Source organism: Bos indicus, chromosome 1 (genome assembly GCF_029378745.1).
Source record: "Bos indicus isolate NIAB-ARS_2022 breed Sahiwal x Tharparkar chromosome 1, NIAB-ARS_B.indTharparkar_mat_pri_1.0, whole genome shotgun sequence".
In the NCBI taxonomy this organism is placed as follows: Eukaryota; Metazoa; Chordata; class Mammalia; order Artiodactyla; family Bovidae; genus Bos; species Bos indicus.
The window spans coordinates 95,181,585-95,325,763 of NC_091760.1; the positions used below are offsets into that span (position 1 = coordinate 95,181,585).

The 144,179-nt window shown below is 40.3% G+C and overlaps 1 protein-coding gene across 3 annotated transcripts; it reads left to right on the top strand.

Annotated features, from left to right (window-relative positions):
• Positions 1-268: 268 nt before the first annotated feature.
• Positions 269-92,685, top strand: NCEH1 (neutral cholesterol ester hydrolase 1). 3 transcript variants are annotated; one of them, XM_019959499.2, is made up of 6 exons: positions 28,831-28,966; positions 55,574-55,644; positions 66,576-66,804; positions 69,754-69,823; positions 86,622-86,793; positions 88,732-92,685. In XM_019959499.2, the coding sequence occupies exons 4-6, from the start codon at positions 69,786-69,788 to the stop codon at positions 89,347-89,349; spliced, it is 828 nt and encodes a 275-aa protein (XP_019815058.2). In that variant the 5' UTR covers positions 28,831-28,966; positions 55,574-55,644; positions 66,576-66,804; positions 69,754-69,785; the 3' UTR covers positions 89,350-92,685. The 3 variants fall into 3 exon arrangements, with proteins under 3 accessions (XP_070647961.1, XP_019815052.2, XP_019815058.2); XM_070791860.1 differs by lacking the exons at positions 28,831-28,966; positions 55,574-55,644 and adding an exon at positions 269-478; XM_019959493.2 differs by lacking the exon at positions 55,574-55,644 and having other exon boundaries at positions 28,626-28,966.
• Positions 92,686-144,179: the final 51,494 nt, after the last annotated feature.

A 144,179-nucleotide genomic window follows, 5' to 3' on the forward strand; every position in this document is an offset into this window, starting at 1 on the left:
AGGCCCAGGGAAAAGTCCCATAACGCCTGGGTATCTGTAGGTGGCAAGAGATGTCTGTAAGGCCACCCCTTTCCCGCCTCCTCCCCCTGCTTCTTTCAACCTGGCTTCCTTTCCTCCCTTTGAAATCTTTGATGTTAATACTTGGATCTGAAGTTTTGTGTCTCTATAGGAGGTTTTCTGAGAGACTGTATTCTTGTATTTAAGGGCTTCCCTGGTGGCGCAGAGGTTAAAGCATCTGCCTGCAATGTGGGAGACCTGGGTTCAATCCCTGGGTCCGGAAGATCCCCGGGAGAAGGAAATGGCAACCCACTCCAGTATTCTTGCCTGGAGAATCCCATGGACAGAGGAACCTGGTGGGCTACAGTCCATGGCTAGCAAAGAGTTGGACACGACTGAGCGACTTCACTTTCACTTTCAAGATGCCAAAGACCAGAGAGCCACTCACAGGAAAAGAAATTCCATATTTTGGACAACAAAGGTAAATCACAGGAAACCTAAAATTCAGGCATTTGGGTAATTCCAGAAGTTCTTAACCTTTGCCCTATAGTGAATAAAGTAATTCATGAAGTAGTCTGTGAGTTTTTTTTTCAAGATTTGTATAAAATGATGTCAGTGCTTAGAGTAATAACACATAGAAAGCAATCAATGTTAGACATTACTATTACTATGTATTTGACAATTTTTTAGGTACTTATTATACACTGGACACTGTGCTAGGCGCTGAGGGTAAAACTGTCAAACAACTTGGTGGTGTGGCCTTTGCTACCATTGAGCTCAGAGTTTAGTGAGCTCTGTTTTGACAACCTCCATTTCATCACAGTGCTTTCCTTTACTTACAGCTGGAGTTCACAAGGCAAAATTGCATGCTCACCATCCATAATAGGTAATTTTACATTAATATATATAAAATAAAAAATATGTTCCTAATGCATACTAGCATGAAAATGATGGTGCTTGATATAGTCACAGACATGAAAAAAAAATCAAACACTAATGCTTTGTCTCTCATTATTTTTACCTACTCTTTCACACACAGTTGAACTTATTTTATAGAGCCTATTAAAATATTAGGCTATTTTCTCCTTCATTAAGCATAATTTCCTTTAATTTTTTATTAACATTTTGCATGTTTCTCTTTTTGAAGATTAAATGGAGCTATTATGTATAATATCATAGACTTGAAATGTTTATCAGTATTTTCAAATTACATTGTTCATTTTCCTAATTAGAATCTTTTTTCTGTTTTCTTTTCTTTTTTTTCATGAATGTGACTGACCACAGAATTGGTATATATTAAATCACTGCTCTTGGGAACACCAATGTGAAATTAAAAGCCAATATCTTATATAGTAAATATTTTTAGACAGCATTCCTGTACTGTTTGATTTTTTAAAATTGTAAACCTGGATTACTTTTATAATTTAAAACTTGGGAAAACAAAACAGTCCTAATTGTGCCATTTTCCTTACCAAACCTTTGACTTCCTGCTACCAATAATATACATCCTGGCCCTTTCCCATGAACATCCAGGGTCTTTTACCAACTCTCTCCCAAGTAACAAGTACAAATATCTTCTCATGCTTTAAAAATAAGGAACATAAGTTAAAAGGCCCATTTCCTGGAGACTCTGGAAATACCTTAAGGTAGAAACCACAATTTATATATTTATGAACTAAAGTTTTAATAATATTTAATTAGATATTAACTCATTTATCCATAAACTTTACAAGTAATAGTATAAATCTCAAAACAAAAATAGATGAGTTTTCAGTCTGTTAGTCTACTACATTATCTTGTTAGAACTGTAATGAATATATTTACTATCTTAGTTTTCTAAAGAAAAACCAAATATATGTTTGATTATCAACATATAGGGAAAAGAATTTCTAGTAAAACAGACTTTGTTACTGTCTTAAGCAAGGTCTGACTTGATTTCCAGACTATACTTTAGACCTCAAAACACAAAAAAGTTTTCTTACTGTGGCACAGTTCCTTTTCTTGAACCAGAAGAAGTTGATTTAAGGATAGGCTTTGTTTCCTAGACCATAGGAATAAAGGACTAGGTTCTAGTTTATCATCTTTGGCTCACATCACATTATTGGTCTTTACCTCTACCTGTTTCACTTGGTGGTCTTTTTCTGTATCTCCTCTCAAAATGTGGACACACTCTGTCAGGAACCAGTAATGCCACAGTGGTCTTCCTTTTCAGTAGGTCTTAACAGTTCAGGCTGAGTCAGAGTACACTGGGCTCCACTATATTTGTAAAGGATGTGAATCTGCTTCACAATCCTGGGTTCAAAAAAAAAAAAACGTCATTTTCTTTATTGTTCTTAATTAGGGATCCCTGCCTAAGCTTTCTACTCAACAGAATTGGTGGGAAGTTTAGCTGATTATATAGGAGAATTCATGTAAGGCAGACAGGCTCCACCTCTCTCTAGGATCATAAACAATCTGGGTCATAATATACAACATCAGAAAATTTGGGGGAAAGGATTTGGGTCTTCAGTCCAAATCCTTTGATCACCTCTGGGATGTTAATTATTGATGCCTGCATAAATTATTTACAGGCAGTCACCTCTACTCTTTTCATGTTGTTGTTTAATTGCTAAAACATGTCCGACTCTTTGCAACGCAATGGATTTTAGCCTGCCAGGCTCCCCTGTCCATGGGATTTTCCAGGCAAGAATACTGGAGTGGGTTGCCATTTCCTTCTTGTAGGGTCTCTTCCCCACCCAGGGATATATCTTGCATCTCTTAAGTCTTCTGCATTGGCAGGCGGATTCTTTACCACTGAGCCACCAGGGAAGCACACCTACTCTTTTAATACCATACTTGAAAAAGAATATCATCTATTCTACAAATCAAGACACTTCGTTTCAATCCCCAGTCCTCTCCAAACTGCTCCTATTCAGCAGCTGCCTCATTTCTTCCATCTCCTGGGGAGCTGCATGGGTCTGAGATCTTCCTCACGCTCAGGACTGCCTCCATCATATTTCAGGAAAAATGCCACCAAAGCCAGACTTGAATACATCTTCACCTCAGGGAATTGATCTCTGTCTTCTCCTTCTTCCTTCCAATCTTCTGAAACACAAAATGGCCTACTTCCTTAAGGGCAACGGTGGGAGTGCTGATGGGATCTTCAACATCATGGAGCTTTTTATAGAAAGGAACTCTCACTCCTATAGGTACTTTGTTCAATGCTAACTTACTGCACTAATTATTTAAACATGAATTATTATGAGATACTAAATCAAAACAAATTAAATTTAAACATTAATTATTACTTAAACATTGAAGCATATAATTGAACTTTCATATATATTAGTCAAAAATCATGTCTGATATATCAGTTCAGTTCTGTTCAGTTATTCAGTTGTGTCTGACTCTTGGTGACCCCATGAACCGCAGCACGCCAGGCCTCCCTGTCCGTCACCAACCCCTGGAGTCTACTCAAACCCATATCCATTGAGTTGGTAATACCATCCAACCATCTCATCCTCTGTCATCCCCTTCTCCTCCTGCCCCCAATCCCTCCCAGCATCAGGGTCTTTTCCAATGAGTCAGCTCTCCGCATCAGGTGGCCAAAGTATTGGAGTTTCAGCTTCAACATCAGTCCTTCCAATGAACACCCAGGACTGATCTCCTTTAGCATGGACTGGTTGGATCTCCTGGCAGTCCAAGGGACTCTCAAGAGTCTTTTCCAACACCACAGTTCAAAAGCATCAATTCTTTGGCACTCAGCTTTCTTCACAGTCCAACTCTCACATCCATACATGACCACTGGAAAAACCATAGCCTTGACTAGATGGACCTTTGTTGACAAAGTGATGTCTCTGCTTTTTAATATGCTGTCTAGGTTGGTCATAACTTTCCTTAAGAGGAGTAAACGTCTTTTAATTTCATGGCTGTAATCACCATCTGCAGTGATTTTGGAGCCCCCCAAAATAAAGTTAGCCACTGTTTCCACTGTTTCCCCGTATATTTGCCATGAAGTGATGGGACTGGATGCCATGATCTTAGTTTTCTAAATGTTGAGCTTTAAGCCAACTTTTTCACTCTCCTCTTTCACTTTCGTCAAGAAGCTCTTTAGTTCTTCTTCACTTTCTGCTGTAAGGGTGGTGTCATCTGCATATCTGAGGTTATTGATATTTCTCCCGGCAATCTTGATTCCAGCTTGTGCTTCATCCAGCCAAGCATTTCTCATGATGTACTCTGCATATAAGTTAAATAAACAGGGTGACAATATACAGCCTTGACATACTCCTTTTCCTATTTGGAACCGGTCTGATGTTCCATGTCCAGTTCTAACTGTTGCTTCCTGACTGGCATACAGGTTTCTCAAGAGGCAGGTCAGGTGGTCTGGTATTCCCATCTCCTTCAGAATTTTCCACAGTTTATTGTGATCCATACAGTCAAAGGCTTTGGCATAGTTAATAAAGCAGAAGTAGGTGTTTTTCTGGAGCTCTCTACTTTTTTGATGATCCAGCGGATGTTGGCAATTTGATCTGTGGTTCCTCTGCCTTTTCTAAATCCAGCTTGAACATCTGGAAGTTCACAGTTCATGTATTGCTGAAGCCTGGCTTGGAGAATTTTGAGCATCACTTTACTAACATGTGAGATGAGTGCAATTGTGCGGTAGTTTGAGCATTCTTTGGCATTGCCTTTCTTTGGGATTGGAGTGAAAATGATCTTTTCCAGTCCTGTGGCCACTGCTGAGTTTTCCAAATTTGCTGACATATTGAGTGCAGCACTTTCACAGCATCATCTTTTAGGATTTGAAATAGATCAACTGGAATTCTATCACCTCCACTAGCTTTGCTTTTAGTGATGCTTCCTAAGACCCACTTGATCTCACATTCCAGATATCAGATCTTCTTAAATATTATATATACACTTATCAAACTAAAAAACAGATTATATTGATTATAAAACTTATTACTACTTTTATATTTCAAGCAATTAAAAAGTACTAATACTCTGGATTTAAGTTTATGTTTTTCATTATTTCTATATGGTTCTTATTATTTTTCATTACCCTTAGAGATTACCTTCCTAGAACTACAGAAATATTAATTACCTTGAGTACTGTAGTGCCAAATTAAAGAGCAGAAAACATCAATGCAGAGTAGCCAAGATACAGTTTCTCAATTGTCAGTATATTCAGCCTGGTTTCAAATCTCAGTTGCTGATCTCCAGGTTGTACTTCCTTTCAAAATTATGTTTGTAGCAAAGACTCTAATGGAAAATTTAGGATATGCTATTTTGGGCAGAAACAAAGCCAGTGTTGATAAGAACTGCAGGGGATAAATGATGGCCTATTAAAACTAGAGAACACCTTAAAATCAGTCTCTGCTCACTTCATTTTTCAAATGAAGAAAAAGAGAAAAGATGCTGCTGGCAAGGAGACAATTAAGACGGCCTTTAAAATAGTCCAGGAATCATGATTCTATGGTCTCCAACAGGATGATGGCAGTAAAAAAGAAGGCAAATGTCAGAGGTAGGGTAAACAAAACTGAAGACTTAACTGCTAACTGACTAAATTGAAATACAAGTTTTTGTAATTGGTATCATGCTATGGGGAGTTGATTTTATTACAAAGGTGTAGTATATTCACAACAAAGGCCTTGTTTCTCAAAGCAATAAAATTAGTAGAGCCACTCAATGGAGTGATTGCTGTGGAACAGTGCTTTCTTATATCCCCACCCAACAGGATTGGTTAGCAAGTTGGTTTTCCCTCATACTATGCAATAATTTTAGGGGCTTCAAAACAGTGCTACCTAAAGTGTGATCTGTATATTAGAACCAGTCAATAAACTGTTATCAATTCACAGTGAGATAAATACAGGAATTGTGAGTAAGCATTTATAAACTTTAATACCAGTTTAACATTGCTGTGATGTTCAAGAGCACGAGCAGAGTCACTTAACAACATATTGGTCTGAAAGGATTGGGAAAGACCCTGGTCCTTCACAGACAATTTGAAAAACTCTGTTTTCAAAGACAGGGGGAAGGTATTCAAGTATGTGAAATTATAAAAGCAGGTGACAAAAATTTAATATTGTATGAGACTATTTTTATAAATATATTCATTTATCCATAGTAAAAGTAGAACTATATTAACCAAAAAAGATTAAATAAAATAATGTACATAAAATAGTTAGACCATGGCCTGGTACATAAAAATACTCCACAGTTGTTTCTGATGCTGCTGCTGATGCTGCTGGGACCTCTCTGCAGTTGCCAGTCCTGTTCCTGCTGTTCTATAACCACAGGAATTTTAGTTCTATTCCATAGCTCTGCTCCCGCCACCATGTGCTTAGTGTTCCCTCACTGCTGCTGCAGACCCTACCCCAGGGTCTCTGCCTTAGCACTACACTGTTCTAAGCATGTTCACCACTAATCACAGATTCTTCCCTTGGCAGCTAAGTCTCTTGACTCTTTTTCTTAGTCAGTTTCAACAGGAGTTAACAGGATGTTAAGCCTAAGGTAAAGTAAGTCACTTCAGTCATGTCCAACTCTGTGTGACCCCATAGATGGCAGCCCACCAGGCTTCCCGTCCCTGGGATTCTCCAGGCAAGAACACTGGAGTGGGTTGCCATTAAGTGAAGTCGCTCAGCCTAACAAGAACCTAAAAATACCTTAGGCTGTTTAAAAATGTATAGTGTTGCTTGTGAAAGTCAACTTACATCTTCCTTTCAGTTCTTGATTTAAAAAAGAATACATATTTATTTAGAGGGGTATAGCTGAAAGAACATAAGAGATCACCTAATGAAGGTTAAGGAGTAAAACTTTGGTAACTATGTATCAAAGTCCATAATACATGGAACTCTGAGCAATTTACTTAACCTCTCTTATCTTCTCTCTTAGCCTGAGGTAGTAATTTTGCTTATCACCCCTTCAGCAGTGACTAGCAAAAGTATGTGGTCAAGAAATAGTAGCTATTGTTATTAACACAATCCTACATTTACAGAGGAGGGAACCTAGATCAAAGAAGCTCAAGATCACATGATTGGTTAATAATTACCTAGAACTAGATGTCAGTGCTCTTCCTCATACCCCTCACTGCCTTTTATAACTCTATTCTGAAATTCTATAAATTCTCAGAGATGCCTCAGCATTGTGTTTATTTGTGTCTTGGAAAAAATAGGCAAATGTATATGTATATCAGGTTCAGCATATGTTTTTATCATGTGCATTCATTAATTTAATTCCGGAAATGCGGTGGTATAGACCTGTAGATGGGCTTCCCTGGTGGCTCAGCAGTAAAGAATCTGCCTGCAATGCAGGAGTCACAGGAGACACAGATTCGATCCCTGGGTGGGGAAGATCCCCTAGAGGAGGACATGACAACCCACTCCAGTATTTTTTCTTGGAAAAACCCTTGGACAGAGGAGCCTGGTGGGCTACCGTCCATAGGGTTGCAAAGAGTGGGACAGGACTGAAGCGACTTAGTATGCACATAGCACAGACTTGTAGATGGATAGAAAGGAGGAAAGAGGATAAATGCAACTAAGTTGTATTTCCTCTATTTCCTATGTATGTGCCACCACTGGCTAGTGTCTGCCTTCAGGAATTCTCATATATTAATGAGCTGTGTTTAGAAAATAATAAAAATCATCATCATTGTGAATTTACTCTATAAATGGTTATATCTGGGCTTTCTTTCTCTTCTAAACAGCAGAACCAACTCAGTCTAGCTAGTTTTAACAGAGAAGAGCCAATCATTCTCAGAGGTTAGAGCTTCTTGGTGCATACATGCTAAGTCTCTTCAGTTGTGTCTTTACTTTGTGACCCCAGGGACTGTAGCCCACCAGGCTCCTCTAGCCATGGGATTTTCCAGGCAAGAATACTGGAGTGGATTGCCATTTCCTCCTCCAAGGGAGCTTCTCAACCAAGGGATCAAACCCACAGCTCCTACACCTCCTGCATTGCAGGTGGATTCTTTACTACTGAACCACCAGGGAAGTCCAAAGCTTCTTGGAGCTGTAACCAAAGCCATGAAACTGTCCACAGTGCCTCTGGGAACAATGAGCACAGATACTATCACCAGCCTTCACCTCTGACACCACTGAGAGCTCTGTGCCTCAGCCAGACTCTTCATAATGCTCTTATGAGTCAAAGGCATTCCATGAGTGCCGCTGACGGCAGAACCTAGAACATATGCTGGTGTCTGAGATGAGAGAGAGATTGGAGAGGTAACAAGCATAGTTTCTAGCTTGCAAACCTGGGATTCACAGCGTGGGAAATTGTGAACATTTAGAATGCTCAAAAGATTCCGAGACGCCACAGACTTACAAGGTGCCCACTATGGTTCTCATGCAAGTTTTCTTTGGAATAATGTCCCATTCACATGCCCCCAAACATATTCAATATAAGGTATATGAAGAGTCAGATGATTCACTTTTTAACATGGAATAAAATGAGTATTTTCAAGGAGATAAGTAAAACTTTTTGTTTTCTTTCCCTCTAACACTTCCTCTTTATCCCTTACTTTCCATCCTACTCTTCCTCCTTTTCCCTCATACTTTTTTTTTTTTTGTATCTATGATTTCTCTACAGGGGTTTCCTAGGTGACTCAGTGGTAAAGAATCTGCCTGACAATGTAGGAGATGCAGGAGATGTGGGTTCAATCTCTGGATCAGGAAGATCCCCTGGAGTAAGAAGTGGCAACCTGCTCCAGTATTCTTGCCTGGAAAATTCCATGGACAGAGGAGCCTGATAGGCTACAGTCTATGGGGTTGCAAAGAATCGGACACGACTGAGCAACTGAGCATGCATGCACACGTACATGATTTCTCTACATATTTTTCAATAATCTGTATAAGTGACAACTGCATTAAATTTTAAGAAAATATTGAGTGAATTACCAAGCTTTTTCATACTGTTAATGTTTTAAGTATCATATCTACATTTCACTAAAATCTCTCTTCTGAGATCCACAACTATATGTTGAACTGCCTACCAGAATCTCACTTTGGAAGTCTCACAATTACTCAATCTTTAGTAATCCCCAAACTGAACTCAATATTACACAAACCTCCTTCTGCTATGTGTTCTAAGTGAATGTGCAACCTACCCAATTGCCCATGACTTAAAAAGTCTGGAGTCATCTTTCACTCCTCCCTTTTGCGAAGTTGGAAAAGTCCAGCAGTCCTGTGTATTATGCCCCTCTAAAATCCATCCAGTTATTCCCACCCCTCCTGCTACTATCTTTTTCACGTCTCAGCTCTTTTCACACAGACCTTGGAAGTAATACTTCCAGGCTAACATCCTGATTTTCATCTTACCCTACCCACTACAGCCATATGTTATCAGCATGATCTTGTTTTTTTAATGTTGATCTGATAATGTTAATTACCTTCCATTCAGTTCAGTTCAGTTGCTCAGTCGTGTCCAACTTGGTGACCCCATGGACTGCACTACACCAGGCTTCCCTGTCCACCATCACCAACTCCCAAAGTTTACTCAAACTCATGTCCATCGAGTTGGTGATGCCATCCAGCCATCTCATCCTCTGTCGTCCCCTTCTCCTCCCGCCTTCAATCTTTCCCAGCACAGGGTCTTTTCCAAGAAGTCAGTTCTTCGTATCAGGTGGCCAAAGTATTGGAGTTTCAGCTTCAGCATCAGTCCTTCCAATGAATATTCAGGACTGATTTCCTTTAGGATGGACTAGTTGGATCTCCTTGCAGTCCAAGGGAATCTCAAGAGTCTTCTCCAACACCATAGTCCAAAAGCATCAATTCTTTGGCACTCAGCTATCTTCACAGTCCAACTCTCACATCCATACATGACCACAGGAAAAACCATAGCTTTGACTAGATGGACCTTTGTTGGCAAAGGAATGTCTCTGCTTTTTAATATGCTCCTAGGTTCTTCATATGGAGAAGGCAATGGCACCCCACTCCAGTACTCTTGCCTGGAAAATCCCATGGACGGAGGAGCCTGGCAGGCTGCAGTCCATGGGGTCGCTAAGACTTGGGCACGACTGAGCGACTTCATTTTCACTTTTTGTTTTCATGCATTGGAGAAGGAAATGGCAACCCACTCCAGTGTTCTTGCCTGGAGAATCCCAGGGACGGGGGAGCCTAGTGGGCTTCCATCTATGGGGTCGCACAGGGTCGGACACGACTGAAGCGACTTAGCAGCAGCAGGTTGGTCATAACTTTTCTTCCAAGGAGCAAGTGTCTTCTAATTTCATGGCTGCAGTCACCATCTGCAGTGATTTTGGAGCCCCCCAAAATAAAGTCTGTCACTGTTTCCATTGTTTCCCCATCTATTTCCCATGAAGTGATGGGACCAGATGCCATTATCTTAGTTTTCTGAATGCTGAGTTTTAAGACAACATTTTCACTCTCCACTTTCACTTTCATCAAGAGGCTCTTTAGTTCTTCTTCACTTTCTGCCATAAGGGTGGTGTCATCTGCATATCTGAGGTTACTGGTATTTCTCCCAGCAATCTTGATTCCGGCTTGTGCTTTATCCAGCCCAGCATTTCTCATGATATACTCTGCCTATAAGTTAAATAAGCAGGGTGACAATATACATCCTTGACATACTCCTTTCCTGATTTGGAACCAATCTGTTGTTCCATGTCCAGTTCTAACTGTTGCTTCCTGACCTGCATACAGATTTATCAGGAGGCAGGTCCGGTGGTCTGGTATTCCCATCTCTTTCAGAATTTTCCATAGTTTGTTGTGATCCAAACAGTCAAAGGCTTTGGCATAGTCAATAAAGGAAAAATAGATGTTTTTCTGGAACTTTCTTGATTTTTTGATGATCCAGTGGATGGTGGCAATTTGATCTGTGGTTCCTCTGCCTTTTCTAAATCCAGCTTGAATATCTGGAAGTTCATGGTTCATGTACTGTTGAAGCCTGGCTTGGAGAATTTTGAGCATTATTTTGCTAGCATGTGAGATGAGTGCAATTGTGCGGTAGTTTGAGCATTCTTTGGCATTGCCTTTCTTAGGGATTGGAAGGAAAACAGATCTTTTCCAGTCCTGTGGCCACTGCTGAGTTTTCCAAATTTGCTGGCATATTGAGTGCAGCCTTCCATTAACCTACCTTCCACTAGGCTATTTCAAACAACTTCCTTAGCCTTCAGGTTAGTATAAAGCCTAAGCTACACCTTGACAATCAAAGTCCTTTATGATGTATTTACTGCTCCTTTTTCTTGCCAAGGGGTAGGGCTTGCCCTGACTTGTATATTGGAGCCTAGGGGTCCGACTAGGGCAGGATAGTCTACCAGGGGCAGGGTAGGAAGGCATATATGCACATTTTGGACCAAGGACACCTTTGAAACATGTCAAGTTACGTTTCTCAGATTTATGAAGGCTTGCATTTAGAAAATGAGCAATAAATATTTGTTTCGTAGTTGAGACCATACAAGATTGAACATTTTTACTAATGAGATTAAGTTTAATCAGCAGAGATTAGTTAGTCTTAAGAGAGATAAGAGTTTTCTTATGAGATTGATTAATCCTGAAAGCAAGTTGTCAAATCTCTAGAAGTATTTAAAATCAAAATCTTATTTTGAGTAATTAGACATTAGTCTAATACCAGGAGGCACATGCAGTTGTAGGAAATAATTTTTTTGACAAAATGTTTTATTAACCAAGTAATGGATTTAATATATACAAAAATATTACATCATATCACAAGAAACCATGGTCCACTAAAGAGATAAGAATACAAGCTTAATGTTTTATGGAGAACACCCCCCTCTCCCCTGCCAAGTCCTGCTGTAGCAAGTCTGTATTCGTGTACTAACGTCATTTGGAAATAATATAAAGTTCATTTTTGAGGTTGTTTGTGGGTGTGAGTTCAAAGCCAAATGGCCCTCTGCAGCAACCCCTCCCTCCAATCTCTGATTATGATTTCTATTTTAAAACAATACTCTTTGTTCAAATAATCAGTACAAATTAACCATGCTAAAATAAATAAAGAGCAACACAGTTCCAGGCAATGCCTCTTTGGAGGGGCTTAACTTGCCGCAGAAGAGAGAGGCAAAGTGAAACATGATAGCTCCTTCCTCTGCCCCTGAGTGCTGGGCTGCAAAAAGGGCCCAGATCAGGCAAGAGAAGCACAGATTTCAGAGCCAAGCTCCAGCAGAAACTTACCTAAGAGTTTGTGTCAGTACTCAATATGGGTATCTACAGGGTATTCACTATTCCCTGGGGAAGGGTTATATTACCTTAGCACTGAGGTCACTGTCAAAAAACAGCTTTGCCCATAGTGCCAATCAAATGGTCATTCTTATTCACCTAAAACAAATAGACTCCCAGTTATTTCTCCAGCTGGGCTTCCCTTGTGGCTCAACTGGTAAAGAATCCACCTGCAATGTGGGAGACCTGTGTTTGATCCCTGGGTTGGGAAGATCCCCTGGAGAAGGGAAAGGCTACCCACTCCAGTATTCTGGCCTGGAGAATTCCATGGACTGTATAGTCAGTCCATTCTGTATAGTCTGTATAGTCAGTCCATGGGGTTGCAAAGATTCGGACACGACTGAGCGACTTTCATTTCACTTCACTTATTTCTCCAGCAGAAAAGAAGTAAGTCTATTTAGGATCAGCAGAGAATTGCAATTTGGTTTCTACAACCACAATGAGACACAGGCAAGTCCTTGCAGAGCAAGGGAAGAATTCTTTGACAAAGGGGTGAAGAAGGTTGGGAGGGCTATAGTAAACAAAGAGTTTATAGCTTTTCATTGGCTGGAAAGTACTTGACAGGAAAGTATTCTTCCTTCTGTCATTTCTTCTAACATTGCAAGGTGTGAGAGCAACTCACAGTTGGCTTCCCAACTCAATTTTTTAAGGTTTCTGTTTATTAATTTTTTTAGTCATAATAATTGTTATCATTTGGTTAGTATCTTCTAATGTATATTACTCTTTACAATTACAGCATACTTTTTTTTTTTTTAATTTTTGCCCACACCACATGGCGTGTGGGATCTTAGTTCCCCAACCAGATATTAAACTTGCACTCCCTCCATTGGCAGCACAGAGTCTTATAACCACTAGGGAAGTCCCTATAGGATACTTTCATTTGCATTCTCTCAGATTGTTCTCTCAACCATCCTGTGATGTGGGCATTATTATACTCCCCAGTGTTCAATGAGGAGACTGAGGCTTAGAGAGATTATCTCACAGCCAAGTTATTAACATAGCTGTGAATTAAATTAAGAGTCCATGTTCTTTTTTTTTTTTTTTGGCTGTGCCACACGACTTGTGAGATCTTAGTTCCCCAACAAGGGATTGAATTTCTACCTTCTGCAATGAAAGTGCCAAGTCTGAACCACTGGAAGAGTCCAGGTTCTTAACTGCTCCACTGCAACCACCTCAGTCAGAGCCTCCCCATTGCCAAAGCTGGTGCCAACTAGACTCTATTTGTTGAAATAATCTGGTTTAGTGATTCAGCAGTCAGTGCAATGGTGTAAAACAAGCATGATTGTGCAGTCGGACCAGGTTCAAATCCCAGCTCAGTCATGCATTAGCTGAGTGACCCTGGGCAAGTGACCGTTTCATTCTCAGCCCGATTCCTGTTGTGAAATTGAGGCTGCTAAAAGCATACCTCAGGGAATTGTCATGGGTGATGGATGGGAGGGTGGGCAGGGCAGGATGGGCAGAATCTGCTACTATTTCTGCCTTTATTGTGTCTGTGGTTATGTTGTATGTTGAGTGTCACAGATATGATCTGGTTCCTGACATTGAAGAGTGGAGGGCCATATGTAAAGGTGGAAATGAGTCAGAGAATTCAGAATAGGAATTAATTCTATCAAGGAAGGCTTTGTATGGAAGAGAGTATGTAAATAAGGCTTTGAGAGAGATGAGGTCACTGACTGGGTGCCCTCACATCTGCACAGAATATCTGGTTGACAAGGAATTTCATATGTGCTATCTTGTTTGATCTCCACAATAACGCTGGGCTAAGATGGAACTTTAGCAGTTTACACCTTTGCAACTGGGGAACCTGAAACAGACCATATTCAGTCAAGGTCACAAGTTAGCAGGGAGCTTTCTGTCTTCTGACTCTAGGCTAGTGCCCAGTACCTCCATTCCTTTCAGAATAAAATGATGCCAGAGTATCTGACTGTCTTTGAATAGCTTGACAGAGCTTGTATGCCTCCTCTGGTCTCTGGTTGAAGAGACAAGAGTCATTCACATCTTCCTGGACTCCCACAGGGGAACAGGCCCCACTTACTTCAGAAGGGGAAGGTGCCCATTTGTGCAGATTCTCCTTCCATTTCCCATAGTCCACCACTGCGGTGTCAGTGAAAGGGGTGGTAATAGAGGTAGGTGCTTGCAATGGCCACCTTCCTCCCCTCCCTGAGGCCCAGCCTAGACAATTCAGGGGCCCAGCATCTCTGCAGGAAGGAGAGGCACATTTGGTCTCTAACCCCAAAGAGGTGGAGTTTGGACTCCTTCCTATCCCTACTAATGATAAATGTGTCTAATTAAAAATCTGCTACCCTGACTTGTCAGCTGTGGAACAGGCCTGGGCTGGATGGACTTAGAAAGTCTACATGGACTTGGAAAGAGTGGAAAGAATAACATTTTAAAACAACAAAAGTAAAAGAGTTAGCATAAAAGATAATTTAAAAACTAGAGAGATGCAGTTACTAAGTAGGTGATCAAAGAATTTTTAAAATTAATGAGACCTTCATTTACTAGAAATAAGCCAATTATACAATAAAAAGCTCATTATATGTATGTTTTTCAGACTAGCTAGGGAAGTAAACCTCATCTTTACTAGGAGTAGAAAGAACACAACTTCCTTTGTTGGATGCTGAAATCTCTACTACTGACTATAGACTTGGTATAAAGTAACATGTAATGAGTTAGTTATGAGTATTGTAAAAGCTGAATGATTCATTTTTACCTAAGGAAAGGAAAAATAACTTTAGGCCAATAAGTCTAGAAGAGCTTTATTATGGTTCATGTTTTTTTCCAATGGTAGAATTTCTTGCCAAATAAACATTTCTGTAATTTATGATCACCTATTGAACTGACAATATATTTTAATGATTCCTTATTTTTTCCCACATAGATTACTTTTTCTGTGTGATAATTATTGTATTTTTCTTTAAAAAGTACATTTTAGAACTGTAAATTACCTTTTGACATATAATTAGCCTGTATTTGCTAATGTGACCTGTAGCTCTAGGAGCTAGAAGAAATCTTAGAGATACTAGATCCAAACTATTATTTTATGGATGAAGATGCTAAGACTCAAGAATGATAAGTCATTTTCTCTAGTTCATATAGATAGCCTGTGATAGAGCCAAGTCACTAACTCCCAGCCAGCGTTCTTTCTATTAGGATAGGCTATTTGAGCAAATAAATTATGAAGGATTGTTTTATAAGTATAATTTTAAAATTGGATAAGCAGATGTAAATAGATGCAACTTTGAATGAAAGTCCAGGCTTATGTGGTATAAGATGGCACTTTTTTTTTAGAATTTTTAGTGAATTTTTGTTTCTAAGTTACATTATAGAGTAATGAATGAAGAAAATCAAAGATTTCAAAGTTAGAAAGTAAAATTATTCAAAGTTCTGTTATACAAACACAAATGTATTTGAGGTATGGGTATATTTCTCTCCATTTATTGTATTTGTGTTGTTTTAAACATAATTGTTGCCATAATATTAATATGTATTCGTTCACTTACAACAGGAGTTTTTTTGTGGTGGTTGTACCCTGTTTTTATTTTTATGTATTTAATTTTGGTGGTATTGGGTCTTTGTTGCTGCTTGCAAGCTTTCTCTAGTTGTCAAGAGTGGGGGATACTATCTGGTTATCGAATGTAGGCTTCTCACTGCGGTAACTTCTCTTGTTATGGCTTGTGGGCTCTAGAGCACAGGCTTGGTAGTTGTGGCCCACAGGTTTAGTTACTCCATGGCATGTGGGATCTTCTTGGACCTGGGATTAAACCCATGTCCCCTGAATTTGCAGGTAGATTCTTAATCACGGGACTACCTGGGAAGTCCCAGTACCCTGTTTTTAAAATTATTTTAAGAACAAGGTATTCTATTTACATTTAAATATAATATTTACGTATTTTAATATGTAGAAGAAACTTATTTATATACAAATATTTTTCTATAAGAAACCATTTACATTGTTTCCAAGGTGTTTAAAAAAAAATTAAATAACTAATCTTTACCAAAGAATGTTTCCTACATAAAGATTTATATTGTAGCATCATTTATAAAATAAAATTGGATACTGTTTATTTATCTACCTTTCTTAACATTTGTATGATCTATTCTAACTTTATAATTTTTTGGAGGAAAAATAGGACCCTGATGATTATTTTACATTCCCTGACTCTTGGAAGGTTAACATTTTTTAATATGTCTTTTATGTTTCTTTACTAGCTGTGTTTTTCTACTGCTGCTGCTACTGCTAAGTCACTTCAGTCGTGTCTGACTCTGTGCGACTCCATAGACGGCAGCCCACCAGGCTCCCCTGTCCCTGGGATTTTCCAGGCAATAACACTGGAGTGGGTTTGCCATTTCCTTTTCCAATGCATGAAAGTGAAAAGTAAAAGTGAAGTCGCTCAGTCGTGTCCGACCCTCAGCGACCCCATGGACTGCAGCCTTCCAGGCTCCTCCATCCATGGAATTTTCCAGGCAAGAGTATAAACATTGTTCAAATGTATTTATCTTTATCAGTGGAGTTTTATATTGATAAAAATTTTTAAATAACAAATTTTAAGTGTTTAAACAAATGCATCAGAAGTCTACCATATTTTTCCTATGTGTAACAAATTATTACTGAGTTACAAACTCTAGAAGAAAAAAATCCTAAAACACAATGACATGATATAATGCTACAATAGTTGAATCACTTTTCAGGAGTCTTGAAGTTATAACTTGCTGAATTAATTGTAAAACTCCCCTTTTAAGGATACACGTGCACAAGCAAAAATTAAAATCTGAAACTTTTAAACAACCTTCCCCCTTACCTTTTAATTCTTGGTTTCAGGAGTTGTTTGTTTGTTTGTTTAAGGGCGGAGGCAGTGATGTTAATATGATAGTGCCATAGACATCCCTCATTTTTGTCTTCCCTCCCACCTCAACAACAAAAAAGTCAGCATACATCCATGGACAGAAGTGCCTTTGAGGGAGCTGTGGATTCTAGCATCATATGTCCAGGGACCCAGGAGGAGTCTTATCCTGTGTCAGGTGACAGGCAGACAAACCTTGATTCTAACTGTGGTCCTTGCAGTGACCCATAAACCATTTTCAGCTTTTCTCGATCAAGATCTGGTTGTCCTTAGAGAACAATGACTTAGACAATCACTCACAAAACAAAGAGCCTTTGTGGAAGTCCATGTTTGTGGAGGAGAAATGCCCATACTCCATTGGAGAAAAAAAAAAAAAAAAAAGATGCATCGAAGAGAACATTTAGTAAAGACTAGAGGAAATGATTGCTACTTCAAATGTGAAGACAGCAACACAAAAATTCAAAAGAACATGATGAATTAAGGACACATGATACCACGAATGATGATCTGGTACTGAACACAAAGACATGGAGATCTCTGGCTTATTGGATAAAGAATGCAAAATAACTGTTTTAAGGAAACTCAATGAGCTACAAGAAAACACAGAGACAATGCAGCAAAATCCAGAAACATGAACAAAATGAATTTGACAAAAAGACAGAAATTGTAAGAAAGAACCAACAGAAATTCTAGAGCTGAAGAATAAAATGGATGAAATTAAATGTTCAATAGAGAACATAAGAGCAGACTTGACCAAACAGAAAAATCAATGATATTGAAGACAAGAACTCTGAAATTATCCAGTCGGGAGAGATAAAAGAAAGAAGAAAGAAAGCCTGTGTGAGTTATAGGATACTATCAAAAGGATCGATTTGTGATCAGGAGAAGAAAAGAAGGACAAAGGGGTAGAAAACTTATTTAGAGAAGTAATGGCTGAGAACTTCCCAAATTTAAGGAGAGAACTGGACATCCAACCACTTCCCTGGTAGCTCAGTAGTGAGCCTGGTAGGCTACAGTCCATGGGATCGCCAGAAGTAGGGCACAACTGAGTATGCACACATGGAAACTCGACTAAGGATGCACGCATGGAAACAATGTTATGGGGCTTTCTTGATGTCTCAGATGGTAAAAAAAAAAAAAAACAAAAACTGCCTGCAATGCAGGAGACCTGGGTTTGATCTCTGGGTCGGGAGAATCCCCTGTAGAAGGGAATGGCTACTCACTCCAGTATTCTTGCTTGAAGAATTCTTTAGGCAGAGGAGCCTGGCAGGCTACAGTCCATCAGGTCACAAAGAGTCAGACATGACTGAGAGACTAACACTCCCTTTTGTTCTTGAATATCCAAGTTCATGAAGCTTATAGGTCGCTATACAAAGTCAAAGGAACCCTCTCCAAATATTGTATGATATCCGTTATATGTGGGATCTAAAGGGAAATGAAACAAATGAACTTATTTACAAAACAGAAAGAGACTCACAGACTTAAAAAAGGAACTTATGGTTGCCAGGGGGAAGGCTGGGGGAAGGGACAGTTAGGGACTTTTGAGGTGGACATGTACACACTGCTATATTTAAAATGGGTAACTAACAAGGACCTCTGGTATAGCATGTGGAACTCTGCTCAATGTTACGTGGCAGCCTGGATGGGAGGGGAGAATGGATACATGTATATGTATATATATACATATACATACATATATATGTATGGCTGAATTCCTTCACTGTTCACCTGAAAATATAACAACATTGTTAACTGGCTATCAGTTCAGTTCAGTTCAGTCGCTCAGTCGTGTCCGACTCTTTGCAACCCCATGAATCGCAGCACGCCAGGCCTCCCTGTCCATCACCAACTCCCGGAGTTCACTCAAACTCACGTCCATCGAATCAGTGATGCCATCCAGCCATCTCATCCTCTGTCGTCCCCTTTTCCTCCTGCCCACAATCCCTCCCAGCATCAGAGTCTTTTCCAATGAGTCAACTCTTTGCATGAGGTGGCCAAAGTACTGGAGTTTCAACTTTAGCATCATCCCTTCCAAAGAACACCCAGGGATGATCTCCTTTAGAATGGACTAGTTGGATCTCCTTGCAGTCCAATGGACTCTCAAGAGTCTTCTCCAACACCACAGTTCAAAAGCATCAATTCTTCGGCGCTCAGCTTTCTTCACAGTCCAACTCTCACATCCATACATGACCACAGGAAAAACCATAGCCTTGACTAGACGGACATTTGTTGGCCAAGTAATGTCTCTGTTTTTCAATATGCTATCTAGGTTGGTCATAACTTTTCTTCCAAGGAGTAAGCATCTTTTAATTTCATGGCTGCAATCACCATCTGCAGTAATTTTGGAGCCCCAAAAAATAAAGTCTGACACTGTTTCCACTGTTTCCCCATCTATTTCCCATGAAGTGATGGGACCAGATGCCATGATCTTCATTTTCTGAATGTTGAGCTTTAAGCCAACTTTTTCATTCTCCTCTTTCATGTTCATCTTTACTTTCTGCCATAAGGGTGGTGTCATCTGCATATCTGAGGTTATTGATATTTCTCCCATCAATCTTGATTCCAGCTTGTGCTTCTTCCAGTCCAGCGTTTCTCATGATGTACTCTGCATATAAGTTAAATAAGCAGGGTGACAATATACAGCCTTGACGAACTCCTTTTCCTGTTTGGTACCAGTCTGTTGTTCCATGTCCAGTTCTAACTGTTGCTTCCTGACCTGCATATAGGTTTCTCAAGAGGCAGGTCAGGTGGTCTGGTATTCCCCTCTCTTGAAGAATTTTTCCCAATACAAAATAAAAAGTTGAAAAAAAAAAAAAAACCCTCTCCAAGACACATTAGAATAAAAATGTCAAAAATCAAAGACAAAGAAAAATCTTAAAAGCAGAAAGGAAAAGGGGGAACTCTCAAAAGGCTATTAGAAGACTTTTCAGCAGAAAACTTACTAGCCAGAAGAGAGTAAAATGCTATATTCAAAGTGCAGAAAAAAAAAAAAGAAAAAAAAACTGCTGCCAAGAGTACTTTACCTGGCAAAGCTGTCCTTAAGAAAGTAAGGAGAGATGAATACTTTCCTAGACAAACAAAAGCTGAGGGAATTTATCACTACTAGATCTTCCTTCGGAGAAGGCAATGGCACCCCACTCCAGTACTCTTGCCTGGAAAATCCCATGGACGGAGGAGCCTGGTAGGCTGCAGTCCATGGGGTCACTAGGAGGCGACACGACTGAGTGACTTCACTTTCACTTTTCACTTTCATGCATTGGAGAAGGAAATGGCAACCCACTCCAGTGTTCTTGCCTGGAGAATCCCGGGGACGGGGGAGCCTTGTGGGTTGCCGTGTCTGGGGTCACACAGAGTCGGACATGACTGAAGCGACTTAGCAGCAGCAGCAGAAGCAGACCTTCCTTACAAGAAATGCTGATAGGAGGTCTTCACGCTGAAGGGATGATAATTAGTAACATGAAAACATATGACCATATATTTCAACAGATTGCTAAAGTAAATATGTAGTCAAATTCAGAATACTCTAATATTGTAACATGGTAGAGTGTTAAATACTTAAGTCTATATAAAGTGTAAAAGACAATTCTTAAATAAATACACAATATTAAAAAAGATAAACTGTAACATCAAAAACATAAAAGGGGAGTAAAGGATAGAGTTTTGTATGCAATCAAAGTTAAGCTGTTACCAGCATAAGATAGACTGTAACATTTATATTTTATGTAAGCTTCATGGTAACTATGCAGCAGAAACCTAAAGTGGATTCACAAAAGATAAGAAGACAATCAAAGCATACCAATACAGAAAACCATTCATTTACAAAGGAAGGCAGCAAGAGCATAAGAAAGGAACATAGCAACTACAAAACAACCAGGAAACAATTGATAAGATGGCATATATAAGTTCTTACCTATTAATGATCTCTTTTTCACACTGTCAGCCTTTCAGATCTAAATATTATTATTATTATTATTATTATACTTATTTTGGGCTATGCTGTGCTGTATGTGGGATCTCAGTTCCCTGACCAGAGATTGAACCCCTGCTGGACTGCCAGGGAAGTCCCTCAGATATAAATATTAGACTTTACCAGCTATAAACATCTATTGAACTTCAGCTATGTGCTTAGAACTGAGAAGAGACCTGTTCATAGGGCTTAGAGCAAGCACTGGAGTAGCTAATAACTTTAATTTGTGGTTGAAATTTTTAAAGAGAATACTTTCTCGGAATATGCTAGTGACCTAACAAAAGTAAATGCCAATAGAACTAACCAATGGTTTATTTTTCTAAGATGAGTATTTAAAAACTAAGAGGCAGTAGAGAAACCTAACTGAATACATAACTCACTTGATTTATTTTTAACATATTTAGTTGCTAAAATTAAAATGTCATCTTGACTATTTTACGCAAGAACTTAGCCCAGTAGACATTTTTGCAAGTGAGGAAAAGAGTGGAAGTGTTAGTCACTCAGTTGTCTCCAACTCTTTCGGACCCATAGACTGTAGCCTGCCAGACTCCTCCGTCCATGGGATTTTCTGGGCAAGAATACTGGAGTGGGTTGCCATTTCCATCTCTGTATTTTTTGTTTATTTAAATTTATTTATGGTTGAACTGGGTCTTCCTTGTGTCACATGGGTTTTCTCTAGTTGCAGTGAGCGGGCTTCTCCTTGCTGTGGCTTCTCTCGTTGTGGAGCACAGGCTCTAGGCCAGCAGGCTCAGTATTTGTGGCACATGGGCTTAGCTGCCCTACAGCATGTAGGATCTTAGTTCCTGGACCAGAGATTGAATGCATGTCCTCTGCATTGGCAGGCTTTTTCTTAACCACTTGACCACCAGGAAGTCCCTAAATCACTTATTCTTGAGAAGTATACACTGATTATCCTGTCATTGGTTTATATCAATGCAACTAAATCAGTGAAAATGAATTCTGATTGTAAATCGCTGACTCTGGTTCTACCAGTAGTTCAGTTAAGAACAGATTTGTTTACATCATTCACAAATCAACAGAAATTGGTCCTGGAAAGTGTCATGCTCTTCCACCAAACCTTTGACACAATATTCTTGCATCTGCCTTTCTGCCTTTGTCTGTGTACTTCTATGCAGACATTCTTTCTGCACCTCTACTATAAAACTTAGCAAGTTTTCTTCCATTCATTTTCCTGTTTATTATTATTTTAACTTTACTTATTTAATTTTTGTCTGTGATGGGTCTTCCTTGCTGCTCACAGGCTTTCTTTAGTTGCAGTGCTCAGGCTTCTCATTGTGGTGGCTCATCCTGTTGTCGATCATGGGCTCCAGGGCACGTGAGCTCAGTAGTTGCAGCAAGGGCTCAGCTGTCCTGCACCATGTGGAATCCTCCTGGACCAGGGGTCGAACCTGTGTCCCCAGCATTGGCAGGCAGATTCTTAACCATTGAACCACCAGGGAAGTCCCTTTTCCTGTGTATTATTTATTTCCTTTTCTAATAGACTGAGAACTCTTTCCTTGCAGGGATATTGTCCCATTCCCAAGCATAATACAGTGTGCAACACTTAACAGGTCAATGGTAAATGTTTGCAGATTTTAGAAAATAAATGACATCTATGTCCAAAGATAAGTTTCAGTTCAGTTCAGTTCAGTCGCTCAGTCGTGTCCAACTCTTTGCGACCCCATGGACTGCAGCATGGCAGGCCTCCCTGTCCATCACCAACCCCCGGAGTTTACCCAGACTCATGTCCATCGAGTCAATGATGCCGTCCAACCATCTCATCCTCTGTCATCCCCTTCTCACCTTCAATCTTTCCCAGCATGAGGGTCTTTTCAAATGAGTCAGCTCTTCGCATCAGGTGGCCAAAGTATTGGAGTTTCAGCATCAACATCAGTCCTTCCAATGAATATTCAGGACTGATTTCCTTTAGAATGGACTGGTTGGATCTACTTGCAGTCCAAGGGACTCTCAAGAGTCTTCTCCAACACCACAGTTCAAAAGCATCAATTCTTCGGTGCTCAGCTTTCTTTATAGTCCAACTCTCACATCCATACATGACCACTGGAAAAACCATAGCTTTGACTAGATTGACCTTTGTTGGCAAATGTAATGTCTCTGCTTTTTAATATGCTCTCTAGGTTGGTCATAACTTTCCTTCCAAGGAGTAAATGTCTTTTAATTTCATGGCTGCAGTCACCATCTGCAGTGATTTTGGAGCCCAAAAAAATAAAGTCAGCCACTGTTTCCATTGTTTCCCCACCTACTTCCCATGAAATGATAGGACCGGATGCTATGATCTTAGTTTTCTGAATGTTGAGTTTTAAGACAACTTCTTCACTCTCCTCTTTCACTTTCATCAAGAGGCTCCTTAGTTCTTCTTCACTTTCTGCCATAAGGGTGGTGTCATCTGCATGTCTGAGGTTATTGATATTTCTCCCGGCAATCTTGATTCAAGCTTGTGCTTCTTCCAGCCCAGCATTTCTCATGATGTACTTTGCATATAAGTTTAATAAGCAGGGTGACAATATACAGCCTTGACGTACTCCTTTCCCAATTTTGAACCAGTCTGTTGTTCCATGTCCAGTTCTAACTGTTGCTTCCTGACCTGCATATAGGTTTCTCAAGAGGCAGGTCAGGTGGTCTGGTATTCCCATCTCTTTCAGAATTTTCCACAGTTTCTTGTGATCCACACAGTCAAAGGCTTTGGCATAGTCAATAAAGCAGAAGTAGATGTTTTTCTGGAACTCTCTTGCTTTTTCAATGATCCAGCAAATGTTGCAATTTGATCTCTAGTTCCTCTGCCTTTTCTAAATCCAGCTTGAACATCTGGAAGTTCATGGTTCACGTATTGCTGAAGCCTGGCTTGGAGAATTTTGAGCATTACTTTACTAGCGTGTGAGATGAGTGCAATTTTGCAGTAGTTTGAGCATTCTTTGGCATTGCCCTTCTTTGGGATTGGAATGAAAACTGACCTTTTCCAGTCCTGTGGCCACTGCTGAGTTTTCCCAATTTGCTGGCATATTGAGTGCAACACTTTCACAGCATCATCTTTTAGGATTTGAAATAGCTCAACTGGAATTCCATCACCTCCACTAGCTTTGTTCATAGTGATGCTTTCTAAGGCCCACATGACTTCACATTCCAGGATATCTGGCTCTACGTGAGTGATCACGCCATCGTGATTGCCTGGGTCTTGAACAGCTTTTTTGCACAGTTCTTCTGTGTATTCTTGCCACCTCTTCTTAATATCTTCTGCTTCTGTTAGGTTCATACCATTTCTGTCCTTTATTGAGCCCATCTTTGCATGAAATGCAAAGGTACCTAACCTTTAAAGGAGTAATAACTTTGGGATTCCCAGGTGGTGCTAGTGGTAAAGAATCTGCCTGCCTATGCAGGAGACAAAAGAGATGCCGGATATATCTCTGGGTAGGGAATATACCCTGAAGGAGGTAATGGCAACTCATTCCAGTATTCTTGCCTGGAAAATTCCATAGACAGAGGAGCCTGGTGGGCTACAGTCCTTGGTGTCTCAAAGAGTCAGACACAACTGAGCATGCACACACACCTTTGGTCAAAGATATCAGCTTGTGTCTTACTGCAGAGTATCTTTCTCCTTTGGTAGTACCTGAGCTAATGCTAACCAGATGCTGGTTTAAAAAAATGGTCTCTCATGTTTTCTACTGACCTGATTTACCTTCAGATTTCAAAATTTCTGTATTATTTTAGAAGGTAGGTGTGTGTGTGTGTGTGTGTGTGCGTGCACACGCGCATGTGTGGATGCACGGGCATGTGCACACAATAGATTCTTTGAGCGGTGCCATGGTCATTTTTGTGTAAAGTAAACAGCCACTGATACTGGCCATGATCCTTCCCACATATACTCTTCTCCAATCAGCCTGAAATCTGAACGGCATAGTTTTGAGTTAGATTTTTTTATCACCCTTCACAATCTATGAGTATGTCATATCTCTCCCATCTCTAAAATGTGTTCTAAATCTGCCCCTTCCCTCTGTTCCACCACAGTGGCCCCTCCAAGTCACCATCCCTCTCTGATCTGGATAACTATTCTCTACAGCACAGCTGTAGTGGTTCTTCTCAAAACAGATCAGATTCTGTTGCTCCCCTGCTGCAAGGTCTCCAGTGGCTCTCCATGGCACCTCATTATCATGTCCTAGATAACCCACCCTTTTGCACCCATGCTACCTCTTGACTGGGCCTGCTCCACCACACCCCTTGCAGAGAAAGCTGTCTCACCAGCTGTCTGTTCCTTGACCCGGTGACATTTCAAGACCACTGCACTTGTTCCCTACGCTCTAGATTCCTGCATGGCTACCTCTTTAGACACTCAGGTCTCAGTTCAAATGACATCTCCTTAAAGAGGGCTTCCCTGATGGCTCAGCAGTAAAGAATCCTCCTGCAATGCAGGAGACCCAGGAGATGCGGGCCTGGAAGATCCCCTGGAGGAGGGCATGGCAGCTCACTCCAGTATTCTTGCCTGGAGAATCCCATGGACAGAGGAGCCTGGTGGGCTACAGTCCAAAGGGTCACAGAGTCAGACACGACTGAAGCAACTTAAAGTACTGAAGCGACTTAAAGAAGCATGCACACTCCTTAAAGAAGTCCCCTCCATCACCCAGTTTAAAGCAGCAACCAGCCACAAGGTGTCACACCACACCGTTCTGTTTTCTTCCCAGTCCTAACCTCTTGGCAGCAGAGTTGAGTGGTAAAGCGCATGAGCACAACGGCCAGACTCAATGGGCTCAACTCCCCAGTACACCTCTACTACTTGGGTGAGTTGGGGACAAGCACTTCATCTTTCAGTGCCTCTGTTTTTGGAATAATAAAAGTACATACTTCATGAGAACTGTTGTAAAGACTAAATGAGTTTATACATTCAGAATGTTAACCACAGAACCTGGTTTGTAGTTACATTGTTTATATGTTGTTTGCCTTTCCTTTCTGTACCTTCCTTATTCTCACTTCACAACTACCATCACCACCAAACACGTAAAAATCAGAAAGAGCCGAGATCTTCCTGCCTTGCCCCCAACTCCTTTATTTCCTAGAGTGGACCATTATTTGTTGTTCCTAGTGTGGATCATATTTGTTGAATGAATGAAGTATTAGAAAAAATGATAAAGGTGTTTAAATTTATCTCAGATTGCTTTCTTTTTTTAAAGGAATCTCAGATCTACAGAAGAAGCACTGAAGATTATTAAGATAGTGGTTTCTCTCTCTCTTTTTTTTTTCTTCTTAGTTTCTATCTCTTAGTGCACTGCTGAAGAGAAGTTGGACAGCATTGGGAGGCAGGAGAAATAAATATTTTTTTTAAATGTTTCTGTTTTTATATTATCAATTCCAACCAACAGTATTTAAAAAATTTATTACCTCATTTATTTCTGGCTGCATTAGGTCTTTGTTGCATGCATGGGCTTTCTTTAGTTGCAGTGCTCAGGCTTCTCATTGTGGTGGCTTCTCCTGTTCCAGATGGGCTTCCCTGGTAGCTCAGACAGTAAAGAACCTGCCTTCAATGCTCTTGTTGCAGACCACAGATTCTAGGGCTCTAGTTGCCCTTCAGTATGTGGACTCTTTCTGAGCCAGGGTCAAACCCATGTCCCCTGCACAAGAATCCTGGCAGGAGGATTCTTAACCACTGAACCACTAGGGAAGTCCAGAAAAAATAAATATTACAAACTAGAAGAGGCTTCTTGAGGCTGCTCTGGGTCTCAGAAGGCTCATCTATATATCAAGCTTATTACTACTGGCTGAAGATAGAAGGATGGGTCAGGTGTGGGTGGTTTGTTATTTGTTTAGTCATCAGCTCTAAGATCTATGATTTTATGAATACAATCAAAATTCAGAAGAAAAATATTAAAGTCTATAAGGTAAAACTCTGAATTATTTTACAGATTCAATTCAGTTCAGTCGCTCAATCGTGTCCGAATCTTTGCAACCCCATGAATCACAGCATGCCAGGCCTCCCTGTCCAACACCATCTCCCGGAGTTCACTCAGACTCACGTCCATCAAGTCAGTGATGCCATCCAGCCATCTCATCCTCTGTCGTCCCCTTCTCCTCCTGCCCACAATCCCTCCCAGCATCAGAGTCTTTTCCAATGAGTCAACTCTTCGCATGAGGTGGCCAAAGTACTGGAGTTTCAGCTTTACCATCATTCCTTCCAAAGAACACCTAGGGCTGATCTCCTTCAGAATGGACTGGTTGGATCTCCTTGCAGTCCAAGGGACTCTCAAGAGTCTTCTCCAACACCACAGTTCAAAAGCATCAATTCTTCGGCGCTCAGCTTTCTTCACAGTCCAACTCTCACATCCATACATGACCACAGGAAAAACCATAGCCTTGATTACCTGAAAGCACATTAATGTCATCATTAATGTTAACATTAATTAAAATGTTAATCAATGCAGTTGTCAACTCGATTGATAGCTCTGGGATTATCTGTAATCACCCACAGAGACTAGCTTCTAACTTTATGTACATACACACACCCACAAATTAATATATCTCTGTTCAGAGTTATATGTTTAATGAGTAACTACAAAAAGATATAAAATGATGATCTCAAACTTGAATGCTTGAAACATCATTGAAGTGTACCCTTCGCATAAGTACTTTGAAAGTACTTCCAAACTTTGAATAAGAAGCCAACTTTCTCCCAATAATCTCGTTTTCAGCCCCCAATTTATGATTATTTTATTACTTTGGGTTAGGTTAAATTTAAATTACTATATTAAGTTGCAAAATTATATGTACCAGATGTTTTAAGGCCTTGATCAATAGCTTTGGAGCTATTCTCTATCCACCTCCTTAAAACAGTTCTTCCAAATTTTTCCTTCCGGATCTTTGGTTGTATCTGCTGAAGTTCTCTCTCTGTCTCTGTCTTATTTTATATCCACTCCCCTCCCCCTATCTTTAATAGGAAATCTGGATTCAAATACTTTTTCTTTTACCACTGACCCACTGAAAGAATTTTTTTGACATAGTGTTTCCCATTTATTTCTATTAGTATAGACTCCTAGATATTCATTTTATTTAATGGTTTATAATCCATTAGTATTATTTTGATGCTAAAATTATCCCAGTTTTTGACATTGGAAGACCCTTAAAGCTGCCAACTGTGTCCTTTTGACCAAGTTCTCATTATTTTTTAGCACTTCCTCATCTTCTAGATCAGGTTCATCCTGTTCTTTACCTGCCTCAGCCCTACAATCCGTCTTTTCTCCAAGGAGCCATGGCAGAGTCATGGTTCTTTTTATTGGAGAATGAGATCTGGAAACCAAGATTTATGTGCTTGATGTATTATACTACTGGCTTATCATTCGCTTGAGCTATAAGAATTTCTTATCTTCTCTCACCACATATCAGATAGGCTTTACATTCCATTGCAAATCTGGCTGTAGAAGTCAGTGGATTTTAATTGTTATCATTTTATTATCTTTCTCACATCTGACTCCATTTTGAGTCAAATGTGCTTTAGACAGACAGAAACTTAATGCACTTAAACTATTCCGGACTGTTTCCGTTTGGAAACCTGCAGAAGGGAAGCCCGTGGTCACTGGTGTGCAATACACACCTGTGTCCTCCGGAGTCCGCTGTTCTTCGCCCAGCACAGCCCCACAGCTTTCTCAAACCTGGAGTGTCTGCAACACTTTGCAAGGACACAGTGGAGGGGGCAAGTCAGCCCTCCGACTTCCTCCTGACGCCGCCTCTGATTGGCTCTGGGCATACAAGAAACGGGTGAATGAGCGGCTGGCCCTCGCAGAAACTTGCTTGAGGTCTTTGGGTGGTATTGCCCTTTCCTCCTCGTCCGTCCGGCAGGCCCGCCGAGCCGGAGGAGGATGAGGTCGTCCTGTGTCCTGCTTACCGCCCTATTGGCGCTGGCTGCCTATTACATCTACATCCCTCTGCCCAGCTCCGTCTCCGATCCCTGGAAGCTGATGCTGCTGGACGCCACTTTCCGGAGCGCACAGCAAGTGGTGAGACGCAGCCCGGGGCTGATTCTCTGTCCCTTCTCTTAAGCAATATTTTAGGGGGAAAGAGAATTTCCGGCCTTTGTCCCATGAGATGGATATTTTTGTGGCGCAATAAGGCTATTGCTTTTTAGTGGTTCAGGCTGACATTTTCAGGATGTCGCATTCGCTTCTTGTCTAGCAGCGGGTTAGGTCTGTGTATAGGTCTTCGTCTGTGTTGATTCCGGAGAAGGAAGTTCTTGAGCAGAATTTGACGACTGTTTAAATCCTTCGTCTTTCCTAAATGCCACCTTCTATCTTGGTTTGCAACGTCAAAAATCAAGCTTCCAGCGTTTTTTATAACCCACCCCTCCCCCATTTTGTTCTCTTATAGAGGGCGGCAGAGAGCGAGTTAAGTGTTGTAGGAAGGCTCTGGTTCCTGGGAATGCAGCCACCTTAAGAGCAGACTTGGCACGGTGATCTCGCACTGTGTCCGACAGTGGAGCCCTCCATTGCCACGGGCAGCAGCCTGGGCTCCCACAGTACTTAGGGGACGGCACAGATCTGCACGTCATGGCCGGCACTCCTCAGCTCAGCCCAACAAAGGAGGCGGAGAGGCCTGGCTGGCTGCGGGAGAGGCTGTGGAGGTAGTGACAGCAGGTTTGCATGATGCTCTTGTTTTGCGCCTGCCCTGCAGCGTTTCATGTATGTCCTTAACTGTAGAAGAGCTAACCTTTGCCTGAGTCAGGATATCCAGGCTTAGCCTGGCAGGGTGACAGTTCTTTCCTGTACAGTGAGTGTATATTTTTTTTAACCCCGTAGACAGAAAAATGTAACTTTCTGGTTTATTCTATGTCAGAGGCATTATTTTTAGTGCCAGACAATCTAAAATGTAAACTACAATCAGCTATCAAGTCTGAGCCCTATGACTGAACAGGGTTTTCTGAGCATCCTGCTCTATCTAAACTCCTGACCCTCCCCCCAGACCGAGATTCCTCCCCTCCTCCAACCTTGGGCTTTAACCTCAGGTTATTTTTGTAAATTCCTTTAAAGAATGACAACTAGGGAGAGAGAGAGGAAGAAAAAGAAACAAACAGGATTTTCCTAGAGGATTGATATTCCTTTTCCCTGTGCATTCCAACTGTGTGTAGGATTACCTAGTCTCTGAGGCGTTGTCCTATCACAAATCCCTTAACTAGGGTATTATAGCACATTTCTAGGAAGATTTTGCTTTTCTTGAATCCAGCCACATTTCCACCGTCAAGTCTCGCATTTTCTCTTAGGAAGGGTCTATGAGGCAATAGAGCCTCTTCCTTCCCTCCTGCTTACTACAATGTTGACAAGACGAAAGAATGACAATCCCCTTCTCTAGCATTGGCTCCAAGAAAGGCAGTCTTGTGCAGGATGCTCTGCAATCACTCTCTTCCTCCAGAAATTTTGTAGCTGGGGAGTAGCACCCTTTAAAGATTCTGGGATACAATGATATTTACCTGGGTGGCTTAAATGGCCTTCTACAGTAAAAAGAATAATGCCTAATGATAAGAAAAACAAAAAGAAAGAAAAAATAAGTCAAACTACTGTGTTGGCCACAGAGATTATTCTTTCCTTTCTGATCCAAGGAAATCTTCCCTATCATAAGTAATTTGAAAAAAGCCATGATTGAACAAATGTCTTTCTTCCCCAACAAAGCAACCAGTCCAGTAAGACCTTTGGACCTTACAGTCATCTGCAGCGTGTGCCCTTAGCTGGTGTTTGGGAATGATAATGTAATAGTGCCAGGTCACAGAGACAGATAAGGTAGCAGAGTATCCTCACTGGACACTGTGGCTGGGGTTGAGTTAGCACACAAGTGGTTCTTATCATTTGTCTTCAGAACTGTAAAACATCAGAAAGATCATTCAGCCCACAAGAAAGCATATTCCACCCTGGAAAGCAATTTACCAGTGTCACTTCAAATTGTCCTGGGGAAAAGGCAATGTGCTTGACACTTGGTGGTAAACAGAGCATGACTGTCATGCCTCCCTGAATCCCTCCTCAGCCAGGCCACTTGCTGGCTGAGAGGCCAGCCCATTAACTAACCTTCTCTGACCCTCAGCTTTCCTTGTATAGTAGGGCTGATAGCTTTTGATGCTTTGTAAGAGTGCTGTAATGTATTTTAATGGCTGGAATTGGTTGTAGTTATTCTTCTAAGTGGACTTCCCTGGTGGCTCAGACGGTAAAAGCGTCTGCCTACAATGCGGGAGACCTGGGTTCAATCCCTGGGTTGGGAAGATCTCCTGGAGAAGGGAATGGCAACCCACTCCAATATTCTTCTACATATTGTCCCAAAGGGCCACTGTGGGTTGTGGGGAAAATCTATAGTACTGCTCAACTTTGTTGAAACAATAAAATAAACGTAAACTGGAAGTAGACTACCTCATTGAAACCTGGAATGCTACCACTAAATTGCCTGGCATAAAGTTTTTTGCCCACATCATTTTACTTTGAATTGATTGGCTCCATTACAAAAGCTACTTCAGAGGTAAGGCTTGGTCAACTTAATACAGCAGGCACCTGCCTAATATCAAGAAATGTGAAGGCTTGGGACTTCCCTAGCGGTCCAGTGGTAAGACTCTGTGCCTTTCACTGAAGGGGGCATGGGTTTGATCCCTGGTTGGGGAACTAAGATGCCATGTGGTGTGGCCAAAAAAAAAAAAAAAAAAGTGAATGCTACTTTTATTCTGTTGTCATTGGCAAATGCTTCACCACTCCCTGTCCCTTCTCATCTCCTTTATCTTCTGCAGATGAGTCAGAGTATTGAGATTATGTTCATTGTGCTTTTCTTCCTTGGGGTCCTTCAATACTACCTAAGAAGAAGTTACTTAGGATCTTTCTCAAGTCATCTCAAACACAGATGCTACATTAGAGTCACCTAGGAAGCCTTCAAAAATCCTAATGCCCAGTTCACAACGTATACCAAATTTATGCAGAATCTCTGGGAGAGGAGTCCCAGGAAGCAGTATTTTAAACAGTTCCCAAGGTGATTTCAGTGCGCAGCAAAAACTGAGGACCACTACTGTGTAAGTTAAATACACTGCTGATGTAGATTATATTTTTGTTAAACTGTTCAAGTTGTATTGCATACATGTTACTGGAAAGGAGCCCTTTACATTAGCATGTTTATCAGATTAGTCAGCTGATACTTTGGCTCTAAGGTGATAAAATAGCCAGGCATCTTTCAGTGTGATAGCAAAGCCATCATAAGACTTGGACAGTGGAAAAACACAGACAAAAATAGTCTGGGAAGGGCAATGGAGAGAGATGTAGATGAAGATTAGGGGAACAAAAGGAAGGAGTTTGGTGGACGTTCTGAAGACATTTCAAAGTGCTGTGCAAGCAAAAATTTTTATAAAATGGTAATCCTGATACAGGTAGAGATACTGAGAAGTATACACTGCTGGAAAAAAATGTAAATTTTAACAACTTTTTTGATGGCAGTTTGGCAGTGTCCATGGGAAGCTGTGGAAGTATTTATTCTTTGACCCAAAAATCCCTTTGGATGAATTCACGTAATTATGCATATAGTCAAAGCTATAGCTATAAAGATAGAAACATTTCATAGGTACAATAATCTTTTTAAACTAGTCCAAAAGCACTGCCATATATGAAATATATGAGAGAACGTTCAGCAACCTTTCTTTTCTTTTTTTTATTTTCAGTGTTATTTTAAAAAACTTAAGAACTATAAAAGACTATGTAAATATGGTAAACCCATATTTTGGAAACTATGCAGTCAAACAGTTAAGTTGTAAAAGTAAAGTTTAATGAGGTACAAGTGATTTATACTGAGCTGTAAGTGAGAAAATGCTACAAAAAGCATATATGCCATTATACCATTTGAAATATCTATACATCAAAACAGATAGCTTTATAAATCTATATATAGATGTATAGAAAAAGCTGGACGTAATTTAAAATATAGTGATTTTTTTTCTGGGCCATAAGATTATATCTTCAGGTTTCCTATCTGTATAGTTTTTCTGCAATGATCATGAAATAAGAAATTAATTAAAAGCTTTTTTTGTAGTAGGTTTTCTACTTCTAAAGTGGAATTGAAATGCACATACATATCAATGTGATTAGTATTTCAGTAATTGTACTATGAAGAAGATAATTTTATTTTATTTTCTATTTTGGCTGTGCCATGTGGCTTGTGGGATCCGACCAAAGATGGAACTCCAGCCATGGCACTGAGGTACTCAAAGCTTTGAGTCCTAACCACTGGACCACTAGGGAATTCCCTAAAATAGATTTCTTTAAAAAAGGCATCCTGGATCCTTTGACCACTATCGTGATAGCAGGTTTCATGTGCGGTCACTTAGATGTAACACAGATTGAAAGCTTAGTGCGTGAGTCTGACCCACAGAAATTGCAGCTTAGTACGATGAAGAAGCTATGCTCACGTATAGCTATTAAAAAGGCAAGCGCTGACAAGTATTACAGAAGAGGTACAGTTACAGGAGCTTATAGGAGGGAGTGGTTTTGTACAGTTTAGAGAGGGTGGTAAAGATGTTGACTGAAGGTAATAATGGGCCAGAGCGTGACTTCTTACCTCAATCACCTCTTAACTTTCTAGTTCTTACCCTATGTATCCTTTCAGTGACATAATATAAAAGAGAGATTATTGAAGCTGATATTTCTGCTGAATGCTTCCTCTGTTTCTTATAAATGACAGTGATTTTGGACTAGTTGAACAAGGTATTTCATCCTGTAAAATGTCCTCAAACTTGCTGAAATCGAATGTGACCTCACCTAAATTCTCTGTGCATGATGTGCCTTTGGGCTGTGTGGGTATGCTTTAAATGACAGCTCAGCTGGATGTCATGCAGAACTCCAGCTTGGTAACCTTCTTCATGAGCATTCATGAACTGGAATGTTTACTCCTAAATTTAACTTTAAAACATTAGTGTATAATAAGTTTTGCTTATTGCCTTCTAGACTTGCCTTGACACATATTTCTTCATGTAAATTAGAGATTTCGCTCACTAAGCACAGTAATTTTTAGCTGATTTAGTGAAATTTTCTTTAAACACACCTGGCAGCAGAATGGCTTTAAGAATAGCTTGAGGGTACAATATTTAATTAGTATTAGTTCTGACAGGTGAGCAAAATGAGTTGGTCTTGGTAGACAGAACCTGCTGGTGGATCCAATCAAATATTAAAGTCAGATTGATTCAACTACAAGTGTGTAAGATAATGCCTAATTTGTAGTTCTCCTTTTAATTCTTTATTTTTTAAACTTTTTATTTTGTATTGAGGTTTAGCCAGTATCCTTTTTACTTTTCCTAAAACTCTACAAATATGGCTCTGAGCACAGAAATGCCAACCTTATTACTTTATTTTAGTGTGATATCCTATTGCTAACATGTGGCCTGAGCTTGATATGAAAATATTTCTGAGGTGTGAAAGTGTAATAATCGTTCTTAACCATCCTATTAATGCACAATTAGTTCTTTTAAATTAGTGAGCATATGTTTACTTTTACTGACAAATGAAACTATATGGTAACTGTCTACCATTTATTTTCTCCTTCATTTATGTTTATAAAGAAAGACATGTAATTAAATATCATGATGACAGGCCTAACTATCTTCCCTACCTAGTCTAAGATGTGTCATAGTATGAAATTTTAACAGTCTTTTAGTGTTTCCAAAATAAAATCGATATCCTAGCTTAATATCCTATCCTTAATAAAGTTAAAATTCCAAAGTCATCATTAATTCAATGAACAGCAATGCTAGGAGTTGATGAAATAATAAAACACATGTCTAACCTTTACGAGTTTACAGTCCAGTGAAGGGAGATAAGTCTACTGACAGTTATAGAATGTGATGTGACTTGAATGATAGAAGAAGAATTATGATAGAGGCATTTATGGGTTGCTGCCTTAAAAAGGACACCTAATGTTAACCTGTGGAGAAGGAAATGGCAACCCACTCCAATATTCTTGCCTGGGAAATCCCATGGACAGAGGAGCCTGGCGGGCTACAGTCCATGGGGTCCCAAAGAGTCAGACATGACCGAGCAACTAAACAACAACAACAATGTTGACCTTGGCATCAGGAGCAGATGTTTCCCTTTCACACTGATATCAGCTCTGAATTATCAAAGCTGAGTGAGCATTTACAGTAAAGAAAGTCGCTCGGTCATGTCCGACTCTTTGCAGCCTCATGGACTCTAGCCTGCCAGGCTCCTCTGTCCATTGAATTTTCCAGGCAAGAATACTGGAGTGGGTTGCCATTTCCTTCTCCAGGGTATCTTCCTGACCCAGGGATCAAACCTGGGTGTCCCACACTGCAGGCAGACTCTTTACCATCTGAGCCACCAGGGAAGCCCATTTACAGTAAAAATAACGTCTATTAAGTATATCCTGAGCATTTACTCTGTGCCAGATACTGTGCTGTGTGCTTTACATACAGTTCATTTAGTTTGTGCTATAATTCTATGAGATAAGTGTTCTTATTTTCCTTATTTTACAAAGGAGGAAGCTGAACTGTAAAGAAAAGTAACTTGCTTTTGATAACAAAACTTGTAAGAGGTGGAGCCTGTGTTACTGTGAGTTTAAGAGCTCAACCGTTGTGCTAGGTTGACTTTCCATAAGAGCCAGCTGAGTGAAAGAGGTGAGGAAGACAAGAAGGAGAGAAAGGAGGGGGGAAAGGGCATCCCAGACAAAGGGAATGTTCCAGTGGGAGAGGATGGTACAACCTAAGGCCCTAAAAGTAGTTCCTAGTGGCTCTGGAGTGCAAAGCTCAGAAGTCAGAGAGGTGAGGTCGAAAGGAAGCACAGGCCAGGTAATGAAGGGTTCTGTGGAACAGGAAGGAGCCACTGAAAGGATTTTAGCAGGGAAATCACATGGTCAGATCTGTATATGAGAACGGTTTTCTCAGTGGCAGTATAGAGACTAGAGTTTAAGAAAATAAATGAGGGCAAAAGACCACTTGAGAAGCAATTATCCAGATGAGAGGGGAGAGCATGAACTAATAAAATGGGACGGGTTTGGAGTGAGGCTGGCCAGAGTTGCTGACTGCAAGAGTGAAGGAGAGAAAGGAGTCAAAGATGACTTCTGGGACAGACTCTGTAGTAACTGGGTGAATGTTGATAACAAGCCTGATTAGGAAAAGGAGCAGGTCTGAGGGTGAAGGTCATAGAGTTTGGTACCTTGCTTTGAAGTGTCCATGGGACCAGTTTAAGTGTAGCTGTTCATAAATAGTTTGAATTTGGGGGAGAGAGAGAGCGCTGAGCTTAAGATATGGGCTTGGCAGAGGTCAGTGCATGGGTAATGGTGCGAGCAGTGGGAATGAATGTGTTTAGAGTGAGAGGAGGATGGGGGGATCCTACCAAGAAAACCCCAGGAGCTCACCAGTGAGAGGAAGAGAAGGCCAGCCCTAAGAGAATGAGACCCTGAAGAACATAATTCTTTGGTTATACCTTACATTTTTATAGCACTGCAGGTTTTACAAAGGGTTTCACTTACATGATCTCATTTTACTTTTACAGTAAATAACTGGCTGACATTAGTTATTTCCATTTGTCGAGTGAGGAAACAGGTTCTGAAAGGGTCAATGACACTCCCAAGTTCACATGAGTAATAGTGGCAAAACAGGACTGGAATGAAAATTGCTAGACTCTTAATTTCGTTTTTTCACGGCTGGGCCAAGTGACCTGAAAACAAAGTCCTGCATGATAGATTTGCCCGTTTTTGTCTCTGGTGCTGTCTCTCTGACAGGTACTCATAGCTGCAGGGATGCATGTGGGTATGCTCATGATAACTTTATTATGGGTACATTGTATCCTGACTTTTTTTTGATCTCCAGCTATTAAATAAATCTACGCTGGTGTTTTCCAGACTTTTTTCCTGTAAGAGATGTGATGACCTTTGTAAAACACGCCAGGGGAACATAGAGGAAATACTAGGGGAATCTGTAAGGACTTGAATGACAGAATTCACAGGATTCATAAAGAAAATTATACAAAGCATTCTCAAAGAGAATGCCAACTCTGATAGATTTTGAATAGTTATAAAAAATGCTTTTAAGTTTTTACCTCTATAAAACACCTAACTTTCAGCGTCTTATAGCTCATCTGTAACCCCTTAGCAGCCTGCCTGTTGGCTGCTAATGGCACAGCATGCAAACTGTAAGGAAGCTCTCTTTGCTATAGTTTGTACTCTCAGTCACTCAGTCACGTCCAGCTCTTTGCTACTACATGGACTGTAGCCTGCCAGGCTCCTCTGTCCATTGAATTTTCCAGGCAAGAATACTGGAGTGGGTTGCCATGCTCTCCTCCAGGGGATCTTCCCAACCCCAGGGATTGAACTCGCATCTTTTGTGTTTCCTGCATTGGCAGGCAGATTCTTTACCACTGCACCACCGGGGAAGCCCTATAGTTTGTAACTCTTTAAATACATGTATATTGCTACTAAACACAGAGAGATTGTCCCCAAGTGGCATGTACCTAGGGTAGCCTCAAAGTTGCATGTACCTAGTGTAGCCTCAAAATTTATTATTCAAACCATGCCATGTCTGAGAGTAATAGGGGTTGCTATTGACAATCATGACAGGACAACCATTTTAAACCAGAACTATTCCCAGACGAATTTGGACATATGCTCAGCCTGCATTTATGTGACATGCATTCATCAGCATAATCAACTCAAAGTTGTGGAATGATTGCTGTGCTCCCTGCTCTGCTCAGAGTTTACTGTTAATCCTCCAGGGAACCAGCTCCCACCCCTCACACCAGGTGGAATTCCTGTTCTCTAGGATAGTGGCAGAATGAAAGCACTAAGTTCTTTAGCACTTAGGGCCTGCTCCAAACTGGTACCGGTCTGCTGAATCTAGCCTCACAGTGTCCCCATGACCAGCCTGACACCTCTCTGCCTGTTGTCACCTCTGCCTCACATGCCCTCCCACCGTCTTACTTTAGCCAACACCCCACACATCTTTCAACACCCACTCAAAGATCATTTCTTTTGGAAACTTCCCCTCTTCCTCAGTCAACCTTCATCTCTCTCTCCTTCATACACTGCTAGCATTTTGTTTTTCTTTTATGGCCCTTGTATGTTCCCTAATGTTGATATTTCTTTACATACAAACTCCCCACCAAATCATAAGCTTCCTCACCTATCATAGACATAATTTTTCTCTTACTATTTTGGTATTTTTGTTTTTTGGGTTTTTGAGTGGGGAGAGGGGTTTGAAGATAATGCGTGATAGAGGAAGTAAGAATTCATAGTTCTGCTTTCTTTCAGTCCTCCCTGTTACTTCATTTGCCCCAAACATCAGAACTGGTGCTTTCCTGTGCTTCTGACTCTGAACTTATCCCAAAATGGCTTTTTGTTGTCCTTTGAAACTTTTTTCTGGTTTGTTTTTTGCAAGCCTTGCTGTTTTCTGGGTTTCTGATTTCCTCAGAATATTTTTGTAGATTTATGGTTGTTTTTAAATTTGTAATGAATCATGTGTTTCTAGCTAAATGTTAGTTATATTACAGGCCACCTCCTTAAAAGATAACTGGCAAATTCCCACATTTATTTGGTATCATTCTCTTTTTCTCTTTTCCTCCAGAATGGATAATTGATGAATGCCCCATGAGAAATTAATTTGACCGATACTCTTCTGTGCCACCTGTCCTATAATATTGTCCCTGCCCTGGGACACAAATTACCTTTTTCTTGACCATTCTGAAGTCTACTTTCCTAAAACACAAGATGTTTATTTCACTGTTCCTACTTTATGCATCAGTTCTAAAAATAGAGTCACTCTATCCTAAGGTTTCAGTCACTTCCATTTCATGGCTGTTGGAGAGAAGCCAGTCCAGAGGAGCCGTAATCCCTGCTTCCTTGATTTTCTTCACAAGACAAATCAATTTTGCTTTTAAAAGATGATTGACTTTTAATAGAATAAGATTACTGGTAGGTGCCTGCATAATAGTAGATACATTTATTGAATAATAAACACAGTCACCTTGTGAAATAGTAGTTAATGTCCTCAGTTAAGGGACATAGAAACTCAGTGAGGTTGAGTGGTTCACAGACGGGACTGCCTGGGAGGCTGGCTGTGAACCTGGCCTGCTGGATTCCATAGCCCTTTCAGCTATCTTCCACAGCTTCCTGTTAGATTGTTCAGTCTCCCTTTTTTCCCCTTCTTATTCCACCCGCAAATCTTTTGTGTAAATCCGCATTGAAAAATCATCTCGTGGGCAAGGAGCCTGCTATGTACTGTTTACAAATTTTAGTCCTAGAAGGGTTTTAGTATATGTTATACACTGAAAAGTGTTCATTGGTAAATAAGACTAGGAAATGCTGAGTTAAACAGAGTTAATCAGGGTTTCTTTTTTAATGGTGAAACATTTCAGAATCCCTATCATACTGACATGTATTTTGAATTTTAAAGAAAGAATATTTAGTTGAGTCCCATATTTAATTGACTATCAATCTTTATTTAAACCTCATGGTACTGACGGTTTATTTACAGAATTCGAGGGTCCATTTTCATAGTGTTCTAGAGCATGGATTTGGGGGTCAGGGAGACTTGTGCTCAAATCCCAACTTGAGCTATACTAGCTGTGTGATTATGACCTTGTATTTAACCTATGAGTGTTTCCTGATCTAGTAACTGGTCATAATACTTAGCTCCTGAAGTTATTTTGAAGGTTGCAAATGATAATGTATCCAAAGCTTTATTGTTTGTCATCATCCCACAGTAGTTAACATGTAAAACACTTGGAATAATAACCCATCACAAAATTAATATGTTTGGTCCTAGTCTGATTTTTGGCAGTCGTCTGCAGTATACTCCAATAGTAGTGTGCAGTTTTTTATTTTTTAATTTTCACCTTTAATCTTGTCAATCTGCTAATGCTCTCAAATTCATGGATTTCTATACAACTGTAGAAAATTTTTACCTAGCCTGATGTTGGCTCCTGCTACAGGGCTTAAATCATAGCTTTACCATTTACTCATCATGAGACTAATTAGGCAAGTTCCTTAAACTCTTAAGTAACTTAAAACTTAAAAGGTTTAGTTTCCTTATCTATAAAAGTGGAATAATGACAGTGCTTCCCTCGAGGCTTGTTGTTTTTATTGTTCAGTTGCTAAGTTGTGTCCAATTCTTTGCAACCCCATCAACTGCAGCATGCCAGGCTTCTCGGTCCTTCACGCTCTCCCAGAGTTTGCTCCAACTATGTTCATTGAGTTGGTGATGCCATCCAACCATTTCATCCTCTTCTTCTCCTTGTGCCCTCAGTCTTTCCCTGCATCAGGGTCTTTTCCAAAGAGTCAGCTCTTTGCATCAGGTGGCCAAAGTATTAGAACTTCAGCTTCAGCATCAGTCCTTCCAATGAATATTCAAGGTTGATATCCTTTAGGATTGACTGGTTTGATCTCCTTGCTATCCAAGGGATTCTCAGAAGTCTTCTCCACACCATTGAAAAGCATCAATTCTTCAGTGCTCAGCCTTCTTAATGGTCCAACTCTCACATCCATTATGACTACTGGAAAAACCATAGCTTTGACTATCTGGACCTTTGTCAGCAAAGTGATGTCTCTGCTTCTTAATATGCTGTCTAGATTTGTCATAAGCTTTTCTTCTAAGGAGCAACCATCTTTTAATTTTGTGTCTGCAGTCACCATCTGCAGTGATTTTGGAGCCCAAGAAAATAAAATCTGTCCCTGTTTTCATTTTTTCCCCATCTATTTGTCATGAAGTGATGGGACCGAACGCCATGATCTTAGTGTTTTGAATGTTGAGTTTTAAGGTAGGTTTTTGACTCTTCTCTTTCACCATCATCAAGAGGCTCTTTAGTTCTTCTTTGTTTTCTGCCATTAGAGTGATATCAGCTGCATATCTGAGGATGTTGATATTTCTCCCGGCAGTCTTGATTCCAGCTTGTGATTTATCCAGCCCAGCATTTCACATGATGTACTCTGCATATAAGTTAAATAAGCAGGGTGATAATATACAGCCTTGACATACTTCTTTCCCAATTTTGAACCAGTTCGTTGTTCCATGTCTGGTTCTAACTGTCACTTCTTGACCTGCATACAGGTTTCTCAGGAGGCAAGTAAGGTGGTCTGGTATTCTCATCTCTTTAAGAATTTTCCACACTTTGTTGTGATCCACACTCTTAAAGGCTTTAGTGTAGTCAATGAAGCAGAAGTAGATGCTTTTTGGAATTCCCCTGCTTTTTCTGTGATAAATGTGATTGTGTATGTAACATTCTTAGCATAGCAATTGGTATATAGTAAGAAGGAAAAACCTCTTCCTGTAGTTAAAATTTTGGAGTCTATGGGCTTAGTTTGCTGATGTTCTACCTGGATATGTGAGTCATCATCATAGAGGTAACATATGCCATCTAACCATTTCACATGTTAACTCAATCTTTATAACAACCCCGTGTTGTTATTAAAGGTCAACACATTTATATTATTGTGTTATTATTATTATTCCTATATTAAAAATGTAGAGATTATTCCTATATTAAAAATGTAGAGATTGAGGCACAGAGAGGTTAAGTAACTTTCCCAGATTACACTCCTAGAGCCAGAATGCTAATTCAAGCGTTCTGGCTTTGAAGTTAGTACTCTAAAAACTGAAGAAATTGCATGTCTTTTAGACCATTACTGTCTTATGTCAAAGATCTTTGTCAGACTCTGCCAAGATATCCGTTGGTTTTAGCATAATATGTGTCCCTGAAAAGAGTTCCTTAGACTTTAAGAATCTAAGGTACAGTTGGTGACATGACATTTTTTTACGTAAATGAAAGTGCTTTACTTGAATTCTGCCCTGATGTGAGCCATCTGACACTTGTGAAGATAGTAAAGAAGCACTTGCAAGCAGGGTTGATACTTTCCTAAACAAAGGGCTTTGAATTTGCTCAAATGATTGCCATCTTTTGGGCTCAGATCTGACCTATAAAGTTGGAAAATATGACTTTGACCTTTAAAGTTACTAAAGGCCGATGTCTTCAGCTTGACCACCATAATAAAAGAAATTCACCATGGCCTCTGTCATTGGTTTAATTGAGTAATCAGTAAATGTCAGGCTCTGGGGTTATAGCAGTTCACAAAACAAATAGCACTTGGCCTTCCTGGAGTTAAAACCCTAAGCCAAAAATATATGGCAAGTAATATAAAGGAATGGAGAAGGAAATGGCAACCCACTCCAGTATACTTGCCTGGGAAATTTCATGGACAGAAGAACCAGTCCATTGTGTTGCAAAAAAGTCGAACATAACTTAGCAACTAAAACAACACCAATATAAAGGAAATACAGGAAATATGGAGAAACTTATTGGAAGGTCAATGTAATTGAAATTCCCTAAAGACCTGAAATCCCCTAAGGAAACAGGGTTGAATAAGAGAGTGGTTTTAGAATTGGCGAGAAGAGGTGGAGCCAACAAAGGAGACAGAGCAGTCGTGGAACAAAGGAAAACTGGGGAAACAGTGTCAAAGAAACCAAAACCCACAAAGGCTCCACCAGGAGGGGGTGGTCAGCTGTGTCAGATTTCTCTGAGAAATGAGAAATCTGAGGATGGAGTCAAGCCCTTTCATTGGGCATCCTGGTGGACCTTTTAGTGGGTCAGCCACAAAACGTACTTTCAGGCAACAGTGGCTTTTACATTTCAGCGTCTCAGCCTTTAGCCTCTTTGTTGGAATGATTTCAAAGATGTCTGCCAAAAATAGCGTTTTAACTTTGGCCATGTTGTTACTGAGCTATCACTTATGATGGAAAACAGCCAAAAACTCCTTCATAGCTTGTAATTAAAAGAACCTGACATGGAGTTTACCAATGGATATTACTGAGGTGCTAAACAGGTTTATATATAAATATATAAAAATTATCAATATATAACTATTAGTAGTACATTCGGAGAAGGCGATGGCACCCCACTCCAGTACTCTTGCCTGGCAAATCCCATGGACAGAGGAGCCTGGTAGGCTGCAGTCCATGGGGTCGCGAAGAGTCGGACACGACTGAAGTGACTTAGCAGCAGTAGCACATTAAAGAAGTAAATGTATATTTGAAAATAAAAAATATATTTATAAAACTAAGAAACAAGAGGAAATAAAAAGCCAAGAAACTCTTCGTCCTCAAATGACTATCTTTAAATTTGTGTTGGTTGATTCAACTATGTGGAAACATATTTTAAAATCTGGACTCTTATAGACTAAGTAGCTTTTCCTGTCTGCTTTCCAATGAGGGTCACACCAGATGATTTCCTGGCTCCCTAAAAGTATGTTTTTGGGGAAATCTTAGAATTTTTGCTTAAAAAGTTGGACTTTCATTTGATTGTTGTTAGTGGTTAAATGTCTTCTGCCATTATCTTCCCCATCCCCATTTTTTGTTTTTGTTATTTTATTTCCATTTTCAGATTTCGGAGAACCTGAAACAATCCTGGGTAGCATGTTTTAAGTTCTATATACTTATGATCCTTAAAGGTGTCTCCTTAAAGATTGGTTCCTGTGGTTTTTAGTGCATGTGGGAGAGCTGGGTTTACATAAGGTCTTTTGTAACCACTGAAATGATGCTTAATGTATAGTGTTATGCTCTGTTACACTTCTTCCTCTTTCTGTTTATGGAGGAAAATGGTGCATTATGCTTTCTCTAAAGTACCAGTATGCTTTCAGCAATTTATTGATCACCCAGGAGGTGTCACACACTGTAGAGACCTTGAGGTGCTCACATTTCTAGTTTGGAAAAACCAAGGAAACACTCTCAACAAGGCCTACTAAGTGCTATGGTTCGTGGTACTTAGTGGGTGCTATGGGAGCCCAGCAGAGAAGCCTCTGTGTGTGTGCCAGGGGGGACTCAGGCAGAGGATCCCAGAGGGAGTGCAGGCTCAGCTGAGTCTGGAAGGATGAAAAGAAGCACATCACACAGATGTGGAAAGAAGGGCATTCCAGGAAAAGAAAACAGCAGGTGCAAATCCCTGAGATGGGACAGCATGGACACATACCCAGGAGTTATTTCTTTTGTATTTCAGAGAGCTATGAAACTTGTAAAGGAGATCTTTGCATAACTAGGACATAGGTGGAACTAATCTCAGTCTTGTGTCATTAAGATATATTTCACTATTTTAATTATGGTAACTTTAAGTAAGCCAATATGATAATGAAAACATACAACCAATATATGATTTTTCAACAAAATGTACAACTTGGTGAAATAAGCTTTAAACTACTTATTAAAAATATTCTGTGTTACAGACTAGTAGAATAACATTTAAATTCTAGTGGCCAAAAACATAATTTGATTGAAAAACAATTTGTCTTTCTACTGTTGTTTGGTTTTAGACGCTTTTTGCCTTAGACCAACTTAAAGAAATTTTTGTTTTTCTTGTTATGTTGCTAAAGTACTGCTTCAGAAAGTATTTCTTTGCTTAAAGTTTGAAAGAAACACTGCAGTTGTTGGCAGCTGTGGTGCCTTATGAGACGAGAACTTCTTGTATGTTCATCAAATGGGTTAGGTGTCTGTGATTAGAAACCTCTTGTTTTAACCACCCAGTCTAGTTTCTATCTCACCCCTATTTTCCTCTCTTGTTCTACCCTGATTTTTCCCTCCATAGAACATATTGCTATTGGCGATTGTTTCTTTTATTCCTTCTAAGTAATTTCTCTCTCTAAGTAATGGTCTCCCCTGCTAGGTTGGAAGCTTTGTGAGGGGAGGAAGTCTGTGGGCTTCCCTGCTGTGTACCTAGCTCCTAAAAGTACCTGGCAGAAGATAAATACTCTCATAATTGCTAAGTGAATTGAGGATAAGTAATTCAAAGCCCCTGGACAGCTTCCACAATAAAGAAGATTGGTGATAAAAACCAGACAGGAAATTTTCCCTGTACATCCTACTTCTCAAATAAGGCATCATCATCAATAGGACCAACCAGTAAAATGTGCTTACTTTTGCCCACGATTCCTATTTCCTGTCCATGAAGAGCCCAAATAGGAAATGATAAGGAGTAAAGTTCCTGAGAAAGCAGGAATTTGAAGCAACAGTGAAAGAAAGTATAGTCAGCAATATAAGCCATTCATTCAGCAGTTATGTTGTTCAATTGCTAAGTGGTGTCTGACTTTTTGTGACCCCGAACTGCAGCATGCCAGGCTTCCCTGTTCTTCACTACTTCCCGGAGTTTGCTCAAATTTCTATCCATTGAATAGGTGATGCTACCTAGCCATCTTATCCTCTATCACCCCCTTTCCCTTTTGCCTTCAGTCTTTCCCGGCATCAGGGTCTTTGCATCAGGTGGTCAAAGAATTGGAGCTTCAGCATGAGTCCTTCCAGTGAATATTCAGGGTTGATTTCCTTTAGGATTGACTGGTTTGATCTCCTTGCAGTCCAGGGGGCTCTCAAGAGTCTTCCGGATGCCATGATCTTAGTTTTTTGAATGTTGAGTTTAAAGTAGTTTTTTCACTCTCCTTTTTCGCCCTCATCAAGAGGCTCTTTAGTTACTCTTCACTTTCTGCCATTAGAGTGGTATCATCAGCAATTATACTGAGCACTAATTATGTATCAGGCATAATAATAGACCAAGGGGGACAAAGATGGAGACCTTGAAACTCATAATGACAATACAGCAAGTGTCAAAATTAGAAACTTGAACCAGGTCTTAGAGAGCATTGAGGCAGGAGCAACTGTCTGAGAAGTGAGTTGGACAAGGTGTCACAGAGGAGGGGGACATTTGAGATGGTCACTGAAGGAGGAACTGGAATTTGGTAAAGCAGGAGAAATTCCATTAGAAGATGGAGCCCTGCAGTTCAGCTTTCTGTACCTTTGAGGAAAGTAAATACTACGTGGGCAGGACAGGCAAGTTTTACAGGCAGAGGTGTGTACTGGTCAGTGGTGTGTAGGAATATGAGTAGGTAAAAGGTTGTTTGAGCAGTAGGTAGATGTCAGAGGGTGGAGAATGTAATCTCTATCACAGCCACTGAAATTTTTTTCTCCCTAAAAGCATATTTCCTTTAGTAAATTCGAGGACTGAATTATTTTATATAGCATGAGGTACATAATTATGCTATAAAAATTTAGAAAATAGAAAAATTTACCTACAGTCTCACTGTAACACCATAAAGAAACTTTCATTAAAAAAAAATACTTGACAAGTAAAATATTTTTGCAAAACGCATACAGCTGGTAAGCGGCTAAGAAGGAATTTAGACGTGTTTGTTTTTATTTCAGTCCTTTGGTCTTTGCAATCTGCTATGCTGCCCTTCAAAGGGAAATATAGGAGCTTGTTAACAAAGTTCCTGTTCCTCCAGGTATCTTCCTCTAAGCTTTAATCTAATGATGATGCCTTGCTTGTACTCAGAACTTGTCTAAAATATTTTTTAAGAAATTTCATTTCAAGTCATTTCATGAGGTGCATGTGAATGTCCATCTCATTACTTTATGGTCTCATCTTGTTTATGAATGAAGTGTGATCCTCAGCTTCATCACACGTCTTGTTATCTAGAGGAACTTTGGCTTTACCAGAAATAAAATCCAACTTCAGGGAAAGAGGATTTGCCCCCATTAAGGGTATAAAGGAGTGAACCAAAGTCTCTGAAAGTAGTTGTAAAAAGTATTTTTGGTCAGTTAGATTACATATGTGAACTCCTTACTTCTTTGTAAGGGTTAGATTTACATGCTATGGAAGCTGCTTTGGTTTTCAGTTTGTGTGAGAACTGTCAGCTTCCACTCCTGTTGGAATTATGGGATCTGCATGTCCAGAGCACCTGTGGGTTATCACCAAATGTTTAACACATCTGTCAACTTCAATAATCCTATCTGACTGAGTGTTCTAAACCTTTTTGATATTTGTTGACAAAGCTTCCTAAATCATTCTAATGAAGAAGATTTCTAGCTAACTTTGGGATGCTTCAGAGGGTCCATGAAACATCCCAAAGAGAGATATTACACTAATTAGATTCATTTTGTATACAGAATTATATAGGGAGTATTGTCAAGTGAGTAATAAGTCTCGGGTTATATTGCATGGTGGACTTCCCTTGTGGCTCAGCTGGTAAAGAATCTGCTTGCAATGTGGGAGACCTGGGTTCGATCCCTGGGTTGGGATGATCCCTGGAGAAGGGAATAGCTACCCACTCCAGTACTGTGGCCTGGAGAATTCCATGAACTGTATAGTCCATGGGGTTGCAAAGAGTCAGACATGACTGAGCGACTTTCACTTTCACAACTTCATGGAGAAGGGCCAGTGACCCTTAGCACAGTACTGGGCACCGATCATTGTAACACCCAGTCATAAATAGCTGGATGTCACCTCCTGGCATCCTTGGGATGGGAGGGCCAAGAAGGAGGTAGCATTAAGGCAGTTTGGACCTCCTTTCATACTCATATGTCATATCATATTAGAGTCTCTTAAACATACTTTCCTTTTATCTTCTTACTCTAACCCAATTGTCTCAGAAAAATTAGTTTTTATCCCCCTTTTTTTTTTGTGATCCCTCAAGAATGACCATAATTACTGCTAACAAGACTGTAGTCAAGGAGAAGGAAATCTGTATGGCTTTAAGGGAAAAAGAATTTTTTAATTTGAAGTATAGTTGATTTACAGTATTGTGTTTCAGGTGTACAGCAAAGTGGTTCAGTTATGCATATTTTTTCAGATTATTTTCGATTATAAGTTATTACAAAAAATTAAATATAGTTCCCTGTGTTATATAATAAACCCTTGTTGCTAACCTATTTTTTGTATAGTAGTTTGTGTCTGTTAATCCCATATTCCTATTTTTATCCTTCCCCAACTCCCTTTCTCCTTTGGTAACCATAAATTTGTTTGCTGTGTCTGTGAGTCTGTTTCTGTTTTCTATATACATTTATTTGTATTGTTTTTTAGATTCAATATAAGTGATATATTTGTCTTTGTCTGACTTACTTAGTGTGATATTTTCTAGGTCCATCCATATTGCCAGAGATGGCAATATTTCTTTATTTTTATTGTTGAGTAATATTCCACTGTAGTATATATGTACCACATCTTCTTTAAGGGAAAATAATTTTTAAAAAGAGACAAGTGCATCAGCCTGTACAGTCCTTGGGAGGGTCCATAGCTCTCATTCAGATTCTCCATAATCCCACTGTCACTACTTTCTACTTAAACTACTATGTGTCACTGCAATTTAAAACGTGAAATGAAACCGAAAAAGTCGACGATATCTATTTTTATGCCTTAATTTTGTTATTATTGTCCAAGTTTTGGAATAGGACATTGTATGAAAAAAAAAAGTGATCTGACTGAAACAGCAAGCTTGAGAACTACAGATTGACATGCAGATATGTTATTTTTGGCCCATACTGCTTATTAAACATTTAAAACTTCATTGCCAACACCTAAAATTAAAAATATCTCACACAATAATCTGCACTTCCTACTTTTCTTGAAAAATCAGATCATCTGGTAGCACTGGGCTAGAGTTGCCACATCACACAGTCACCTGGGGAGGCCCACAGCTTCTTCCTTATTCAGGGCATTGTTTTTCCAGTTTGCCACAAACCTCCCCACTTCCTGATGTCTTACATCTGTTTTACTTATTTGTGTGCACTGTCTTGACCCCTGAAGACACGAGTTCATGACCTATTTTCTACAGTTAACACTCATTTAATGTTTCATGTAGTTAACAAATATTTTTAATTTTGCACAAGTGTTCCAAAAGGTTCCCATGCTTGAATGGTTCAGAATCTATGTCTTGGGGAAACAAGACATAATGTACACAGCCAGTAAAATCATACAGATGCATAAACCTAGAGGTGTCAGGAGGCAATAAGTATACATGGGTAATTTTCAAATGGGCAGTGGAGTTAACAAGGGCTGTAAGCTCAGAGAAGGACTGGATCGACCTTGAGAGGGTTAAAATCAAAGATGTGTCTTGAAGAATGCGTCAGAATAACATTGCAGGCAGGCGAGTGAAAGGGGAAAGAGGAAGAAAAGAATATAAAATGTGAACAAAAGCAAGTTGGTAAGAATGAACAGTTAGGGGAACTGTAAGTAGGTCTGAGAGTTTGGTTGGATAAAGGAGCTGTTTAGCAGACTTTGGGCTGCCCCTCATCAGCGAATACTATCTGACATCCATTCTTTAATTCTTCCCATCATTGTCTATTCACTTTACAATTGTTCTGGAAATGCCCATAGCAAAAGTAGCAAGCAGCTTGTGCAAACACTTGGCCCATCTTTCTTTATGCAAAGCATGTTTTCCACTTTTTAAAAACTCCTTCTTTGTGTTATTGCTTCTTAGCTCTCTCTCCCTCAAGAAAAAATGGACAGGAGACCTTGATTTTTAGCCTAGTAAGATCTCTAGCACCAACTAGGAAAACTTGGAGAAAATGAAAAGGAAGTGTGGACAGGAAGTGGGGGTAGTTTGGCAAGCACCAGCAAGTTTTAGGAGAGACCCAGGTTTACCTAACTCTTTCACCTAGAGACTAAAGCCCCTATCTGGAGAGTCACCTTCAAATCGCCTCAAATCGTCAAATGCAGAACATTATGTTCTGCACTTGTTCCTCTAATTCCCTGTAAGCCCTGGGAAGGATCCTTAGGATGGCTTTGCAGGCCTGTGTCCCAGTGTTCAGTGTTGCATAAAGCTGTATAACTGAGGAAACCCAGCACAATCCTATATTGAATGGATGTAGGATAAAAATGAAATAATATGGGACTTTGCTCTTGGTCCAGTGGTTAAGACTCCACATTCCCAATGCAGAGGGCCTGGGTTAGATATCAGTTCAGCTTTGATTGTAAAACAAAGGGGTTGGACTAGGCAATTCTTCCCAAATCAGTTTTTAAGGAAATTTAATAGATATGAAAAAATGAAGGTGGCGCTAGTGGTAAAGAATCCGCCTGCCCATGCAGGAAACGCAAGAGATGGGTTCAATTGCTGGATTGCGAAGATGCTTTGGAGTAAGAAATGGCACCCTACTCTGGTATTCTTGCCTGGAGAATTCCATGGAGAGAGGATCCTGGCAGGCTACAGTCCATGGGGTTGCACTAAGTTGGACACGACTGAGCACAGCATGCAACACAGCACAATAATGTCATAACAAGTTCACATTGTATTTTAATGAAAAACCTGAGCCTTTCTTAAGTCCACCCATGTTTCTAAATGCTTCAGTTGGGTTTTGTTTTGTTTTCTCCTTTGGTTTTCTTTCTCCTCTTCAACCTGTGTCCCTTCTTACTTCTCTGAGTCATCAGACACTTCGGAGGGGAGATCCTGGGCCCATTGTGTTTGTCTTCTTCTTCCTCCTCCCACCTCTTTGTCCCTGAGTCCTCAGCCTCTAAGGTCCATGCCTGTTCCTCCATTTTACCTGTGTTCTAGTGGATCTTGACAAGTAAGAGTTTACAGATGTCATTATGCTTGTTGCCAGAGATTGAAATTCTTTCAAATTTAACTTCTATCTGATCTTGTTGCTTCTGCAGCTTTTTGAGGGGAATGACTCAGCTTTTCAGAGTGAGTCAAGCTCTCACTGAAGTCGTTTTTAGGCTTTGGTACATTCTCTTCTAGGGCCTGAGGCTCCTCTACCAAGTGACCAGCACACTCTCATTCTCCATCATGCACTGGGCATCACGTCACTACCTCCTTCACCATCTGGCTCAGCTCCGAGGGCCCTTAGTTCCCCGAATCTTTGGAGTTAGAGAAGTGGCCAAGGGGAGGGGTGGCTCCTGTGGGGGCCCAGCTGCAGGGAAAGAAACTGGTCCAAGCCTGGGAGGGGCTGGAGGACTGGAAGAGGGCAAGCTTGTGACCGGATCTCCTGCACAAAGGATGCAGGGAAATATAAGCCTCTCCTGTTCAGCAACTTTGAAGCAGCCATCAGGCCTGCTCCGCATCCATTCATCTCTGTGCACTAGCTGCTCGAATATGCAGATGTCTTCAAATGGGTTCCTACCCTCAAAGAGTTGACGGGGAAGCAGGATACAAATCAAACTTCACACTGAGAGAGGAGAGGTGCAGAAACGGAGATACGTTCAAGCTACATGTTGACACGCAGTGTGACACACGGAGTGCAGAGAAATCCGTTCTGTGCCAAGGGTGGAAGGGAAGCAGACTTCAGAGAGGAGGTGTCTTGAAGGATAAGAAAGGGTTCAGGGGAAGGGATCATTCAAGCCTGAAGGAAGCCAGTGTAGGCCAGATGTTCCTCTATGGCTTGTCATTTGCAAGCCCTGCCCTTGGCAGCTCTGTCCCAGGGCTTTCACACATTGCAAAGAAAATCAGTCACAATAAAAACTGCCTGATGAGAGACTGTTGCACACTTTGAATAGAGTGTGTGTGCATGGTAAATCACTTCAGTTATGTCTGTCTCTTTGCGACTTTATGGACTGAAGCCTGTTGGGCTCTTCTGTCCTTGGGATTCTCTAGGCGAGAATACTAGAGTGGGTTGAAATTTTCTTCTCCAGGGGGTCTTCCCAACCCAAGTATCAAACCCACATCTCTGAAGTCTCCTGCACTGGCAGGCGGGCTCTTTACCACCAGCACCACCTGGGAAGTCCTCAAGCACATAGTATCAGTTCAGTTCAGTCGTTCAGTCGTGTCCAACTCTTCGCGACCCCATGAATCACAACATGCCAGGCCTCCCTGTCCATCACCAACTCCTGGAGTTTACCCAAACTCATGTCCATCAGGTCGGTGATGCCATCCAGCCAACTCATCCTCTGTTGTCCCCTTCTCCTGCCCCCAATCCCTCCCAGCACCAGGGTCTTTTCCAGTGAGTCAACTCTTCGCATGTGGTGGCCAAAGTATTGGAGTTTCAGCTTCAACATCAGTCCTACCAATGAACACTCAGGACTGATCTCCTTTAGGATGGACTGGTTGGATCTCCTCGCAGTCCAAGGGACTCTCAAGAGTCTCCTCCAACACCAGAGATCAAAAGCATCAAATCTTTGGCGCTCAGCTTTCTTCACAGTCCAACTCTCACATCCATACATGACCACTGGAAAACCATAGCCTTGACTAGACAGACCTTTGTTGGCAAAGTAATGTCTCTGCTTTTTAATATGCTGTTTAGGTTGGTCATAACTTGCCTTCCAAGGAGTAAGTGTCTTTTAATTTCATGGCTGCAATCACCATCTGCAGTAATTTTGGAGCCCCCCAAAGTAGTCTGACACTGTTTCCACTGTTTCCCCATCTATTTCCTATGAAGTGATGGGACCGGATGCCATGATCTTAGTTTTCTGAATGTTGAGCTTTAAACCAACTTCTTCACTCTCCACTTTCACTTTCATCAAGAGGCTTTTTAGTTCCTCTTCACTTTCTGCATTAAGGGTGGTGTCATCTGCATATCTGAGGTTCTTGATATTTCTCCTGGCAATCTTGAGTCCAGCTCATGCTTCTTCCAGCCCCGTGTTTCTCATGATGTACTCTGCATATAAGTTAAATAAGCAGGGTGACAATATACAGCTTTGACGTACTCCTTTTCCTATTTGGAACCAGTCTGCTGTTCCATGTCCAGTTCTAAATGTTGCTTCCTGACCTGCATATAGGTTTCTCAAGAGGCAGGTCAGGTGGTCTGGTATTCCCATTTCTTTAAGAATTTTCCACAGTCTATTGTGATCCACACACTGAAAGGCTTTGGTATAGTCAATAAAGCAGAAATAGATGTTTTTCTGGAACTCTCTTGCTTTTTCGATGATCCAGCAGATGTTGGCAATTTGGTTCCTCTGCCTTTTCTAAAACCAGCTTGAACATCTGGAAGTTCACAGTTCACGTATTGCTGAAGCCTGGCTTGGAGAATTTTGAACATTACTTTACTAGCATGTGAGATAAGTGCAATTATGTGGTAGTTTGAGCATTTTTTGGCATTGCCTTTCTTTGGGATTGGAAAGAAAACTGACCTTTTCCAGTCCTGTGGTCACTGTTAAGTTTTCCAAATTTGCTGGCATATTGAGTGCAGCAGTTTCCCAGCATCATCTTTCAGGATTTGAAATACCTCAACTGGAATTCCATCACCTCCACTAGCTTTGTTCGTAGTTGACTTCACATTCCTGGATGTCTGGCTCTATAGGCAATTCTAATGTGCAGAATAACTACTTGGAGACATTCCTGGGTCCTACTCCCAGAGGTAAGCCACAAGAATTTGTGTTCAGATGCTGCCAGTCTAGGAAACACCTTTTGTGTAATCTCGGACTAGACAACTTTCCTGATTATGTAATGAGGATAATAGAGATAAGGCACAAAAGAACCAGTTCTCAATCACCTTCTCTTAAAAATAAGTGTATTTAAAAAAAATTTTTATTAGAGTATAGTTGATTCACAATGTTGTGTTAGTTATAGGTGTAAAGCAAAATGAATTAGTTATATATATATATACTTTTGTGTCAGGAAGCTTCCTGTGTGCTGTTTTGGATCTGTCAGGGATTCTCTGTTCCTTATTAATTCCTGAAGGAGAGGCAAGCCTCTCCCAGGACTGAGGAATCCAGGCATTTCCTTCATTAGTGTTTCTATATGGTGATAAGTACCCTCTTCCTTCTTGTGAACCATACGGTAAAAGTGATTGTTTACAACTCTCTCTCTCTTTAATATGGATCGCCTATGTTTTGTAAGTCTGGAATTTTAATCTTTACCTTTGCTGAGAATAACTACCTTGTAAGACAGTATATATGCCCACACCATGTTGATTAAAACACCTTTGCTCCATCAGAGCTCTGGTCCCCGTGTCTTTCTTTTTCTTTCTTTCTTTCTCTTTCTCTCCCTCTCTCTCTTTTTCAGGCTGATTCCCTGGAGTGCAGAGGCTCTCTGAGTTCACTTTCCTGCCCAGGCTTCTAAGACCCTCTCGAGAAGGTGCTCTGCGCCTTCACCCCATTGAGAGGGTGCCTGAGGCCTCCGTGAACAGAGCAAGCCCTGTGCAGGGGCTTTCTTGGCTTTCAGTGTAAACCAAGGAATATCAGCCTCTTTCTCTCCTTTACTTTCTTATTGTTGACTTTGGACCACCAAGTTCCGGTCCATTAAAGGACCTCAACACTTTTGTATTATTGTTAAAGCTGTTGAAGTGTGAGCTGATTAAAACGTCGTTTATTCTCAAAGCATTCCAAAGCAGCTGATAGGGAGGACCATCAGCTTTCCAGCTGAGAAAAACTTCTTTAAATTATTTTTGTTTACAAAAAGAATTCTCTTTGATACAAAAAGTAGAAGGACATACTTTAAAATATAAATTAAATATATTGTGACCTTGCTACCTCTAAGGAACAAAGTTGCCTTAAGGCATTCTATTGATTATTAAGCTTTTTTGTGTATTCCAGCTTCACCCCACTCTATTATAAATAATAGATATCAGTATATTTATGGTAAATAATGTAAGGGATCTTATTTTAGAATTAGCCATCAAAGAATAAGTATAAATTGCTATATTGTGTAAGAGTTCTCTGCTCCATTCCTTCAAATGCAGTTCACAAAGAACCACATTTCCTTGGGGAAAACATAATTTAAACCATAGAGAAGTAACACTTCTTTTCAGGGAAATTGCAGTGCCATCCAAGATATTGGTAGAACTACAGAGCTCCATAAATATCACTGTTGGACTCAAAGATTTGGTTATGTTCATGAACAAGATACGTAAATTAAAAATGCAGTGTGTTAAATGAGACTATATTAGCAAACAGGATATGTCTTATAACTTCTACTGTTTTTATATTATAGTTTGGATTTTGGATCTTTTTTTTTTTTTTAAGTGTATTTTTAAACCAAACAATTTACTAACCTATTGGTGTGCCAAACTCCTTTTGTCTCTTCATTTGGGCTCTATATCTTTTGTTGGGACCAGACTTTCACTTCCCTAGGATTGAAACGGGGGTGGGGGAGGAGGCTCAAGCAAGAGAGGAGGAATAGATGTTCTTTAAATGTATCGTAAAGAGAGATTCAAAGTCATATCATAGACATGGACCATTTTCCTTATGATGGGATATGTAACTTATAAATTTATGTTAGGACAGAAGTACAGTCAGTCCTTAGTTTCTGCTGTTGCTCACCTGGATCAGTTTTCTATCCTTGAAGCTCTGGATGTGGAGGGCCTACTGCACTATGCCGCTTTATATAATGGGCTTGAACACCCACAGATTTTGGTATGTGCTGGAGGTGGTGGTGCTGGAATCAATCCCCTGTGGGTACTGAGGACCACTGTATAGTTATCTCATCTGCTGTACAGATATTTGACTTAGACTTAATAGGTTATGCATTAACCACATTAGATTGTTGTAGCTATGAATCATGAATAAAAGTTTGTAAAGAGTAAATTGTTTCAATTTCCTGAATCTGTTAAATTGAGAAGCCTCTCCTGGGGTAAAAGTAAAACCTCCATCACTGGGGAACACTTATTCTTTCACAACAGCCCTGCCTTCTGCTCTCCTTCCTGAGCCCGGTGGTCCAGCCTGTCTCCTAATGCCTCAGGCCAACAAGTGACTGAGCTGTATTAACTTGAAACTGCTGGCTGTAGAAATTCCAATTGCTTGTAGAGCCATTGGCTTTTGCACTGATGCCAGTTTCCTTAGGCACTGTTTACCTAGGCAAACTAGTCCTGCTACCCAGCCCAGAAGATCTGCTGGCAAAGAGAAGTTGTAGCTGGTAGGGTGAGATAAATTTCATGACCTTCTTGCACTCTCCAGCCTGATTTTAGGCCTTTTTTATTTGTTTAGGTGTTCAAAACCTGTGTGATGGGAGAAACTCAGCTTTAAACAGTGGTTTAGTTGTGATTTTCTTCTGACCTGTAAGTAATAACATTCAGAGGGATAGGGCAATTAGTTGGGCTTTTGGGTTCTAGTACTTTGTCACTTGGAGTTCTTTGATCCTGGGCAAGGCATTTAACGTTTCTAAGCCTGAAACAAACAAACAAAAAATGTAATATCTGCTCTTCCTGTTTCACAGGTTCTTGTGAAATTCAGAAAGTTCAAATGATTATAAACTGTAAAGCAATATACAGAATAATTATTATAAATATTATACTTTATTATGTATTTTGTATTTTATATAGTATCTGTTGAATTATTATAATCACATTCTCAATATACACAAAGAGATCTTAGCTTACTATAGTTAGCATCTGAATCTGGCTCTTCTGACGTGTAGTTAATATCTATAAAAATCATTTGCCTTTTATCTTTTGGGTCTATATGCCATTTAATAAACAGTTTTTCAAAGAGATATCAAATTTTCTTCTCTGCACTTTACATAGAGCAAAAGATTAACTCAACTCCTGCAGTATCTTGTGTAACACACTTGTGAAGTCAGGCAGAGGGCATGAGTGGGCAAGCTCTGTACTGTCTATAGCAGAGGAAGTTTAGGAGGTTTTGTTTAGAAGTTTAATTCTTTTGTGCTGCCTTGAGTCAGCTGCTATTTGGAACACTCAGATGAAAACAAATACTACTTGTCCTGGCAATAAGGGAGGCTTTTTGCAGCTTGTGTAGCCTCATGAAGGACATTTGTTTATGACCATGGACATGGGACACTGGAAAAAAAATTTGATCTCCAAGTCTCAGATCTTGTCTCAAGTTGCTAAAAGGCTTGAGAAAGAAACGTGCTGGTGAGGAAGAGCTGAGAAAAAAGGGGCAGATGGAGGGGCCTCCTCAGCCCAGAGGGTTCATGGCTAGAGCTGCTGATCTTGGGAGAGTCACATATCCATTCCAGGCCTCAGTTTCCCTTTGTGTAATATGGGAAACTTAAGGGTCGTTCCAGATGTAATGTCTTCCAGTTTCATGAAGTAGGTTTGAGAATCAATTGACTAGTGAGTGACAGTTGAGGATGATGGCTGAGGTTTCCAGAGCCAGAGTGGGTTCCAGTCCAGGCCCCCACTTCATGCCTATGTGACACCTTTCATGGACCACTTGTGGCCTGAGACTTCACGTGAAGAAGAGTGATTTGTTGTTGTTTAGTTGCTAAGTTATGTCTGACTCTTCGTGACTCCATTTGCCTGTGTGCAAATGTCAATATGTATGAGCTGTTATCCCCCTCAAATTTAGAGGACTTTTGGAGCTAAGCAAGTACTTTGGCAATACAGAAATTATCTTCTGTGCAATAGTGAAAAGTAAACAAACATGTTTAGGCACTGGAAAGAGACCAGCTTCTCCTTTTTGTGCTCTCCCAGCTTGAACTGCAATGAGAGAACAAACTGAAGGCTTTAGGGAGAAGGGGTTAGGGTGTCAGATGCCTCTGAGTTCTTGCCTTTCTCTCTTCTAGGTTATCTTATCAGTGAGTGGTGGTGAGGTTTTCATCAGGTTTGTTTTGTAGCTTATAAGAAAATCTTAGATGGAGGAATGAACAAATAAGAAATGTAATAGAGCAGTCTCATCAGAGAACCCTACTGTTATTAATACATAATTATATTTGTGCTTCACAGGTTGGCTTAATAATTCCCTCCAGTGCTTTGCTAGAACTCTTTTAGTCCATGCCTATTCTCAGAGTATGGTCCAGAAGGTTTATTTTATGAATGCTGACTAAAGGAAAAAAGGGAGAAAGGACAACTATAGGAAGGTTCCTTAACCAGATGAAAGTGAAAGTCACTCAGTCATGTCCAACTCTTTGCGATCCCATAGACTGTACAGTCCATGGAATGCTCTAGGCCACCATCATTTATAGGGCCAGTGGACAGGAAAGGAAGGAAAAAAAATCAATAAAATATCCAAAAGAGAAAAAGGAGGAATTAATTATTAATGTGGCAAGAGACTGGTGAAATATAGAAGGAAGAAAGCTTCAAGAAAGAACAAGTTTTTTAATACCTGCAGAAGCCAAATATGTCATTGATGTGGGCAGTAGGGTCATGATATCATTGGTGAACCTATTGGGTTCCATCCCTGGTTCAGGGAGATCCCCTGGAGGAGGAAATGGCAACCCTCTCTAGTATTTTTGCCTGGAAAATCCCAAAGACAGAGGAGCCTGGCAGGCTATAGTCTCAGGGATTCCAAAGAGTCAGACACAACTGAACAACTGTGCATGCATGCACCATATGGCCTAGAGCCTCCCAACAGAGCCCGTCCTTTCATCAGAGTTGGATTGGATTAGAGATCTCCAACCCTCAGTAAATAAAAGGACGTTTTTATCCTTGTAATCTAGGCGACAGTAGGAAAGAGGACTTCAATATATTTTCCTTACTAGAGGAGGAGGATGCTGAACATTTGTAAAGCAAAGTAAAGGTGATGGGCAGAAGGCACAAGTGTAGAACACGTGCTCCACAACCACAAACATCTGTGTGCCTTTTCCCACCCTTCTCTCCTTGTCCAGCCTACTGATCACTCACTCAGTTCAGTTCAGTTCAGTTGCTCAGTCGTGTCCGACTCTTTGTGACCCCATGAATCGCAGCACACCAGGCCTCCCTGTCCATCACCAAATTCTGGAGTTTACCCAAACTCCTGTCCATTGAGTTGGTGATGCCATCCAGCCATCTCATTCTCTGTCGTCCCTTTCTCCTTCTGCCCCCAATCCCTCCCAGCATCAGGGTCTTTTCCAATGAGTCAACTCTTTGCATGAGGTGGCCAAAGTACTGGAGTTTCAGCTTCAGCATCAGTCCTTCCAATGAACATCCAGGACTGACCTCCTTCAGAATGGACTGGTTGGATCTACTTGCAGTCCAAGGGACTCTCAAGAGTCTTCTCCAACACCACAGTTCAAAAGCATCACTTCTTCGGCGCTCAGTTTTCTTCACAGTCCAACTCTCACATCCATACATGACCACTGGAAAAACCATAGCCTTGACTATACGGATCTTTGTTGGCAAAGTAATGTCTCTATTAAACTCTGTTTAATCAGCTGATACTGCCTCCAGGCAACCAGATGAGAGATTCTCTTTTCTTGAAGTCTAGTTATATGGTTGCAAAGAGTCGAACATGACTGAGTGACTGAACTGAACTGAACTGAACTGAGTTATACATATCTTTGTCCTTTAAGTCATGTATCTCTATTTTTTAAGTTTCTGCATCATATCATAAGCTGATAATGGTGCTATAATTCTTAGTATCACTTAGCCTGGACTGACACTTTTGCTGCTTGGTTTGAGCAATCATGATCATGGGAATTCTCTGCAGGTTGGAACAGAAGGCATTAGAAGATCTTGAAATACCCAGGAGGTTGGCAATCATTAGATCTCTTAAGGGAGCAGTAGTCAGAGGGCAGAGCTGGCAGTGATGAGACTATTGAAATAATTGGATTATGCCTCCACAGTGTGCCCAAAACTTCTCCTGGCTAGGAAAAGCATAGTTTCCTCCTTGGTCTATTTCCTTGTCACTGTGTTTTGTTTCTTTGCTAGATCTCTTGAGTCTTACAATTGTCTGCGTTATTAGCAGATACCTGTGAGCTCTTCCTCCAGGCCTTGCCTCCTTGAATCTCTGACTCTGTCTTTTATACCTGTCTACCTAGATGTTCTTTTATACCTGTCTACCTAGATGTCCTTTAAATGGAATAATTTTAAAACGGAATTTTCTTACCTTTCCTGATTGTTCTTCTGCCTGTATTCTGTGTTTCTCATACCCTAAGTGAAGACTTCCAGGGCCTTTCAGTCCTTTGCCTGTGTCCTACCAGCCTGCTTCCTGATGCCATATCTTACTCTGTGTGCAGTTACCAAGGTGCATCAACTGCCTCAGTGATACCTCTTGAATGTATTCCCTCCCTTATATTCTCCTGGGGCAGACCTTCATTTTCTTCCTGTCAACAGTTGCCAAATGCTATGGCTGTGGTCCTCTAGTCTCCTCTCGCCAATCTACTGTGTGCACCTCAGCTGCATCATTTTGCCCAAAATATAGTCTCATTAAAAAGAGTGTCCAAAATCCTTTCTGTTTAACCATTAACAACTAAGAGCATTTCACCTGCCACCATTTTTCCAGCTGCACCTTTAGTCAGACTGCATCATCTTCTACATTGGAAGTTGCAGCTGGTGGTTTAGTCCAGATTTGGCCTGCAGGCAAGTTTTGTTTGGTCTGCAACTTTAAAAAAAATGATCTGAATCAATGATTTAAAATCAGAGGATTTCCCTTAAAAGCTAAAGTCAGAGAAAGTTTAGTTAACTTTGAAAGCTTAAAGACAGATGGAAATTTGCAGCAGTCAGTCAAGATTTGAATTCTTAACTGCCTAAGTTCTGAGTCCATCTTTCACCTATCTTTGTATTGCTGTCACATATAGCAGAATCTTTACATGTACTCTGTGCGTGCATGCTCAGTCCTCAGTGGTGTCCAACTCTTTGCAACCTCAAGGACTATAGCCCACCAGTCTCCTCGGTCCATGGAATTTTCCCGGCAAGAATACTGGAGTGGGTTACCATTTTCTACTCCAGGGAATCTTTCTGACCCAGGGAAGCAGATTGGCAAGCAGATTCTTTATCACTGCGCCACCTGGGAAGTCCTTACACATACTAGTCAGGGCCTGTTTAATACCTGTTGAATTATTGTTACCTGACTTTTGGTAGTTTCTTGACACAAACATTGAAGTTGTTTGTAGAAAAAAAGTACTGCGTTAGTGAGTCACAGGTGATCTGTACAGTGTTTAAAAGTGCAGGTCATGTAATTTGCACACCGATAGAAATAAATAAATATGCATTTTAAAGTATACTCAGATTTTACAATGTTTAAAAAATGTGACCAGACTATGGCTGATTCTTGTTGATGTATGACAGAAAAACACAAAATTCTGTAAAGCAATTATCCTTCAATCAAAAAATAAAAAAAAAAAAATGTGACTGGGACTTCCCTGGTGCTCCAGTGGTTAAGAATCCACCTTCAGTGCAGGGGACATGGGTTCTATCCTTGAGGGGGTGACTAAGCTCCCACATACCGTGAGACAACTAAACCCATGCACCATAACTACTGAGCCTGTAGGCCACAACTAGAGAGAAGCCCAGGTGCCCCGGAGAAGAACCCATGTGCCACAGCTGAAGATCCCCAAGTGCTGCATCTAAGACCTGAAGCAGTCAAAATAAATACATTTTCTTTTAAATGTGACTTTATGGTCATGCAGATAAGTTTGTTCTATGAAATTGTTGTCCTATAACAGGCAGGAAAAAGGCAGAATCTGGAGAGGAGAATTAGAAAACTGCTTGACAGGATGAAATGGCCATCAACAGGAAAAGTTGGAGAACCACTTGTGTGGAATACCAACTTTTGAATGTGAGAAGTGAAGTAGGTAGTGAGTTATAATAGATGCTCCAGGTATCTAATGTGGTTGGTTTGTGTTGAAAGTTGATCACACACTGAGTTATTGATGTGTGTGGAGTGTACTAGGACTTTCCCCCACCTCTCCCTCCCACTTTGACATGAGCATACAAGTGAACTTTTTAGAGATAACAATTTTACATCTTTTTAACCTGTAATAATTTCAGGTAATCATTGTGGTCCTAATAACAAATTATGTAATGGGAAAAAAACGATCATCTCAGTTTCCCTGGAAACATGGGGCTGTCTATCCCTGGACCCACATTTCATCATGCAGGATTTTCCAGATCAGTGATGTGACAGTAACAATAGAAGGCTTAGTAAAAGCCAGGTACTATTCTAGTACCTGTTTTTACTTTTTTAAGCATCACAACAATCTTTTCAACCAATTAGTATTATTATTTCTGTTTTATATATGAGAAATTGAAGCACAGAGAGGATGAGTAACTTTCCTGAGATCCCACTGCTGGCAGTTGGGGAAGCTGAGCCTTTAACCCAGGCATCACTGTGGAGTCTATGCTACTGACTTTGGTGTTTGACATGACTCTTGTTATTGTTCAGTCTCTAAGTCATGTCTGACTCTGCAACTCCATGGACTACAGCATGCCAGGTTTCCCTGTCCTTTACTATCTCCTGAAGTTTTTTCAAATTCATGTCCATTGAGTGATGCCATCCGACCATTTTCACCCTCTGCTGCCTTCTTCTTTTGCCCTCAGTCTTTCTCATTATCAGGGTCTTTTCTAGTGAGTTGACTGCATCAGGTGGCCAAAGTACTGGAGCTTCAGTATCAGTCCTTCCAATGAATATTCAGGGTTGATTTCCTTTAGGTTTGACTGGTTGGTTTTCCTTGCAGTCCAAGGATCTCAGCAGTCTTCTCCAACACCACAATTCAAAAGCATCATTCAGCCTTCTTTATGGTCCAGCTTTCACATCTGTACTTGACTACTGCAAAAGCCATAGCTCTGACTATATGGACCTTTGTCAGCAAAGTGATGTCTTTGCTTTTTAATATACTGTCTAGGTTTGTCATGGTTTTTCTTCCAAGGAGCAAGCGTCTTTTAATTTCATGGCTGAAGTCACTGTCAGCAGTGTTTTTGGACCCCTCGGAAATAAAACCTGACACTGACATGCCTCTTACATTGAGCCTTTATTGCCATGCTCTGCATGCCTCCACTTCCCTTGATTACATTTTCTTCCCATAGGCATTTGTCAAACACTTTCACATCTTGGTTTCCTATCCTTTTCCTTACTGTTCGCACTTCATCTTGTGTGTGTGTACACTCAATCATGTCTGACTATTTGCTCCCTATGGACTGGGGCCTGCCAGGCTCCTCTGTCCATGGGATTGTCTCAGGCAAGAATGTTTAGTGGGTTGCCATTTCGTTCTCCAGGGGATCTTCCCGACCCAAGGATTAAACCCAAATCTCCTGCATTGGCAGGTGGATTCTTTACCACTGAGCCACCTGGGAAGCCCCTTCATCTTCTATTAAGGCACAATTCAAAATAGATGCCTTACTGAATTTCATCTCATCAAGAAGAGGCACAAGTAATTCCTTCCTTCTCTGGGCTTGTGCAACCCTTTATCTAGGTTTCTCTTACTAAACTTGTATTACTTAACTAACTAACATCAGCTATTCATTTACAGTTCTTGGTTCTCTTCTATTTCTCTAAGCTCCAGAAGATTGTCTTTTTCTCCCCCTTAAGTTTCCCTGTCCATTGAATATATTTTCTTATTTGAATGATAAATGAATTAGCAGAGAACAATCCCATTCATAAACACAAAAATGAACAGAGTATAATTTAAGCAGAGTATAGTTTTTGCTTGACTTCCTTTCATTTTGCTTGTCCTATGACCTTTGGTCGTCAGACCCAGTAGGGAACCCGTGGCCAACCTATTTTGTATAACTGGTTCTAGTAAGGTGTAATGAGTATCTCCACCTCCTCAGGCAGAATTCCCTTCTAGATCCTGGAATAGTTATGGGGCAAGTTTTAAGACATCTAGCATTGCCTTAGGGTACTTAAGCCAGCCAAGACTGGGTCAATTCACAACCCATTAAACTCTTAACGCTTGGAATGCTTCTTTGTGCTACTGGAGTTTTCTGGCTACTTCTAAAAAGGTTTCAGGAAACAACAACTTGAGAATGTCTCTTGGGTGGATCTGAATCTCATTTCATGAACTCAATGCAAGAAGTATAACTTGATCTATATTTCAAGCCTTTATTCTTTAGGTAGAACTTAATTCCAATGAATTTAGGTATTCCTCCATCACTGTTTTCTTTCAGGTTTTGGGGTGTTTTATATGTTGAGACATAATACTTTGGGTGGTGGGGGGAGGCATTTGGGTACACATCCTTAGCCCACATTCCTGTTCCACCTGGTCCTTGGTGTTTGGTTCCTACAAGTTGCCCTGGGATATCCTTTGTTCTTACTTATGAGAGCCTTTCAGATCTATTAGTGCTCTCTTCTATTCCTGTTGGACCCTTGAGAATGCATCATGGGCCGGGGATAATGGAGTTGTCTCAGAAACGTCTGCAAGACATTCATGCAACCTTGCTATTTTTGTGCCTTTGGGGCACATGGAATTCTTCTGCTGCTCCTGCACCATCTGGAGCCCAAGGAGCTCTCTGAGGTCATTTGAGGCACCACCTTCCTAGACATATCCTGAAGTCAGTCTTCCCGAGAGTCTTGCCTTTTTCCAGGGTTCTGTCTTGGGCATGAGACACATGTCTATTGCTCTCAGATTCCATAGACATATCTGAGGGTTGCTGTGTCCCAAGATTCTTTTTTCGTTGAATCTCAGATATCAATCCTTACATTCCTCATTTCATCTCCAATACTTTCTCCTTCCATCTGCCACCACCTAGTTTGGAGATTCACTTTCTGTTCAGGCGACTTCTTATTCATCATGCAGTCTTCTAAATTGATGTGTTTTTTGTTTCAATTTTCCAAAGGATGTAGGCTTTTGAAAATTAAAAGCAGGAAAATACTCCTGTTTCTTTGCTATTTGTTCTCATATCCCTTCCTTGAGGTAACAACTACAGAAAGGCTTGGCTACTGATTTTATTTGCCAGACAGTAGGGATAGGAGGGGAGCAGTGAGAAAAGCTAAGGAAAGCAATTGATATTAGGGGGAAACGTTGCATACCATTCACAGTTTTATCATGCCACACAATATCACATACACATGAGAATGTCATCCTATCCTGGATAGTTTTCAGAGCAGCTTCCTGTGCGCACACTGTTCTCAACAAGCATCTCTAGGGTAATTCTGTATGTCCTGCAGCCCTCTCATAGTTCCTGGAATCCAGCTTCTATACTGGTTAATCTCTAAGCTTCTTTTCTCTCTTCCTCAGAAGGAGGAAAATAATAGAACTGTAGCCAGAATTCAACAACCTCTCCTTACACTGTAGGCACTCAGGCAGTGATAACTATTATTAATAATAGTAATAATAAATTGGTTAATGACAGATTACTGTTTGATTATCTCTATTTTCAAATTTTGAAACAAACTCACTATTATCTGTAGGATAATGATTTTTCATTCTCAAATTTATCAATGAATTCCAAATATTAGCACAATTTTTACACCCATCTAGCCTAAGATGCATCTACTTACCTTTTTCTCCTTCATAAACAAACTGTCCCTTCTCCAATGAGCACTTTTGTCCCTTGTCGATGTTGTGAACAATGCAGATAGTTGTTCAGAAACCCCATTTAATGTCAGTGATCATAAGCTAATACAGTAGAAGTGCTTTAGGAAAGGTATGGGCAGATTGAGGTAAGTCTGCATGCAATCAGAGCATGCAATACATAAGGGAAACCAGGGGTGGATTCTATGTAAAATGAATAATCTACTGTAATCTGTTTTGTAAAGACAGTTCACTTGTTTTACAGCTTTCCTTTAGTGAAGAAACTCATATAATTTGTTTTAAATATTTAATAAAGTCTTCATTTAGCTAAAAGCAAAAAATGTAGTCCATAAAGTAACTGAGGCAAGCCTGCCATTTCTTTCTTCATATTTTATTGTTTCATGCCTATTGAGCAACTTTGGCTGTGAGAAATAGAATTGATCTTGTGTGTTCTCTGTTAATTCACAAGGGTTTATCATGTGAAGTCTAGAAATCTTAGTGAATACAGAGATTCTCAACTAGGTCCCAGTGAATCTCCGCATTCCCCCATTAGACTGATGTGTTACCACAAAACTCAAATGATGATTACCTCTTCCTAGTTTGCCAAAGACTTTAAACCTTTAATCTTATGATTAGACTCCTCTGTATATGTGTGTGTGTGCACAAACACATTTATTTGTTTCATATCAAGAACAGTAAAAGTTGTTTTAACTTTTTCAATAAATTGGTCGATACACACTGAAATTGAGTTATTTTATTAATATTCATTTGCTTTGCTGTTGCATATATTGGCAGCCAATAGATATTAATGGAATTGCTGGAAAAACTGTTCATGGTTAGATAAATCGCTTCTGGTTCTTGCTTTTCATGAACACTGGCTAATTGTTCTATAATGCAGTCTTTCCAGCTCTTTTCATGGCAGGGCATATGTATACAGTAATAATATTTTATATGAGACAGTGGGGTAAACGGCTCAGGAACTTGGCTGCCCAGGGACAGAGAGGATCAGTGTCATAGCACATCTGTGTCCTCTTCAAGGCATAACAGTGTGCTCTATGCATGTGCTGGGAAGCTGTATTATGGTGTATTGCAGACTACATATAGCTCTTATTTCTACTCATGACATTGTCTTCTTGATCTTATGATGGCATTAAATATTTCACTAATCATCAGTGTTCTGTTTCATATTCTACAGAAGCACACTGTTAAATCTTCAGCTGCTCCCCTTCAAGGTTTGAGAGCCACTAGGAGATAAAGTTGGGATCTTCCCTGGTGGCTCAGACAGTAAAGCGTATGCCTACAATGTGAGAAACCTGGGTTCGATCCCTGGGTCAGGAAGATCCCCTGGAGAAGGAAATGGCAAACCACTCCAGTACTCTTGCCTGGGAAATCCCATGGACAGAGGAGCCTGGTAGGCTACAGTCCATGGGGTCGCAAAGAGTCTTTTATGTGTATTCAAATAAAGTATTCTTCCTTCACTCCTAGTATGTTATTGGAAATGTGATGTGCTAATTTAGGGTGAGGAAAGGGACTAAAAACTGGAATTCACAGTTCCCAGGTTTGAGTTGCAGAACTTCCAATTAACCAGCAAGATGGGCACATTCAGCTAATTCCTAAGCCTACTTCATAAAACAAGACTAGTGACATATTTCCCACTCAGAGATTATCTGAAGATCAAAGAAGATCTCATATAAGAAAATACTCTGCAAGCTCAAGGAAAGAAAGATAGATACATTGTGTTATTTTATTGAAAGTGGCCAGTGAGTCCTCAAGCATAGTGGCAATTGCATGTAAGAATTCAAATGCTGAGGGTTGGTGAGTTTGGCTCAGGTGACAACAAAGCTGACGCACGCTCTCCTTCATCCTCCCCTCATCCTCCAGAGCAACCTGATACACTTCCTGGGCCTCAGCCATCATCTGCTTGCGCTGAACTTCATCATCGTTTCTTTTGGCAAGAAAAGCGCATGGTCGTCTGCTCAGGTGAAGGTGACCGACACTGACTTTGATGGTGTGGAAGTCAGAGTGTTTGAAGGCCCTCCAAAACCAGAAGAGCCTCTGAAACGCAGCATTGTTTACATCCATGGAGGAGGCTGGGCCTTGGCAAGCGCAAGTATGTCCTCACCTTTACGCTGTTTGGGGTTGTGGCCGGCCCTGGCAGAGATGTATGACTGGGTTGACTTTCTTACTGGGTGAGGAGAAGGGGACCACTGGACTTCGACCCCCTGGCAGTCCCAGTCATCCCTACCATCCAAGCAAAGTTATTCATAGCACCCCCTCCTCCCCACTTTCCATTCTTGAAAGGATCCTGGTTTGGATGATTAATTATATAGCTACCCTACACCAAGAGTTTTGCCTGTTTGTTAATTCAGGCAGACTGTTTTGAAAATATTTCCTGTAATCTAAATCATACACTAACTTATTGTGAAGTAGTGAGGCTGCTTTCTATACCCAAACAAGGTAAAGTTGGGCCAGAATATGAGGCAGGTATCTGTAGCTCTAGACCAACTTGTGTTCTGAAGACATCTTTCTATGAAATAGAACAAGGATTTCTGTGTGTACATGTTAATTCATCAACATTTCATCTGCTTATGAAACCAAAGATGAAAATATAAAACGTATGCCCCAGTTAAAGGGATAATGACCTTGAAAAGTTCAAGAACATTCTTTTTAGCATTGGATAACTTTCATGAGCAGAATACACATTAAAAATCGCAGGCAGCCAAGTGGAGCAGCCAGTGAAAAGCATATTAAGGAGGACAGATAAGGGCCTTACCTCTGCTCATAATTATTACGGAGCTACTTTCTCATCTTCAGCCCAGAAATTATTTTCATCCATTAAGTTTAAAGGCTATGGTGGGACTTCCTTGGTGGTCCAGTAGCTAAGACTCCGCACTGCCAATACAGGGCGCCTGGCTTCAGGGAACTACATCCCACATGCTGCAACATGCCACACTTAAAATCCAGTGCAGCCAAATAAATAAATGTTGTTGTTTTTAGTCACTCGGTCATGTCCAGCTCTTTGCAACTCCGTGAACTGTGGCCCACGAGGCTTCTGTGTCCAAGGAATTCCAGACCAGAATACTGGAGTGGGTTGCCATACCCTTCTCCAGGGGGTCTTCCTGACCCAGGGATTGAGCCTGGGTTACTTCCTTTGCAGGCAGATTCTTTACTGGCTGAGCCACCAAGGAAATGAAATAAATAAATAACAGTAAATTAAAAAAAAAAAAAAAAGGCAAAGGCAACTTGTTCTGGTTTGTCTTAAAAAAAAAAAAAAAGGCAAAGGCCAAAAAGTGTAACTTTCTCTAGTAATCTCATTTCATTTAACTCCATATTCATCACTTATTCTTTTATTCTTTTATGAATAAAAGAATATTTTTTCATATTTCCAACAGATGATTACTGAATAAAAGAATATTTTTTCATATTTCCAACAGATGATTACTGAATATGTAGGTCTGCCCAGGGCTGAGAGGTTTCCTGGGTTATAGGACTTTGGGTATAGAACCTCTAACAGTTGTGTGCAAACCTGGACCTTTGGTCACTCTAATGTGTGCTAGATGATGGGAATACAAAAATGAGTAAAACAGAGTCTCTGCCCTAGAAAGGATAGCATCTGTAGCATTGGACGCTTGCCAGGAGAGACAGTACACCAGAGGCCAGGATGTGGAAGTGCCAGGAATGGTATGGATTATGAGTCAGCCTAGCCTTTTCCACACAATTTTGACTCATCAGTCCCGTCAGAGAGGAAAGCCTCAGTCTGGAGGAGATATGCAACTGTTTATGTAGTTATTGAACTTCTGGTTCTAATACTGCCTTGGAAAGTCTATAAATAAGGTATTCTGTGGCTTTCTGTTGAGACAATCTAGCACTTAATGTAAGAATATTAATATATCCAAAGAACAAGGGATTAAAGTGTTACATATTAAAATATGTAAAAACTTTTGGATTCTCTTTCTAAGAAATGCTAAGACTTCCTAAAACTCTATTTGTTGTATGTTGGTTTAAACGGAATACCATAGTTTTCAAGTTGGCGACTTTTCTGAATCACAGCAAATGAGGGTATTAAAAGAAAAATGTTGGGGTTCTAAGGAGGAACTGCTTATTCACTATGATTTTTAGAAAGGCATATCTCTTTGAAGAATTACAAAATCAGAATGAATCTAATGTAATTTTTTAATATAAATTTATTTATTTTAATTGGAGGTTAATTACTTTACAATATTGTATTGGTTTTGCCATACATCAACATGAATTTGCAACAGGTATACCCGTGTTCCGCATCCTGAACCCCCTTCCCTCCTCCCTCCCCATACCATCCCTCTGGGTCGTCTAAGTGCACCAGCCCCAAGCATCCAGTATCATGCATTGAGCCTGGACTGGCGATTCGTTTCATATATGATATTATACATGTTTCAATGCCATTCTCCCAAATCTTCCCACCCTCTTCCTCTCCCACAGGGTCCAAAAGACTGTTTTATACATCTGTGTCTCTTTTGCTGTCTCGCATACAGGGTTATCATTACCACCTTTCTAAATTCCATATATATGTGTTAGTATACTGTATTGGTGTTTTTCTTTCTGGCTTACTTCACTCTGTATAATAGGCTCCAGTTTCATCCACCTCATTAGAACTGATTCAAATGTATTCTTTTTAATGGCTGAGTAATAGCCCATTGTGTATATGTGCCACAGCTTTCTTATCCATTCATCTGCTGACGGACATCTAGGTTGCTTCCATGTCCTGGCTATTGTAAACAGTGCTGTGATGATCTAATGTACTTTATATAGACGATTATGAAAGAAATTTTTAGTTAACAACACATTTGAAGGTAATCTTGTATGGCTTTCCTGTTATTTATAGCAATTGCATTTTATCAGAAACCAGGTTAATTCTTTTGCATTTGTACTTGTAACTCTGTTAATGAGATGTATGTTCACATTTACTTTTTATTATTCTTACCATTAATAACTCAAGTCTGAGTCAGTTAGCAGAATTTAAGAATGGACAGTATTAAATAGACTGCATTATAGTGAGTGATTGCTCTCTTGTCTCTTTTAGAAATCAGGTATTATGATGAACTGTGCACAACCATGGCTGAGGAATTGAATGCTGTCATTGTCTCCATTGAGTAAGTAATTAATAATTGTCATACAAGGAAATTTAACAAAGGATCCTAAGTAACTATTTAGTTACTTTATTTTATAAGTAATAAAATGTAAAATTAAAGTCCAGAGAGGTGAACTGATCTTCCTGAGGTCACAAAAAATGATTTCTGATGTAACTTAGAATTTCTTCAACTAGCTTTATAATGCCTCAAATTATCTTTTTTTTACTTTAGTTTTAGAAACTTCTGGAAAAGGAATTAACTGAGATTTTGAGAGAAATATACAATCCGTTATCTATGCAATCAGTTTGATTACCACCTTTTATATCTAAAAACCAATAAGCACTTTAAGAGAATCTGTCCTACATCCAAGAGTTGGAAAAGGTATTCTCCTGGAGTCAGGTTCTATAACTCAGACCTTGTAAACAGTGATGTGTTCACTATTCTTAGTATAGCCTATTATTATCATTGTTAGAATTAATATCAGTGTTTTGAGTTGCTTCTACCAGTTCTGTATTAGTTGTTTTTCCGGGAGTTTGTGATGGACAGGGAGGCCTGGTGTGCTGCTATTTATGGGGTCGCAAAGAGTCAGACATGACTGAGCAAATGAACTGAACTGAACTGGGAAACTAAGAAGAATGTGCCCAAAGAAAGGCAATGCCAAAGAATGCTCAAACTACCCCACAATTGGACTCATCTCACGTGCTAGCAAAGTAATGCTGAAACTTCTCCAAGCCAAGCTTCAACAGTACGAGAACCGTGAACTTCCAGATGTTCAAGCTGGATTTAGAAAAGGCAGAAGAACCAGAGACCAAATTGCCAACATCCACTGGACCATTGAAAAAGCAAGCGAGTTCCAGAAAAATATCTACTTCTGCTTTATTGACTATGCCAAAGCCTTTGACTGTGTGGATCACAACAAACTGTGGAAAATTCTGAAAGGTGGGAATACCAGACCACCTGACCTGCCTCTTGAGAAATCTATATGCAGGTCAGGAAGCAACAGTTAGAACTGGACATGGAACAACAGTTTGGTTCCAAATTGGGAAAGGAGTATGTCAAGACTGTATATTGTCACCCTGCTTATTTAACTTATATGCAGAGTACATCAAGAGAAATGCTGGACTGAAGCACAAGCTGGAATCAAAACTGTTGGGAGAAGTATCAGTAACCTCAGATATGACACCACCCTTATGGCAGAAAGTGAAGAAGAACTAAAGAACCTCTTGATGAAAGTGAAAAAGGAGAGTGAAAAAGTTGGCTTAAAGCTCAACATTCAGAAAATGAAGATCATGGCATCTGGTCCCATCACTTCATGGGAAATAGATAGGGAAACAGTGGAAACAGTGGCAGACTTTATTTTTTGGGCTCCAAAATCACTGCAGATGATGATTTAAGCCATGAAGTTAAAAGACTCTTGTTCCTTGGAAGAAAAGCTATGATCAACCTAGACAGTATATTAAAAAGCAGAGACATTACTTTGCCAAAAAGGTCAGTCTAGTCAAAGCTTTGATTTTTCCAGTGGTCATGTATGGATGTGAGAGTTGGACTGTAAAGATCACGGAGTGCTGAAGAATTGATGCTTTTGAGAAGTGTTGAGAAGTGTTGGAGAAGACTCTTGAGAATCCCCTGGACTGCAAGGAGATCCAACCAGTTCATCCTAAAGGCAATCAGTCCTGCATATTCATTGGAAGGACTGATGCTGAAGCTGAAACTCCAATACTTTGGCCACCTGATGGGAAGAACTTATTCATTGGAAAAGACCCTCATGCTGGGAAAGATTGAAGGCAGGACGAGAAGGGGATGACAGAGGATGAGATGATTGGATGATGTCACCAACCCAATGGACATGAGTTTGAGTATACTTCGGGAGTTGGTGATGGACAGGGAAGCCTAGTGTGCTGCATTTCATGGGATCACAAAAAGTTGGACACAAATGAGTGACTGAACTGAACTGAACTGAAGAATGTGAAAAATAGTTTTAACAACTGCAGTGATTGTAGTCACACAAAAATCATGGTGTTCCATGGCAGGCATGGTGCAGGTGCTATGTGTATACTGTTTCTCCTCCTTCAGATCTTTGTCCAAATATTATCCTTTCAATAAGGCCTTCTTTCACACCCCTAAAATTTCAGTCCACTCTTCTTCTGTTTTATTTTTCTCCAAAATTATCAATTATAATTCTCCAAATTTTCAAAACTATCTCCAATTATCAGTGGACTGACAGACCATATATATAACTTATTATGTGTTTATTGTATCAGGTAGAAATAGAAGATGTAAATTTTGTGAAGGCAGAGATTTTAGGGATGGTTGTCTGTTTTGCTCATAGCTGATCATTAGTGTCTGGAATTGTCCCTGGCAGATAGAGGACATTTATGATATTGTGATTTGTAAGAGATATATGTTTGGTCATACCGATGATCAAATATATATTTTTCATATGTACTTGGTATTCATCCAAAGTTCCTGGCTCACAGCTCCCCAGATCCTTGAAATTTCCTGTATTCAGAGTATTAAAGATGTCTTTGTTTTGTGAGTGAGATGACCTTTGGAAGCACCTAAGGATGGGGATACTGGTTGCCAGGAGAACCAACTATGTGATTAGAGGGCTGGAACTTTCCTACAGCCTGGTCTCTGAGGAGGGGAGAGGGGCTGGAGGCTGAATCAATTGCCAGTGGCCAGCGATTTAATCAGTCATACCTATGTAATGAATCTTCCATGAAAACCCAAAGGACAGGGTTCAGAAAGCTTCCACTTGGTGACCACATGTAAATGGGAGAGTGGTACACCTGTGAGAGGATGTGGAAGCTCTGAACTCTTCCCATGTATCTTTCCCTTCATATCTCTTCCATCTGGCTATTCCTGAGTTGTATTCTTTTATAATAAATCAGTAACCTAGAGAGCAAAACATTTCTCTGAGTTCTGTGAGCTGCTCTAGCAAATTAATTGAGCCTGAGGAGGAAGTTGTGGAACCCTCTGATTTATAGCCAGGTGGTCAGAAGTATAAGTAATAACTTGGACTTGGGATTGGCAGCCTGAGTTGGAGGGATTGTTGGAACCTCCCATCTATAACTTGCTGAGAAGCATAGGTGATTACTTGGGCTTGTGTCCGGTGTCTGAAGTAGGGGGGGATCTACAGTTTTGTAGGTGGTGGTTTAGTCACTAAGTTGTGTCCAACTCTTTGTGACCCCATGGACTGTAGCTTACCAGGCTTCCCTGTCCATGGCATTTTCCAGGAAATAATACTGGAGTAAGTTGCCATTTCCTTCTCCAGGGGATCTTCCCAACCTGACCCAGGTATTGAACCAAGGTCTTCTGCATTTCAGGTGGTCTCCTGCATTGCAGGCAGATTCTTTACTGACTGAATCACAGAGAACAAATGTTGATCCCTTAATCTGTGGAATCTGATGCTATCTCCAGGTAGATACTCTCAGAATTGAGTTGAACTGTAAGACACCCAACTGATGTTTGGTGCATTGCTTGATGAAGGTATGGGACAAGCCCCTCTCCTACCCCAGCCCCACCCCCGACCCCCCTGCAACAAACAAACACACATTGAAAATTAGTCACAAAACACCAGAAGAGCATTTAATACCTATTTATGGAATGAATGAATAAAGAGTTTTGCTTAGCTCTCATAAAAGTCATCCAAAATAAGTATTTTGATAATTTTCCTCATAGATGAGGAATTTGAGGTCGATAAAGTTAAGTAATCTGTGTGAAGTCACATAGGTGGAGTGAAGAATTAAAGAAATCAGGTGGACTCACACCCTAGGTTCCTATGCTTCTTTGAGCCAGAATTAAACTAACATTAAAGGGCTTCTGGTTCAAAATGGTGGAGTAGAAGGACGTGTGCTCATCTCCTTATGTGAGAATACCAAAATTGCAAATAACTGTCAAACAACCACAGACAGGAGGGTGCTTGAACCCACCAAAAAGAGATACCCCACATCCAAAGACAAGAAGCCGCAGTGAGATAGTAGGAGGAGTACAATCAGATTAAGATCAAATCCCATAACCGCCAGGTGCGTGACCTACAAACTGGAGAATAGTAAAACCAAAAACGTTCTCACATTGTTGTGAAGGTTCTGAGCCCCATATCAGGCTTCCCAGCCTGGGGATCTGACAAAGGAACTGGGAGTCTCCAGGGAATTTGACTCTGAGGGTCAGTGGGATTTGATTAAGGGACTTTCACAGGACTGGGGGAAACAGAAACTCCAGTCTTGGAGGGTACAAAAAAATCTTGTGTGCACCAAGACCCAGAGGAAAGGAGCAATGACCCCACAGGAAACTGAACCAAAACACCTTCTCCTGTGGAGGTTGGATCAGCAGGGGCTTACCACAAGGATGGGGCACTGGCAGCGGTAGTCCTGGAAGGTCCCTCTTGGCATAAGCCCTCTTGGAGGTCACTATTAACCCTACCGTAGAGCCTGTAGTCTTTCATTTTGCTTGTTTTGTTTCTTAGATTCTACATATGAGTGAGACTAGGTGGTATTTTGGAGAAGGAAATGGCAACCCACTCCAGTATTCTTGCCTAGAGAATCCCAGGGACAGAGAAGTCTGGTGGGCTGCCGTCTATGGGGTCGCACAGAGTCGGACATGACTGAAGCGATTTAGCATGCATGCATGCATGCATTGGAGAAGGAAATGGCAACCCACTCCAGTATTCTTGCCTGGAGAATCCCAGGGACAGAGGAGCCTGGTGGGCTTCCGTCTATGGGGTCGCACGGAGTCAGACACGACTGATGTGACTAAGCAGTAGGAGCCTGTAGACCCCAGGACGGGGTTGCCTCAGGCACAACTACCAGGGAGGGAGTGCAATCCCACCCATCAGCATATAGTTGGACTAAAGCTTTACTGAGCAAGGCCCTGCCCACCAGAGCAAGACCTAGCTTTTACCACCCTGTCCCTCCCATCAAGAAGCTTAGAGAAATCTCAGCCTCATCCACCAGAGGGCAGATAGAAGAAGCAAGGAGAACTACAATCCCACAGCAGCTAGAAAGAAAACTACATTTCAGAAAGTTAATAAGGTTGAAAAAGCAGAGTTATATCCCAGATGAAAGGACAATAATATAAAACCCCAGAAAAACAACCAAATGAAGTGGAGATAAGCTTCAGTATAATGATAGTAAAGATAATTCAGGATCTCAGAAACAGAATGGAGAAGATGCAAGAAATGTTTATCAAAGACCTAGGAGAACTAAAGAACAAACAAACAGAGATGAAAAATAGCCTAAAAGGAATCAATAGCAGAATAACTAAGACAGAGAATGGATAAGTGACTTGGAGGACAGAACGGTGGAAATCACTGCTGCAGAACAGAATATAGAAGAAAGAATGAAAAAAAATGAAGACAGCCTATGAGACCTCTGGGACAACATTAAACACACCAACATTTTCATTATAAGGGTTCCAGAAGAAGAAGAGAGAGAGAAAGGATCTGAGAAAATATTTGAAGAGGTAATAGCTGAAAACTTCCCTAACATGTGAAATAAATAGTCAACCAAGTCCAGGAAGCACAGAGAGTCCCAGGTAGGATAAACCCAAGGAGAAACACCCCAGTACACATAGTAATCAAACTCACAAAAATTAAAAGACAAAGGTAAAATTCTAAAAGTATCAAGGGAAAAATGACAAATATCATATAAGGGAACTCCCATCAGGTTATCAGCTGATTTCTCAATAGAAACTCTATAGGCCAGAAGGGAATGGCACAATATATTTAAAGTGATGAAGGGGAAGAACCTACAACCAAGAATACTCTACCCAGCAAGAAGACTCTCACTCAGATTTGATGGAGAAATCAAAAGCTTTCCAGACAAGCAAAAATTAAGAGAATTCAACACCACCAAACCAGCTTTACAACAAATGTTAAAGGAACTTCTCTAGGCAGGAAACACAAGAGAAGGAAAAGACCTACAGAAAATAAACCCAAAACTATTAAGAAAATGGTAATAAGATCATACATATTGATAATTACCTTAAATGTAAATGGATTAAATGCACCAACCAAAAGACATAGCTGGATGGGCAGATAAAAACATGTGCATGTATGCACTTCCACTTACCACATCACTCTGCTTGACACCTCAAATTGTATGTAATTATTTTATATTGTTAAGTTAATCATATTCCCACTATGGCTTACAATTATAATTGTCTTTTATTTTTTGTCTGGCTATTGATTGTGAAAACTGATAAACTTCTTTTATTATTGTGATTAAGTAACTATTACCCATTTAATACCATTGTATCATGATTGATAAACATAAAAATAATAGAATTCTATATCATCAAAACTACCATTTAATAGAAAAACTTGTAATCACTTTTTAAAATCCAGATGCATATCAGAATTACCTTGAAATTTTTTGAAAAATACAAATGCCCAGGTATTGTTTTTTTTCCTCCAAAGCTCCAAATATGTTTCTAATGAACAGTCATGTTTAAAAACAACTGGACTATTTGATGATTTTATACTTTCATGTAGTTTGTTTCACTTTTTATATTTTATATTCAGTGCTCCCATTTCATATAGTTTATGTTTTCTAATTTTTCCAGCTCTTCTTTTTTTTTTTTTTGGTGTTCTTTCTCATCCTTTATCAAGAGTAGTAGAAAAACTTTTGTATACATATATATGGGGATTCCCTGGTAGCTCAGTGGTAAAAAAAAAAAAATCTCCCTGCAGCGCAGGAGATGCAAGAGATGTGGGTTCAATCCCTGGGTCGAGAAGATCCCCTGGAGAAGGCAATGGCTTCCCACTCCAGTATTCTTGCCTGGAGAATTCCATGAACAGAGGAGCTTGGTGGGCTCTTTCGGGTATCAAAGAATCAGACACGACTGAGTGACTAACTTTTAGTTAGTGTGTGTGTGACTGTCCTGTCACATTGATCCAAGTGCAGCAGGAAGTATTAGTTATTGTACAAACTCTCCTTGTTCTGCCGGAAGGCAACCAAGGGCCAGACAATTGTCAAGAACCACATTAGCCAAGGAAACAAGAGAGGCCCCAAGTCCCATTAAGACTTTACATAGGAGTCAACCTTCTACATCATTTTACTTATCTATTGATGGCACTTGTCTTTTGAATAAGTATCTCAGGTCTTTCACTGGCTCACGGGTGTATTGTTCTTCTGCTATGATCTGCAGGGTTTCTGCAAATCAGTCAGACCCAACTGAACAACTAAGCACACAAACACATACATATACATAAATAGTATGTATAATACATATATTTTAGAAAACTTATGAATTTTTGCCTAACTAAAAAATTTATGACATTTTGATTCTACTTGTTTGACTTGATATCAATAGAATGCTACGTTTCTTATTTTTAAAAAGTAGATATGCAACAAGCAACAGAGGTTTACCTTATAGCACAGGGAACTATAGTCAATATCTTTATAAGATATAAGATATAAGATATAATCTATAATGGAAAATAATTGAAAAAACAAATATAACATTGAAGGAAGCTAATGATGACGAGTGACAGGTTTATGGCAACATTTGCCACTTTCCATGCCCTGACCTTGCCTTACCTTCCCTCTGCCTCTCTCTGCCAGCTGAGATCCCATTCACAGCTTATCTCTTCTTTGCCCCTCCTCTAGATCAGGAACCTAAGGGAATCCTTGCCTCTCCAGTCCCTTGGAAGGGCTAGTCTCCAAAGTCACTGAAGCAGCTCTGACCCTGTGAACAAGAGTCTTAGTGGCAGCCTCCTCAGCAAATTTGGCACTAGACAGCCCTGGACAACTTCCAGGCCATCCTGGATACTCATCAGGGCCTCCCAGACCACTCAAGGGGCCCCTGGTGCAATTTTATATTGCAGGAAGCATCAAGTAAACCTTTATATCATATGGCCTGGGCAGCTGGTCAGAGGAAGACTGCAGCTATTTAAGCAGATGACACCCCATTATAGATCAAGGCCCTGAAGCTCAGTGCTAGTGAACTGGCCTCAGGGCCTCTTCAGTGGTTTCCTGTGTAGCTCCAGCTCCTCAAAGGCCTGAGGAAAGGACAGAAGGTGGTCTTGTTTTTACTTGGCACCATGAGGATTCTCTACATGAGCCTTATCTTCCAAGTGTTCTTTTAAGCCTAGGCATATCATAAAACAAAGACAGATAGATAGGATGTTTTTAAGATTTTTTTAAAAGAAGTTAAATATAGAACAATAGAATGGGTCTGACTTGTTCAGTTGGGTCTGACAGAAACAGGGTTTCTGTAGGGTTTCTTTTACAGAAACCCTGCAGGTCACAGCAGAAGAACAATACACCTATGAGCCAGTGAAATACCGGAGACACTTATTCAAAAGACTAGAGATCTCTTCAAGAAAATTAGAGTTACCAAGGGAACGTTTCATGCAGAGATGGGCACAATAAAGGACAAAAATGGTATGAACCTAACAGAAGCAGAAGATATTAAGAAGAGGTGGCAAGAATACACATAAGAACTCTACAATAAAGATCTTCATGACCCAGATAATCACAATGGTATGATCACTCACCTAGAGCTAGACATCCTGGAATGCTAAGTCAAGTGGGCCTTAGGAAGCATCACTACAAACAAAGCTAGTGAAGGTGATGGAATTCCAGTTGATCTATTTCAAATCCTAAAAGATGATGCTGTGAAAGTGCTGCACTCAATATGCCAGCAAATTTGGAAAACTCAGCAGTGGCCATAGGACTGGAAAAGGTCAGATCCAACCAGTCCATTCTAAAGGAAATTAGTCTTGAATATTCATTCGAAGGACTGATGTTGAAGCTGAAACGCCAATGCTTTGGCCACCTGATGTGAAGAGCTGTCTCGTTTGAAAAGATTCTGATGCTGGTAAAGATTGAAGGAGGGAGGAGAAAGAGACAACAGAGGATGAGATGGTTGGATGGCATCACCGACTCAAGGGGCATGAGTTTGAGTAAACTCCGGGAGTTGGTGATGGACAGGGAGGCCTGTCCTGCTGCAGTTCATGGTGCCGCAAAAAGTCAAACTGACTGAGCAACTGAACTGAACTGAACTGAATGAATAAATACACTTTGAGTTGGGTTAATGACTTCAGAGAGTTGTTACAAGAATCAGTTTGGACATCTGAGATGAAAGGGCCTTGGATACTCTAAGGCACTAGGCAAGTCTGGAGACTCAGTGCCCTAGCCCATGTACAGAAAGGTCCAACTTTATTCATCAACACGTTTGGAACTCACAGAACTTTTCTTTGCAGCAATATTGAGCTAAGGTGATTAGGATCCATCCAGGCCAGCCACCCCTGAAGAGCCACATAACCTTTATATTCTAGTTGAGGTATGGCCAACACCATATGACTGTGATGTTTCTCTTGGAAAGTATGTTCAGAGGTCTCCTCTTTCTTCCTTCTTCTATTCCATAAATATCTATTGACTTCCTGTAGTGTGCCAGCTATTTTGTTAAATTCTGATGCATAACAGTGAGACAAACATAAACTCTGCCTTCATAGCGTATACAGTCTAGACAGGAAAGCAAATCTTGAACAAATAATGTTAATAATGTGATAAGTGATTTGAAATAGAAAGGGAAGTAGTAATGGAGGCATCTATGTTACCTAGTTCGAAGGTTTGAATTGCACTCCTAAGGATGAGCAGAACCTAGTTAAAAGAGTGAGTTGGTCATGGAAGTACAAAGTGGGGAAATGAGAGGGATTGGGAGGAAAGGAGGAGGATGAGAACATTAAGGAAATGAAACATGAGAGGTGACTAATGGAGGGACTCATGCTTCTGGAAATAACTAAGGAAAATAAGAAATATGGGTGTATACCTGGGAGCCTTCAGAAATATGGTGGACTCTTGATTCTCTTGGAATTCCTTCTCCTAGCAGGGAGGCTGTCTGGACACAACTGCTCCTTATCCTTGAGGCTAACAGGAGTGGGTAGTGATGTCATGGCTTTGTTTCAGTGTGGGGATGGCCTTCTGGAAGGTTATATATAATCTGAGGAAGCTGATAGGCAAGGGTTGAGGATGAAATCACTTCATATGAAGCACAACCATGAGCTGGAACTCCTGAGTTAACATCATTGGTATTGGCTCAAGATTCTGGGGACAGATCTAACAACTTCATCTTTATCTAACAAGGTAGATAAAGATCTCAAGGCATAAAAATAGGCCATGACTTCTATTCAGTAGCTTCAATAACGCTATGCTATTTTTACACATAATTGCACAATAAGTCTCCAGTATTCTTGCCTGGAGAATCCCAGGGACAGGGGAGCCTGGTGGGCTGCCGTCCATGGGGTCACACCGAGTCGGACACGACTGACGCGACTTAGCAGCAGCAGCACATTAAGTATTTGTGAAGTAAATGAAAGAGTTCACCTTATAATATCAAAAATACATGGATGTATCCTCATTTACATAATCTGGGAGGGAAGTTTATGTTTATAAGCTTATTTTCATAAACTTCAGTGTAGTTTAACTACAGTTTATATAATGAAACACAATACTAAAACCATAAAACATCAGGGAGAAGGAATATTTAATTTTTTTGAAAGATAAGATGCTAATGTACAGCATGGGGAATATAGTCAGCAATATTGTATTAACTATGTATGGTGACAAATGGTAACTAGACTTATTGTAGTCATCATGTCATAATATATATAAATGTCAAATCAGTATGTTGTACATACAATATAATATTGTGTGGTCATTGTACTTCAACTACAAAAAGATAAAATGTAAGGTAATAACAAAGTATTATTATGCTGGATATTATTAAATTCTAGCTTTTTTGGTTGTGAAAAATGGTTTCAAGTTGTGTTTTGCTTAAGTCTTTGCTACACTCAAACTTTCTATTTTGTGTTGATGGAGACCTTTTCCCATCCACCAAATATCAGGTAGCACTATGCACAGAGAACTTAAAACTTGACAGAGCTGTAAAGAGGAACGTTGCTCAGTAGACAGAAAGGAAGCTGGAATGTGTATCTTGGTCTGCTGCTAACAGAGTTATAAGCAATGGGACTTTTATGACTCTGTTTTCCTCATCCATAAGATTAGATGAGTGCAAGCTGACAAAATCACAAAGCCTCTCGGAGGCACAATGAGACATACATGTTGATAGTTGTTCAAACAAGATACTGTGAAAGACACGATGTGACAGTCACCTCACTGTGACTTGCCCTCTGCTCCTTTTCCTGCTCTTCCTCCCTGTCCTGAGTGGAGAAATCCTCACGTATCACCCTGACTCAGGCAGCCCCGGAAGGTGGGCAGACTGAATTCTTGAGGGTTCCCTCTAAGAAAGGGAAGATTTGTCCCAAACTTTCTTTTTACCCAGTCCAGGCCACTGTATTAGCAAACCTAAAGGCCAGTGTTACAAACAGTTTAATGCTACAGAAAGATATTGTGGTTTCTTTTTAAAAAGTAGGTTGTTTTAGATCCTTAACAATCATTAACTAATGAATGTCTCCTTTTTAGACATATTAAGGTAAAGTCTTCTTGACTCTGTTTTTGACTTAAAAAAAAAAAAAATCCACTGGTTTCTCTCTTGTGGTTTAGGCCTTTTAGAATTTGTAGGGAGGAGGGTGAAGCTGTACAGAAAGCCTGTGCTGTAAACAAGCAGTAAGGTAGGGAAGCTTAGTTCCACCCACACCTGAGCCCAGAGCTCAGTTTAACTTCTGAAATCACAGAGAAAGTAGGTCAGAGGGACTTTGTACCAAGCCTACTTGGGCTCCAGTGGCCCCCTGAGGGACTGCTTGGCTCTTCAGTGCCCCTTGAGGTTAAAGGCAAGGTTTGTATCTGAATGGGGGAAGGGAGGCTGGGAATCTCCCAGCTGTGTCCATAGAGAAGCCTTAACTTGTAAACAGCATTAGGGAATCACATTGTTTGAATGTATCATAATTCTAGGATCAGTCACTCCTAGGATTTTGGTGATACATCCTGACATCTGTCAGTTCTTTTGAATGTACTTATTGTCCAATCAACCAAGTTTTTGTTAAGCTCAGCTCTCCCTTGCTGAATGACTGATAGTCAAAGCTGTCTCTGGAGGCAATTTTGAGAGAAGAAACAGAAAGGAAAATGCTTCCTCAACCTTTATGCACAAACATTATTGCACAAATGAAAAGAGAAACAATTACCTATTCACAGTGTTTCATAATTTTATTTTAAATTTTATTATATATTCTTCTAAAGGAAAGGAAGCTTTACTTACTAGAAGAATAAACAGATTCTTCCTCTGGAGTTGTCTCCCTCAAACAGCACAGTAAGAGTGTAATCGTTGATTTGTTTCAGATAACCCCTGCTAAACATACAGGTTCTTTAAAACTGAGCAAAATATTAACATTTTTCAAGTTCTCAAGATGAATCTCTTGAGCTCTTCTTGGGAGACAGTAAAAAGGGGGAAAAAAAGGTGGGGGCAGAAGGCAAAAAAGGAATGTGATTTTGTCTTCCTCTTGAATCAAACAGGAGTAGAATTTTGTTCCAGAATATCATGTGTACCTTTCACCCGCCTGGCACTGCATGAATAGAACTCAGTGTCCTTGCCCACTGCAGAAGGCTGTCCTGGTGTTTCCAGGCCAGGTTATTTTGAGGAATAATGCACTTTATAACACTCTCAGAACACTAGTGTCACTCAGGGATTCCACTTCCAGAGTCCCCCTCAACTCTGGACTCATGTATCTACCTTTGACTTAAGGAGTTTGTCAGTCTTTCTGAGCATTGCTCCATCTCTCTGCTCACTGATAAAGTAGGTAATGAATTAATAGATTGTGGAAATGGCACTGCTTATACCTGGACCACTTTAGTACATAATTATGACTTTCTGTCTATTCCTAGAAGCTGGCATGTCTGTTATGACTTATTGTAAGAGAGACTTTGAGGGCTCCAAAAAAGGAGAGCTGCATTTGGCCGGGCTCTTAGAAGTTTTCATGGAGGAAGCTGCATTTGAGATGAGATTTAAAGAATGGGAACATTTGATATGGAATTGCTGGGTGAAGGGCACATGGGATGGAGAGAGGGATCAATGCTTTGGGAACAGGAACAGGAAGATGTGTTCAGAGGATACTGATGGTACGGCTGGATTCAGTGATATTTCAGAACCCTGGCATCACTTGGAGGACTTTTTCTTCAAATACAGATATGTTGGGCCCCACCTCAGATCAAATGGAATGTTTTGTAGAGGAGCTCAAACCTCAATGTTTTGTTTTTTATAAATCTCCCAAGATTATCCTAAAGTGCATACAGAGCTGAGAAACTCTGAGCTATGCAGGGCCTACAGACAGCCTTTGGAGACGTGCCTGAAGAGTAGGTGATTAAGGAACAATTTCTTTTTTTAATGTCTTTAAAGGTATATGGCTTAATATTTCCCCTACTATAACACTGCTGCTATAATGACAGATTTTACACATAAAAGGGATAAAAATTAAAATTTTGTTTGGGATGAATAAAAATATCATTATTAAATTATTAAATTTATTTAAAGATTTATCATGTATGGATAATTAAAGATGTACCATGGGCCAGACGCTGTCTCAGGTGATTTGTTTTGAGAATATCACAAAAACATTGAAATCATGAGAGAAGTTCTGGGATGTGAGAAATCTACAGTTTTGAGAATTTACTGCTTTGACGAGGTAATAAGAACACACAGGTACATTTGAAGTCTGCGGGTTTTGAAGAATGAGAATATTTTAAAAGGATGAGGCATGTGGGGTATAAATTTGGATTGTAGCTTTGCCACTTACTAGCTGTTGTAGGCTGGTTATGCATCCCCTTTGAGCTGCATGTTCACACCCTTAAACCCACAGATTCGCTCTGAGATTTGAGTGAAACCTCTGTAGAGCACCTGGTGAGCAGGAAAAAGTTAATTTTTATAGAGTGTACATATTCATTAAACTGAGTAAACCTCATTCTCAAGTTTACACCAAATTTTGTTCTTCTGGTAGGAGGCACGTGGTGTAATAGGTAGACAGAAGCTAAACACTGCAGAGTCATCTATCCTTCACTGAGTTAGGCAAATTGAGACTGTATTTGCCACAAATTCATCAGGTGCTTTAACTCAATACAACTGGGGAGGGAAAAGGCGGAATCCTCTTTGAGTACTTTGCAGGGACACAGCCTTGAGCAAAAGCAGCAGATACATGTATCTATGCATGCTTTCTTTGAGTATACCGCTCATAAATTTCCTCCTGACTCTCAGTTTTCTGTGTCTGTAATGCTATTACAGAACTATTGTGATGCTTCTCAGGTCAATTCTGAGCTACTTTGAAGGCTCATCTTACACTAGGTGACCTCAGAAATATCTAGTTTCACTGCATTCTTCAGTCTGTGAAAATAGTATCCTTTCTTGGTGTCTAAAACTAGAGAATGTTTCCAGAATGAACAAAGATAAGGGGAGGAGCAGTTTAGGAGACTGACCAAGGAAACCAAGAGGACTAGGTTGTTTACTCTGTTGCTTGAGCCAGTTATTAATCAACTCTGGAGGAGGAAATGGCAACCCCCTCAAGTATTGCCTAGAGAATCCTATGTACAGAGGAGCCTGGCAGGGTACAGTCTGTGAAGTCACAAAGAGTTGGACGTGACTGAAGCAACTTAGAGCCATTAATCAACTCATAAGATTTGAGGCAATAGAATGTTTTTTAGATTATAAGTTCCTCTTGGTTCAAAAGTCACTAAGATCTTTTGTGAAACAACATCTGAACATTTGATTCACATGTATGTTCAGAACATAACAAAATATGTTCTCACCCCCTGGGCCACCAGGAAGACAGCCTCTCATGCTGTCTGGCATCTTTCTGAGACAAAACAGCCTTTATTTTCACACCTTGAGTCATAAAGTGCATTTATTCTTATTTCATTGAAAGAATTAAGAATTCCATTTGGTAATAATGAAATTAAAAAACTGAAACCTCATCCCAGAACTGATGGTAAATAGACTCATATGAGATGACTCCACCTATTGGACAAAGTGGTGTACTCCTACTTCTATCACCCGTTATTAATAAATGAACCAAAGATGTGGGAGCTTCACTAAGGCACTGTGAAAATCACCTGGAGAAAAATAATTTCAGATGATTACTTGATCATCACAGATGGAAAAGTAGAAAAGAAATTAGAAAACTTATTTTATCTGTTACAGGGCAACCACTAAGGGGATTTCTTATTGCATTTTATGTTTTAAAATGTCATAATTCCTGTAAGACCAAAACATACATTCACTATTTATCAAGTATTTCACAAATATTTGTTTATCTGATTGTGTCTGTGTTGTTGATCTGTGTCTGCACAGAATGTCAAGATTTTTTTGGTGGCTGCACTGTGTAGCTTTTGGCATTTTAGTTCCCTGACCAAGGATTGAACCTGTGCTCCCTGAAATGGAAGCATGACATCCTAACCAGCAGACTACCAGGGAATTCCCAGAATGTCAAGATATTTAATTAACTATATATCTGTAATTTAGATGGGGGAAATGAATGGCCTATGTAGAGTAGTATAGAAAAAACTAATTTCTGAGAATAAATATGCTAATTATAAATTTGAAATCAAAGGACTTGAGTATCAACTATTATTAGATTTTAATTAATTGGTTTCTATCCTACCTGATTTTGATTGGTGTTTGATTTGTTTTACAAGTTAAATAGCTTTCTATGCCTCAGTTTCATTTGCAAAATGAAGATATATTAATACTCAAAAATGGTTTACTAGATGGATGATTGTGTGCTCAGCACATTGATAAATATACACTGGAAACACACAGTCCCTGATATCAGAGAACACACTCTTAAGAGGAAATACAGAAAGAAGTCATGCTAATATGAGGCAATATAAACAGCAATATACCCCAGCACATAGAATTATCAAGGAATGGTTGCCAGCTCAGCCCCAGAAGCAAGTGGAGTTATACTCAAGGAAGGCTTCTTGGAGGAAGCAAACTCTCAAGTAAAACTTAAAGGATGAGTGAGAAATAATAAACAAGGAAAGGAGGGTGGAGACCTTGGGATGCTACAAGCTGAGACTACTAATGGATTCATAAGATGACATTATAAGAGGGGCATTTGACAAAACCAAGGTTCTTGGGGCTCTTAGGGAATATCAGTCTTAACTAAGTGTACAGAGTAGAATCCCAAAGAGACTCTAATCTTGAAAAGTAAGGTGGTAGAAGAAGCCTCAGAAGTGTCCCAGAGGGCCTGCCATGGGCCTTCTGGAAACTTGGTTTCCCTTTTACTGGCTGACAGCTGACATTTTAGTTTCAACCTTCCAAGGAGCAAACACATTGCTTGGGCTTAATGTCAGGAAGGCCTGACCTCTTTATTGGAGTACGATTTTATTTATCACATAAGTCATGAAAAATACCATGTGAGCTCGATAAACATGAGACCAATGAAGTGGTTAGTGCTGCCGAGTCACCTTCTAACCCAGAAGTGTTGTGAATGGAACACTGATTTCCAGAAATAGTATTGCAGAATCTGCTATGGTTCTCTTGGTATTTTAATAATCAACATCTGCGTTTTACTTCAAAGTTTTGTTATCTTCCTTGGTGACAGCTGTAGATTTTTGTTTTGCTTGTTTGGTTTGGTGACTGATAGAAAAAATTACTATTACAAAATCATTGTATTTTTGGTAAACTGTTTATTTTGTATTGGGGTTTAGCTGATTAACAATGTTGTGATGGTTTCAGGTGAACAGCGAAGGAACTCAGCTATATATATATATGACAAAATCATTACATTTTTTAAACTAAGCGTTTGAATTATATGAAAATGGTTTATTTTTATATTTATTATAATTCCTTACTTGTTTGTTCATGGCTTCAAAAGAACCAGTTTCCCTTTAACCTTTAAAAGGCCTGTAAAGACTTTGTGTTTTCTTCACAGATACAGGCTAGTTCCAAAGGTTTATTTTCCTGAGCAAATTCACGATGTTGTACATGCCACGAAGTACTTCCTGCAGCCAGAAGTCTTACACAAGTATTCAGTTGACCCAGGGAGAGTCGGCATTTCTGGTGACAGTGCTGGTGGGAATTTGGCAGCTGCCCTGGGCCAACAGGTAACAGAGATGCCTGAGGTGCTGGTGAAAGGAGGGTGCATGTTAATGTTCAGCAGACAGCACGTGTCCACTAGGTATGGCAAAGGTCTAGCCGGGTAGGCTGGTTACTCAGGGGCCAAGGTATTGAGATGACTGCACTTGGAAACTTCTCAGAGATCTTTCTGAAGTAGGAAAATGGATCATTGAAAGAAGTGTCATCTCTGAGTCTTTGGAAAGGCCCTGGTTACAATTAATGAGAGAAGAAAGCTAGCATTTTAGCATCCTACCCTTGCCCCTCAGGGATATGCCTGGAAATTAAGTTTTCTCTGCTCTTTTCCATGATGGACTTGAAAAACAGAGTATTTTTGCTTATGTTTCCATTGCTAAGATTGTTTCCTTAAACTTTGAGCCAAATTTAAAAATTTAAAAGTGTTTGTTAATATAAAAGAAAAAGTTAAATGTTAACTTTTAAGTTAAGTGCTTCAGGCACTTTGAATGTTAAAATATATGTTAATCAGAGTTTTACTTCAGGGACTTCCCTGGTGGCTCAGACAGTAAAGCGTCTACTAGACCTACAATGCGGGAGACCTGGGTTCAATCCTTGGGTCAGGAAGATCTCCTGGAGAAGGAAATGGCACCCCACTCCAGTATTCTTGCCTGGAAAATCCCATGGACGGAGGAGCCTGGTAGGCTACAGTCCATGGGGTCAAAAAGAGTCAGACACAACTGAGTGACTTCACTCACTCACTGAGTTTTACTTGGTTAAATTCTGTCTAGCTCTAATGGCATCCCAAATTTGGGGCAGCTGTATAAATTCAAAGATAAGTACATTTTTTTTTCCCTCTAATGGGTTAAATAATTTAAGAATAGCATTTTTGTCTTCTTACCTCCAAATTTCTTTTGGCATTCTCAAATAGCATCTGCCTTTTCATTTGTGGGATGTCCTGATTTCTTCTCTTTCACTGTAATTAAAGAACTCAGTTCTCTGCTTGGCACTGGTAGGTTTGCTATCCACATGTCCTGGTGCACTGCAGAGAGAATCATGGGCTTTAAAACCAGACAGAACTGGGTGGAATCCAGGCCCCCCTAGGGGAGGTGTGCAGCTTTGGGCAAGTCTCAGGAAAATGAAGATAGTGCCATCTGAATGAAAGGCTGTTGCCAGGACTTAGTGAGATGATGTATGTACAGTTATTGGCATGTATTAAGAACTGCTTTTACAGAGCAACTACATCTTTCCTCAAGATACGGTTCTAAAGTCTGTTGAGAAACAAAATTGTTTGGCTGAAGTTATCTTGAAGATTGTTTAGTAGCCTGTGAAACACAGTGACCTAGTTAGCTGCCTTTTAGATGTTATGTAAAAAATATATCATTTTAGACTCTAGAATTACAAAATGAGGCAATATATTTGCATTGCAGGGAGACCTGGGGGAATGGAGTTCTGCAGTGGTAGGGGTTCAGTCACCTTCCCATCTCAGTTGCACTCTCAGACACACACTCGTGAAGTACAATGGAAGGTGCACTGCCAGCATGATTGAAACTCCCTCCCTCTCACCAACCGTGAGGACTCTAGGCTCATCAGAGGAGAGACCCTGAGGTCCTATTAAAAGACTTTGGAGTCCCATCATCTGTTCATTTAGCTTTTCATACCCATGTTCTCTGGAAGAGTCAGACTAGTTTTTTCTCCCCAGTAAGGCACTGCCTCTTGGGCCTTTCTTGGGAATACAAAACTATCTATCCATAACACCCAGCATGATGAGTATTATGCCAAAGGATAGACAAAGAGTGTTGATGGGTGTTTAAAGACCTAAGAGATCACGTACTTTTGAAATGTTCACTCAAAAGTATGAGTTGCAAACATCACACCTTTCTTAGTAAATATCCAACAGCTTGAAGAGTGGTGGTGATGGTGGTGGCCATTCAAAGTGAAATGAAATAATGTGTTTGCTTTTTCTTCTCCAGTTTAATCAAGATACCAACCTAAAAAACAAGCTCAAAGTGCAAGCTTTAATTTATCCAGTTCTTCAAGCTTTAGATTTTAATACACCCTCTTATCAGCAAAATATGAACACCCCTATTCTGCCCCGATATGTCATGGTGAAGTACTGGGTAGACTACTTCAACGGCAACTATGACTTTGTCCAGGCAATGATAGTCAACAATCACACGTCACTGGATGTGGATGAGGCTTCTGCCCTCAGGGCCCGTCTAAACTGGACATCCCTTTTGCCCACTTCCATCACAAAGAACTATAAGCCTGTCATGCAGACCACTGGCAACTCCAGGATTGTCCAGGAGATCCCTCAGCTGCTGGATGCCCGCTCTGCCCCACTCATCGCAGACCAGGAGGTCCTTCAGCACCTCCCAAAGACCTATATTCTGACCTGTGAGCACGATGTCCTAAGAGATGACGGAATCATGTACGCAAAGCGTTTGGAGAGTGCGGGTGTGGAGGTGACCTTGGATCACTTTGAGGATGGCTTCCACGGGTGCATGATTTTCACCAGCTGGCCAACCAACTTCTCAGTGGGAATTCGGACTAGGAATAGTTACATCAAGTGGCTGGATCAAAACCTGTGAAGGAGTGAGATTTCTGAAAAGCTTGAGCCCCTGCTGACGACCTACACCTGCTTTGGAAAGACATTGACTCTTTAGTTGACTAATTTCCTCTCATTACTTATGAATTATGGAATCTCTATTCTCTGCAGACTTCATTTTAATTTAATTTTAGGAAATGCTTTTGAGTAACATGAGTGCAGAAACATCTGAATCTTGTTCTGTAAGTGGGCCAGTCTCTCTGTTCATGTTTTAACCAAATTGCTACTAATGCCCACAGCTACAGACAGCAGGGTTAGGAGCTGGAATTCGGCTTGGGACTTGCCTCCGTCAAGTTCTTTTTAGAAGAAATTCTACCCACTGCGGATGACCTTTAATGAGTAAAGAAAATGTGGGCTCTTCTTCAACTTGCTAGAGTTTACTTTGATTTCAGAGCAGTGTTAAATATGTGTACTTCAAGGTCAGTGCTGGGTACCAAATGCCCTCTGTTCTTTATGGATGGGTGGCTTTGTTTCCTATGGGAATTTTGGCAAAGCTGTTCTAGCAAGGACAAGTTTCTCAAATGACTTTCTTCCTTTACCGTGTTAATTTATATGATAGCTATCTATAAGTCCAGTTGGATTATGATAATACTTGAAAGTTACTTTCTACCACTATTATTAGAAAATATGAGGTTGCATGCACTGGATATTTGCACACCGTTGTTTTTTGGTTATGCCATCTCCCTGGGGGAGATCTGGGAGCAAATTTATTTAGATTTAGAATAAATGTTCCTTTACAAAACAAGTAAAAACAGACAAGTGAACCAACCCAATGTTTTCATAATGGCTACATCTGACATAAGTTACTAAGAATAGTGTGTATATATTTGGCATAGTCAGAGAAGAAGATACATTTAATATTAAAAATATGAAAAATGCCTTTAGAGGGTCTAGTTTATTCTTGAAAACTCAACCTTTTCACTTGTGTAGCTTTAAAATGGGGCTATTTTGGTATATATAATGTATCATTTATTTTTTTAAGTTATTTAATGTTAATATATATATAGCTGGACAAGATTTTTCAGGATAAAGTCAGTAAAGAATATTAAAGATAATGATGTTTTAAAAAAAAAAAAAAAACTACCTTAAGGTTTAAAAAAGTGACTTTAGAATTATATCCACAAATAATTTTATGGAAAGAGGTAAAATAGCTATTAATATTATTATATATTGAATATAAAGCCTAAATATTTTGATGTTTATATGCATAACAAATTAAAATAATTAGACACTATGATTACACCTAGTAAAGTCATCTAAGTTCATAGTTCAGTAACTTAGATGAGATACGCACTGGTCATTTCTGCTCTCTGTGGTTGGAGGAGCTACTTCATACTCTTGTGGTGATACCCTTCATTATCACCTTCCAGCTAGGTCTGAAGTTGCAGTAGACCAAGTTTCATTTCATGTGAAGCCTTCACTGCCAGTGGGACATCCTTGGCACCGAAAGAAGCTCCAATTCTGATTCGACTTGACTATGTTTTTGCTCCTTCCTGCCACTCTTCCTACTGCTCCAATCTGTGCTTCTTTCAGGCACTGCAGAAAGCAGACATACAGCCAAGCCTTGATACAGTAAATTCACCAGTGGAAAGAAAGTAGAGCCTTTTTACTCATTTGGAAGATAGGTATTTCCTACTTATGAGGATGAAATAACAAATGAGAATCTGCATATTTATTATTCATTTATTATTTAAGTTACAAGCATTTTATGTACAGAAGTAAATGCAACAGTGAGTATATGTGTGTGTGCCTGTGTGTATAAAAATAATCATACAGATTAACCTGCTAATGGACTCAGGCAAGTCATTTACCATCTCTGGGCCTTTTTTGCCTGTCCTCTAAAATCAGAGAATTGAACAACTTTATGAGGTATCTTCCAATTATACATTCCAACCATTTTGTCAGACTGGCAAATTGTATTGGCTTCTTCTTCAACAGTGTTTTGTTTTGTAGGTCATTATTTCATATACACAGACATATGCAAGATCAGTTTTTTTTTTCCTAAAAAACTTGAACTTTAGTTCTTATTCTATGATAGCTAACCTCCTCATTTAATACTATTCTTTTTTACATCATTTGAAGGAACCAATATTTGGATCTTATTTTGAGGTTATCCATCTCTAGGGAAACAAAGAAAATATAATACACGCACAAAATTCCTTAAAACGGCATTTCCCCCCAAAGTTGTGAGCCAAATTTTGTAGTAACTACAGACAATAAATCCAGCCCTTCTAGGTCTCCAAAGGGCTCTCTCAGATGAAAAGAGGGAGTGAAAGAAAAAGGGGGTCTTTTTCTTGAGACTTGAATGAATGAAACTTGAAGCATCTCAAGTTTCATTAAAGCTTATATTGGGAATTCCATGGTGGTCCAATTGTTACAATTTGGCCCTTTCACTGCCTTGGCCTGGGTTTGATCTCTGGTCAGGGAACTAAGATCCTGCAAGCCATGTGACAAGGTCAAAAATAAAGCCTTTATGTATGTGATAATGACTTACACTGTATCCCACCTTGCTTGAAGTTTTCCTTGGGATAATAATTGGGAATCATGATACACAAGAACCACTAGATGCAAGAGAGGCTTATTGCTGTTTAATCGCTAAGTCATGTCCAACTCTTTTTGTGACCCCGTGGACTATAGCCAGCCAGGCTCCTCTGTCCATGAGATTTCCCAGGCAACAATACTGGAGTGGGTAACCATTTCCTCCAGGGGATCTTCCTGACCCAGGGATTGAACCCACATCTCCTGCAGTGACAGATAGATTCTTTACCACTGAGTCACCAGGGAAGCCCACAAGACAGGCTAAACCAACCAAAATCTGAGCGCTAAGAATTCCTTTGGGAAACATACAGAGTTTATGTTGAAGATATTTTGGTTTGAAATGAGTTTATTTTAAGTTCTGTTCTTATAAAAAAAAGTTTATGCTCTGCAAATTGAATTTTTTAAGTGTTATGGCTTTGTTTTCCCATTTTAAGAAAAGAAGTGGACAGTCTTTTTATAATGTTTGTGAAATGTGAACATAAATATATGATGAAAAAAATCTGTGCTACAAAATATAGTGAAGTATAAGTTAGTTAATCTTTTATCATTGATTTGTGAAGAAGTTAAAGACTTGTATAATTATATTTGGGAATATAATATTTTGTGCATGATCTTTTAACCTTTGACTTTTTGCTTATTTCTCACTGCAAAGGGGAAGGCAGATTTTATGAAGGATTTTGGTAGCCAATCTACTTTTGTAAGACGAAAATCCACTGTGGAGTTAGGAAAGTATAAATCTGTTTTGATTCATGTTTGTAAATAAACTGTCTCTGTCTGGAAATGTGCCTATTTCACTTCCCCTCATTCATTTTCTGGTTCCCATCTCCCTTTCTCTCCATACCCCAGGTCTCTAGCCACAATGCTGCGCAAATCTTCACCCCCTGGAGTCTTCCAGCTCCCTTTCAATTACTGAGAAGGGCTCAGGGGCTTCCTTTATGGCATTCATTTCATGTCTGGATATAGTATGTGCTGCTCATACAGGAAGCCTGCCTTGAACTGGCTAGAATAGTCATAAAAACTAGGCACTAGGCAAACCCTGTAACAATCTGAGGACTTTCAATACACATTAGAGGTGTATCACAGTGCATATGAATTTGTATTTGAACAAGTTCAACCAAAGAAGTATTGATACCACTGAAGGCAAGTTTTCACACTAACCCTGACATTACAAGTAAAGCTAATAATTTCATGATTGAGTTTGTTATGCTCAGTTTACTTCAAAATCATAGGAATTAACAAAAAAATTTTTTTCAAAATAAATTGTTTGATTTGGTTCTAAATGGTCACATACATGTGGATAAATTAGATTTTCCTATTCAATTAGAGTTATTTTCATCCTCTCCAACAAAACCTCTGGTGGGTGGCTATATTTTGCTGGTGGGATCCACTAATGGTTCCTTTGGGGCATTTAAAGTTCTCCTTTGGGGCATTTAAAATGCACTGTATGTGTTTTAGTATTGCTTTTTCTTGTGATCTTTCTTTTTTAATCCCCCATTTTAAAAAATCTCATATTTTCCAACAGATCCCTTATTTAAACATCTAGAAGATACTGATATCAGCGCGACACTCCCATGATTTCAGAGGTTGGAAATGTAAATATGATTTACAGTAGGCATACATGTATTGCTCAGCCCTGTCACTCAGCACCAGCATTTTGTCATTAGAGAGAGAGGCTGGTGACATTTTGTGTCTTATTTGGAATGTTCCTCCCAGATATTTCAGATTGAGAGCTGCATCTTCTCACATAGACTTTCTACCCAGACTAGCTATTTGTTACTGTTTTTCTTTCATAAGAGTAGAGTTTTCCAGTTGCTACTTGACATGCAGTGGTTTAATATATGGACTGTGGAGGCAAATATGAGAATCCAGATGGCTCCTGTTAGGCCAGACATTAAAAAGTTTTGTAAACACATAAAACAATGCCACACTTCTCACTTGTTTGTGTTTGGAAAATTTAGTAATTTTTTTCCCCCATAGGATATAGCTTAAGGTAACATGTAATAACTAAGTACATTATTAACTATTGAGTTAGCCAGAAATTTTGTTTAAGATGTTATAGAAAAACCCAAATGAATTTCTAGCTAATCCAATATGTTTAAAATGTCTCCGTTTTAATTTCTAATACAGTAAAGATCAATAAAGTTCATATGAACAACAGCTGTTTGGGGTCCTCAGTAGTTTTTATAAATATAAGAAAATTATGAGACCAAAAGAGCTGAGAAGTGCTGTCATACAGCATCATTCCTGGGCAAGCCCTATATGTGGTGCTAGGCTGCAGTCAGCCAACACCAACGTACACTTGTGCACGCACACCATGTTTCTCTTACCTAGTACTCTTCTCTACACTTGCCCTTGCCTTTCCTTGTCTTCCTTTGCCAGTCTGCTCCAGGAAGCCTGTCCTAACTCCTCCCTCCTTGGGGTATTTAGAGATCTCTCCTCTGGCCCTATTTTGCACTCAACACATAGCAGATGATAGCCAGTTAGTGCATCTGACTTCCTCACAAGACTGTGGGATCCTTGATGCAGGGTCATGTCGGCATCAATTCTATAACTTCAGTGCGTGACACAGTGCCTCTCATGGAATAATGACTCAATAAATCTTTGCTGCACGAATGTTTTTATGTTGTCACAATTAAAACACAATGTTATTTTCAATGACCCACCCTTATGGCAGAAAGTGAAGAAAAACTAAAGAACCTCTTGATGAAAGTGAAAGAGGAGAGTGAAAAAGTTGGCTTAAAGCTCAACATTCAGAAAACTAAGATCATGGCATCCGGTCCCATCACTTTATGGCAAATAGATGGGGAAACAGTGGGAACAGTGTCAGATTTTATTTTTCTGGGCTCCAAAACCACTGCAGATGGTGATTGCAGCCATGAAATTAAGAGACGTTTACTCATTGGAAGGAAAGTTATGACCAACCTAGACAGCATATTAAAAAGCAGAGACACCACTTTGTCAGCAAAGGTCTGTCTAGTCAAGGCTATAGTTTTTCCAGTAGTCATGTATGGATGTGAGAGTTGGACTATAAAGAAAGCTGAGCGCCGAAGAATTGATGCTTTCAAACTGTGGTGTTGGAGAAGACTCTTGAGAGTCCCATGGACTGCAAGGAGATCCAACCAGTCCATCCTAAAGGAGATCAGTCCTGGGTGTTCATTGGAAGGACTGATGTTGAAGCTGAAACTCCCAATACTTTGGCCACCTGATGCAAAGAGCTGACTCATTTGAAAAGACCCTGATGCTGGAAAAGATTGAGGGCATGAGGAGAAGGGGACGACAGAGGATGAGATGTCTGGATGCCGTCACCGACTCAATGGACATGAGTTTGGGTGGACTCCAGGAGTTGGTGATAGACAGGGAGGCCTGGCTTGCTGTGGTTCGTGGGGTTGCAAAGAGTCGGACGGGACTGAGCAACTGAACTGAACTGACTGAAAATTATGCCTGGTGCCATTATATATATATTTGCTTATTTACTCTTAAGACAAAAATTTGTTTGTTTTTGTTCTCCGCGCTTCCCCCCCCCCCCCCCGCAAATGTTTTTCTTTCTACTAATTCATTAAAGACATCCGGTCAACAAATGAAATCCTGGTGCCTACAGAGTATTTTTAAAATTCAAGGCAACAGCCAGCAGAGGGCGCGCTTGAAAATAGATGGCATTAGCCGTCCATACAGCAGCTTGTTTCACCTGGAATTTAAAAAGAGATTTCCTAACAGCTGATAAAAGGTAATGACTACCCACTCCAGTATTCTTGCCTGGAAAATTCCATAGACAGAGGAGCCTGACGGGCTACAGTCCAAGGGGTTACAAAGAGACATGACTAAACAACTAAGAACTTTTCTCCACTATGAAAGGTAAGGGGCTGCCCCAAATGGCTTAGCGGGCAAAGAATCCACCTACAATGCAGGAGACACAGAGGATGCAGGTTTGATCCCTGGGTCTGGAAGATTCCCCTGGAAATGGCTACCCACTCCAGTATTCTTGCCTGAAAAAGCCCATGGGCAGAGGAGCCTGGCGGGCTACAGTCCAAAGTGTCGCAAAGAGTCAAATATGACTGAGCGACTAAGCACATATAATAGGTAAATAAAAGGGCATGCTGTATTTAATCACAGAATAAGTTAAACTGAGCGTTTTTAAAATAGAGAGACTTTAAAATCCTCAAAAGTACCTAGAGGGACTTCCCAGGCTCAGTGGGAAGTGGTAAAAAGTCCACCTGCCTGGTGGGCTACAGTCCACGGGATCACAAAGAGTCAGACACGATTGAGCACCCCACATGCACCTAGAGTAAATGACTGCATTCTGTGTGTGTGTTTTAACTTTATTTTATTACATTCTCTTTTTTTAATTTATTTATTTTAATTGGAGGCTAATTACTTTACAATATTGTATTGGTTTTGCCATACATCAACATGAATCCACCATGGGTGTACACGTGTTCCCCATCCTGAACCCCCCTCCCACCTCCCTCCCCATAACTGCATTTTCAAAGCAAGGCAAAACTAAAAAGCACTCACACTGATTCTTTGTTAAAGCATGTCTCTGCCTACCAAAGTGTTTTGTCTTTTTTTAAAAAACATGTTTTTATTCAAGGTAGGTATTTGCCATCCATTTGGGAAAAGGCTGACAGAAAAACAGTGTTCTTCATTTTTGTACCATTTAGTATAGCAGGAAATATAGGACCTTCATCTTTTGTTGTGCTTGCTGGCCAAACCCAGCAGCCAGTGCTGGATGAATCCTTAGTTGAGAAGAAACTGCCTTTGAAAACAATAGGTAAGGCAGAGCTAGATAGCCTTTAAAAGCTAAAGCACATTTTCAATTCATACAAAATTCAGCAGTGACATTTTCATATTGCTATACTTTAAAAAACAGATATGTTCCATGGGCTTCCTTGGTGGCTAAGTGGGTTAAAAAAAAAAAAAAATCAGTGTGCCAATGCAGGAGATACAAGTTTCATTCCTGGGTGGGGAAGATCCCCTGGAGAAGGAAATGGCAACCTACTCTAGTATTCTTGCCTGGAAAAGCCCATGGACAGAGGAGCCTGGCAGTCTGCAGTCTATGGGGTTGCAAAGAGTTGGACACGACGGAGCAACTGAGCATGTGTGCACGCTCGTGCACACCCACCCACACACACACACACACAATATGTTCCATGGTTAAGGGAAAAAGCTTGTCACCCAGCTCACGTTAGAACAGAAGAAACAGCCTTTACTAGAATTAAGGAAACCACGATTCCAGTACTAGCTCTGCTAGAAATTTCTCAGTGAATTTAGGGAATTCTTCATTTGTGTTTTGGTTTCACCATTTAAAATTTATATTTACCTAAACTTCCTTACAGAAAGTGAAGAGGAACTAAAAAGCCTCTTGATGAAAGTGAAAAAGGACAGTGAAAAAGTTGGCTTAAAGCTCAACATTCAAAAAACTAAGATCATGGCATCTGGTCCCATCACTTCATGGGAAATAGATGGGGAAACAGTGGAAACAGTGGCAGACTTTATTTTTTGGGGTTCCAAAATCACTGCAGACAGTGATTGCAGCTATGAAATTAAAAGACGCTTACTCCTTGGAAGGAAAGTTATGACCAACCTAGATAGCATATTCAAAAGCAGAGACATTACTTTGCCAACAAAGGTCTGTCTAGTCAAGGCTATGGTTTTTCCTGTGGTCATGTATGGATGTGAGAGTTGGACTGTGAAGAAAGCTGAGCGCCGAAGAATTGATGCTTTTGAAGTGTGGTGTTGGAGAAGACTCTTGAGAGTCCCTTGGACTGCAAGGAGATCCAACCAGTCCATTCTAAAGGAGATCGGTCCTGGGTGTTCTTTGGAAGGAATGATGGTAAAGCTGAAACTCCAGTACTTTGGCCACCTCATGCGAAGAGTTGACTCATTGGAAAAGACTCTGATGCTGGGAGGGATTGGGTGCAAGAGGAGAAGAGGACAACAGAGGATGAGATGGCTGGATGGCATCACCAACTCGATGGACATGAGTTTGAGTGAACTCTGGGAGTTGGTGTTGGACGGGGAGGCCTGGCGTGAAACTTTCTTACTGAAAACTGAAACTTCCTTACTGCCTGAAAATACTTGAAACAGCTGATAATGTAAAAATATAATGAAATAGTGATATAGAAATAGGCACTTATGGCCAAAGAAAAGAACAAAAATATACCAACTAGAAAAATCAGTTGTGGTTAACTTCTGGTTTGGCTCTGAGTCCCCTGGCAGTTAAGGAAAAGAATAAAAAACATAATTAGTGATTTAGTGTTTCTGTCAGTGTTTCTGAGGCATTCCAGTTTCTTAGGGTTGGTGTTTCCCTAACTCAATTAAAAAAAAAAAAATCCCTCCTTGCAACTTAATGAAAAAATATCCTTAATTATTTTAAAGCAAATACAATAGGAACTCATACATAACTATTTATTTAGTCAATTTTGATGAAAACTGAGGACATCATTTTAAACCTCAGTGTATCCTTATGTTCACTCAATGAAAGTAATAGTGCTTACCCTACTGCCCACCTCAAAGGACTATTCAAAGCTAAAGAAAACATTTTTTTTTAAGTTATGAGTTTGTTGACCTGAAATAAGTAGGCAATCAAATATTTCTCCAGCAAAAAATGAGTTTATTTGGGATCAGCAGAGAATTGCAATTCATAGTCTGCAGCCAAGGTGATCCACAGGCAAGTCCCAGCATGGCAAGGGAAAGGAGAGTTTTTACACAGAGGAAAAGGAAATTGGGAGGACTGTGCAGTAAATACCCTGGAGAAGGGAAAGGCCATCCACTCCAGTATTCTGGCCTGAAGAATTTCATGGACTGTATGGGGTCACAAAGAGTCAGAGACAAGTGAGCGACTTTGACTTTCACACAGTAAACAAAGAGCTGGTGGCTTTTCGTTTGTTGAATCGTTGTGGGGAAGAGAAGAGTCTATTTTCTTGTTGTCCTGTGCTCGGTTGTGTTCAACTCTGTAGCTCACCAGGCTCTTTGTCAAGCTCTTTCAAATCCTAGAAGATGATGCTGTGAAAGTGCTGCAGTCAATATGCCAGCAAACTTGGAAAACTCAGCAGTGGCCACAGGACTGAAAAAGGTCAGTTTTCATTCCAATCCCAAAGAAAGGCAATGCTAAAGAATGCTCAAACTACCGCAAAATTGCACTCATCTCACACGCTAGTAAAGTAATGCTAAAAATTCTCCAAGCCAGGCTTCAACAATATGTGAACTGTGAACTTCCAGATGTTCCAGCTGGATTTATAAAAGGCAGAGGAACCAAAGATCAAATTGCCAACATCCACTGGATCATCGAAAAAACAACAGAGTTCCAGAAAAATATCTACTTCTGCTTTATTGACTATGCCAAAGCCTTTGACTGTGTGGATCACAACAAACTTTGGAAAATCCTTAAAGAGATGGGAATACCAGACCACCTGACCTGCCTCTTGAGGAATCTGTATGCAAGTCAAGAAGCAACAGTTAGAACTGGACATGGAACAACAGACTGGTTCCAAATTGGAAAAGGAGTACATCAAGGATATATATTGTCACCCTGCTTATTTAGCTTATATGCAGAGTACATCATGAGAAACATTGGGCTGGAGGAAGCACAAACTGGAATCAAGATTGCTGGGAGAAATATCAATAACCTCAGATATGCAGATGACACCATCCTTATGGCAGAAAGTGAAGAGGAACTAAAGAGCCTCTTGAGGAAAGTGAAAGAGGAAAGTGAAAAAGTTGGCTTAAAACTCAACATTCAGAAAACTAAGATCATGGCATCTGGTCCCATCACTTCGTGGGAAATAGATGGGGAAACAGTGACAGATTTTATTTTGGGGGGCTCCAAAAACACTGCAGATGGTGACTGCAGCCATGAAATTAAGAGACGCTTACTACTTGGAAGGAAAGTTATGACCAACCTAGACAGCAGTAGGTAAAGAACTCATCTGCCAATGCAGGAGCCCAAAACTAAAGTTCTATCTAGGCATTCAAGCTGCTCTAATTTATCTTCCATCTACAAACTATTTTCTGTTTTGCCTGAAGTACCAGTTCAGTTTCAATTCAGTCACTTAATCGTGTCCGACTCTTTTCGACCCCATGAACCGCAGCACGCCAGGCCTCCCTGTCCATTACCAACTCCCGGAGTCTACCCAAACCCACGTCCATTGAGTCAACGATGCTGTCCAACCATCTCATCCTCTATCGTCCCCTTCTCCTCATGCCCTCAATCTTTCCCAGCATCAGGGTCTTTTCAAATGAGTCAGCTCTTTGCATCAGGTGGCCAAAGTATTGGAGTTTCAGCTTCAACATCAGTCCTTCCAATGAACACTCAGGACTGATCTCCTTTAGGATGGACTGGTTGGATCTTCTTGCAGTCCAAGGGACTCTCAAAAGTCTTCCCAATACCACAGTTCAAAAGCATCAGTTCTTTGGCCCTAAGCTTTCTTTAGAGTCCAACTCTTACATCCATACATGACTACTGGAAAAACCATAGCCTGGACTAGACGGACCTTTGTTGACAAAGTAATGTCTCTGCTTTTTAATATGCTGTTTAGGTTGGCCATAACTTTCCTTCCAAGGAGTAAGTGTCTTTTAATTTCATGGCTGCAGTCACCATCTGCAGTGATTTTGGATCCCCCCGAAAATAAAGTCAGCCATTGTTTCCACTGTTTCCCCATCTATTTGCTATGAAGTGATGGGACCGGATGCCATGATCTTAGTTTTCTGAATGTTGAGCTTTAAGCCAACTTTTTCACTCTCCTCTCTCACTTTCATCAAGAGACTCTTTAGTTCTTCTTCACTTTCTGCCATAAGGAAGGGTGGTGTCACCTGCATATCTGAGGTTATTGATATTTCTCCCAGCAAGCTTGATTCCAGTTTGTGCTTCCTCCAGACCAGCATTTCTCATGATATACCCTGCATATAAGTTAAATAAGTAGGGTGACAATATACTGCCTTGACGTACTCCTTTTCCCTATTTGGAACCAGTCTGTTGTTCCATGTCCAGTTCTAACTGTTGCTTCCTGACCTGCATACAGCTTTCTCAAGAGGCAGGTCAGGTAGTCTGGTATTCCCATCTCTTTCAGAATTTTCCACAGTTTATTGTGATCCACACAGTCAAAGGCTTTGGCATAGTCAATAAAGCAGAAATAGATGTTTATCTGGAACTCTTTTGCTTTTGCGATGATCCAGTGGATGTTGGCAATTTGATCTCTGGTTCCTCTGCCTTTTCTAAAACCAGCTTGAATGTATGGAAGTTCACAGTTCACGTATTGCTGAAGCCTGCCTTGGAGAATTTTGAGCTAAAGTACCAAGTGCCCAATAATTACTTTTTGGAACAATGCTATATAAATCCTGAGGGAAACACTAATAATAATAGATATGATGTATTGAATGCTTACATACGTGATAAGCATATTGCAATATTTTCCCCTAACAGTCTCTAGTATCTTGCCTACATAATAGGTAAGTAGTCCCAACCCATCATGATTTTTTTTTTCCAGTTTCCAAATTGGCATGACCTAAAAGAGAAAGAGTTCTGTAAACAAGGGGAAACACTTTGTTGTCCATCAATGGAGAGGTGTCCTATTTCCTCTTTGGCTTACCTTGCCAAATCTGGTACATCAGACACCCGGTGAAGATTCAGGATGTATCAAATCAAAGCACGTGATGGAGGAACATAGAGCATACTAAGTATTAACATCATGATCTTGTTTGATTTTTAAGACTTTACCAAAAGTTTTAGATACACTTTGGTGATTTAAAAAAAACACTGAACATACCTTTAAAAATACATGGGGAACACATGAGAAATAAAGGTTTAAATTTTTTTTAATTTAAAAAAAAAATAAAAAATAAAAAAAAAACAATGAAAAATAAATAAATTAAAAAAATAAAAAAAAAAGAAAAATACTACATTTAAGCTACTCTAATATATCTTCCATGTACAAACTATTTTCTGTTTTACCTAAAGTACCAAGTACCCAGAGATTACTTTTTGGAACAATAAACTTTTTTATTACTTTTGGAACAATAAATCCTGAGGGAAACTCTAATAATAATAGATGTGATGTATTGAATGCTTATATATATGATAAGCATATTGCAATATTTTTCCCTAAGAGTCTGCAGTATCTTGTGCTTTGGAGATGAGGGAATTGAGAGGTTAATTAGCTTATCCGAGATCACATAGCTGGAAAGTGGCTGAGATAAGGGATTTGAATCCAGATCAATTTAACTCAAAAGTCTGTGCTCTGTGCTCTTTCATCACATCACTCCAACCCAAAGAAGGTGAGTTTCTGATCCCGACTATAAAGTCCTAAAAGTTTCATTGATTGTTTTGGGGAGTGGAAGGATATCCTATTAAAAAACTAGTGATGGTTAATTTTGTGAGTCAAGTTGACTGGACCAGGAAGTCCAGATATTTGGTCCAACATTATTGTGACTGTTTGTAAGGGTGTTTTGGGATGAGATTAACATCTGACTTGGTAGACTGAGTAAAGTAGATTGCCTTCCCTAAAGTGGATGAAAGTGAAATTTGCTTAGTCGTGTTTGACTCTTTGCGACCCCATGGACTATACAGTCCATGGAATTCTCCAGGCCAGAATACTGGAGTGGATAGCCTTTCCCTTCTCCAGGGGATCTTCCAAACTCAGGGATAGAACCCAGGTCTCCTGCATTACAGGTGGATTCTTTACCAGCTGAGCTACCAGGGAAGCCCCCAATGTGGGTAGGCCTCATCCGAACAACTAAGGTTTGACTAGAGCAAAAAGGCTGACTGACTGCCTGTGAATAGAAAGGGATTTCCTTTGCCTGACTGTCTTTGAGCTGGGACATTGGTCTTCTCTGCTTTTGAACCCAGACTTGGACTGGAACTTACTCCATTTGCTTTCCTGGTTCTCAGGCCTTTGAAATTGAACTAGAATTATACCACCAACTCTCCTGTTTGTAGACTACACATCACGGGAGGCTCAGCATCTGTCATGAGCCAGTTCCTTATTATAAATATCTGAAAATATTTGTTTATACATATAAACATATATGTATATACATATATTACTCTCACATATTATAAATATCTGAATATATACATGTATATACATATATATATATATATTCAGTTACCCTTGAACAATTTGAATTATGCAGATCCACTTATAAAGATGTGGAATTTTTTCAATAAATATAGTGCCTGTATTTTCATTTTACAGATCTTTATATTAATAAAGCATTGGGAAAAGTTTGTGTTCCATTAAAGATCACAATATGCAGAATAAGCAGAAATAGGGTTTTAGTCCTGATTTTATTTGAACTGTTTCAACTTCCTGTCCTTGGGTGGTCATTAATCTATTCTTTGTTTTTGAGGAAGCGATAGCAGTACACAGATTTTTGACTATAGGGGATCAGAAGGTGGGGGTTGGCATTTCTTATTCTCCTACTTGTGCAAGGGTCAACTACATATATTTGTTTGTGTGTGGGTATGTATGTTTGAATATATAGCTCCCATTTCTTATTGCTTTTCATTCTTGGGAGGACTCAGACTAATACATAACTCTTCTCATCAAGTATTCTGAGATCAGCCAATCTGTTATTTATTTCATCTGGTATTCAGCTGTTGTTTATGTTTCATCTGGTTCACCTCCAAGCCTCTGACACACTCATCTCAGATAACATTCTGGAAATTCCCACTGTACTTCCCTGATGGCAAAATTCACACCCGCTTACCTTTGATGTTACTGAGAATTTCAGGAGATAATAATGACTTATCATCCAAAAAGAACTAAAGCCTATCTTTTAAACTTTTAAACATAAAATTTATTTTTTTAAAAGCTCAAGTTCTTTGGTTCAAAGTAGAAAGTGATTTTATATTGTAGTTTGCATACTTAGTTAAACACTCTTAATAGATAAAATATATTGTATAAATTATCTCAAGTCATACGAAGCTCATCTTTAGGTCAGAAAAGGGGACATTAAAAAATTGAAGTGCATAAAAATCAAAATGGATAATTCACCCAATTTCTAAGACCACATTTTGCATTAGATAGTATAATCAACTATGCCATACCTAAGAGGGTTTTCCCACCAGTCTCCTTAACTATATGGAGGAGTCCGTGAAACAAACAAGTTGAATAGGATGCTACTGTGGGCAGGAGCATTGTGACCCACCTGGGGAAAGGTTGTCTGCCTACTTGCCACCAATGAGCTCTGGCTTGGCTCTCTGACCCATTTTGACATTCAGGGGATTTTTTGTGACTACCTTATCTCTGTGGCCTGTAGGAGTAATTATGCCCACAAAGAGGAGCAAATTAGTTTCCAGTATATTAATGAGATCAGACCCAAGGACAACTGAGCAAGAATCCTGTTTTTAAAATCTCAAAATTTGTTCATGAGTGAAATGCAAGTAGAATCTGCAGGTCATGGGCTGCATTCAAATATCCTAACCAAGGAAGGTATTACTATGTGTTATGATGTATGCCCCCAAGCTCATTTCATAATATATATTAAAAACGTGTATCTGTTTAGCTGTTACATCATTAACTCATTCATTTATTCAATACACACCCATTAAGCATCTTTCATTTTTAACCATTATGCTGGGTACTATAAGAGATTTTAAGATAAGTAATAGAGGCATAGGGGGAAGACGATTGCCCTAAATAATTGAAATGCAAAACAGCTTTATAAGTACAAGTAAAAGGGAGAACAAACAGTTATCAGGATTCAAAACAGGGTTAAGTTTAAACAGAGTACCACATGAAGAAAATTAGGAAATACTTTACGAAGGATGAAGAATATGATTTTAGTGTTGAAGCTGGCAGGAAAAGGGCCCTATGAGTACATGTTTATAAGTGGAAAAGTTCACTGACCAGCACAGTTTGATTGATGAAAAGAGCATGAGTGATTGGAATAGGGTGATGGACCCAACTCATATCAATGGAGAAACCAGAGAAGCATATAGAAATTAAAGATTAAACTTAAGCAGAAAGAAACTGCCCTGTGCATACCATGGCCAGTGTGACATGGTGGAGCAGGTACTGCCAGGTCTGTGAGTCAGAAAAGCTTAGCTCTACTCTGGTCTCTCCTTGTCTTCTGGGGGCTTGTTTCACCAGTTTGGGTCTCAGTGTTGATATGTCTGACATAGGAGTACTACTCTGCCTACTTCAGAGTCTTTATGAGGATTAGACAATGCAGATGATTACTGACGACCTGTGTAGATTGGAAGATCAGTTGGTTAGCACCATGCTATTCATTTTCTGAAAGTTTAGAACACGAATTCATTTTTAATGTAAAACCATCCCTCCTTAAACAGTGTGACTCCTCGATGTAAAGCAAAACCAGTTTAATCATATATCATAGTAATGATGGTAAAATTTACTTTGATTTATTTATAACCCTCTCGATATGGATACTATTATCATCCCTTGTTGTTGCTGTTCAGTTGCTCAGTCTGACTCTTTGTGACCCCTTGGACTGCAGCACACCAGGCTTCCCTGTCCTTCGCTATCTGAGTTTACTCAAACTCATGTCCACTGGGGCTTCCCTGGTGGCTCAGTTAGTAAAGAATCTGCCTGCCAATACAGGAAGCACAAAAGATGTGGATTTGATCCCTGGGTTGGGAAGATTCCCTGGAAAAGGAAATGGCAACCCACTCCAATATTCTTGCCTGGAAAATTCCATGGACAGAGGAGCCTGGCTGGCTCCAGTCCAGTGTCAGTGACGCCATCCAACCATCTCATCCTCTGTCACCCCCTTCTCTTCTTGCCCTCAATCTTTCCCAGCATCAGGGTCTTTTCCAATGAGTCAGCTCTCCACATCAAATGGCGAAAGTATTGGAGTTTCAGCTTCAGCATCAGTCCTTCCAATGAATATTGAGGATTGATTTCCTTTAAGATTGACTGGATTGATCTCCTTGCTGTCCAAGGGACTCTCAAGAGTCTTCTCCAGTACCATAGTTTGAAAGCATCGGTCCTTCAGCGCTCAGCTTTCTTTATAGTCCAACTCTCACATCCATTCATGGCTACTGGAAAAATCATAGCTTTGACTATACAGACTCTTGTTGGCAAATGAAATCTGTCACTGTTTCCACTTTTTCCCCATCTGTTTGCCATGAAGTAATGGGACCAGATGCCATGATCTTAGTTTTTTGAATGTTGAGTTTAAGCCAGCTTTTTCACTCTCCTCTTTTACCTTCATCAAGAGGCTGTTTAGTTTCTCTTTGCTTTCTGCCATTAGGGTGGTGTCATCTGCATATATGAGGTTGTTGATATTTCTCCCAGCAATCTAAATTCTAGTTTGTGCTTCATCCAGTCTGGCATTTCACCTGATGTACTCTGCATATGAGTTAAATAAGCAGGGTGACAATATATAGTCTTATATTCCTTTCCCAATTTTGAACGAGTCAGTCATTCCATGTCCAGTTCTAACTGTTGCTTCTTGACCTGTGTACAGGTTTCTCAGAAGGCATGTCAGGTGGTCTGGTATTCCCATCTCTTTAAGAATTTTCTATAGTTTGTTGTGATCCACACAATCAAAGGCTTTAGTGTAGTCAATGAAGCAGAAGTAGATATTTTCCTGAAACTCTCTTGCTTTTTCTATGTTGGCAATGTTGGCAATTTGATTTCTGGCTCCTCTACCTTTTCTAAATCCAGCTTGAAAATATGGAAGTTATTGGCTCATGTACTGTTGAAAACTCTCTTGGAGAAGTTTGAGCAATACTTTGCTAGCATGTAAGATGAGCGCAATTGGGTGGTAGTTTGAACATTCTTTGACATTGCCTTTCTTTAGCATTGGAACAAAAACACCTTTTCCAGTCTTGTGGCCACTGATGAGTTTTCCCAATTTGCTGGCATGTTGAGTGCAGCACTTTAATAGAACCATCTTTTAGGATTTGAAATAGCTCATCACCTCCACTAGCTTTGTTTGTAATAATGTTTCCTAAGGCCCACTTGACTTCGCACTCCAGGATGTCTGGCTCTAGCTGAGTGACCACACCATTTTAGTTATCCAGGTCATTAAGACCTTTTTTGTACAGTTCTTCTGTGTATTCTTGCCACCTCTTAATCTCTTCTGCTTCTGTTAGGTCCTTGCTGTTTCTGTCCTTTATTGTGCCCATCTTTGCATGAAATGTTCCCTTGGTATCTCCAATTTTCTTGAAGAGATTTCTAGTTTTTCCCATTCTATTATCATCCCTTATTCAGAGGAAACTGAAAATTAAAGGGAGTAAATCACTTGCTTACTAGAAATGGACTATAAAAAGGCATAGTTGAGTTTACAAATTCAACCAATCAGTCATGAGTCCATAGCAGGCCACACTGCTTTCATGTAAAGCAAGAAAGACATAAGCTTGCATATGATTTTTAAAGAAAAATCATATTCCTTTAGTGTCTGTTGTCCAAAAAAGTATTAGCCCAAAGTGACCTAATAGTCAGTTCTCTCCTTTATTTAAAAAAAAAGAACACAAAAGGAACCATCTTTAATGTTAATATTATAACTCACTGAATTGAAATTAAATGAGATACTACTTTAGTTAACATTTTATATGATACTTTAAGTTATTTGCATATATTTTTTCCAATTATAAATTGAGATGCTCATCATAGAAAATTGAGAGAATATTGAAAAGCGTGAAGAGGACCATAAAAATAACATATAATCCCAATATTAAAAAAAATTTTTTTTTTTGGTTGTGTGATACAGCTTGGGAGATTTTAGTACCCTGACCAGGGATTGAGCTTGTACTCTCCCAAGCAAAAGCACTGGAAAATCCTAACCATTAGGCAGCCAGGGAATTAATTCCCTAACATTTTGTTAAATATCATTTCAGTTTTTTTAATTTAAGGAGAATATTTTTAGGTTTTCTGTCCCTAGTGAAATATAGGTATTTTGTTAATTGAAAATGTTTGCATCTGAAGGTATAGGTTTCTCAGCAACACAATTTTCACTCACTGCTAGTCTTTTCCTTTAATATATATAATTATACACATATGTAAAATATAACATGTATAATAACATATATATTACTTGCATGCATGCCAAATCGCTTCAGCTGTCTCCTACTCTTTGAGATACTATGGACTGCCAGGTTCCTCTGTCCATGGGATTCTCCAGGCAAAAATACTGGAGTGGGTTGCTGATGTATGTCTAACTTACATACAAAGTGTACACATCTTGAGAGTTCAACTCAGTTAATTCTTACATACACCCATGTAACCACCACCATGTCGAAATATAAAACATTCCAGGAGGCTCACTGTGTCACCTCCCTGTCAATACTGCCCCCCAACCCAGGGTAACTATTGTTCTCATCTCTCAAACAACCTTCCAAGCATGGCTTAAATGACTTGATCAACCAGTCACAATTTTTATAGTCTGTCTCATCGATTGTGGGATATTATATATTCCACAGTGCAAGAATGTAGGTGATCAAATGAAATTGCAATTCTTGCAAAATGTGCAGAATTCTATGACTTGATAAAAGTGATGTTAGAGAACTGTTTCAATCTCATGTATATTTATGTATCAAAAGACTAGATAGGGCTTCTCTGGTGGCTCAGTGGTAAAGAATCCACCTGCCAATGCAGGAGACATGGGTTTGACCCCTGATCCGGGAAGATTCCACATGCCACGGAACAGCTATGCCTGTGAGCCACGACTATTGAGCCTGTGCTCTAGAGCTCAGGAGCTCCAACTAGTGAGCCCATGAGCTGCAATTAATGAAGCCCACACCCTAGAGCCCATGCTCTGCAATAAGAGAAGCCACCTCAATGGGAAGCCTGCACCACAGCTAAAGAGTAGCCCCTGCTCAAAGCAGCTAGAGAAAAGCCCTTGCAGCAACAAAGACCCAACATGCCAAAAATAAATAAATATATATTTTTTTAAAGGCTGGGTAAAAATTGGGGCTTTCCCAGTGGCTCAGATGGTAAAGAATCTGCCTGAAATGCAGGAGACCTGGGTTCAATCCCTGGATTAGGCAGATCCTCTGAAGAAGGGAATGGCAACCCACTCCAGTAGTCCTGCCTGGAGAATCCCACGGACAGGGATGTAATGGCGGGCTATAGTCCATGGGGTCATAAAGAGTCAAACATGACTTTGGCTGTGTGTACTGATAGGTAAAAACTGAAGAATAAAATAAGAGAAAATGGGTAAGGATGATGACACAATAAATGATTCCAAAAGGTACTGTCTTAAATACCAAAGAATTTTAAAAATCTCTTTGGAAGATTGATTAAAACCATTGGTTTTAAAAAATCTTGATTTTTAAATTATTTTGGAAAAATGATCCCCTTTGATAGTGTTACACAGGGTAACATGAACTAAAGGATATTGCATTGTGCCATTCTTCAATTTTGTCCAAGAAAATGTGTCCTCTCTCTCTAAGCCACCTCAGCCCCCTAACATTCTTTGGACTAAGAATTAGCACATTGTTGCAAATAACCATATACTCTGTTGACTTTAAGATAATTATTTTTATTATATACTTTGAAATTTGCTCCTAATTATAAGAGGATTGATTCAGCTTGATCCTTTGCTGCTACCTTTTATCCTTAAATGAGGAGTGTTTCTTGTAACTCTGGTCTCCGTGAAGAAGTTTAGAGGAGATATAATTTATTTATCGAATCTGCACTGTCCTCACTTTGTCGATAACATAGTAGAAGCAGAGAGTACATAAGTGATCTGGAAGGGCCACAGGGACAGTACTTGTATCTATGTGTGTCTGACTCTAGAATCTATTCTCTTTAAATCAGAATTCTTCCCAGGACCTCAGAAGTGGAGGCAGCCAGAAACCCAGGGTGATTCTTTTTCCTTTCCAATCCTCAGTCCTTTGAGTAAGAAGTGTGTCTGTGTTCTTATTGTTATCACCGATACTGATGCTTCAATGACTCCAAGGGCAAAATACCTCCACACACATCTCAGAGAGGTGGAGGAGAAACTACCTTCAGAGAGGTGGAGGAGAAACTACCTTCAGAGAGGTGGAGGAGAAACTACCTTCAGAGAGGTGGAGGAGAAACTACCTTCAGAGAGGTGGAGGAGAAACTACCTTCAGAGAGGTGGAGGAGAAACTACCTTCAGAGAGGTGGAGGAGAAACAGATGAGGAGGACTCTCAGACTCAGGAAACTGAATGCCTCATCTGAGGAACCCCAGCTCACAAGCAGCAGTGCTGTAACTGGAAGGAACGCCTTTAGACTTAGGAAAGTGCAGTATCCTTTTCTCTTTACAGCTGTCTCCAAGGATGAAAAGAGGTGGGGGAAGTTACAGGTTTATTGACCATGTTAACATCTAAGTAACGTCTCCACTGAATACATGGCCTTCTACTGTGACATTTTTTTGAAGTCTCCTCCTAGAGGGGTGCACACTACGCCTGCAAGAGGGAGGTATCAAGGTCACATTTCCGCTCCCCCGTCCCCCCCGAGGCTCAAGAAGGTTCTAGCATTTGAATTCTGTATCAGAAAGAAAACCAGCAAAAGGACCTCTCAAAGTTCCTGGCCCACACTGTACTATCCTGGGAAGCCGACAGAGGGCAGAGATGCTGTGAAAGTCAACCCCGGAGTTGTTTTATTTCAAATAGCTTTGTCAGTTTTACTTTGTATTTCTTAACCTAAGTTCTCAATTTCCATTCTTGTCAAGGGAAGGCTGAAGACCACAGAAGCGTACACCAGGATTTATAAACTCTGTTTAGCCCTTATTTCTCATAGAACTCTAGGCTCTACAGACGTGTAAGATTTATTCTAAAAAGCCTGGTCAGTGCACACTTCCTCCCCCACTGAATATATCTCGTAGCAACAGAAAAAAGCATCAGGGTGCCCCCAAATTGCAGGGTGTGGCAAAATCACAAACCAACAGTTTTACACTTCAGCCTGTGAGAAGAAGCAGTAACTTGAAATAAAAGCAAACTACTAGAAAATTTAAATACACATTCTGAGCTCACCTACTTCTAAAGCTAGTTTTAAAAAGTTATTATTCCTTTTTTCTTCTCTGTCTTGTTTATCAGGATTTCCTCTCCACCCAAGGAAAGATTTTTTTTTTTTAATTGAAAAGAAATGTGCAGTCTCATAAAATCTTGGACTCAGTTCAAAAAACTTATCTAAGAACTCCACCCTGTCCTTGGCAAAGTCCAGATTAACTTTCCATCAGTAGCCCACCATGCTCCTCTGTCCATGGACTCCTCCAGGCAAGAACACTGGAGTGTGGGTAGACACTTCTCTTTCCAGGGGATCTTCCCAACCCAGGGATCAAATCAGGGTCTCCTGCACTGCAGGTGGATTACCACCTGAGTCACCAGGGAAGCGGTTAATCAGATAAGTAGTGTGTTAGCCACTGAGGGACCAGTTTCTAGATGACTGTACCAGCTTAGCTGAATTCATGGCCCACATGTTCTCTTTACCTGAGGAATAAAGTGTAAAGGGAAAATACTGTTCTCATCTAAAAGAACCATAAGATAGACAAGCTATTTCTACAGCTTTCAGGATACATACATATAAACTATATATATATATTCATTTACTATATGCATGAATATATACCCTATGCAATATCTATCTATCTATATCTTGATAACTAATTATTAAAGTAATAATATTTATTTACCTCTGAAGAACTCAAAGTATAATTACTGTTCTTATTTTCCTGTCTGCATTGTCTTTGGGAGGGAGGGAAGGCAGGACCAAGGGAGGGAAGAAGGGAGGAGAAATCAAAACTGAGATTTCTTAGAGGTCACTCAGGGAATTTGGGTGAGTTTGGACAGACAGGAACACCTGCCTGTTAGACTGACACTTGAGGGGAACTTCCAACACCCAGAGACTCATAGGCCTTAGTTGCCTTAAGTGACTTAGCGTGGATTTGTCTGGGTTGAATTCTAGAATTTTCAGAATTTTAAGGAGAAACAATAAATTATTTCTTGGTCTTTGCTGTGTTTATAACAAAATCAGCATGGCAATCACATCCTCAGGGACATGGGGAGAAAGTTTTCTCAGGACTCTGAAATTCTGCTTCAGTGCACATCAGCATACACACATTATATAGCTCAGAACTGTGTTCCCATGGTACCTAGATTTGCTGGGCAGAAAAGGGAACCAAACAACCTATCTCTGGCCTCTGGACCCCTGCCCATCTTTCTACCAGGCATCTTCAGCTAGGAAAGGCAAAAGTTTTAAGGAAAGTTATTCAGTAGAGATTCCAGTGCTAAAGAAAATCCACTGGGATATTTTGGACTGAAGCTTACTTTCCTTCTTTCCTTTCATACTATCGTGTGGCAGGAAGTTCATGAGTGACTGAGAAGCCTCACCAAAAGTGAACGAGAGAGAGGCAGCTGGACCTAGGGAAGGAACCGATTGACTAATTCTTCCCTCATTCTACCCTAGCAACTGCAAAACAAAAAGAAACAAACAAAACCAAATCCTTTTAACTGAATGCTTTGCCTGTCAAGATTTGGCTTATCCTGGGGCTTCCATGGTGGTCTAATGGTAAGAATCTGCCTGCCAATGCAGGGCACATGGATTTGTTCCCTGATCAGGGACAATCCCACATGCTGCAGAGCATCTAAGCCTGTGAGTCAGAACCACTGAGCCTGGGTACTGCAACTATCGAAGCCCACGTGCCTAGAGCCCGTGCCCCACAGCAGGAGAAGCCACCACAGCGAGACACCTGCAAACGACGACCAGAGAGCAGCCCCTGCTCACTGCAACTAGAAGAAGCCCAAGCAGCATCAAAGACTCAGCACAGTCAGTAAATAAATAAAACGGTTTTAAAAAAGAAAGAAAAGAGGAAAAGACTTAAAAGAGATTTACCATATCCTGCTTCATGAAAGAAAAAAAAAGTCATAATAATAAGGAATTGACTCTGCATAGAAGCTGATGTTCTTAAACCCCAATGGTCTTTCCAAAGAATTATCATTATTTCAAAGAAAAAAAATGCATTGGAGAAAATAAATATCCATACTTGTATATTTAATTTGTAAAGATGAGGAATGTTTTCCTCTTTTCTTTAGAAAATGGCCCTACTGATTCTTTATAATGTTTTCATCTTGTAGTAAACACATTAAAGAGATATATCTCTTATGCTCAGACCTAAATCCTTTTCCCGTGTTTTCTCTTTTCTCTCTTCTTCCTTTTTCTGCTCTCCTTTTCTGATCTCTAGTCTCTCTGATTTTCTTTGGTTTTTGAAGATAGAATCAGGAAAAGAAAAGAAGGAAAAAAATTAGGTGTGTATTTACCACACTGCAAGACCTACAAATGTATTTTTACCAAAGTAAACAAATAAGGAAAGAGATGAACCTAAGCCTACCTAGGTAAGCTGGCAAAATTTGCCTTAAATATTCTCAGTTTAGTCTGAGAAGGATCAGTGTACTATAGATCCATATCCCAGAAGTAAATAAATGCCTGTAACACTATCTCATATTTTGAGTTTAAATAAAATAAGGTGCTTTCATGAGATGGCTTTTCCTTGCGTGTGTCTGAGTGTTTGGGTGGAAGAGTGACTGTAGGGGTCTGTTTGAACGTGTACTTATTTTTTCCGTTTTTGAGCTGATTTCCTAGAATTAGCCTGAAGTAAGTTTCTTTTTACTTAGCTTTCACTTGTAATTTCTCTTACCTCAAAGGACCTAAAGAAGTCTTTGGTTACTTGGGAAATAAACTTGCAGTTTCTCTTCTGGTAGCCTTTGTTGATTTATATCTGTTCAGTTCTGTTATAGCCACACGTTCCAGGAAACAAACTCACTCAGAAGGACAATGCAGATAGTGGAGTGCAGTTTATTATTACACTGGCGGGCTCAAGGCAGAGTCTCCTCTTAGCCAAGGACCCTGACCAGCATTGGTGAAAATCTTTTATACCCCATGTGTATGTGTCTGAACCCACCACTCCAAATTCCTTGAGACTTACATAAACCAAGGAAAATACAATCCCAATAACCCCATCATTCACGTGTTAGGTGCTCATGTGCTCAAACAATCAAACAATTAGCCAATAATCAAGAAACCCAAGGTTACACTCCGATAGATACAGAAAAATTTATGGCCTGTCTGGAGGAAGGGGTGATTAGTGTATGATTTCTCTTAGGCAATGAGTAACCTAGATACGATCTTCAAGGTTCCCCTGTCTGGAGGGGGTCTTATCCTTCTGTTGTTGTCTTCATAGGCACTAAACACAGAGTTCAGAGTCCATTGGAAAGGTGGCTGAGCATGATCAGCATGAACAGGCCTAAGATGGAGTCCAGGCCCTATGAATTCCTTCTTTCATTCCACAGATCTTGATGACTTATGGTTCTGGACTCAAAAGCTAAATCTGAGGGGTTCTGTCATATAGCAACAGGTTCTAGAGCTCCATCCATTCTGTAAGTTTTCAGCATTAAACATGGCAGTGGAAAACTATAGCCTGGGTTGGGGAAGACTAGTTCATCTCTTCCCCTTACACCATGTTCTGCATCATGGAATGGTTTCTACAGTGGGGGTAACTGTCATCTCTGTCAATAAAAAGAGCCCCAAAAGTTGTGTTAGTGGCTGAAGAATCAGACTCCTCCAGGTCTCAAACTTATATCAAACCCCTTTCCCCTTTCTTTGCTTCCTCTGACTTTAGTTTAGTTTTTAACTCTGCAAAGCTCAAGTCTGTCTGTCATTCAACCATATTGGATTTATAGTCATAGCAAAATGTTTCTTAGATAAGCTGTATTTCCTCCTTCTCTGCCTTTTAGACAGGCCACACTTGGTAGAAGCTTCTCACTCATGATTTTACTTAAGTTTCCAGGTCGTAGTCAACATACCCTAACATCCTCATATTGTCCCATCAAGCCACCTTGCCCCCAAATCAAGGCTTAGTACCAGGTTGTGTGCTATGATTTTATTTTAAAAAAAAACAAACAAACAGGAAGAAAATATTTGCAAAAGGTGTATCTGGTAAAAGACTGTTATCCAAATTTTGTAAAGAATTCTTAAAACTCAACATAAGAAAACAAACAACCTGTTTAGGAAATGGGCAAAAGATCTGAACAGAAAACTCACCAAAGATATACAAATAGCAAATAAGCATATGAAAAGATGTTTAACATCACATGTCATTAGCAAATTGAACATTTAAAATAACAAAGAGATACCACCACACACTACACATGACCAAAATCCAAAATCCTGAAAGCACCACCTGTTGAGGAGGATGTGTAGCAAGAGGAACTCTCCTTCATTGCTGGAGGGAATGCAAAATGGTACAGCCACTTTGGAAGTCAGCTTGGCAATTCCTTACAAAGCTAAACATACTCTTACTATATGCTATAGCAGTCCCACTTCTTGTTTATTTACCCAAGTGAATTGAAAATGTATGTCCCCAAAAATCCTTTACATGATTGTTCATAGCAACTTTATTCATAATTGCCAAAAGTTGAAAGCTACCAAGATGTCTTTCAGTAGGTGAATGAATAAATAAACTGGTACATTCAGACAATGGAATATTATTCAGCTCTAAAAGGAATGAACAATCAAACCATGAAAAGGCATAGAGGAAACTTAAATGCATAATACCAAGTGAAAGAAGCCAATCTGAAAAGGCTACATACTGTATGATTCCAAATATCATGACTTTCTAGAAGAAGAAAAGCTGTGGAGACAGTAAAAAGTTCATTCAGTGGTTGCCAGGGGTTGGAGAGGAGGGAGGGATGAACAGAAAGAACACAGAGAATTTTTAGGGCCATGAAAGTACTTTGGTGCTATAACAGTGTGTGGATCACAATAAACTGTGGAAAATTCTGAAAGAGATGGGAATACCAGACCACCTGACCTGCCTCTTGAGAAAATTGTATGCAGGTCAGGAAGCAGCAGTTAGAACTGGACATGGAACAACAGACTGGTCCCAAATAGGAATAGGAGTTCGTCAAGGCTGTATATTGTCACCCTGTTTATTTAACTTATATGCAGAGTACATCATGAGAAACGCTGGACTGGAAGAAACACAAACTGGAATCAAGATTGCCGGGAGAAATATCAATAACCTCAGATATGCAGATGACACCACCCTTATGGCAGAAAGTGAAGAGGAACTCAAAAGCCTCTTGATGAAAGTGAAAGTGGAGAGTGAAAAAGTTGGCTTAAAGCTCAACATTCAGAAAACGAAGATCATGGCATCCGGTCCCACCACTTCATGGGAAATAGATGGGGAAACAGTGGAAACAGTGTCAGACTTTATTTTTCTGGGCTCCAAAATCACTGCAGATGGTGATTGCAGCCATGAAATTAAAAGACGCTTACTCCTTGGAAGGAAAGTTATGACCAACTTAGATAGCATATTCAAAAGCAGAGACATTACTTTGCCAACAAAGGTTCGTCTAGTCAAGGCTATGGTTTTTCCTGTGGTCATGTATGGATGTGAGAGTTGGACTGTGAAGAAGGCTGAGCACCAAAGAATTGATGCTTTTGAAGTGTGGTGTTGGAGAAGACTCTTGAGAGTCCCTTGAACTGCAAGGAGATCCAACCAGTCCATTCTGAAGGAGATCAGCCCTGGGATTTCTTTGGAAGGAATGATGCTGAGGCTGAAACTCCAGTACTTTGGCCACCTCATGCGAAGGGTTGACTCATTGGAAAAGACTCTGATGCTGGGAGGGATTGGGGGCAGGTGGAGAAGGGGACGACAGAGGATGAGATGGTTGGATGGCATCACTGACTCGATGGACGTGAGTCTGAGTGAACTCCGGGAGTTGGTGATGGACAGGGAGGCCTGGCGTGCTGCGATTCATGGGGTCGCAAAGAGTCGGACACGACTGAGCGACTGATCTGATCTGATAACGGTGGGCACACACCATTACACATTGTCAAAACCCATATGATGTCCAACACCAAGAGTTACATATACCCTAATGTAAACTATGGACTTTGGGTGATAAGGATGTGTCAGTGTAGGTTAATCAGTTGTAGCAAGTATACTACTTTGGTGTGGGATATTGATAGTGGTGGAATTTGTGCATGTATGGGAGTAGGGAGTATATGGGAACTCTTTCTACTTTCTTTTTTTTTTTTTTTTTTTGGTCTTGCCATGTGGCATATGGATCTTGGTTCCCCAATCAGGGTTCAAACCTGTGTCCCCTACGTTGGAAGTGCAGAGTTTTAACCATTGGACCACCAGGGAAATCCCTCACTCCATTTTCTGATAGATTTTGTTCTGAATCTATAAATGCTTAAAAAAATAAAGTTTTTTTTTTTTTTTTTTTAAAGGTGACCATTTAGCCAGATGCTTTGCTTTCACCTATCAAGAATTGTGCTAAATCACTTCAGTCCTGTCTGACTCTTTGCGACCCTACGGACTATAGCCAGTTAGGCTCATCTGTCCCTGGGATTCTCCAGGTGAGAATACTGGAGTGGGTTGCTGAGCCCTTCTCCAGGGGATCTTCCAGACCCAGGGTTAAACCTGGGTCTCTTAGGTCTCCTGCATTGGCAGGTGGGTTCCTTACCACTAGCACCACCTGGACCATCTGATATCAAGAATCATCTCTTCTCAATACTTTTGTGAATATGAAACCCAGTCAAAATATCAATCTTGTATAACCCAGAAGAGTTTGAATTAATGAGGTATGTAGACCCATAAGTGAAAATTTTTGCCCCACTTGAGAAGAAATAGTTTCATTTTAGTGAAAGTACAATTAATTATATGACTGATTCATCAACAGTTGAGTTATTTATTAACCAACATTACAGAACTGACTTTTTTTTTCTAACTTATTTGTATACAGTTTGATTTCCAAGATGAAGGAAGCTTCCTTCTTAAGTTTAATTTGAGTTCTGTTTCAGGAACAAACATAAGCTGTTTCTTCCTGTGTTTTCTTTTAAGGTACTGCTTTTGTTTCTCTGTTGCTTTACTATGAGAAGTAACCCAAAGAGGAACAAGGCTGTTACATGTTTGTATTTCTATACTTGAGTGAATTCTTAAAAATTCCTTCATGTAAGTAGAGTATGTAGTTATAATGTAATTTTCATGTATTTGCAATAATAAGCATTTATAAGGATTCATCTACCATAAAAATACAAAGTAAGCTTTCATTGCTCTATATGAATGATTATTCTGCACGATGACCAATATACCAAACGTAAATTGTCTATATCCTTCTTATAGTCATTGTTTCTTTTTATTCATTTTGTCAGGAAAGACCTCACTAATCTCGTACCCACAAATAGGGGGAAGCGAAACCAAGGATATACCTAAACAATGGTCAAAACAGAAACAGGAAAGCAGTCAAAACATAAAATAAGCACATACAAACTAACAAAAGAAAGGAAACAGGTTATTTCTACGTGGAATATTACTTCTGTATACACACACACACACACATTTAAGAGGCTAATTTCCCCCAGTTCAAGCCAGCTTATCAGTGGTATTTTGTTTTATTCCAAAAAATATCACTTCATCACTCAACCTCAGGAGGAACATCTCACAGGCAAAACTAATCTAACTTATTTTAAACTCTTTGGAATAACTTTTGTGCATTCTAATATTTTTTGCCACATTAGAAGGTGGTTTCTCTAGTATAATAGATAGGGGCAGGCAGAAAAACCACTGTTTGGCTAACCTGCTTCTTGAACAGATCAAGATCGAGGGGTCTTGCTCAATAGTAAGAGAGGCAGACACCTGAGAGCCCTTAAGAATCACTCAAAGAATGGGGGAAGGGACTTCCCTGGAGGTCCACGTTCCCAATGCAGGGAGCCCAGCTTTGATCCTGATCAGGAAACTGGATCCCACATGCCACAGCTAAAGGACCCATGGGCTGTAACTAAGACGTGGTGCGGCCAAGTAAATAAAAATAAATATTTTTTAATTAAAAAAAGAATATTCCATTAAAAAAAATGGGGAAGCATCTCAGAAAACTGTAAAGGCCTTGTAAATACCATTATCTATGTATAATTTGCTCTTGCCCAAGCACCCTCTAAACAACAAGTAGTAAAATTCCATATTTCCAGTGGGGTGGGTAGAGGGGACCATCTTTGCGGCCCCTGTCTTTAAGAGGAGAGTAAAAAGCAGCTACCATTTGCAGTGTTATAGTGGAGCCAGGGCCACAGGGACAGGCCATAGTGACAAGGAGTAGCCAGTGAACCAGGAAACAAAGAGGGACTGTTTAAAACCAAGATGTGGCCTTATTGACACTAATAGGAGCCATGTGGACACCATGCTTTGCTGTTGTGATAATAACAATAATAGTAATATTAGAAATACTTTATCATAAGTGCTTTAGATATAGTCTTAGCCTCAAAACACCACTGCAAGGTTAGTACCAGCATTTTGCCATGAGGTACCATGAAGTTCAGAAATGCAAATCCACCCAGCAAGGCTGGAGCTGAACTCCTCTCAGGTCCCGGGCTATTTGATTTCTCCAAGTCCCTGCTTCTTACACAGTCATACCAAGAAGAACACGTGTGTTATGTGTACCGTTTCACTTAGCACATGCTAGGACACTCAATACATTTTAGCTCCCTTCTTCCTGCCTGTGAATTGCCTGCTGGAAAGACAGTTCTTGGGTCTGATTGCCAGCTGTCTTTATTAGCAACCTATTGCTGCCACACGTTTCATGTCTTTAAACAACACAAATTTATTGTCTTGCATTTTTGGAGCTCAGAAGTTCAAAATCAATCTCACTGGCCTAAAATCAAGATGGTGGCAGGACCAGTCCTTCCTTGAGACTGTAGGAGGGAATGTGTTGCTTTTCCTAGCAGCCAGAGGCTATCTGCCTTTTTTGACTTGTGGCCTCTCATCACACCTCCTTTTCCTCCCTCTGTCTGTCATCACATCTTCACAACTCTCACCCTTTTTTGCCTCTCTTGTTAAACCCTGTGATTGCATTGGCCCACCTGGATAATCCACGGGCATTTCCTTAACTCAAGATCCTTAATTTAATCCCACTGCAAAGTCACTCTTACCATTTAAAGTAAGATATTCACAGTTTCTGAGGATTAGGGTGTGAACATCTTTGAGGGGCCATTATTCAGGTTATCACAGGACCTGAGTGACCACTGGGTGGTCAGGCTGTGCTGCAGGTTAGAGTATAACATGAGTGGGGCCAAGGTGTCACCCAGAGAAGAAACCAGTGCGTGATTTGAGGTCACTGAGAACAGAAACGCACACACCAAGCTCAAGTGACACAGCATTTATTCATAGCAAGAGGAGAGAAAAAATGCATAAGATCCAGCTCCTAGCAATGTGGCAGGCCCCGGGGCCAGCTGATCCACTTAGCAGCCAATTCAGGGAGTGTGGTTGCATGCCCTCTATTTTGTGCTGCAGTAGAAGGACCCAGACTCTAACCCCACACAGGTGGGCTCTGACTCACAGAAAGCTGGGAGTGTGCTGAGGGCACTGACACAGGTACTTCAGAAAAACAAAGGAGCACACGGAGGGTCTGAAATAGGGAGCTCTATTCCCATGCAAGATGATAAACCCAGCACAGGTATACAGGCTCTTAGGAAAGCCCATCCATACGTGGCTGAAAGACCGCATGCTCGAGGCTGCCTTTCCCAGTACATTTTTTGATCCCCTTCACCAGGAGCTGGTTTGGGAGCTGCAACCAGGAAGGATAGGAAGAGGGAAATTGCCAAGATGGTGGAGCAGGAAGACTCTGAACTCACCTCCCATGGGCACACCAAAATTACAGCTCTTTACAGAGCAACTGTGGATGAGAACAACCCGAAGACTAACAGAAAAGATCTACAACTAAAGATATAAAAGAGGATCCACAATAAGAGGCTAGGGGCAGCAAAGGCATGGTGTTGTCAAGACCCACACCTCCAGGTAAGCAACCCACAAACAGGAAGATAATCACAATTGGAAGGATTCTCGTGAAGGACTGAAGGGCCCAAGCCCCGCATTGGGTTCCTCAGCCCCATCCTGCACTGAGAAGATGAACCCCCTAGAATACCTGGCTTTGAAGGCCAGCAGGGCTGACTTTCAGGAAGGCCAGAGTGCTAACAGAAAACACTCTGCTCTAAAAGGGAGCTGGCAGACTCCAAGATCCAAGGCAGAAGCAGTCCATTAAAGGGAGCCTGGGCCAGACCCACCCACTGATCTTTGGAGAGTCGCTGGAAGCAACCAAAACTCCTGGTGACATAGATGCTGGCAGCAGCCTTTTGCGGAGTTCCTTCTACCGTGAGGACAAAGGTGCTGACTGGCACCATTTTAGAGTCCTTCCTCTGAATTTTTTAGCAGCTGGGACCCAGCCCCCCCACCAGTCCATCTGCACCAGTCCTGGGAACCCCCCAGGCAAGCAGCCAGCAGGCTGCAGTTCCCCTAGGCCCCTGTCAGTCCCCTAGTTATGCCAGGACCCCGCCTTGCCCACCACCAGGCCAACACTAGCCCCATATCAGCCTCACAGGCAGACAATAGCCCCAGGACACGTCTGGGGTCCTGCCTACCTGGGGGTGCCAGTCATGGAGCGCACACTTTGGATTTAGTTATTACACAAATTTTCCAACAGATAGAAGTATCTTGAGAAAAGATTTCTTGTATAAATCTGTACAGTGGTAAAGTGCAGGCAAGCACTGGCCCTGCTCTGCCCTGAGAAGGAGCAAAAGCTCCTGGGGGTGGAGGGAGGAAAAAGAAGCCTTATCACACAGAAAGCTAGTTCTCATAAAGAGTTCCTTAACCAGCAGCTCAAGGAACTTGGCTTCAGTTCAGTTCAGTCACTCAGTCGTATCTGCCTGTTTGCGACCCCATGGACCACAGCACGTCAGGCCTCCCTGTCCATCACCAACTCCCTGTTTACCCAAAACCATGTCCATCAAGTTGGTGATGCCATCCAACCATCTCATCCTCTGTTGTCCTCTTCTCCTCCTGACCTCAATCTTTCCCAGCATCAGGGTCTTTTCAAATGAGTCAGCTCTTTGCAGCAGGTGGCCAATGTATTGGAGTTTCAGCTTCAACACCAGTCCTTCAAATGAACACCCAATGAATATCTCCTTTAGGATGGACTAGTTGGATCTCCTTGCAGTCCAAGGGACTCTCAAGAGTCTTCTCTAAAACCACAATTCAAAAGCATCAATTCTTCAGCTCTCAGCTTTCTTTAGAGTCCAACTCTCACATCCATACATGACTACTGGAAAAACCTTAGCCTGGACTAAATGGACATTTTTGGCAAAGTAATATCTCTGCTTTTAATATGCTGTTTAGGTTGGTTATAGCTTTCCTTCCAAGAGGTAAGCGTCTTTTAATTTCATGGCTGCAGTCACCATCTGCAGTGATTTTGGAGCCCCCCAAAATAAAGTCTGTCACTGTTTCCCCATCTATTTGCCATGAAGTGATGGGACCTGATGCCATGATCTTAGTTTTCTGAATGTTGAGCTTTAAGCCAACTTTTTCACTCTCCTCTTTCACTTTCATCAACAGGCTCTTTAGTTCTTCTTCACTTTCTGCCATAAGGGTGGTGTCATCTGCATATCTGAGGTTCTTGATATTTCTCCCAGCAATCTTGATTCCAGCTTGTGCTTCTTCCAGCCCAGCATTTCTCATGATGTACTCTGCATAGAAGTTAAATAAGCAGGGTGACAATATACAGCCTTGATGTACTCCTTTTCCTATTTGGAACCAGTCTGTTGTTCCATGTCCAGTTCTAACTGTTGCTTCCTGACCTGCATACAGACTTCTCAAGAGGCAGGTCAGGTGGTCTGTTATTTCCATCTCTTTCAGATAATTTTCCACAGTTTATTGTGATCCACACAGTCAAAGGCTTTGGCATAGTCAATAAAGCAGAAGTACATATTTTTCTGGAACTCTATTACTTTTTTGATGATCCAGCGGATGTTGGCAATTTGATCTCTGGTTTCTCTGCCTTTTCTAAAACCAGCTTGAATGTTAAAATAACAGTTACCATTTGAAGATACCAAGTAGACTAACAAGTCACTCCCTTCTTCTGAAATTTTGGCTTGATGGTTTAATTTTCACATTTTAAAATTTGTTTCAGTCTTGGGAAACTTGGAGCAATCCCTATCAAGATCTAGCTGAAGAAATTGCCAGATGAGAAACAGTGACAAGGTAAAGTCTTGTTTCTGTTTTTTGTTTCCTTTCCACTCTCCAGGGCTGCCTTCAGTTCAGTTCAGTTGCTCAGTCATGTCTGACTCTTTGCGATCCCATGGACTGCAGCATGCCAGGCTTTCCTGTCCATCACCAACCCCTGGAGCTTGCTCAAACTCATGTCCATTGAGTTGGTGATGCCATACAACCATCTCATCCTCTGGGCTGCCTTAACTGGGCTCTAATCCTGCACCATGGCTTCCCTGGTGGCACAGCAGTAAAGAATACGCCTGCAATGCAGGAGATGCGGGTTTGTTCCCTGGGTCCAGAAGATCCCCTGGAAAAGGAAATGGCAACTCGCTCCAATATTCTTGCCTGGAGAATTTCATGGACAGAGGAGCCTGGTGGGCTACAGTCCATGGGGTTGCAAAGAGTCAGACATGACTGAGTGATTAAACAACAACAGCAACAATCCTGCACCACATTCATGTCAAAAAGCTCTGTCCTCTAAAGGAGGGGGAAAATGGCTTCTCCCTCTTCCCACACCTGCATAACCTCTGTGTTACTCCACCTCATGTATATTCTGTGAAATCTGTGAAAAGAATGGTTTCTTGGTTGCATCACTGGAGCCAACTACTTACTATGGACATACCCAGTGCACAAATGACACAGGGAACTATACTCGATATCTTGTAATAACCTGTAATGGAAAAAAGCTGAAAATGAATATATGTATCACTTTGCTGTACACTTGAAACTAGCACAGCATTGTACATCAACTATACTGCAATAAAAATTTTAAAAGGGAGTCCTACCTATGCTTATCCATGCTGGATGATAATGGTCAGCCAAATGTGAAATATTTTAAAATTTGGAATAGATAAACACAAGTCTCAGAAATCTTCAATAGATCTTGAAACATCTAAGGAAAATCATGGAAAATGCTTTTCTTGCCTAGATGGATTGATGGGGTGTGTGTGTATGTAGTTGGGGGAGATGAAGCTTACTACCCAAGACCTCACTGAAAACCTCAAGGAAAAAAGTCTAAGTGCACACCTCAAGTACCTTTAAAATTCTGGAAAATGGCCCCCAAGACTATCCTCTGGTCTCCACCTTACCCTACACTTGACTAGAGCATAAATCAGGTCAGTTAGGCTTCTCTCCTTCTCTGCTCCCCAAATCCCCTAGACCCTCCCTGTTCTGAACCCTTAGGAGCCTCTCAGTTAACTATCCCCTGAGACTCCCGGATACCATACATCAGGTTGCCTCATAAGTTTGAGCCTTCAAGGCATTATCTCTAAAATCTCAAAACATTTTGGAAGAAACACTCTGGAAATAATGGACTCAATACCTGGAAGATTTTATCTTCATAGTTGGAAACTAGAAATAGTCAACATCAAGTAGCTCCATCCTCAGGCTAAGCCTAGAATAGAGGATAGAGCAACCGCTTTATCAAAGAATTTGAATCTAACAAGTTGCAATGATTCTGAGACTTGAGTAAGTGTAATTGGGAGCAACTTGGCCTTTACATGTGAAGTAATTTTTGTTTTTACAGATTTAATTCCATAGGAACTTAGATATAATAACATATTAATACTTTATAATTACAGAATATTAAAGGCAGAACTGGTTTGCCCTGCTGGGACTTATGCATTTGAATCTTAAACATACCATTCATTTAGTTACTGGTGATGGACCAAATGAAATTTGAATGAAATTTATACACAGACCTTTACAGATTCAGTAGCTGATTTTTCCCCTCCTGTCTCTTAAGGGACTTTTGTTCTTCTCTGAAATAAAGCTAAAATTCTTCTAAAACCTGAGAATGTCACCACAGGAATATGAACAACCTCAAATTGAAAAGGAACAAACAACTGCACATTAGGTAAGTGTTTTATAACATGTTAAGAAATGAGTGATTGTGAATGATTGTAGGCCAAAATAAGCTGACAATGTATTCATAGTGAAATGTATAACAACAAGTGAAAGAAAATTGTGAACTTCATCCTATCATCTCTTTTAAATATATGTATGTATATATATATATATGTGTATATATATATATATATATATACTATTTATTCTCGGCTATGCTGGGTTTTTGTTGCTGCGCTCGGGCTTTCTCTAGTCGTGAAGAGCTGGGCTACTCTTTGTTGCCCTTCATGGGCTTCTCATCACGGTTGTTTCTCTCGTTGCGGAGCATGGGATCTAGGGCACTTGGGCTTCAGTAGTTGCGGCACACAAGCTTAGTTGCCCTGTGGGTATGGGACACGTGGAATTCTCCTGGATCATAGGCTGGACCCGTGTCCCCTGCACTGGGAGGCGGATTCTTTACCGCTGTACAACCAGGCAAGTCCCTATCATCTTACTGTTTGTATTAATGGTATTATTGTTTTGAAATCATTTTCTTTTTATAGTTAGGTAAAAACTATTAGCAATAATATTTATTTTGTTAAAAATCAAGATTTTGGTTTCAGCGTAAAAGAAATGGAAATAATTATAGAAAATATTTTAAGAAATAACACAATAGTGTTAGAACTGAATTTGAAAAACTAATATAAACACATGCCTTAAGAGGAAGCAAATTGTATCTTTTCTAGGATAATCCACTAAAATCGTTTTCTAAAACTGGCATCCCAGATGGACTGCAGCTAATATGTACATTTAGTATACATGTTATAGTTTATAATACCATCTTTCCAACAGAACAAACGAGGGCATCTTGGAAAAATAACCAATTCCATGCCTGGGCCTAGAAAGGTGTAAGAGGCAGAAGATGGAGAAACTTCCCAAGATAAACCTGCATAGGTGCTTTAAAATTTTTTTTTTGTTTTTTTTTTTCATTTTGATAGAATTTCTGTCTTACAAAAAAAAAAAAAAAAAGAATTTCTGTCTTACAGAGAAGTTGCAAGATTATTACAAAGAATTCCTGAATGCTCTCCATCCCAATTTCCCAAATGTTAATATTTTAGTGCATTTGTTTCACTTTTCTCTCTCAATATCTATTCTGAAATATTTGAAAATAAATTTAAGGCATGATACCTATTACCATTAAATACCTTTGTACATTTTGTATAATCACACAATAATGAAAACTAGGAAATTAACACTGATACAATTTTGTTATATAATGCTGCCAAGTCGCTTCAGTCATGTCCGACTCTGTGCGACCCCATGGACTGCAGCCTACCAGGCTTCTCTGTCCATGGGATTCTCCAGGCAAGAACACTGGAATGGGTTGCCATTTCCTTCTCCATGTTATCTAATATACAGATCTTAGTTTGATGTGGCAAGTTATTCTGATAATGTCTTTTATAACAAATGAAAATCTTGAATCATGCATTGCATACAATTATTATGTCATTTATGTCTCCATTAATCTGATTTCACTGTAATTGCCCAGTTTCAATTTCTGGTTAGGGAACTAAGATCTGCAAGCCATAAGGCATGGCCAAAGAAAAAGATAAGTGATCTTGCAAAAGATAATAATAGCCTCTACTTCTCTATTTAATATAAATTAAACTATTTTGTTCACTTATCTGCTTTACTGACTAAGCCAAGGACTTTGACTGTGTGGATCACAATAAACTGTGGAAAATTCTGAAAGAGATGGGAATAACAAACCACCTGACCTGCCTCTTGAGAAGTCTGTATGCAGGTCAGGAAGCAACAGTTAGAACTGGACATGGAACAACAGACTGGTTCCAAATAGGAAAAGGAGTACATCAAGGCTATATATTGTCATCCTGCTTATTTAACTTCTATGCAGAGTACATCATGAGAAACACTGGGCTGGAGGAAGCACAAGCTGGAATCAAGATTGCTGGGAGAAATATCAAGAACCTCAGATATGCAGATGATACCACCCTTATGGCAGAAAGTGAAGAGGAACTAAAAAGCCTCTTGAGGAAAGTGAAAGAGGAGAGTGAAAAAGTTGGCTTAAAGCTCAACATTCAGAAAACTAAGATCATGGCATCTGGTTCCATCACTTCATGGGAAATAGATGGGGAAACAGTGGAAATAGTGGCTGACTTTATTTTTCTGGGCTCCAAAATCACTGCAGATGGTGACTGCAGCCATGAAATTAAAAGACACTTACTCCTTGGAAGGAAAGTTATGATCAACCTAGATAGCATATTGAAAAGCAAAGACATTACTTTGCCAAAAAGGTCCATCTAGTCAAGGCTATGGTTTTTCCAATGGTCACGTATGGATGTGAGAGTTGGAGTATAAAGAAATCTGAGCACAGAAGAATTGATGCTTTTGAATTGTGGTTTTAGAGAAGACTCTTGAGAGTCCCTTGGACTGCAAGGAGATCCAACCAGTCCATCCTAAAGGAGATCAGTCCTGGGTGTTCATTGGAAGGACTGATGTTGAAGCTGAAACTCCAATACTTTGGCCACCTGATGCGAAGAGCTGACTCGTTTGAAAAGACCCTGATGCTGGGAAAGATTGAAGGCAGGAGAAGGGGACGACAGAGGATGAGATGGCTGGATGGCATCACCAACACAATGGACGTGGGTTTGGGTGGACTCCGGGAGTTGGTGATGGACAGGGAGGCCTGGCGTGCTGTGGTTCATGGGGTCACAAAGATTCAGACACAACTGAGCGACTGAACTGAACTGTTCACTTATCATCTGCATTGAAAAGAAAGTTCTCAATACCATGAAAGGTGACCTGAATATGACTGCAAAACAAAGTCATATATCAGTATTGGAGGTAACAGCAGTAAATAATCCTCTAATCTGAATTCAGGGGCATTCTCACCAATCATGCTGGCAGAAAGTACAGCAACATTTCTGTTACCCACAGCAATCTCCACTTGACTAGTAACCATGAAGATATGTGATTCATTCTGCTGAAAATATATTAACTTGAAATCTCACCCAGGAGAGACCAGTAAGTATGTTTCTGTGGCATTCCATTTTCTAATTGCAACTTCACTTTTATCAAACTCTTTCTCATATCTAGATTTTTAACTTATAAATACAGTTGCCAAAACGTGAAGAAAAATTTATTAGTTTTCTTTGGTTGGCCATTTTCTTTGGCTTGGTGTTACATAATCCAGAAGTGAAAGAGAATTAGAACATTGATAAATAGTTAAACTTCAATTGTTTAACAATTTGAAAAAAGCCCAATTAGTACAAAAGAATTCTCATAGGAGGCTCTCAAGTCAGTGTCTATTCCTGGAACTTTCCCCACTTCAGGGAACCTAGGAGCAGGATAGCAAACCCACCCAATCATTCCACTTCATTCCCATCCCCCATGTCACACCCCGCCCCATACACCCTCCCCTCACCTCTCTCTCTCTCCCTTTGACTCTGCTTTCTGTTTTCTGACTCATTCCTCTTTTGTGAAAACAATCTAACAGAAACTTGAAAAGAAAGGTTAGATGCTGACAACCTTAAAACAACTTCTGAGAGAAAACTTGTATGTAAAAAAGTATATGTAAATATATATGTAAATGTTTTTCTTCTTATATGTAAATGCAGATGGTTTTTTCTTCTTTAGCAACATAAGACTGTTATTATTAGGATTCCTGATTAATTTATACTGACTTGCTTTTCATCACCAAGGCTAGCCTGTAATCAAAGTGTAAAATGGGTGGAGTTTTGTTTCATTTCCTCCCTTTCAAGAATATGTTTTCTGTTTGACTCTGATAATTATTCACAGGTATTATTTAGTATTCAAACTGTGTAGATTTTTTTAGTCAATGGCAAAAGCACTTAGACAAACTCATTCCAGGTCCAGGAGCCTAGAGAGCTTTAAATAGGCCAACACAATGAATCCAAAGAGATCATACTGATACACATTATAATTAAATTGTCAAAGTTTAGAGACAAGGAGAGAATCTTAAAAGCATCAAGAGAAAGACAACCTGTATGTATAAGGGAATCTCCATATAACTATCAGCAAACTTTTTAGCAGAAAATTTTCAGGCCAGAAGAGAGTGGCAAGATATATTCAGAGTTTTTGAAATAAAAAAAACTGCCAACAAAAAACACTTATTCAGCAAAACTGTTTTTCAAAAATGAATAAGGGATAGGCTTTTCCAGATTAACAAAAGCTGAAGAAGTTCATCACCATTAAACCCACCTTCAGTTCAGTTCAGTTGCTCAGTCATATCTGACTCTTTGCGACCCCATGAATTGCAGCACGCCAGGCCTCCCTGTCCGTCACCAACTCCCTGAGTTCACCCAGACTCACGTCCATCGAGTCAGTGATGCCATCCAGCCATCTCATCCTCTGTCATCCCCTTCTCCTCCTGCCCCCAATCCCTCCCAGCATCAGAGTCTTTTCCAATGAGTCAACTCTTCGCATGAGGGGGCCAAAGTATTGGAGTTTCAGCTTTAGCATCATTCCTTCCAATGAACACCCAGGGCTGATCTCCTTTAGAATGGACTGGTTGGATCTCCTTGCAGTATGAAAAGGCAAAAACCAACCTTACAAGAAATATTAAAAGGAGTTCTTCAATTTGAAATAAAAAGATGTTAAAAAGCAACAACATGGTAGCATAAGAAAGAGTGTAAAACTTGTTGATAAAGATAAATATACGGATAAATACAGAATATTATTGTAATGGTAGATATTAAGAATAACTATAACCTTAAAGATGTTAATGGGCACACAGTGCAAATAGACATAAATTGTGGCATTAATAACCAAGTGCATGTGGTACAGGAAATTGTTCTGGTGGCTCTGATGGTAAAGTGTCTGCCTGCAATGTGGGAGACCCGGGTTCAATCCCCAGGTTGGGAAGATCCCCTGGAGAAGAAAATGGCAACCCACTCCAGTACTTTTGCCTCCTGGAAAATCCCATGGATGGAGGACCCTGGTAGGCTACAGTCCATGGGATTGCAAAGAGTCGGAGAAGACTGAGCGAAATCACTTTCACTTTCACTGTGGTACGGAAAGAAGTAAATGTGTAGAGTTTTTATATGTGATTGAAAGTAAGTTCTCATCAACTTAAACTTTTTAAGACTATGGTAAGCTCTATGTGAAGAAAGCTGAGCACCAAAGAATTGATGCTTTTGAATTGTGGTGTTGGAGAAGACTCTTGAGAGTCCCCTGGACTGCAAGGAGATCCAACCAGTCCATCCTAAAGGAGATCAGTCCTGGGTATTCATTGGAAGGACTGATGCTGAAGCTGAAACTCCAATACTTTGGCCACCTCATGCAAAGAATTGACTCATTGGAAAAGACCCTGATGCTGAGAGGGATTGGGGGCAGGAGGAGAAGGGGACGACAGAGGATAAGATGGCTGGATGGCATCACTGACTCGATGGACATGAGTTTGGGTGAACTCAGGGAGTTGGTGATGGACAGGGAGGCCTGGCGTGCTGCAATTCATGGGGTCACAAAGAGGACACAACTGAGCGACTGAAATGAACTGAACTGAACTGAACTGATGGTAACTATAAAGAAAATACCTATAGAAGCTACACAAAAGAAAAAGAGAAAGAAATCAAAGCATATCAATATAGAAAATAAATGAAATATGAGAAAAGCAAGGGAAAAAAGATGAAAGAACTACAAAGCAAACAATACAAAATGCCAATAATAAATCCTTTAACAATAATTACATTAAATGTACATGAATTAAATCCCCTAATCAAAAGACACAGAATGGCTGAATGGATATAAGAATAAGGTATAACAAAGTTGATAAACTATCAACAAGGAACTCACTTTAGGTCTAAAGACACATGTAGACTGAAAGTGAAGATATGGAAAAAGATATTCCATGCAAATTATAACCAGAAAACAGCATGAGTGGCTATACTTTTCTCAGACAAGATAAGCATTAAGTCAAAAACTGTCACCAAAAAAAAAATCTGTCACAAGAGACAAAGAAAGATGTTATATAATGATAAAAGATCAGTTCAACAGGAAGATACAATGTTCTTTCAATATCAGAGCCCTAACTATATGAAGCAAACATTGACAGAACTAGAGAAGAAATAGACAGCAATACTCTAATATTATAGTATATAGAGATTCAATACCTCACTTTTAATAATGGCTAGAGTAGCCAGACAGAAAAATCAACAAAGAAACAGTGGACTTTAAGAACACTATAGACCAAATAGACCTCACAGATGGGTATAGAACATCCCACCCACAGCAGCAGCATATACATTCTTCTCAAGTGTTCACAGAACATTTTCAAGGATAGATCCTATATTAATCACAAAACAAGCAGACAACTTATCTGATTCCACAGGTTCATAGCTGGAAAGGAATTTTGCTTCAGGATGAATCATACCTCAAGTCTCACCCACACTTGATTTAGATATTTAGATGAGATTTGGGATTTAGAGTTGATGTTCAGAGTCAAGACTTTGGGGCTGTTGGAATTGGAGAGTCAATGTTTTTTGCATGTGAAAGGACATGAGTTTGGGGAAGCAGAATATCATGGGCTGGGTTGTGTGCCCCCGAAATTCATATGTTGAAGCTCTACCCTTAGTGCTTCAGCATGTGTATGTGGAGATCGGAGTTTTAAAGATTAAGTTAAAATGAGGCATCATGCTATGCGCTAATCCAATCTGACTGGTATCTCTATAAGAAGAGAAAATTTAGACACACAGACGCCAGATATGTGTTTGCACAGAGGAAAGATCATGTAGAGACATAGCAAAAGGGCAGTCATCTGCAAGCCTAGGAGAGAAGTTTCAGAAAAAACCAAACCTGCTGACATCTCAGTCTTTGAGTTCTAGTCTCCAGAACTGTGAGAAGATTCATTTCTGTTGTTTAAGCCACACAGTCCATGGTGTTTTGTTATGGTAGCCCTAGTGGGCTAACACAGGAGTCTACTGTGGACCTCTGTCTCACCATGTGACCTTATCAGGACCCTTCTGCTCTCCAGGCTGTGGTTTCCACATCTGAAAATGACAGTTTGGATTCAGTGGAATATGAAGTCATCACCTTCCCTGGTGGCTCAGACAGTAAAGACTCTGCCTGCAATGCAAGAGACCCAAGTGTGATCCCTGGGTCAGGAAGATCCCCTGGAGAAGGGAATGGCAACCCACTCCAGTATTCATGCCTGGAGAATTCCATGGACAGAGGTACTGTCCATGGGGTCACAAAAAGTTGGATACGACTAACACTTTTCAATTTCAGACTTATCATTGATTTTGATCTGATAAATGTTACTGTGAGAGGATAATCACTAAACAGGTGTGCTTCTGTTTTTTTAATTTGACTTCCCATTGTTTCTTATCTCTAAAAGCAGAGAGGTTATAATTAGGTGCATGTATCTAAAATCCCTCAGCGTCTGTATTTATTTGCCAGGCCTGCTATAACAGTATCACAAAGTTGATAGCTTAAACAACAGAAATTTGTTGTCTCATAGCCCTGGAGGCTGCACATCTGCGGTGTTATCAGGATTGGCTCCTTCTGAGATCTGTGAGAAAGAATCTGTTACCGCCTCTCCCCTAGCTTCTGGAGTTTCGCTGACAGTTTTTGGCATTCCTTGGTGTACAGAAGCATCACCCTGATCTCCGTTTCTGCCTTCAGCTTCATGTGGCATTCTTCTGTATGCATGTCTGTGCCAAATGCCCTCAGCACCAATCATTGGATTAAGTTGTGTGTTAGTCGCTCAATTGTGTCTGACCCTTTGCAACCCATGGACTGTAGACCACCAGGCTCCTCTGTCCATGGGATTTTCCAGGCAAGAATATTGGAGTGGGTTGCCATTTCCTCCTCCAGGGGATCTTCCCAACCCAGGGATCAAACCCATGTCTCCTGTGTCTCCTGCATTGCAGGCATATTCTTAACCTGCTGAGCCATTGAGGGTCCACTCTAATGACCTCATAGTAACTTAATTACTTCTGCAGTGACCCTGTCTCCAACTGAGTTCACATTCTGAGGTACTAGGTATTAGGACTCCCCCATAAGAATTTGGGAGTGAACACAATTCAACCCATAAAAAACAGCATCCCTAATGATTCACTTCCCATCTACCAAAGAAATGATCGCAGAGAATTTTCCAGGTCAGCCTCCTGCCGTGGTTCATCTCACATCCACATGTCCATCCTGGGTTCTCTTGCCTGCTGCTGTGTGTCTATTACCTGATTCTTTCTCCCTCTCTGAAAGCTCCAGAGTCAGCAACAACTCAATCCGTTTGATAATCATCCTCACCTTCCATCGGAGGTTATGACAGTGCAGGTGCATATCTTCCCCCAGCCCCCCTTAGATCCATATTCTTAAGCCCATGGACAGGCCCATTTTCAAAAACCCATGCGGGCCAAAACTCCCCACCTGAGTCAAAACTCTAGATCCCACCATCCCAACTCCATGCTCATCTGAGAGGAGGGTGTGAACCAGAAATTCACAGATCCTGAGAAGGTAGATTTAAAAATGACCTCTAAACAATAGGCAGATATAGGCCAAGGAGAAACACCTCAATTTGTAAAAACATTTATTTTGCCATACCCTAACAGTGGAAACAGTGTCAGACTTTATTTTTCTGGGCTCCAAAATCACTACAGATGGTGACTGCAGTCATGAAATTAAAAGACGCTTACTCCTTGGAAGGAAAGTTATGACCAACCTAGATAGCATATTCAAAAGCAGAGACATTACTTTGCCAACAAAGGTTCGTCTAGTCAAGGCTATGGTTTTTCCTGTGGTCATGTATGGATGGATGTGAGAGGTGGACTGTGAAGAAGGCTGAGCACCAAAGAATTGATGCTTTTGAACTGTGGTGTTGGAGAAGACTCTTGAGAGTCCCTTGGACTGCAAGGAGATCCAACCAGTCCATTCTGAAGGAGATCAGCCCTGGGATTTCTTTGGAAGGAATGATGCTAAAGCTGAAACTCCAGCACTTTGGCCACCTCGTGAAGAGTTGACTCATTGGAAAAGACCCTGATGCTGGGAGGAGTTGGGGGCAGGAGGAGAAGGGGACGACAGAGGATGAGATGGCTGGATGGCATCACTGACTCGATGGACGTGAGTCTGAGTGAACTCCGGGAGTTGGTGATGGACAGGGAGGCCTGGCGTGCTGCAATTCATGGGGTCGCAAAGAGTCAGACACGACTGAACGACTGATCTGATCTCCTTTCTGTTGTTGCATCACTAAGTCCTGTCCAACTCTTTGCAACCCCATGGACTACAGCATGTCCACCTTCCTTGTCCTTCACTATCTCCCTGAGTTTGCTCAGATGCATGTCCATTGAGTTGGTGATGCTATCTAACTATCTCTTTCTCTGTCGCCCTCTTTTCTCTTTGCCTTCAATCTTTTCCAGCATCAGGGTCTTTTTCAATGAGTCATCTCTTTGCATCAGATGGCCAAAGTATTGGAGCTACAGCTTTAGCATCAGTCCTTCCCATGAATATTCAGGGTTGATTTGCTTTAGGATAGACTGGTTTGATCTCCCTGATGTCCAAGACTCTCAAGAGTATTTCCCAGCACCACAGTTTGAAAGCATCAGTTCTTCAGTGCTCAGCCTTCTTTATGGTCCAGTTCTCACATCTGTATATGACTATTGGAAAAACCATAGTTCTGACTAGACAGACCTTTGTCGGCAAAGTGATGTCTCTGCTTTTTAATATACTATCTAGATTTGTCATAGCTTTTCTTTCAAAGAGCAAGTGTCTTTTAATTTCATGGCTGCAATCAACATTCACAGTGATTTTGGAGCCTAAGAAAATAAAATCTGTCATTGCTTCCACTTTTTCCCTATCTATTTGCCATGAAGTGATGGAATAAGATGCCATGATCTTAGTTTTTTTGAATGTTAAGTTTTAAGCCAGTTTTTTTAGTCTCCTCTTTCACCTTCATCAAGAGACTCTTTGTTTCTCTTCACTTTCTGCCATTAGAGTGGTATCATCTGCATATCTGAGGTTGTTGATAATTCTCCCGGCAATCTTGATTCCAGTTTGTGTTTCTTCCAGTCCAGCATTTCTCATGATGTACTCTGCATATAAGTTAAATAAGCAGGGTGACAATATACAGTCTTGACATACTCCTTTCCCAATTTTGAACCAGGCCATTGTTCCATGTACAGTTCTAACTGCTTCTTGACCTGCATACAGGTTTCTCAGGAGACAAGTAAGGTGGTCTGGTATTCCCATCTGTTTAAGAATTTTCAACAGTTTGTTGTGATCCACACTGTCAAAGGCTTTAGTGTAGTCAATGAACCATAAGTAGATGTTTTTCTGGAACTCCCTTGCTTTCTCTGTGACCCAAGGGATGTTGGCAATTTGATCTCTGGCTCCTCTGCCTTTTCTAAATCCAGCTTGAACATCTGGAAGTTCTTGTATCATATACTGCTGAAGCCTAGTTTGAAGAATTTTGAGCATAACCTTACTAGCACGCGAAATGAACACAATTGTATGATTTGTACATTCTTTGGTATTGCCCTCTTTGGGGAATTGAATGAAAACATCTTTTCCAGTCTTGTGGCCACTGCTGAGTTTTCCAAATTTGCTGCTATATTAAATGCAGCACTTAAACAGCATCATCTTTCAGGATTTGAAATAGCTCAGCTGGAATTCCATCACCTCCACTGGCTTTGTTTGTAGTAATGCTTCCTAATGCCCACTTGACTTCATGTTCCAGGATGTCTGGCTTTAGGTTGAGTGACCACACATTCATGCTTATCCAGGTCATTAAGACCTTTTTTGTAAAGTTCTTCTGTATATTCTTGCCACCTATTTTAATCTCTTTTGCTTCCTTAGGTCCTTGCCACTTCTGTCCTTTATTGTGCCCATTCTTGAATGAAATGCTCCCTTGATATCTCCAATTTTCTTGAAGAGATCTCTAGCCTTTCCTATTCTATTTTTCCCTCTATTTCTTTACACTGTTCATTTAAGAAGGCCTTCTTACCTCTCCTTGCTGTTCTCTGGTACTCTGAATTCAGTTGGGTATATGTTTCCCTTTATCCCTTGCATTTTGCTTCTCTTCTTTTCTCAGCTATATGTAATGCCTCCTCAGACAACCATTTTGCCTACTTGCATTTATATTTTTCTTCTGGATGGTTTTGATCACTGCCTCCTGTGCAGGGTTATGAACTTCTGTCCTAGTTCTTCAGGCACTCTATCAGATCCTAATCCCTTGAATCTATTCATCACTTCCACTGTATAAGCATAAGGGATTTGATTTAGGTCATACCTGAATGGCCTAGTGGTTTTCCCTACTTTTTTCAGTGTAAGCCTAAATTTTGTAATAAGGAGGTCATGATTTGAGCTACAGTCATTTCCAGGTCTTTTTTGTTGCTGACTGTAGAGAGCTCCTTCTCCATCTTCAGCCACAAAGAATACAATCAATCTGTTCTCTTGGCAAAACTCAGTTAGCCTTTGCCCTGCTTCATTTTGTGCTCCAAGGCAAAACTTGCCTGTTACTCCAGGTATCACTCGACTTCGTACTTTTGCTTTCCAGTTCCCTATGATGAAAAGGACATCTTTTTTTGGTGTTAGTTCTAGAAGGTCTTGTAGGTCTTCATAGAACCATTCAACTTCAGCTTCTTTGGCATCACTGCTTGGGACATAGACTTGGATTACTATGATGTTGAATGGCTTTGTCTTGGAAATAAACTGAGTTCATTCTATTGGTTTTGAGATTGCACCCAAGTACTGCATTTCAGACTTTTTTGTTGACTATGAGGGCTACTCATTTATTCTAAGGGATTCTTGCCCACGGTGGTAGATATAATGGTCATCTGAATTAAATTCACCCATCCTGGTCCATTGTAGTTCACTGATTCCTAAGATGTTGGTGTTCACTCTTGCCATCTCCTGCTTGACCATGTCCTATTTATGTTGATTCACCTACCTAACATTCCATGTTTCTATGCAATATTGTTTTTTACAGCATCAGACTTTACTTTCACCACCAGGCACAACCACAGCTGAGCATCATTTCTGCTTTGGCTCAGTCACTTCATTCTTTCTGGAGTACTTCATAATTGCCCTTCATTCTTCCCCAGTAGCATACTGGACACCTTCTGACCTGGGGAGCTCATCTTCCAGTATCATATCTTTTTGCCTTATCATACTGTTCATGGGGTTCTCGCAGCCAAAGTACTGGCGTGGGTTGCCATTCCCTCTTCCAGTGAACCATGTTTTGTCAGAACTCTCCACTATGACCCGTTCATCTTGAGTGACCTGAACGACATGGCTCAGAACTTTCCTGAGTTATGTAAGCCCCTTTGCCATGACAAGGCAGTGATCCATGAAGGGCATCTCCTTCCTGGCAAGCTGTTTTGTTTTGTTTTGTTTTTAATTGGAGGACAATTGCTTTATACACTGTTGTGTTGGTTTCTGCTGTACCTCACCATGAATCAGATATAAGTATACACATATCCCCTCCTTCTTGAGCCTCCCTCCCACCCCACCACCACTCCACCTCTCTAGGTTATCACAGAGCACTGAGCTGAGTTCCCTGTGTTATACAGCAGCTTCCTACTAGGTATCTATTTTACACATGGTATTGTGTATATATATATCAATGCTACCCTCCCAGTTCGTCCCACCCTTTCCTTCCCCCACTGTGTTCATAAGTCCGTTCTCTACATCTAGTAAGCTGCTTTTCATGTTCTCAGAGGCTTGCATGTGGAGAGTTCTGCAAGTCAACAGCAGCCTCCTTATTTCATAAACAAGAAGAAATGTTACTCAGGACCAGGCAAGAAGACCAATTCATATTCTCTCAGCCTTTTGGAAGCTCTGGTTTAAGAACTCATTCACTCCACTGGGAAAGCACAGTTTTCATTTTTCACTTAAGGATGCTGGTGCACTGAAGGAGAAGAATTCAGTAACATATGTTAAAAAAGATGATTCCTTCAAAGAAAACTGATCCCTACATAAATGTTCCTTGATACTCAGTATACCAAGGCACAATTAGAAATGACATTTTCCAGAGGCAACATTGAGATTGCCAGAGTAAGAGCAGTTTTTTTTTAATGCTACCTAGAGTAAAAAAGTATTGGAAACATGTACAGTTTGTTATGTTCTAAACACTAGCATAGAGATGTTTTTCCTTTTCTACAAAGGAGAATTTAATTGAAAATAAAACTTCCTATCCTAGACCATGGTTCCCCACAAAGTTTCTCATTTCAAGGAGAACTGCAAACGTATTGAAGGGTGGGGTGGGATGCTATGCTGTATGACATGTCAGTGAGGGAGCAGCAGGGTTCCTTGTGTTTGGCCTGAGGTGCTGGAGAAAACCTCTCCTCCCTGCCAGGGTTGTTGCAGGCCCATGCAGTCAGCAGCTATCTCCTTTTCCCCTGGCCCTTATATCTGTTATATGTTATCTCTGTTTATTGCTGGGTCAAGCTGGTCTCACAGTTTAATGCCTGTCAATTCTGAAGTTGCTAAAGAGAATTCTCTTGCACAAAAATACGTAGACTTGCTGAAAATGTCAAAGGGGAAATGAACAAGATGAGTTTGCATTGCACAACTCCTCTCACTCCTCATCTCATTTTTTTTTAAATCTCTATTAGGTATTTCTTTCTTCAATGTTCCTTCTGTAGCTGTTTTAGTCGCCAAAAACTTGACCCGTGGACTTTCTGCTCCCTGGCCCAGGTTTACTGGCCACTCTCTATTTCTCCCGAATCCCTTCTCACCATTGTCCCACCTCCCTTCTATTAATATTTGGTGGAAGAATTCAGCTCTGTCTTTACTCCTACACCCAAAATTGCATAATCGAAACTGTCATGAGATTCAGGAAAAGTCCTCTGTTACATAAAGGGTAGAAACACCCTGTGTTATTTACTCCCTAGCCCCTGGTAGGCCCTCAGGAGACTAGGATTAGTAGACTCCTAAGGCATCACCTCAGAGAAGGCAATGGCACCCCACTCCAGTACTCTTGCCTGGAAAATCCCATGGCCGGAGGAGCCTGGTGGGCTGCAGTCCATGGGTCGCACAGAGTCGGACATGACTGAGCGACTTCACTTTCCCTTTTCACTTTCATGCATTGGAGAAGGAAATGGCAACCCACTCCAGTGTTCTTGCCTGGAGAATCCCAGGGACGGGGGAGCCTGGTGGGCTGCTGTCTATGGGGTCGCACAGAGTCGTACACACTGAAGCGACTCAGCAGCAGTAGCAGCAGCAGCAAGGCATCACCTTCCTAGGGTCACCACTGAATGCCCAGAGGCTACAGATGTCCTTTCATTCAGAGTAGCTGCAAACATCTTCCAGCTCTCCGAATCTCTGACAGTTGTTCAGCTCACAGCTCCCTGGTGGTTTTTCTTTCCTCAGTAGTAGTTCTCCTTTGTCTAGCCTCATGAAACTGCATCCAGGGAATGAGCAGGCTAGGACACAGAGACCAAAGGACCAGTGTGTAGGCTTTTTCATGTAGCTCCCTTCTCCCTGGTGGTACTCAGCTCGGGGAGGGGGCCATGCTGTACTTGGCTTTCCCGTTAGTGCTGCAGTCTCAAAAGTGCCTCCAGGCACAGAGCTGGGTGACCTCTGAGTTCCCCTTGTTTGTTTCCTTCTTTCAGGGGTCACTACAACTCCCTGCAGTTCAACATCTGAAAATAGTCATTCATGCATCATCTAGTTGTTTAATGGTAGAAAGACGGGTCGAGGACAAGTTACCCCATTGTGGTTGGAATAGAAGGTTTTATTAATTTAAATCTACATTCTAGCTGAATTGAGCATATACGCCTGAGATTTATAGTAACCTTTAAAAACCTATAAGTGTTTCTGCTGTTTCTCTTAGATCAAAAAAAGGGACCTGGTTAAGTAGCATAATTAACTTGTAGAAATAGATTTTTCTTCAGTGCAACAAGTGGTAATCAAGGTGTTCAGGCTCTCCGGGGATTTTGTACCTGCATTTCTGTGCCAGCCTGAACAAGGTCAAAGTATTTAATGAGACCAGTAGTCCACACCCTTTGTCATGACCCCTTAGATTTAGGATCCCAGTGGACTCCTTGCCCAGTAGATTTCCCTGAGTATTACTGTTCACTGACTCTCACTAGGAAGTGAGGCTGAATTCTGCCATTAGAATTTATTGAGTTTACCTGAAGTAAACTGTTTACGAAAGATGCAGGTTGAGCCCGTTTTTGATAGAACAGAGTTTGGACTTCATCAAGCTAATAAGGGCGGCTGCAATAACCATTGCTAGTGTTTGTTTGTGTAGCAGAATGCTAACTGATCCTTGATGTCATTGTTACCTGGAAGGCAGGTTATGAGAAGAGGAGAGTTCTAGCCCTGAACTAAATATTAGAGGTTCCCCAAAAGAATCTGATTTCTATAATCAGCCAAACATGCTCAAGTCAGTTCACAACACTCATTAGCTCATAGACAGTTAGAAGTTTTCACTTTTGCTTAGATCCCCTGGGCTCCATGAATTATAGATGCACTAACATGGCAGCAGCACTGTTTTCTTCTGACAATTCTATCACGGATGGAGTCAAGAGGATATGTGGGAGTTGTGGATGTCTCTGACTAATTTTCAGGCAGGTGCCCTGGACAAGTCCTCTACAGACTCATTTTCTCTAGCCATTGTCTTCTGCCTGAGGTAATACAATCAGAGGAACTAATACGTCATCATCTGTAGACTCAGGGGAAGTCACGCTTTTATCCTCACTTTATTTGGAATTCTTGCCTCAGAGATCACCCTTCACTTATTCATCTGTACTCTCCAATCCATAACACCTGTTTTTGTGGGGTTTTTGTTTGTTTTCTTAAATACTGTTTTGCAAACAAAATTTGGAAATGCCTGACTCTTTCAGTTTTTTCAGTAGATAATAGTAGTCACTGAAAAAGGTTGCAGAGAATTCGGGTCATTAAGTCCATGCAACTTTGCTGCCAGGTTATAATGAAAGCCAAGTATCAGATTGTAGCCAATTTATGTATCCTAAAAACCTTCATTTCACCAGTGAAATTCATTTCTATCATTTGTTAGGCTAGTTAATCAGCCATTATTTTCATCAAAAAATTTCTCATATTTACTGTGCCAAAATTGTTTTTTTGTTTGTTTGTTTGTTTTTGCCATGCCATGCAGCATGTGGGATGTTAGTTTTCTGATCCCATGCCTGCTGCAGTGGAAGTGCAGAGTCTTAACCACTGGACCTCCTGGTAAGTGCCAAGAGAAGCATTTGAAATAATCACTTCTGGCATTTAAAATGTTGGCTGGTCAGCAATGTTGGCTGTGGCCCATTCTTTTAGGGCCACAGTTTGAGTCCATGCTGAAGTTAAAGTGCAGATATCATTACATATTTTCAGACCCAATTACAAGTATTTCTATTGTAAAAAGCTGTGCTAAATAAAACTCAACAAGTTTGAAGCCTCTTAAAACCTTTACAATGCTATCTATGCACAGTGTAAATTTCCAAAAGGATAATCAGGAGGGTGGTGGTGGATCCAATATGCAGTGTTTCCTAAACTTAGCTGACCATGGAAACCTTTTTGATTGTGTGGCTTGTGAAATTAGTGTTCCTTAGAAACCATGAGAGTTGGGCCACAAAGTTGAGCACTGAAGAACTGATGCTTTTGAATTGTGATGTTGGAGAAGACTCTTGAGAATCCCTTGGACTGCAAAGAGATCCAACCAGTCAATCCTAAAGAAAATCAGTCCTGAATATTCATTGGAAGGACTGATGCTGAAGTTCCAATACTTTGGCCACCTGATGCAAAGAACTGACTCCTTGGAAAAGACCCTGATGCTGGGAAAGATTGAAGGCAGGAAGAGAAGAGGATGACAGAGGGTGAGATGGTTGGATGGCATCACCGACTTGACGGACATGAGTTTGAGCAAGCTCTGGGGGTTGGTGAAGAATAGGGAAGACTGGTGTGCTGGAGTCCATGGGGTTGCAAAGAGTTGGACACATTGAGCAAGTGAACTGAACTGAGAAACCATTTTGGGAAATGCTAGTCCAGCTGAATTTTGTAAATAGATGTCAAGAGAAAAAACCCTAACAACTGGCAGACTGGATATAGTGCCATAGCAGATACTACATAATAGCTTAACAAAGAGTGGGGAAGTGAGACATCTTAAAAAACCCAATTAGAAACTTAAAAGAGAGAAATGAAATAACTTGGCATATTAGCATTACTCTGTGACTGTAGAGACAGGCTAAGCCTTTAGAGTTATGCAAACTGACATGCAATGTTATCTAAGTATCTATAAGTATTGTGATCCATCTATACAGGGATAACATAAAAACAATTCAATATAGAATCCAGAAGTTAACATATGAGATAGATTCAATCAAGTGGTGAAGCCTGGTGAAGCAAGATCTGTGTGTGTGTGTGTGTGTATGTATGTGTGTGTGTGTGTGTGTGTGAGTGTGCTTAAGATGAGATGTGAAGCAGATTTAAATTTGTTCTCCTTCACAAAGAACCCCTCAATAGAACTGTTTCTTCTTATTGTCTATTTATTTTCCTCCCATCCACGGTTGCACTGAAATCAGTCTTGTCAAGGTCATCAACTACCTAACTGCCAACTCAAGTGGGTGATTGTCAGTCATTCTGAGTCCATTCAGTATATTATTTGTTTTCAGAAGTTCATCTACTTCATTTAAATTTTTACATCTATTGGCATAAAATATTTCACAGTGTCCTTTTATTGTCTTTTAAACCTCTACAACAATCCCAAATTAGTTGTTAATCCCCACCTAGGTCTAGCTCCTGTTTCTGTGTGCTAAGTCTCGTCAGTCACGTCTGACTTGTTGCAACCTCATGGACTGTAGCCCTCCAGGATCTTCTGTCCATAGAATCCTCCAGGCAAGAATACTGGAGTGGGTTGACATTTCCTCCTCCAGAGGTCTAGCTTCTAGACCCCTTAAAATATGCATATTAACATTCACCATGGTACCTTTCCTTTAATTCTTTGCATCATTTTCAGCAGTATTACTTACACAACTTTAGTGAACCATTAATGATTTTAAGTATTTTACAAAATACCAAAGAAATTGCAGAAAAAGAAGTTACAGTGAAGTAAATTACATGTGTTACAGAAATCAGAACTCAGAATAGCATGCCAAAGTGCTCACTGGTTAATAGTCTTTGCATTTTCAATTAAAGCTCAATGGCCAAGAGTGTACACAACATCTGTAATCCCTGTTTTTGTTTCCTGAAAATATACATAGCACTCAAAAGAACATATAAATGTTAATATACAAATAAATATGCTACATTTGCATGAATCTACACACATATTTAAATAACTTATTTCTGAGATAAATAGTATTATAACCAATCAGCGCTACTTCAGCATATAATGAGGTATGCTTATATATATGAAAGGACAAGAATGTCTGAAAGACAAAATAAAAAAAAAAAGCCCTGAAGACCTCATAGGTACAGAATTCTTATGATAGTACCCAGACACTGAGTTCCCTTCATGGATCACAGCCTTGTTGTGGAGAAGGGGTTTGCACAACTCAGTGAAGCTATGAGCGGTGCTGTTCAGAGCCACCAAGAAGGACAAGTCATAGTGAAGAGTTCTGATAAAACGTAGTCCACTGGAGGAGGAAACAGAAAATCACTCCCGTATCCTTGCTGTGAGAACCCCATGAAGAGTGCAAAGGACCAGGAAGCCTGGTGTACCGCAGTCCAAGAGTCAGACATGACTTAGCAACTGAAACAATAAAAGACACTGAGCAGGGCCTGGTTACTTTAGGTGACTAGTTTTGCCCTTTGAATTTTCAGTCCATCCAATTCAACTAACAATCCATACATAGTTAGTATAAGGCACTGGCATCTGTAGTATACATTGCAGGCTTTGATGACAATCGTTCCTTCAGCATAAAAGGCAATAGTATCTGCTCCCTGGGTGTAGGATACTAACATACCCCAATCTCGACTTATTGAGTTACCCTTCCTAGGTTTTGCCATGGAGTTAGTGCAGCCATGGTGAAAGCTGGGAATAATGATAAGGCTCTTCTGTGCTGGGCCCCAGGCAAGTGTGTGGCCAGAGCCAACTTGTCATTAGGCATAATGAGCGCCATAACTCAGGTCCACTGTGCTTTTACAGGCCCATAGAAATGGGAATTAACTTCTTTCAAAATCAGAAAAAAACCCTAAACTTTTAGGTTAAAATAAAAATTTTAATATGTAATATTGATATATTCTTCTTTATACCAATATAGTCATAAAATGTAACAATATTTTTATGAAGGAAGGGTCCATCAAGCCAAAGTGCCTTGAGCCGAAGAGAGTCATTGTGTAGTTCTGGCTGTGGCCTGAGGGAAAGGTAATTCTTTGACCTGCAGTCTTTTGTAGTAGAAGACAGGGAAACCTGCAGAGAGATGGCCTTTGGAGGTTTTCCTATAGCAAAAGGAAGAAGTAATGCTTTAACAACATCCCCATATATTGGCTCTTTCTGCCCCAAATCACAGGGTTAATCCATAACATGTTGCCAAAGTATGGAGTATACAGAGCTGTTTCCCACTTAG

Excerpts from the sequence above, each read along its gene's own strand:
- NCEH1 (XM_070791860.1), top strand. The coding sequence starts at position 299 with ATGGCAACCCACTCCAGTATTCTTGCCTGGAGAATCCCATGGACAGAG. Across the intron at positions 479-66,575 it reads CCATATTTTGGACAACAAAG|AGCAACCTGATACACTTCCT; the intron begins GTAAATCACAGG and ends CTCATCCTCCAG. Across the intron at positions 86,794-88,731 it reads CAGCTGCCCTGGGCCAACAG|TTTAATCAAGATACCAACCT; the intron begins GTAACAGAGATG and ends TTTCTTCTCCAG.